Raw genomic sequence first — 144179 nt, forward strand, 5'->3', positions numbered from 1 at the left:
GAAATATATTGACGACCAGAAAGAGATAGAAATGGTTGGTGACTAATTGTTTTACTGTTTCATCTGTTGCTGCTCATTTTGCCCGTGAGAAAAACTCATGGAGACCAATCCCAAAAGAATTTTTCGAATATGTTCAGCGATCACGTATTGAGTATGGACACGGTGGGTTGTGAAATACAACGAAGTTATCTCGATTGAAGTTGCGTTTTACGCTGGAAGCTTTATTGATATGGGTGAGCGCGCATCTTATTTTAAGCGATTCGGACATCCTACTCATGAGATGACTAGGGTATCGATAAATGGCCCCCTACTAGATTTTCACTTGAAGGATTTGCATGTGTTGAGTCATTCGAATTTGCAAAGGGTGTTCATCCTGTTATTGTTGCTTGGTTTGACCGACATTTTAATAAACCTAATCCAGAGATAAATGCCATGAACTCTGTGTGAAACATGAACGTGGCTGGGTTTTAATAGTATTATTACGATATGTGATTGATGTTAAGAAACTGACGTCATAAACCGTGAGTGTGGCAATAATCTTGTATCTGCCACAAAACAAATCAGTTTGGATGCCGTAGCCGATCCACGACTATAAGGAGAAAATCTCATTTGCAAAAGATATTGGCCGAAAAAATAATTGGTAAGTTTACACAAGGTTAATTATCGACGACGCAGAACTTGATTTCATAACCAATGATACAACCAACAAGGACACGCTTGCATATACAGAGAGCGCAATGCTGAAAGATGGAAGCAAGATGGGTACTATTTTATGTATTATGATGGTAATTCACCGCAATATACTCATTTGCGATCTTCGATGCTAGCGTATGTTTCCATAAACCTACTGTCGATGACAAACTGATTTCCTGACACTGCAGTTATGTTCGCCACAGATTCATTTTATATCTACAAAACAAATATAGGATTGTTAGATGGATGTGATATAAGTGCAAGCGATGCTCCTAACACTGAAAGTCTTGTACCTTGGGGCAGTTGGCGAGTAAAGATTGAGAAGATACACTACGATTCCGAATATACGAATTATAAACCTTTACCTCAATATTAGAAAAATAGTCAAATGTCACAAGCATCATCTGCACCATCTGTATACGATCCTGTGGCCAGACATAATACTGTTTATCTTAATGGACCTGTCTTTTCTGGTACAACAACACGTGCGATACATTTGTATTTGAGCCATGGTTCAGGGAAATCTGATATGATAATGATGACTCCGACCCATAGACTGGCTAGGGAGATGAAAGATAGTGTTGTTGAGACCTGTACTTATCAGTTTCTTTCGATGGAAAGGAGATGCATGGACACTTGAGCAAATGGATGAGAAATATATTCCTAAAATTATAATCTGGGATGAGATATGCACGGTAACCGAAGACTTGTTGAAATTGTTTCTTGATTGGTTATTGAGGAAATATACTGCTGTTATTATGTGTGGAGATCACGGACAACAAAGGTAAATCCCCACATCGCTGGTTAAAGTAACCCGTGCATTATTATGAGGAAATATTCGTTGATCACAGGGCTGTCAATGAACCACTGAAAGAGTTCAAGCAGTTAATGCGACTACAGCCGGATAGAATTCAATGCGAGATAATGCGTGAAGTAATTCCAGAAATAGCAAACGAAGAATTTTGACATTTATGGCACCCTAACGATCTTCTAGTTGCATCATGGAAATGTGTTCATGATTCACTTCAGCAAAATTTATTTCTGCTACACAAGAAGAAGTCCCATTGTGTTATCGCCCAGACGACATAACATTGATGTTGAGATTCCTGGCGCTGAAGAGATAAGAAAGCTTGTTATTAATGATGTTGTTGTTCATGTAGATGTCGCCATTGATCTTACTGAGAATAGTGCGTTTGAGTGCTGAACTCTCGGGTATGCGATAAACCATTCACTCGTCCCAGGGATTGACTATTTCTGATATTAAAATTTTGATTATCGATGATCGTATCGAATGGTCAAATTTAGTATAGTTAGCAATTTCGAGAGTCCGAAGAATGTTTCAACTACGGCGGGATATTCCTGAATTTATTTAGGATAACAGCACCGTGGATAAGGGTCAAACTCAGAAATTAACGCATCATTGTTAAAGAAGAAATTAGCCAGTAATCGGCGAAGCGACAAAAAATAAGCGCGACTTTAATCTTGATGTCGAGTTTATCATAACACTACGGCAACAACAAAATAATCACTGCGCTTCCTGTAATACAGTAATGTGGCACTATTCAAAAGACAAGTATTATAGTAATATTCCAAGAGTTTACCGTCGATAGGATTAATAGTGGTCTCGGCCACACAAATGGAAATATGATGCAGCCCTGTCGAGTCTAATCGGAGTCGAGGAGCTAGTTAACGAATCATCCTTCACTTTCGCGAATCCGTTGGTACCTGAGTATCTTCAGAAATTACTTGTAATTATTCATCGACAAACCAACGTTGGGGGCAGTTTAATTTAATCTGTAGATTGCAGGTCTGCCCTTGGAGTACACTGGACATTGTATGTGCGGTTACATTCCATATTCCTTTGAACATTTAGTGACTTATTTTGATCGCAACTGTTCTAAAAACTATTAAAATGTACATCGATGGTTGTGTGACCATTATTGCTATCTCTTTTCTTTAGCTAGAAAACTAGTGTACATCAATGGCCCAATGACTTCCATCCGTGAAAATCGAACTGCACTTCACAACGTTTACAACCTTACCAAAATAGTTTGTTTGAAAATTTGTTTGTTTGAAACTATATTAGTTGTTAGTTGTTTGCTAAAAATATGTCGTGTTTTGAAACAATTTCTGTCGCTTGTTTTCAACAAATTTTGTGACTATACATGTTATTCACTCTATCCCTCACCATAGAGATAAGTTCTATAGCGTTCCGAACAAAACAAAATTCGTAGGGATGTTTTTTTACTGTGTCCTCGCTTGAGCCATATCAAGCGAGGCAGTCTCCAGTCTGACAATCCATTGTTGACTCGTCAACCTATGAAGATACCTTCAAGACTAGACTACATGAATTTGCATCGCGTCAGGCAAAACCTGATACTGAGGCCTGATGAGATAAAGAATGTCAGGATGTTGAAAGTTACCGAAAACCTGAAAGATCAGGTTTTCAGAGAAGAAATCAAGAAAGAAGAAGAAGAGTGGACGGAAAGGTACAGGCTTAGAAGCATCAGAGAGAACAGTAGCATCAGCAGCAAAAGCAGGAACCAGACAGAGATTTTGTGGACTGCCGTGTAGACACGAAAGAGTTCTACTTCATTTTCCGAAGAAGCAGACCTATCCTGTGGGAAAGCCTGGAGCCAGACGGGGACGCAATTTTAGACAATAAAACTCCCTGTCAACACAACAGCCGTTTTCAGGGCTACCAAACCCTCTAGAAAATACATACTAGTAAAAGTGCAAGAATTTGTATTTTTAATTTTAAAAAATAGAAGCGTGTCTATAAACACTTTGTTTTTTTTTGTTTTATTGTATGTCAAAAAAGAGTGTATATATCAACACTTCACTTCTCTGTCTAGTCCGATAGTGTGTCTGTGTTTGCAAGTTAAAGAGTGAACGTGTTTCTTTTACGTTCAATTTGAAATAAACACAAGGCGTTTCAGAGCTTCAAGCGTGCTTTGCTCGGACACAAATTAGAACTGTTGATTCCTTTGTTAACTCAAATCTGATTGGCAGTTGACTCCTCTGCATCTCAATCCGATGGTAAATTTTGCAACTTTACCTGAAAAAACGGATTGAAAATAGAAAAACTCGACTCGCACCTTTACGCGTGAGAATCAGGTTTGTAAACCCTAATTTGATTGGCAGTTGAATCCCTGGTTGATTTTCTAACTTGCTGAAAACTAAATCGAATATAAAATTCAAAAACACGGCTCGTAACTTTGCGCGGGAGAACCAGGTTTGTAAAACTGAATCTGATTGGCAGATGAATCCCTAGTTGATTTTCTAACTTGCTGAAAACTAAACAGATTGAAAATTGGTTAAACTCGGCTCGCACTTTACGCGTGAGAACCAGGTATGTAACCTCGATTCTGATTGGTAGTTGAATCCTTTGGTTGATTTTCTTATTTGGTGATATACTCATTAATAATTTTGGTAAAACTAATTGAAACACAAACGTTCTTATTAACTGGCGGACTTAAATTATTGTTTGGGTTTGTGCGCTTTTTTCTGGATACCTTTCCAACTTTGCCAATTCCAGACATTAATTAAATGGTGCGACCATCGCACATAAACGCGGGATTTGTAATGGCTCTATTCCTACAATCCCGATTAATTAAATATCCTAGCCATCAGGAATTAAGAAGTCGCAAAGGCACTTGGTTTGCGCAAGCGACTTTTTATATTATATTTATTTATTATATTCATTTATTCATTACATTGTGAGTTTTGCTGTCATGGATGTTTTCCTTCACGTCTGCGCTTCAGAAAAATATATCTCAGCGTTCATCAGTCTGGCTACCCAACGTTCACCAGTCAACTACGAAGAATAGAAAGACTCAACAAGCTTCTAGAACTCCAGATACACATGCAAATGCCAGGCGTCTTTTAGACGAGCTGGGTACGGAGGCCATAGGGGAAAGTGCAAGAATAGAAGAGGTGGAGGAGGAGAGGAAAAGAAGAAAGTGAAGAAAGGATCCTGCTTCACCTCATGCTTAGATCTCTTCACGAGGCCAAGCCTGAGGTGAGGTCGCCTTCACAACAATTATCAGCACAACCACATCATCATCCCAGGGTATGGCACAGAAGGAGGGAACACGTGTTAACTATCCTTCAAACAGAGGTGTGGGATTGTGAAGCAACTCATCCTCCCTCTGCGCTCCCAATCAGAAACATCAATTGGGAACAGGGCTGGAGCATACGATGCGCGTGTGGGGCTGGACCTAGGAGGTGCTGTCATTAAGAGGTGCACATGGAGTTCTGAAAACAGCCCTGCTCAGGGCTAACCATATCTCTAGAAAAGAGACGCTATTCAAGTTGCCAGTTTGTGTGAATGTGGAATAATGTGACTATAAACACCGACTCCTTTACTGATGTGTATATGTGTGTGTGTATGCGTTCGCGTACGTTTGTGTTGATAGAAGATACTGGGTTTGTATGCGTTCGAGTAATAATGTGGATAGTATATATAGTTTTTTCCTTCTCTCCTGTGTGGATAGTAGATATTGGTGTGGATATTATGTTTTTTCCCATTCCTTCTTTGTGGATAGTATACATTGGGGTTAGTGAATAGCAGATCATATGTGAATTTATTGTAAGTGATGATTTCCTTCACGTCCGTGCTTCAAGTTTTTAAGGTATAGCGGTCATCAGTCTACCCCAGCGTTGACTAGTCAACACATAGGATCTTTTAAATTTGTTTAAAATTTAAAAGACAGTTGGTACTGGATGGAGGATGCAGCATACATAGTGGAAAGGCTTGCAGATGAATGGAAGTTTCAAGGTAGCTTAGACTTTGTGACCAGTCTGAAAGTAGCAAGAGATCTGGTAAAATGCATGATAGAGGAGCAAGTGGAAAAGTTAAGAGGCTTTATTAAGCCTATGTATGTTAGAGTAGGAACACTGAAGCAGGCCCTTGATGGTGTGATCAAAGTGAGGTACTTTTAGAAGAAATATTGAATTTTACAGAGTGGTCTTTTGTGAAGTGGGGATTAGACTAATTAAAGAAAGCGGAAGAAATGATGAGAAAGGTACTGAAAGACGAGGTGAAGAAGATGAAAGATAATTGGGCAAAGAGAGAAAAGACAAAGAAAACAGAAAGAGAAAAGAGGGCTTTGAAAGACTGAATCAAAACTGGATCAAAGTGCAGGAAAAGTTTAGATCCATGGGACATCCTGGCTGGATGCAAGAGAAGGAAAAAGAAGGGAATAAGAGAAAAAGTGAGGAGATGGAGGAAGGGGAGAAAATAGAAGAACCCAAAGACTCTTTTCAGGGCCACTCATAGGTCTCGTAAAGCATCTATTCCCTTGCCTAAATTTTTTAAAGTTCATTTTATATTTTATGTGTGATAGATTGTTGATCATCGATATATATATATATATATATATATATATATATATATATATATATATATATGTCTATACTGTATTTGTCGCCACCTAGGGTAGTGCATATTCAGGTCAGGCCCTTGCAACATTATTGCCAAAGTCTAGTACAGTGACATCACCATATCTGTTCCATTCCTATTGTCCCTATATAAAACCCAACCTATCTTCAACTTTTCCTTGATGCTATAGTGACCCAAGGTAAATTTTGATGCTATAGTGCCGGGACACCTTTTTGATTGGATTTCCTATTGATGCTATATCGCCCCAATGCAATACTCATGTTCCCCATTCTAGAGTACTGAGCCGGAAGTATTAATCGTGACCAGAGTTCATGCAGGTTCTTAGGTTTTGTCACGGACCAGCTGTGGTTATGAATGTGGTTTGGTTTGGATTAAACAAGAGCTAAGACTGTAATGTTTTACAGGCTTAAATTGTCATGCTTATCGTGTATTTTAGACCAACAAAGAGGCAGAATAAAGAATGCACATGTGCTGTATGAGTAATTGTTTTATTTTCATTCATGTTTAAATATTTAGATATAAAATAAACATTTATTAGTACAGCTATTGCTTAACGGCTGATTCATAAAGTCAAACAACACAGCTAGATTAAAAACAATAAATACTATAAATTGACTTTATTCATATATATGCAATATAAGACAAATCAACTGCAGTACAACCAGATTGAATCATAAATCCTGTACATTCCTTTTTATTCTTGGATTACCAACTTCACTGACTATTGAGTCTCTTTGAACCACTGATTGTGACATCTAAATAATAACTTATGTGACTCAGCATTAGTGTGAGAAAATAACATGAACACATATCATAAGCTAGAGAAAAGGAATTAAAGATCTGATAAAAGTTTACCAACATCATTCAACCATGCAATAAGAGGTCACAGCAATCCAATTTTCACTTATGGCTGCAGTACTTTTAATGTAATTACACACCACAATAGGTGACTAGATGCAATAGTACCCAAGACTGTGTTAAATGCAAAGACGAACAGGACAGTAAAATATAGGCCACAATAACCCATGTTTCACTAAAACATGTAGTACTTCACATAACACATAAATACCAATTTACATGATTCTATACGAGTAGTTGGGTCTGGGAAAACCACCTAAACACAAACTCTAGCTTTGAAAAACTGATCTAATTGGGAAGGTTAACTAAGTTTCCTGGCCATGACATGTATGCCATAGTGACCCAGTTTTTTCTGTGGACTGTAGTACAATAAGTTATATTGACGTCACTGGAAATAGTGCCAGAAAAAATTAGCAAAATTCAAAGGCTAAGATCACTGTCCTATGAAATATAGATCACAGTAAATATCAACTTAAGCGAGTCAATGAGTGCCAGTGTCTGTGATAATTAATTCATTCAAATGCAAACCAAGAGTAACTGAGCTATCCAAAGTACATATAATTAACTAAAAAAGAATAACAAATAATGACTCATCAAAGTAACAAGGGAATTATTAATATAGAGATAGATAACTAATAGAAAAATAGATACTGAACATTAATTTGACCGATTCCATTTCAACAACATATGCAATTACATACACACAATTGAAAGCATACAAACCCCGTCAGTTTTCTGGCCTGGTCTAAATTATTAGAAACTAGTTTTACTAAACATCCCAAATTTGTTTTTAAACTGAGATTTGTTAAATTTTTCTTATTACTTGACAGGACTTGGCTTGGTAAAATTTTAGCTAGGTGGGATCAAATGCAAGGTAAGTCTTGACATTATCTTTAAGAATGAGACACTTTTATTATTGGTATGCAATTGCCAAACTTTTGAGAAACTTTTAATCCTTTAGCTATTTCAACCTCTGCCAAAAATCTAAATAATGCCAGAAGTAAACAAGATAAAGTAAAATAACTTCTTGAGACATTTTGAGAAATAGAGGCATGCAATTTCAGAAATAATTTTTTAAGTGCTCAATGATCAAATTAAGTCATGGGACATTGCTAAATGTATAATGCTTTTGAAGAAATAACAAACACTATTTTAATTTCACAATTGCAAGGTTAGGTGGTATAAAGGCCAGTTAGTAATTATAACAATACACTATAAATGGAAACAACTGTCTCCATTATTATGATATCAATAATGTATTTACAAGCAAGAGGTGCAAGTGGGCCTGATATCACTCACCTGACATGCATTAGTTAAAATGAAAAATGAAATTGAATTTAGGCAGGGGCCTTGGGTTGAAAGACAATTAGGGCAATTTCCAGCTCATGGGTTGAAATTCAGGGTATTCAACATTTAGATTAGAAGTGTTTCTATTTATAGTATATTCAGTTTAACTAGAAGGTGTATTTACATCATTTGTAGAAATATGGTGTTTACAACACATACTGATATCTTCTGTAGAAATACGAATGGTGTTCACAACAAAATATGATCTAACAATCAAATGTGGCCTCATATGATTAAATAATTTTTAAAAGCAAGTTGTTTAGTGATTGGTTTTGTCTTACCTGTGCAAGCATGGCGAGATATTTTAGTCATAAATGGTGGATATACTAACAGGTGAGACACCCATTTCCACAGAACTAGTTTATGTAGTATAGACTCTTAGTAACAACAGCCCCACTACTAGTTTATATAGTAGTCTTATAGAAATAATACCCACACTAATAGGTTGTATAGTAGTCTTATAGTAATAATAGTCACACTAATATTTTATACTGTAGTCATATAGTAAGAACAGCCACACTACTAGTTTATAAGGTAGTCTTATAGTAATAATACCCAAACTAATAGGTTGTATAGTAGTCTTATAGTAACAATAGCCACACTACTAGTTTATATAGTAGTCTTATAGTAACCATAGCCACACTACTAGTTTATATGGTACACTCTCATAGTATTAATAGCCACACTACTAGTTTATATAGTACAGTCTTATAGTATTAATAGCCACACTAATAGTTTAAATAGTACAGTCTTATAGTAACAACAGCCACACTAATAGTTTATATAATGCAGTCGTATAGTAATAATAGGCCCACTACTAGTTTATATAGTACAGTCTTATGGTAATAATATCCACACTAATAGTTTATATAGCACAGTCTTATAGCAACAATAGCCACACTACTAGTTTATATAGTACAGTCTTATAGTAATAATAGCCATGTTACTGGTTTATATATTAGTTTTATAGTAATAATAACCACACTAGTTTATATAGTACAGTCTTATGGTAATAATATCCACACTACTAGTTTATATAGTACAGTCTTTTAGTAACAACAGCCACACTACTAGTTTATATAGTAATCTTATAGTAAAAACAGCCACACTACTAGTTTATATAGTACAGTCTTATAGTAACCATAGCCACACTACAAGTTTATATAGTACAGTCTTATAGTAATAATAGCCACACTACAAGTTTATATAGTACAGTCTTATAGTAATAATAGCCACACTACAAGTTTATATAGTACAATCTTATAGTAACAATTACCACACTACTAGTTTACATACTGCAGTCTTATAGTAATAGCCACACTACTAGTTTATATAGTACAGTCTTATAGTAACCATAGCCACACTACAAGTTTATATAGTACAGTCTTATAGTAATAATAGTCACACTACAAGTTTATATAGTACAAACTTATAGTAACGATAGACACACTTCAAGTTTATATGGTACACTCTTAAAGTAACAATAGCCACACTACTAGTTTACATATTGCAGTCTTATGGTAATAATAGCCACACTACTAGTTTATATAGTACAGTCTTATAGTAATTATTGTCACATTACTAGTTTATATAGTACACTCTCATAGTATTAATAGCCACACTACTAGTTTAAATAGTGCAGTCTTATAGTAATGACAGCCACACTGCTAGTTTATATAATGCAGTCTTATAGTAATAATAGCCACACTACTAGTTTATATAGTAGTCTTAGAGTAATAATAGCCACACTACAAGTTTATATAGTGCAGTCATATGGTAATAATAGCCACACTAGTCTTATAGCAATGATAGCTAGTTGTTGTTGTTGTGGGTTTTAACGCCATATTTCAATACATGATATGCTATGCATGGCAGCCAGTATTAATGGTGGAGGAAGAACCCGGGAAAACCCTGGGAAGAACCACCGACCCACAAGGAGCTACTGGCAAGCTTTCTCACATACCCACGTTAGCCGAATCCTAGACTCGAACCAACGCAGACAGAGGTGAGATGGCAGTGATCCGTAACGGAAAGCGCTTTAGACCACTCGCTCACTTAGGGCCCCATGATAGCTAGTAGTGTTGCTATCATTACTATAAGACTGCACTATATACCTAAATTACAACTAGAATGAAATGTTTGATATTTACACTAAACATACATGTCAATCATTGTAAATTTCACGATAAGAATATGTAGATTCCTGGCATGACTCTTCCAATTTATTTTAGATACATAAATGATGAATTAAAAACCATGAGAAAAATGAAAAAGAAAATAATAAAACATACTGATACAAGTACTATTGATAATACAACAGATTTATATAGGCATATGTACATACAAATTTCTGCAAGCTGGAAAATGGAAACAAAAGTGATAACAACATATAATGGACAGAGACCGGGTCCAGAAACATCTTGTGCCCAAAGCTATCAGAACGCTGGATCTGGGCAATCATATCTAAAGTGTAGGATGTACCTACCAGAATTGTCCCCTAAAATATTTTGCATCCAGAGTGCTCACATGGATAACAAGAGTCCCTTTAAGGGACCTACACTCTACTGACCAACAAACATTTCCTGAATCAAAGATAAGACCATTTATTTTATCTCTGATATTCTTGTGTAAATCATACAAAGTTTGGTCACAAAAACATTTTCTTGAATGTCTGAGTTAATATGTGCACGAAATAATAGAGAGTGCAGGGTAAACATTTTGTCATAACCCTGTACTTGATATCTGATCATAGAGTTATTCATTCTGTCTCAAACTATGAAAAGATACTAATGTGCAAAATTTGGTCAGATCTATAATATTTTTAAGATTATTTTTTTATGTGGCATTATGTCAAGTTTTGACAAATATTATTATTCAGTGGTTTTGGAGAAGACAGTAGGCATTTCTGTGTTTAGCAATAGCAGTTATGATGGCTGGGTGATTGGCTCAATTTGTAAATAATTGAAAATCCTCCAAAACAGGTTGCTGTGACAAATTTGGTGAAAATTTTTTAAATAGCAATTGTTGACCAATGCATGATGCCTGTTGGATACTGGACCATACAGATACAAATTTGGTGAAAATTGGTTGGTAATTTTGGTGAAATAATTTCAAACAGCAACTGTTGAGAGACACATGATGCCTGATGGACATAGGGGCATACCAATACACTCTCATGGCCTTATGGCTAGGTGAGGTAAAAATGGCTATTCTACTAAAACCATGCCAAGGTGTTAATAAGCAAACAACCAGAAATAATTCTCAATAAGACTTCACAGAAAGTACAGCACAGCAATTCAAACTGAATCATGAAATGGTATTCACACAATTTGTTATAGTATATAGTATTCACATAATTTGTTATTAATAGTATATAGTATTCACATAATTTGTTATTAATAGTATATAGCATTCACACAATTTGTTATAGTATATAGTATTCACATAATTTGTTATTAATAGTCTATAGCATTCACATAATTTGTTATTAACAGTATATAGTATTCACATAATTTGTTATTAATAGTATATAGTATTCACACAATTTGTTATAGTATATAGTATTCACATAATTTGTTATTAACAGTATATAGTATTCACATAATTTGTTATTAATAGTATATAGTATTCACATAATTTGTTATTAATAGTATATAGTATTCACATAATTTGTTATTAATAGTATATAGTATTCACATAATTTGTTATTAATAGTATATAGTATTCACATAATTTGTTATTAATAGTATATAGTATTCACATAATTTGTTATTAATAGTATATAGTATTCACACAATTTGTTATAGTATATAACCAATTAATACTTTAGTTCACAAACAATCAAGGGGTACAAGGTGTCTAAGTGGTCTAAAGTTCTCGACTTTGTTGATCATTGTCATCTCATTTCTGTCCATGTGGAATTGAGACTCAAAACTGGCAAATGATGGTATGTTAGAAAGCTTGCCAGTAGCATCCCGTGGGTCAATGATTCTTACCTAGGCTTTTTCCAGGTTCTTCCTCCACTTAATATACTGGCCGCCATGTACAGCATATCACATATTGATGTTGTTGTGGGGTTTAACACCATTTTTCAGCACAAGACAGACTATACATGCTGGCCAATATAACTGTTGGAGGAACAACCCGGAAAAACCCTGGGAACAACCACCGACCCATGTGAAGCTACTGGCAAGCTTTCTCACATACCCATGCTAGCTGAGCCTGAGACTTGGACCAACTCAGACATAGGTGAGATGGCAGTGATCCAGAATGGTTAGCACTTAAGACCACTCAGGGCCCCTTCATGTACTGAAAATGGTCATAAAAAGAACTACAATAAATCAGAATATCATGATAAAAACAATAGAGACTGATTGTCAGTTTTATTACTGCATCAAAACATCAGTATTTTGCCTGAGAACATGTACACCTTGATTCACTCTAGGTCCAACAAACTTGCCATGTCAATTACTAAACTCATTACTGTTATGCCTAAGGACACTGACAATCGCTGTACGTCAAACATACTTGCCATGTCAATTACTAAACACATCACTGTTATGCCTAAGAACACAGACAATCGCTGTATGCCAAACATACTTGCCATGTCAATTACTGTCTGAACTCATATAAATGTTATGTCTAAGAACACAGACACCTTAATGTAATTTGATTACCCTCTTATAGTAACAATTTGTGGAAATAGGAAAAATGAAGACTTAAGTTCATATTTACAGCGGCAAAACAAGATATTGTATTTGTAAGACAAGAAAGCCTCCACTGCTGTAATCATGTTCATAAGATGTGACAACAAAATGGGTAAATGACTAACAATAAATTTACAATACCAAATTAACATAACAATTAATCAACACATAGAAAAGTATATTTTTGTTGTAATGCAACAAAGTTTAAATATGCCAGATACTACAAGATTATTAAATGATTAAACACTGGCAACAAAGTTTGTTATTTTAGTAAATTTCCAGGGACATTAGTTTTCTTTTATAGATGAAAATATTTGCTTCAGAATATAAAAATGACTGAAAAATGCTCTAATGACAAGAATGTCACAATTGTGCACAAATTAATATTATATTCTTATAGGGAAAAACTCTTTTGAGCAATAGAGATTATTTTAAAAAAATGAATTTCTTATTTTCTGCTTTTAAACTGATTAAAAATATTATGAAATACAGATTTACTGAGGTTCCCATTATACTAAACATTTTTAATAAAGTCGAAAAACAAAGTAAAATTGATTTTATGTGGCCCTCTCCAGGAAGCGAGAAAATTGGCTTCTGGAGACAGGTGTCTGCATAATACAGGGTTCATTTCTTTAATCATATGGTCTACAGTACTTAAAAAAGTGCTCAGACTGCCATTGCTTAATACAGCTGACCTTTAAGGCAGGTGCAACTGTATTTTCTTTAAAGCAAAAAAAATTCAAACATTTGTAAAAGTCAATGAATATAGAAATGAAGAATCAATTAAGTTATTTATATGGTATTACTTATTTGAAACATAAAACACACAGCTTTTGTCCAATATGCACTTATAATTTTGTCAATTACATGTGAGGATGTCAGTCTTGAATAATACAAGACCTATATTTTACTTGGATATAAATTTATTTATCAATTAAAGCAGTCAGCACATTTGTTGGCCATTAAATCATAAAGGTTTAAGGCAACCTTATAATTTTCTAGACATCTTGGACTATACAGTGTTCTTGACCAAGGTTGAATTACTTTATCACTAGTCCTTTGATTTATTTACTTATATTGAGGTTCTGAAATTAATAGACTACCATTTTTTTTTCTGTTAACTTTACAATGTCAGAATCATGCAGTATTTTACGATGCTGAACACCTTTATACAGCATGACACATGTGCCTAAAAATAGTATAGTGTATTAGGATCAAATTTGTGAACAAACCATGTACGCCTTAGGTTTTGTTTGATTAGATTTGTTTGTGAATGAACTAAATAAACTGCTTCTTCCATTTGAAAGTATAGATGATCAAGTTAATGATATGGATGAGTTCACCAAGTCAGTAACTAAACTTTAAACAAGCAAACAAATGAACATGATATTTGCAATCTCAACAACCAACGTGAAAGATGCTGTAATTAAAAATACTTTACTGATCATTCAAACAGTTATGTAGGAGAAATATTCATATTTTTTCTCAAAAAGAATGGTACAGGCTATGACCAGTACTCTCTAGGGTTTATAACAATAGCATAGAAAATCCCACTGAGGTCACGGCTATCAGATATCAATCAGACATGCTTTACTAGTCAGTCAAACTAATACATTTGAGAAAAAATACAACTGAAGGTTTTGGTAGGAAACTAAGGTCCTCAGAGCCAATAAACGAAGATGACGATAAAGTATTATTTCTGCTGGCTAAATGGACTGTCCTACAAGAGATGCTTTGTAGTTTTCCCTGTTTGACTATTTTAATACAATGTTAGGCTAGTGCTAGAAGACATACAGTGTGATACAGGTTTTAGCTTGGGTCCCTCCAACAGTGATATGCAAGTGAATGGGCATAAACATACTTCTTCTTTAGCTTGCAATAAAAATGGTAATATATACCTATATTTATGCATCCTGAATTTCCTCACAATATACTTTCTTAGTTCTGCAAATCAATATGACACTACCCATGTCCTGCACAACGAAACTGTAAGAAATTTTGACTACATTTCCAACTGAAATTACATTCTCCTTACTGCACTGAACTGACCCAATATATCCAGTCAGACAAAAGAATCGATGTCAGAGAAACATAAAAACGAAATTCATCAATTTCAGACCAACTAGAAAGTTTTGTCAATGCATATTCATTTCAAAATATGACTCTAAATTTCAAGTAGACCAAAAATGAATTTTGTTTAAAAAACTAATGTAGAGTATGTGATGAATTATGTGATGAATTTCAAAGGTCACCAGGCAGTTCTATGTGTGCATTAATATTTTTACTTTGCACTGACAAATCAACAGTTGTGTACTTATTTTGAAACATATTATAAATTCAATTACTTTGTTTTTGTAGTGTATTTCTTTCTTATGAAGCCTCTGGTTGGAAAACTTAATGAGTATGGTAAACTATGAACTCGCTTTTTGGACTAACACTGTACTCCCAAGTATTACTCGGTAGAAACTCATTCATATTTTCCTATACAAGTGCCGTAATCTATAATTACTTTATTCTTTGCTTGGCAATGCTCATGTATATTTACAGCTGCTTATCAACTGAATACAGTTGTTTTCACAATTATAAAACTGATTAAAGGATTTTGCTATCTTATTTACTGATGTTGGTGGACCTTTATATATTTATTAAAAAAGAGCAATGTGTAATTTCATACACTTGTATAAATAGTTATCATAAGCACATCAATATTGACATGATGTGTACAAGAGTACAATGTGTAATTTCATACACTTATATATTACAATTCACATAAGCGCCTCAATATTGACATGATGTGTACAATAGTACAATGTTTAATTTCATACACTTATATATTACAATTCACATAAGTGCCTCAATATTGACATGATGTGTACAATAGTACAATGTGTAATTTCATACACTTATATATTACAATTCACATAAGTGCCTCAATATTGACATGATGTGTACAATAGTACAATGTGTAATTTCATACACTCAGGTAAATACAATTGTGTGTAAAAGAGTGCAATGATTGTGTAATTTCATACACTTGTATATTACAATTCAGATAAGCGCCTCAATATTGACATGATGTGTACAATAGTACAATGTTTAATTTCATACACTTATATATTACAATTCACATAAGTGCCTCAATATTGACATGATGTGTACAATAGTACAATGTGTAATTTCATACACTTATATATTACAATTCACATAAGTGCCTCAATATTGACATGATGTGTACAATAGTACAATGTGTAATTTCATACACTTATATATTACAATTCACATAAGTGCCTCAATATTGACATGATGTGTACAATAGTACAATGTGTAATTTCATACACTCATGTAAATACAATTGTGTGTAAAAGAGTGCAATGATTGTGTAATTTCATACACTTGTATATTACAATTCACATAAGCGCCTCAATATTGACATGATGTGTACAATAGTACAATGTGTAATTTCATACACTTATATATTACAATTCACATAAGTGCCTCAATATTGACATGATGTGTACAATAGTACAACGTGTAATTTCATACACTCATATAAATACAATTGTGTGTAAAAGAGTGCAATGATTGTGTAATTTCATACACTTGTATAAATACAGTTATCATAATCACATCAATATTGACATGATGTGTACAAGAGTATAATGTGTAATTTCATACACTTATATTATAATTCACATAAACACCTCAATATTGACATGTATACAAGAGTAAGATGTAATTTCATACACTCATGTAAATACAATTGTGTTTACAAGAGTACAATGTGTAATTTCATACACTTATATATTACAATTCACATCAGCACCTCAATAAGCACAAAAGCACCTCAATATTGACATGTGAACAAGAGTACAATATGTAATTTCATGCACTCATGTAAATACAATTCTCTAAGATCAAAACTGATGTGTAGAAGATTATACTCTGTAATTTCATACACTTATATATTACAGATGTCATAAGGACATCAATATTGACATGTACTGAACAAAGTTTATAATTTATGAAACACGCATACTGTTTGTGGGTGGAGGAAAGAGAAACTGCTACTAGCACTGGTGAAAATGCAATGGAAATTCGACCTTAGTAGGTCTCATTTCCTCTACACAAAACAAACATTAAACATGGGGCTCCAAGTAACACACTATCACTCAAATGCCATACATTAGTCCACGTTGGAAAACACAGTAATAAGACTGTGCTTCAAGTTGAAAGACACACATTATGATACTTTCCAGCTATATGGTATACATTATTATATGCATGCATTTAACTGATAATTATAATTAACCAAGATCTTGTTAACATAAATCAAACCAATGAAATAGGACCATTACAAATACAGTCTCTGGAGTGGTAGCAAATGAATTTCTGTATCAGATGCAAGGTCACAAAATATATGCATAGGTCTTGCTTATAAAACAAATCATCACAGATCGACCAGAACTGGATCATGATTGCAGTCTCTAAAGTGGGAACAAATTCATCGCCTTGTGTGAATACTGTGCCTTATACAGGTCTAGAATTAAACATTAATTTCTTTGTCACCAGAAGGAGTCTAGAGAAATTTACTAGTCCTGTCAAACCTTCGCTAGTCCTTCCCACAAATACAGACTAGTGACAACCAAAACTATATCAGGTTTCACAAATTTTAAAATTACTGTGGCGTTCTGATGTACTGGGGTGGGGTTCTTCCAATATAATTTAATTAAATTATGATGAAAGTTCCACCCTGGCTCGTTAGGTTAGAAAGTTAAATTAGTGATGATGTAGATTTACAGCTCTGAGCCCCCAGTCAGCAATGCCGACGGTTAAATTACAGAGAAGACGAAGATGAAATTCAATCAATAACAATTTAATAACTTTGATAATTTAAAACGATAACTTCCAATCACTCGTCTTTCCCTCGACCAAGTGACAGCCTAATTCATCCCGTGATTTACAGTGTGAGTTCGATTTTCCCCCTGTCCTTGCATCTACTCATCTATTTCTTCCTGCCGATTCTTCCTTCTTTCCGTTCCTCTAACTCCTCCTTTGTCTCTGTTTCCCTCTCTACTATCTCCTCCTCTAACTTCGCTCCCAGACTTCAACTTCTCCTTTCTTCTTCTTTCCCTCTCTATTATCTCCTCCTCCAATTTCGCTCCCAGACTTCAACTTCACCTTCTTCTCCTTTCTTCTCCTTTCCTCCGTCTCTCTATCCGAGACTACGGGACCAACTTTAACTGGTCTGTCCCTCAAAGCTTCCTGTGAAAACCACAAGGCGTTAACATAAGTTTTATCGAATCTCACCTCACACTATATCGACAATTAATCATCAGATAGCTGTCACTGTTTCGGCCACGCATGCATACACATCGAAATTCCCACACACTTCTTGCAGGGTAAACAATGGCGTAATAACACAGTATCGGCGAATTGTTATACAGACATCAATACATTGCGTCACCTCAGTATATACACATATATATTTAATCTCATCGTACTACAATCTGACAACAATCAGACGCATGTCTGTACATTACTAATATTCAACAATGGCAAAATCTATAATCATATGAACATATGTGTTAGTCTACTATAAAATACCCACATAGCAAAGTACAATACTAACTCTTACGACGGCTGCAAGCTATATAATTCTTTACAAATATCAACTCATTTCTTCAAAATATGCAAACATATTAACAAACAAAGTAATTCTTCGTACTACGATTCTAGTAATAATAAAGTATACATACGACCTACAATTAAAATGCAGTCGCATTCCACAAAGACCGAACAAATATCTACTGACCTTATTTGAAGCTCTCTACTTAGAATTTCCTGCTCTAAGATTTTTCCGCCAATAACGAATGGCTATTCGGAGTTACGCTAACCTCTTCTCTGGGTAATTTCTCTCAGCGAACTAACTTTTGCCGGAAAACGCGGGGATATCATTCTACCCAAATCAAGGTCTCCCCCCATCTCGATTCTGATTGGGTGGCACTGTGCCCCTGTCCAATTGTCTTAGCAGCCAGTTCAACCTGTCTGTCTGTTTGCAGGGGAAAGAAGTTAGGACACTCCCACTTCTTCAGGCAATTTCTTTTGATCTTGGAAACATTTTGACACCTAGGTGATAATTGGCTGTCTGTGACTTTGCAACTCCGATGTCCGGTTCTTCTATTCTAGCCACAACAATCTAACGTAACGGATTAGTGCTAGCCTTCGGCAATGTTTGACATCAAACAATGGCCTGTCAGAATTACCTTGATTATACATGTTTCAACTGGGCTACTCTGGGTCGGGGTAAACATGACACCCCCCACGCTTGAGAATAAAATCGGGATTTTATTCCCTCAAAATTACTACAAATGCAATGGCATTAATACACGAAATAACGAACAAAATTATCGCGACACTACACACTGAGTGCGAACATGAATATATATATATATACAGTGATCTATACCATTTCAGCACTCCTGCTCATGAAATCGGCGCCTAAGTTCTCAGTTCCTTTCACGTATCTGATCTGCATCTGGTATTGTTGTAAGAACAGCGACCATCGCATCAATCGTCCATTCGACAATTTCGCCTGCACAAGATACGTGAGTGGTTGGTGGTCGGTCTCCAATATGAACTTCCGCCAGTATAAGTACCGCTCGAACCGTGATATCCCGAACACGATTCCGAGGCATTCTCTCTCCGATACGGAGTAGTTCTTCTCAGCAGCTGACAACTTCCGACTGCCGTACGCGACATATAATGATTCCCGTGCGACGATGCGGGTTTTATCAGTCTGATTAAATCCATCGCGACGCATCGAAATGGTTCATCGATAACGGGTTCACTCCCCAAGGGGACGGGTCGATGAGCCGTTTCCGGTGCCATTCTCTGGCACTTGTCACAGGAGAGACAGAACCGCTTAACGTCTCCCTGGACCCCTGGCCAGTAGAATTCTCTGACAAGACGGTCAAGCGTCTTGGCAATTCCCATGTGTCCACTCATGAGACTTTCGTGCGCGAGTTTTAACACTTCGCCTCGCTTCTCTTTCGGCACGACGACTTGCTTAAAGTGTTTGCGGCCTTTCCTGGCGAGGCGATACAAGATCCCCTTCTTGTACTCAAACTTCACCGCACCATTCGGAGTTTCTTTCTCCGTTCCTGCTGCAGCGTGTTTGTGCAACTGCGCCAGGGTTGCGTCTTCCTGTTGCAGCTTCCTCAACTTGGCCGGAAGAACGTTACTCACCGGTGTCGATGTAACTTCCATCGGCTTCGCTTTTGTCTGTCGACTCTTGGACCTGGTTTCCACAGCACTCACCGGCATCGGTGCATAGGTTTCAGGGTTCGGTTGTGGCAACACATAACGACAACCCGGTATGACGTCATGTGATAAACCATCCAAGCACGCGGCTTCAATTTTCCCCTTCACGTACGGTGAATTGAGGTCAATGACAGCCACTGGCAATGAGTCACACGCGCTGTTCGCGTACTGAACTTCGATTACCTCCCCTGTGTAATCCTCCGGCTTAACGTACTTCTTGTCGACAAGGGCTGGGACGCTACACCCGGTGTCATACAAGATGGTGGCACCTTCTCCGTTGACAGTAGCAGACGCGAGGTTGGCTGGGTTACAGCTTGCCTCCGGCTCGCGCTCTTTCCTAGCGACAGCATTCACCTGGGTCTGCCTGCCCTTGGGACAGTCCCTGGCAATATGCCCCGGGCGCTTGCAGTTGTAACACGTCGGCGGCCCTCACTGACCTGCAAGTCCCGCTTCGTGGGTGAGGCCTGTCCAGGTCTATGGTTGGCATCCTTACCTGTAGATCCCCCTCCGACCCTCCCGTCGCCCTGACGGTTACGGACAGCCGGCTCTACCTCAACCACACGGCGTGACTCAGTGGGTTGGGGTCGGTCCGCAGCCCCGGAACCTCCACTTTTCGAGTGTGCCTGCTCGTATCGCTCCGCCATACTAGCGATCTCTTCGAGCGTCCGGTGCTCTCTCTCTGCTAGAAAGACTGCCAACTCGCGACGGTAAGTACTCAGGACATGTTCCTTGAGTATAACCTCGCGTAGCCCGTCGTACGATCGTTCGACTTCGGCCATCTTCATCCACTTCTCAAATAACCCTCGAACACGGGTGTGGAATTGAGAGTGGGTCTCCGTTGCCTTTTTTGTCGAGTCCCCAAAAAGTTCACGGTATGTTTCGGCGGTCAGCCGATAATGGCAGAGAAGGGCCTTTTTGAGCGCATTATAGTCGTCAGCATCGTCTGCAGCTAAGCCGTGGTAGACTTCACGAGCTGCACCTTGCAAAAAAGCTGAGACATTAATCGCCCAATGTTGTTCAGGAATTTTATGAGCGTGAGCGAGTTTCTCAAACTGAACAAGAAAATCATAGATAGATTCCTTTTTATTGTTTAACCGCGGCATACTTATCTGGACCATTCGGTGGTCGATGAAAGGTCGTCCAGTCCCTCCAGAACTTGTGCTAGCATCGTCCCGATCTATGTCCCTAGCGGCTAACCTGACCTTCTCCATTTCGAGAGCGTGAGCGAGCTCTCGTTCTTTTGTGGCCGCTGATACCCTGGCCAGCTCCAACTCTTTCTGTGTTTCTCTTTCGGCGGTTATCCTGGCCAGCTCCAGCTCTCTGTCCGCTGCTATCTTGGCCAGCTCTTGCTCTCGGTCCGCTGCTATCTTGGCCAGTGCCTTCTCCGCTGCTTTTTTCTGCCTTCCATTCCTTGATTCTTTCTTCAATAAATGCTGCCAGGCGATCTCCCTCGTAGCCGAGATCTTCCGAACCCATGGCACGGTACTCCTTTATCATTTGCCTTTCTGTAGCCATATTGTTATATTAATAGGAAGTGATACCTTGTCTCGACTTTACTAACAATGGACAGATATTACAAGTTCCCAGCCAAATACTTATCTGTCGACAGCAACTAATTTCGTCCAGGTAAGATATTTGCTCGATATTTGCTTCACAATCACTGCAAGTAATTAAAGATCTACCAAACATGCAATTATCAAATATAACAAAACAAGATGAGAAAATCATAAAAATTCAAAATACATAGGATGGAAAATATCTCACACTGTTCACTAATACTTCCTAACAAATAAACTTTAGGTCGTAAAATAATATTTATGTCTAATTCAAATCCCGGACGAAGCGCCCACTGTGGCGTTCTGATGTACTTGGGTGGGGTTCTTCCAATATAATTTAATTAAATTATGATTAAAGTTCCACCCTGGCTCATTAGGTTAGAAAGTTAAATTAGTGATGATGTAGATTTACAGCTCTGAGTCCCCAGTCAGCAATGCCGACAGTTAAATTACAGAGAAGACGAAGATGAAATTCAATCAATAACAATTTAATAACTTTGATAATTTAAAACGATAACTTCCAATCACTCGTCGTTCCCTCGACCAAGTGACAGCCTAATTCATCCCGTGATTTACAGTGTGAGTTCGATTTTCCCCCTGTCCTTGCATCTACTCATCTATTTCTTCCTGCCGATTCTTCCTTCTGTCCGTTCCTCTAACTCCTCCTTTGTCTCTGTTTCCCTCTCTACTATCTCCTCCTCTAACTTCGCTCCCAGACTTCAACTTCTCCTTTCTTCTCCTTTCCGTCTCTATTATCTCCTCCTCCAATTTCGCTCCCAGACTTCAACTTCACCTTCTTCTCCTTTCTTCTCCTTTCCTCCGTCTCTCTATCCGAGACTACGGGACCAACTTTAACTGGTCTGTCCCTCAAAGCTTCCTGTGAAAACCACAAGGCGTTAACATATGTTTTATCGAATCTCACCTCACACTATATCGACAATTAATCATCAGATAGCTGTCACTGTTTCGCCCACGCATGCATATACATCGAAATTCCCACACACTTCTTGCAGGGTAAACAATGGCGTAATAACACAGTATCGGCGAATTGTTATACAGGCATCAATACATTGCGTCACGTCAGTATATACACATATATATTTAATCTCATTGTACTACAATCTGACAACAATCAGACGCATGTCTGTACATTACAAATATTCAACAATGGCAAAATCTATAATCATATGAACAAATGTGTTAGTCTACTATAAAATACCCACATAGAAAAGTACAATATTAATTCTTACGACGGCTGCAAGCTATATAATTCTTTACAAATATCAACTCATTTCTTCAAAATATGCAAACATATTAACAAAGTAATTCTTCGTACTACGATTCTAGTAATAATAAAGTATACATACGACCTACAATTAAAATGCAGTCGCATTCCACAAAGACCGAACAAATATCTACTGACCTTATTTGAAGCTCTCTACTTAGAATTTCCTGCTCTATGATTTTCCCGCCAATAACGAATGGCTATTCGGAGTTATGCTAACCTCTTCTCTGGGTAATTTCTCTCAGCGAACTAACTTTTGCCGGAAAACGCGGGGATATCATTCTACCCAAATCAAGGTCTCCCCCCATCTCGATTCTGATTGGGTGGCGCTGTGCCCCTGTCCAATTGTCTTAGCGGCCAGTTCAACCTGTCTGTCTGTTTGCAGGGGAAAGAAGTTAGGACACTCCCACTTCTTCAGGCAATTTCTTTTGATCTTGGAAACATTTCGACACCTAGGTGATAATTGGCTGTCTGTGACTTTGCAACTCCGATGTCCAGTTCTTCTATTCTAGCCACAACAATCTTACGTAACGGATTAGTGCTAGCCTTCAGCAATGTTTGACATCAAACAATGGCCTGTCAGAATTACCTTGATTATACATGTTTCAACTGGGCTACTCTGGGTCGGGGTAAACATGACAATTACGAAAGCTACTAAATTTGAGCCGGCTTATAGAACTCCTGCAAGATCTTGATCATACAACCCTATACTTGAAGTTTCAACAAAACCTAATCAAAGTTTTGCTTTCAAGAAAGGCTACGAGATCAGACAAACAGGTGAAAAAAAATCACTCATTTATGTGCATTGATCTAGCATATTTTTGTATCTGTCTACCTTATTTTAGTGTCTGTCTACCTTATTTACCTTATTTTAGTATCTGTCGAAGATCTTGATGATATAAGCCAATATCCCAATTTTGATCAAAATCAGATCAAATCATGGTCACCTTTAAACCTTGTGTATCCATAGGTTTTGTATCAAATATTTCTTCGAACATCCACATTTACCAATCTGATAACTGCCCTGAACTGGGAACAGTGGACACACTATTTAAATTTCTAACCTATGTAACAGCAGTTGGATTTTTAGAACACTGGAGGGCAAAACTGCTTAAGGTCATTCTTATTACTCAATCACATTTACACAGCAATAACTAATCTTGATCACTGAGAAGCTTGCCACATATCCAGTAATAAAATCATATGTCTTGATAATTTATCTCACTTGCCTAATAGTCGAGACACAGAATGTAATAGAGAAAACAATGCAGATGGCTACTTTAGATCACCGCTTTGGATACGTTGCTAATATTTATATGGTCCCTTTTGAATTTACTGCAGACACACGGCACAATTGCACAATGGGGTGACAATGTTGTATCATTATTTTGAATTTATAACCAATATTCAAATATTTGATAACAAATTTGGATTTACCTGGTATATCCAAAATTCAAATATCTGACATGATACAATCATGTATAGAATATATATATATATATATATATATATATATATATATATATATATATATATATATATATATATATATATATATATCTGGAAATAAATATAGAGTGTGTCATTAAATAACTACTAAATAGTAAAATTATGGCCATGATATACAGAAAGTAAACTGCAATTTATTCAAGCTATATATTATGGTATACATGGCCATCATTATGGATATCTATATACAGCATATTTAACTTGGTTAAAGATGTATGGGTAATTAGATTTCTGTTAAAAACATACTGCTGCTGGTAGCTCAAAACTGAACACAGCCCTGATATAATATGTTACTAGAAACTCGCCACTGAACACAGAGTTGATATGTCATGTTACAGGAAACTCACCACTAAACACAGACTTGATATGTCATGTTACATGAAACTCACCACTAAACACAGACCTGATATGTCATATTACTGGAAACTTAACACTGAACACAGACCTGGTATGTTCTGCAGAAAACTTTTCAACCCAAGTTTTCACCAATATTAGTTAGAATGTGTTGAGAAGCCGTAAGTCAATTTTTACATGGTCACTGCACAACATAATTAAGATGAAAATGATAATGACATACCAAAGTGTTAATAAAATCTTTCATCCTCATGAACACCATCTCTCTATTTCCGTAACAAAAAATTAAAAAGTTATACTACCAAATACTTTTCTGCCAGCAAAAGAAAACCAAAAATTATTCAGCAATAATGAGAATGAAACACATCATCCAAACAAAAAAGGGAAGGTTAAGATTTACTAATGGTGACAATGCTGTATCATAAATTTGAATTAATATTCTAAATTCAAATATCTGATTTAAATTTGAGCACAGAATATAAAATAATTAACTACTAAATCATAGCCCATCATATACAAAGCAAACTGCATTTTATGCCGGCTATACATTATGTAATACAACAAATTTAATTCAATTCAAGATGTATCAATAACAAGACTTCTATGAAAGGCTTGTTGCTGCTGTAAACTTAACAATGAAAACAGACTCAATATATCATGTTCTGTGGCCACTTTTCAACCCTAAATGCTTCTGAGATGTCATAAGTCAGGTTTTCATATCAGGAGGTTATAATATTGCACAAAGGCAACAAAATCGTTTAATTTAAATCGAGTTAAAATTTGCAGATACAGTCACATGTATTTCATTTTATTTTTGCTTGAGGAGTGTATGGATGTTTAAAACTACTCAGCTGACTGATCCTCTATCAACATATGCACACAGCATAATTAAGGTGAAAATTACATGCAACCATGTTAATAAATTCCTTCTGCCTCTGACACACCCTCCCTCAGGAAAATAAAAATGGTTAAACTACACAACTTTCCTGGCAGCAAAGGAAACAAAGTATCATTCAGTGAAACTAAGTATGAAACCCATCATTAAATTAAAAAGTAAATATTAAGAATTAATAATAGTGTAGTTCAACTTCAGTTAAAGGGGCCAAGAGTGGCAAAGTGGTCTAAAGTGCTCACTGTTACGGATCACTGCCATCTTGCCTCTCTGCATGGGTTTGAGTCTCTGGCTTGGCCAATGTGGGTATGTGAGAAAGCTTGCTGGTAGCTTCTCGTGGGTCAGTGGTTCTTTCTGGGGTTTCCCAGGTTTTTCCTCCACCACTGATACTGGCCACCATGTATAGCCTATCATGTGCTGAAAAATTGTGCTAAACCCTACAACAACAATAATATCAGTTAGGAGTTCAATAATCTTGTCTTATGACACTATCCATTACTGCTTTCTATTTACAATGCAAAACTGCTACTGAAAACCAAAGAAAACTGAAAAAAGGCTTTCCAAAACAGAATGAAGAAAAGAATCTAATCCAGGGTCCATAGTAGCCATTCATATTGCTTCTCCCACCTCCACAACACCACATATATAGAGAAAATAGCAACAAGTTAAAAGGGATATTCCGTTTAAATCTACCCTTGTGAGGAATAACAAAGTTTCTATTATTCAATTCTTAATGAATATGATCTGAAGTCATTTTTCCCCCCTACATTTCTGTTTTTTTTTAAATGTTGGAAAGTGCAAAAAAATTATCAACAAGAAAAGAAAATGTTGAGTGACAAACCAGCAGTTCAGTTCCTAAAATCCACTGCATGCCTTATGCAACAATCAAAACAAACATTACAAAGAAATGATTTAGTTTGATCTTGTAGGAATTTGTAAATCCTCCATTTAATATCTACTTCCGAGAAACAAACTCAATCCTTAATTAGATGGTCACATATATTCTAAGCAAATGATTTGTCTGCAAAATCTGATGATGAATCCCACTGATTTATTCTCAAATTTTGTAATGCTTTCATAGCAGACTCAATGATGATATACATAATCTACATCGTTAGCGAGACTCCGTCCGGAATAAGCAGATCATAGACATCATGCTTCTCTTGAATATATGCATTTTCTAATGCTTTACATGCATCGGAACAATTTGGATTCCAATTGTCAGTGTCTTTCAGATGTTGTATTGCTTTCTTAACAGACTCAACTGATGTTTTGCCTTCCCATATAAAACTAGGAAGATTCTTCATTGTTAGTGAGACTCCCTCCTGAAGAAGCAGATCACAGACATCATGCTTCTCTTGACTAAAAGCATGTTCTAATGCTTTACATGCATCAAAAATTCTTGGATTCCAGTTGCCAGTGTCTTTCAACTGCTGTATCACTTTCTTAACAGACTCAACTGATGTTTTCGCTTCAGATATAAAACCAGGAAGATTCCTCATTGTTAGTGAGACTCCCTCCTGAGTCAGTAGATCACAGACATCATACTTATGTTGACTATAAGCGTTTTCTAATGCCTTACATGCATCAACACAATTTGGATCCCATTTGGCAGAGCCTTTCAGATGATGTATTGCTTTCTTAACAGACCTCACTGATTTTTTAGCTTTGCATGTAATACCAGGAAGATTCCTCATTGTTAGTGAAACTCCCTCCTGAATTAGCAGATCACACACATCATACTTATGTTGACTATATGCATTTTCTAATGCCTTACATGCATCAACACAATTTGGATCCCATTTGGCAGAACCTTTCAGATGTTGTATTGCTTTCTTAACAGACCTCACTAATATTGTAGCTTTGCATATAATACCAGGAAGATTCTTCATTGTTAGTGGCACTCCCTCCTTAACAAGCAAAATAAACATATCGTACTGATGTTGTGAACAAGCATCTTCTAATGCTTTAGATGCATCATCACAACCTGGGTCCCATTTATGAGTGTTTTTCAAATCTTGTATCATTGTTCGAACACAATGTTTTATCCCACAAGAATATTGTTTAACAATCATCACACTAAGAAGATTCTTCATTGTTATTGGGACTCCCTCCTGAACAAGTAGTTTACATACATCATACTCTTGTCTTCTATAAGCATATGTTAATAACTCAATGGCATCATCACACTTTGGATCCCAATTGTTGGTGTTTTTCAACTGGTTTATTGCTTTCTTGACAGACTCAAATGATCCTCTAACTCTGCATATAGCACTGCAAAGATTTTTCATTGTTAGTGTGACTCCTTCCTGAAGAAGCAGATCAAATACATCGTAATTCTGCAGCAAACAAGCTTCGCCTAATGCTACAGAAGCACAATCACATTTAGGATCCCAGTTGTCAGTGTCTTTCAAATGCTGTATTCCTTTCTTAACTGACCCAAATGATGGATATATGCTTAAACAATGAACATTCTTCATTTTTAGTGAGACTCCTTCTTGTACCAATAGATGATACAAATCATCCTTTTGTGCCCTATATGCATATTCTAATGCTCTAGATGCATCACCAAACTCTGGATCCCAATTGTCAGTGTCTTTCAAATGTTGTATTGCATTCTTAACAAACTCAAATGTTTCAAATTCACATATAGCAAAAAAAATCTTCATTGATAGCGAGACTCCCTCCTGATAAAGCAGATTACACACATCATACATTTTATATGTATAGGCACTTTTTAATGCTTCATATGCATCATTACAATTGGGATCCCAGTTGTCAGTGACCTTCAAATTTTGTATTGCTTTCTTAACAATTGCATCATTCTGCTTGTTTATGTCTTTCTTAATAGTTTCAAATGATCTGAAATTTGAAAAAGATACAACCTCACAGAGATTCTCCATTGTTAGTGTGACCCCCTCCTTAACAAGCAGATCACACACTTCATTGTTCTGATATTTATAAGCTCCTCTTAACGCTTTACATGCTTCATGACATTTTGGATCCCAACTGCCATTGTCTTTCAAATGTTGTATTGCTTTCTTTACATACTCAACTGATACTTTAGATCTCCATAACATGCTGCTAAGATTCTTCAGTGTTAGCGAGACTCCCTCCTGAATCAGTAGATCACACACATCATACTTCTGTAGACGATAAGCTTCTTTTAATGCTTTAGTTGCATGCTTCCACTTTGGATCCCATTTTTCCCTGTCTTTCAAATCTTGTATTGTTTTCTTAACTGACTCAAATGCTTTCGATATCCCTATAAGATCTGGAAAATGTATCATTGTTAGTGGGATCCCCTCCTTAGCAAGCAGATCACACACATTATATGCTTTTTTATAATAAGCATATTTTAATGCTTTAGATGCATCATCACACTTGGGATCCCAATTGTCAGTGTCTTTCAAATGCTGTATTGCTTTTTTAACACACTCAAACGATGCGGTATAATTACTGATAATATCAGCAAGATTCTTCATTGTTGGTGATACTCCATCCTTAACAAGCAGATCACAAACATTGTACTGCTTTCGTGCATAAGCTTTCTCTAATGCTTTAGATGCATCATCACATTCTGGATTCCAATTTCTAGTGCCTTTCAAATGATGTATTACTTTCTTAACATTCTCAAATGAAGCATTATAGTCATGTGTAAAATAAAATGGAAGATTCTTCATTGTTAGTGTCACACCATTTTGAACAAGCAGATCACACACATCATACTTCTGTTTACTGTAAGCATATTTTAATGCTTCAGATGCATAATGACAATTTGGATCAAAGCTGATGTTGTCTTTCAAATGCTGAATTGCTTTCTTAACAGACTCAAATGATGCTGCAGGTCGATTTATAACACCAGGAAGATTCCTCATTGTTAGCGAGAACCCATGCAGAATTAGTTGGTTACATACATCATACTTCTGTGTACTATAAGCAATTTGTAATGCTACAGATGCAAGACACCAATTGGAATCCCAGTTACCAGTTTCTTTCAAAGTTTGTATCAGTCTGGAAATGGCCTCTTGTGAACTATATAGCAGCACACCAAGAAGCATGTCCATTGAAACAATGACTCCATTTTGTACAAGCAGATATGCCTTATCAAACTCCTCATTACGGTAAGCCATATACAGAGCAAAGGAAAACATAATTTTACCTGGATACACCGAAGGATGTAAGAAAGAATTCCTTTGTATCCAATGTTTCTCCAAATGGGGATTCCAGTTATTGTGACATTTCAGATGTTCTATCACCTTCGATAAAGCATTCATGTCTCCATCTCTTACAACATCTTCTACATGCATGCTATCCAGTGTGATCACTTCTTTCAAAAACAACTCTATCACATCCCGATTTCCTGATATATAGGCTCTACATAATGCCTCCTTCGCCTTCTCACATACTGCACCGAAAACCTGACCCTTCTTTAGGGTCTCAATTACAGTCTGAACTCTTCTTAGGTCACCATGTCTGGCAGCATTACACAAACTTATGTGTGTATAACATGCATTCATAGCAATTAGTTTGTCTGCAATCTGAAACTGGTGGTAGTAAAGAGCTAACTCCAATAGCTTCTGCTTCTCTTCACACTGCCAACAGTCAGATATTTTATTACCATGCATGCATTCCAAAAATGTCAAGAATGTGACCACATCTCCACCACTTAGTAATAAATGTTGCAAAAATGTGGCACATTCTCCTTTTGATACATCAGGGAAATTACGTCTGCAACTGTACCCGAAAAAGTTCTTGATCCTATTACCTTTGTCTAACTCATCTTTGAGTTTCATCAAAAAACGATGATGTTTGATAGCTGAATGTTTCACCACACTTTCACAATATCCTTTATCTGCAACATCACTAACCATCCGCTCTGCCAGAATTCCATATACAGATATGGGTATAAAACCATTCTGTGAAGTTCTGTTTTTGGATTCTGCTGTGTAGGTTCTCTGATATAAATATGCTGATTCACTATATTTCACAATAATGTCTATACAACGATCTCCAAGGACCTGTCCTACTGCCTCGTAGACTGTAGCATGAGAGAACCAGATATAGGTTGTTTTGTATGAAATGGTCTTCACCACATACAATTCAGACAAATTATCATAATTATCTCTTAGTAATGCGATGGATGCCTTCTTTTTTGAAATGCCAAGAAAGGAAGTTAATTCCATCAATAAATGTTTGCTGGACTTTGGCATGGTTTCAGGTGATAGATACTCTTCACTTATTTCACCCTTACAGAAAAGAAAAGCCAGAGATAAGAATCTTGTATCCTCTAACTTTGTGATATTATCAACAAACAATTTAGCTGGTGATTTGAAGAACTCTGGTCCTCCATCAAATAAGTTAATGTCCCCTGCAAACAGTGAACAGCACTGGGGGAAGCCAATCAAACCAATAAAATTAGATATGCATTGTTCTTTCTCATTTTCATTCATCTTTCTTTTATGTCTCTGAAGCTCTTTATTTAAAATGGTCATCTTCTCTGAATTTGTTAGTTCTTCAGAAGATAGTGTCAATGACAAAATATCGGAAAAAAGTTTTACTGATCCTAACTTGGAATAAGCCTTTGACAGTATGTCTACTCTGGTAGTAATGATGACTTGCAATTTTCCTGCATCAACATGTTCCTGTATGGTAGGTAGGTAAACCAACCACTCCTGCAGACAGTCAGGGTCAAGGTCAAATTGTCCAAATATGTCCTCCAACACAGCAATATCTACCCATTCTGTGTCAACTACCTTCCAATCATTTGGACTATAAACCACCACACGCCTATTTCTATAAATTTCATTATCTATCAGGTGAAGGGCTGCAGTAGTCTTGCCTTCTCCTGGGTTCCCTTTGATGACCACAGACCTTTTGCCATTAAGAATATTCTTAGCTTCCTCTGCCTGTGTTGTTGGAATTATTTCTAGTCTTCTAGCTGTATCAAGCTTGTCCTCTGTCTGACCTAAAACAATGAAAAAACATGAAATACTATATCATAAAGGTCTGTACAGAATAAAGCAAAACATAGTCCAGAGTTACTTATATGGCTGGCCATGGCAAATAACTGCTTTTTATTACATATCAATTACCTCCCCCTTCCCTGCCATCAAAGGGTTCTAACCCAAAGTCCATTAAATATTATATAGACAAAACTGCTCTAACTGCCACTACTCTAAGACAGCCATATTTTCTAAATTCATTAAAACTTTCCAAAATGTTGAGCGTAATTGCTATTTTCATTTATGTCTATCTCAAACAGTCAATTTTCCTTTCCTTCCCCACTAGGGGAAATAAAATTATATTCCCCCTTGCACCTGGTCACCACATGAGTAACCTACATACTATGTCTGGTTAATTTCTGCCACCAATTTAGAAGCAGTGGTTATTGACTGATGAATGGACAGACAGAATTACAATATTGCTGATCTATTATATCGAACCCTCGCACCAGTGACCTTTATTTTTCCTCTCTGGCATAAAATTTTTCCCTCTATGGTGCTCAGACAAATTAACACATAAAAAACCATGAGAATAAAGGCTGCATCTGTTGACCTTACACTGAATCAAGTGCAAACCAATCCTACTGAATACATAGTATGCTTCTTGTCCTAGAATCATTATATGATCAATTTTATAGGTGGACAGAAATGTCTTACTGATTTGGATTAGTTTGGGCACTAATGAGAGCACATGGTGTCACTGATAAAACAAATCTTCAAAAAAATCTCTGCTTAATTTATTGCCAAAGTAATATACAAGGAGGAAAAATACAGGCTAAGATTATCCAAAATAACTACTTGAATATGAGGAATTCAAAGCCCAGTATGAACGATAGTGGAGGCGGATAATTTTAACAGGAACTCATATCATTGATTTTTCTGCATTAAATATTCACTTTTCCAGCACTGTATTCTCTGCATCAGTCACTGATGAGTCAGGGAAAAGCACAACTACAGTTTCCTTGTTAACTGAGATAACCATGTCCTAACAGTGGACACTTTTAATTTAGTAGATGAAGAAATTGTACAAACCATGCTGTGGTCTAACTCCACAACAACAATTCAAATCAAATAATGCTGGACAATTTAATATTTATTACAGAAATTAAATATTTCATGACAACTGAACCTTGGATCATGATATGTGTTTGAATTTAACTAGGTTATTTGTAACTCCTTTATTCTCTAAATGACCAAAGAGGCCCCACGTTTTCTATTTTTGGAACAAACAATGCACCATTACTTCTTTAAATGCTAAGTGTTGAAACCATGTCTGATATATTTTAGAAATAAGAAATCCAAATTAGATGCTATGCCAGCAATACTGTATATAATATGGGCACCATTTTCACTGAGGAACAATTAGATATGATTAGAAGTCTTTTGGCTAGGCAGTTAAGAGCCTGTTTTCTCCTGGTCTCCGATCATCATGCCACTGAGGGTGAATCAGAGATGTATAAGGTGATGGCTGCTTCACAGAGAGATGATGGGGCAGTTCTTAGGCTGCCTGCCTCCACAAGTCCTCGATCTTGCCACTGAAGAGCAGGGACAATCCAAACAGAGGCTCACAGGTTCAGGGCAAGATGTGTATAGCCAGCCTTGTCTGCAAGCCAAGTTCAACAACAAAGATGAGGCCACTGTATTGCAATGAGCTTTGAAGTGATGTGCAGAAAGTCTTTATCCACCATATAAAAGCAGAAAAAGTTAAAATGAACACAGCCTAGTTCTTGTCTAACACAAGAAAATCTATGATGAAGGCATCAGATTGGGTCTTATACAATTGAGACTGCAAAAACCACCGGAAAGTGACTCTCAAAAACAAAGAAAAGCTTTGGGATTGTTTAGGTCTCTAGCCTTGGCTGAGAGACTATTGGCAATTTACTGTTTTCCCAAATGTGGGGAAGAGAGAAGAAAGGGTTGACTTACTCTTCATCAAAAACAACTGACGCCTTAACACAATCTGCGTTCATCAACAACCCATACATTTTATTGCCACATCAAAGCTATATTCATTCCATTCTGTGGTGGGATCTGAGCATAATCTATCAAGATTATTTCAACATTCAGTGTGCAGGTCAGCTTAGTCAGAATCTAGATCATTGCCATAAAATACATTCCCGCTTCCTGGAGACATAGATGAGGCATGGTTTTATTATTGTTATGGTACTGTCCATGAGGGTACGCCATGGCTAAATGGCTACCTGTATCTGCAGGATGCAATTATCAAACTGATATGGATATTTTGCTGAAAACAAAAAACAGCCGGTACTGGTGGTGGGGAGGCTTGCATGTCCCAAAGATCATCAAAGCTATACCAGTGAGGTCTTGCCCCTGGCCGGTTCAACTAGGCTTGGCAGGTTTTGGGGAAAGACCTTACAAAACACATCATCTGGTCATCCAGGTTTGGGGTTGAGCATGGTGCCAAAATTTCAACCCATAAAATAAAAAACGTTAAAGAAATTTTCATGCAGCCTTATATGGATCAAGAGGAATAGTAGTAATGTTATGAGGATGGATGTATAGATCAATACGATCTCTGCTAATGTTGATGCTTCATGGTTCGACTTGATGAGGCAAAGGACGATATTTAAAGGAAGTCATACGATCACTGACTCGTATTGATCTAGACCTTGAATACTGGAGAGTTTGGTTGGCAGGCAATACAGCATCAAGTCTGATGTGGCTGGACAATATGTATCGAAAGCCACATTTCCTTAAGGCAGCACTACACAGTCCTGATATGATTAACCTTGGGGTATATGTTTGATTGAAGGACAGTCATTATTAATCTTCATGCTTCTTCCTCTATATTAGAGTGGTGTAAAGAATGTATGATTTCATGTTATATGCACAAGATGATGATTATAGTGGGTTTGACATCTGGTTTTGGCATCAAAAGTGCATGAACTCTTAGCTGTTTTATATGTTTAATTAAATCTTCATAATTTGTGATTTTGAAGAAAACTGTATGGTAAACTTTCCACTGCATTAGGCTAATATCTAGGATGCAACTGTCACCACTTATATATGAAATATCTCTGATTATGTTGAGTACATGATATTACAATTCTATGGTCTTAAAGTAACAAAAAGAAGCAAAGCCAACAAGTTTAGTAAATTCAACAAACAATTTAATTCTCTATGTTACAAAGTGAAAATTTAAGAGGCAATTACAGTATTGCAAATTAAATCTCAAAATATAACTGTTCTACTACAAGTCTAAAAGAATAAATATTCCAAATGAGTTCCAAGAATCTTGAATGTGTTTGTTGTATCAATAGTCCTCACGTATCACAATGATATAATCTTCTTACAGTATTGTGAATTAAATCTCAAAATATCGAATGTTCTGTCATAAGTCCATAAGTAAAGAACTTTTGAATGAATTACAAGAATCTTGAATGTGCTGATGTACCAACAGGCTTCATGTATCACAATTACATAATCCAGAATGTCTTTGAATGAAGCCTCAATAATCCTAAAGTAGTGTTTTAGTCCAAAAACCTAATGAGCACTTTGTAAAAAGAATGAATCATTTAAATACATAATTCCTCTCAAACTATAACTGAACACAATGAAACATGATTCCACAGACTGATACTGAAACAGGAATGAATAATCGTTTACCCTGTCCTTCATATACAAATTGTCACCTGACCTAGGACACAACAAAATGTCCAAGATGTGGGTAATTTCCCATCAAGTTTGTACACAATTTTGCTTGCAGAAAATGCCAACCTCAAACTGGTAAAAAGGTCAGGTCTTGAACTGAGATTCAAGTAAACATCACAAGAAAACTCGAGATATTCCCTAGAATACAAACTGAATATTTAAAAGCCAAATACTGTATTGTGAACTGTAGTCCGAACAACTCTAAATGTCCTGTCATAATATCCAAAAATAAAGAATGTTCAGAATGAAAATAGTTTTGAATGTCCTGATATACCAGTAGTCTTAAATGTACTCATAAGCCAGTAATACTGAATGTCTTGATATATCAATAATGCAATATATAATTGCTTTTAATGAACTCACAAAAATCCAAAGTAATGTTCAAATCCAATGTCAATGGGCACTTCATGTAATTCCGATGAATATTTTAAATAAATAATTCCTCTCAAATCATTTCTAATTCCAACACAAATGTAAACTTAACAGACTCACATACACTGATTTAATACAGGAATCAATTTACTTGTTTATCATCTACTATATATACACATCCCTACTCGACCTACGACACAAATCAATCATTCCAATGAAAACCCAAATTCCAGTAAACATCTTGTTCACAACTAAGTCATGACAAAAGTCAGGTACACAACATAAATATACATAACAATATCAGAATGGCACCAATCTAGTATACTGTATTTACCGCATATGTTGGGACACGATAAAACAATTATTTTTTTTCCTGTTCCAGAAGTTATGGTGAATCATTTTTTCACTTTGGTCATATGTCCCAAGACTTAAGAAACGAAATAAATTTGTATTGCATTTGTGCTCCCCCCCACATGTTGCAATAAAATAGATAAATAAAACACTTAATTGATAATAAAAAGAAAGAAACTAACCTTGTGTTGTTATCATTTATTTCTTTTTTCAACATGAGCATTAAAGAATAAAATATTTCCACGAAATCTGTATAAGTGGCGTAGGCTTCCATACTGTAGCACATATCAATTATGTCCAATACCACACCACATTGTTCATTGACAAGAACATTGAGAAACAATTGTGTTTGGTTGTGCTCAATGGTTTGAACATGTTTCTGACTGAAAACTGGAGCCAACAAAATCGCAAACAAGAGGGAAATATTCAACCGATATCTTGAAGACGCCATACACGCATGACATGGTGTTGGGTGGAAAATGATCAAGACTGATTTGTATGCAGGTCTACTGTATGATAGTATGTCGCAAATAAAAATCGTCATTTGAAATACATTCACTTGAGTGCAAGTGGCAATCTTTTCACCAGCTCGGGTTACAAAATTATCCTTACTATTTACCCGCAGAGATCAATGCTCCTTTGTATTAATTGTAACCACATATGCCAAGCACAAAGAAGCCCTGGTGGTGAATAAACACGACTGGCAGCAAGCAGTTAACTTCTTCTCTGAACCTACCGACAAGACATCAAAGACAAAAGGTTATTTTTATTACAAAGCAAGTCGATCTCAGAAGCCGACTTTGGTTACTTTTTTTATTAAAGGACATAAATACGAAGGTTATTTTATTGCAAAGCAAGCTGATATTGGAAGCTGACTATGGATTCTGTGAAGTGAGCCGATTTTCTTTTTTGAATATACAAAGATGGCTGAGATATGGAAGTAAACTTGGGTTCATTTTCAACTGTATTCACGGGAATTTTGAAAATAAATTGAAACAATGGAACAAATTTTAAAGTGACACAATATAGTGCTTTGTGCACAGATGTCTATGAGCCAGCAATATTTGGAGAAAATGAAATCATGTGATGAATTCGTGAAGGCCAGAAGAGAAGCACACGATTTTGCAAACGAGAGGGAAATAATCAACCGATATATTGAAGACAACTGCCATTCACGCATGGCACGGTGTTATGTGCAAAATAGCCAAGATTAATTTATATCCAGGTCTACTGTATGACAATATCTCTCAAATAAAAATCATTATCTGAAAACACATTCACTTGAGTGCAAGTGACAATCTTTTCGCCGGTGCGTGTTAAAAAATTATCATTAATATTTACCTGCAGACATCAGTGCACCTTTGTGTTAATTATTACTACAGATGCCAAGCACATAGAAGCCCTGGTGGTAAATAAACACAACTGGCAGCCAGCAGGAAACTTCTTTAAACTTACTGACAGGACATCAAAGACAAAGGTTATTTTTGTTACAAAGCAAGCCGACATTGGACACGGAAGCCGATTTTTTTTAAAAGGCTATCAATACAAAGATTACTTTATTGCAAAGCAAGCTCACCTTGGAAGCCGACTATGGATTCTTTAAAGTGTGCCGATTTTTTATTTTTTTAGCTTTGAATATACAAAGACGGCTGAGATATGGAAGCTAACTTTGGTTCTTTTTCACCAGTATTCACGAAAATTTTGAAAATAAAGTGAAACAATGGAACAGTTTTTAAAGTTACACAATATAGTGCTTCATGCGCGAACATCGATGACCCAGCATCATCCAGAAGATTTGGAGAAAATAAAATCACGTGATGAGTTCGTGAAGGCCAGAAGAGAAACAGATCATTTCGTTGACAATATCATCATTAACATGGATGAAACTCAAGTGTACTTTGATCACATTTCTGGATGGACTGATGAAAAGATGGGCGTCAAAAGTGTGAGAACTAGCAAGACTAGTGCAGATTTGAAAAAATCTGACTTTTGTCCTTGCAGTTTCCGCTTCAGGTGGTGGGCAACCTCTAACACTTTTTCACAGTATGAGAAAGCTAAAAAAATATTCATGTACCAAAAGAATAGATCGTACGTGTGCAGGGGAAGGGTTGTGTTGATGAGATGCTGTTGCAGTGGATTAAATAGTTTTATCTCAAGTACACAGTTTTATATTTTTTTAAATAAAATTTCAGCTGGAGTGCAATTTCCGACATGTAATTTTTGAATGATTTAAAAGGTGTCACACAAATTACGACTCAAAAAAAAGGATGTGTCCCAGAACATACAGTGCACAAAAAAATTACTTTTAAAATTAATTTATGGTGTCACAACAAGTACGGTGTCCCAACATATACGGTACATCAAAAGAAGTCATTTGGTGACAGCACAATGTCAATATGACCAGCCATCAAGGAGAAGTTGTGACAACAAGATTTTCAAGATGCATGCTTTGGTAGTAACATTAGAAGTCATATTAAGGTAGTAACATTAGAAGTCATATTAAGGAAGTAACATTAGAAGTCATATTAAGGTAGTAACATTAGAAGTCATATTAAGGAAGTAACATTAGAAGTCATATTAAGTTAGTAACATTAGAAGTCATATTAAGGAAGTAACACTAGAAGTCATATTGACACAATTTTTATTTATTACCGACTAGGCATCATAAGAGTCTTCCGGTCAAAATCACATTAATTCAGTAGAAAAAGTAATAAGATTTTCAAGATGGCCATCATGGCAGACACACTGAACTTCTGAATGGCAATATTAGGCACAACCAGACATCAGAAAAAGTTGTTTAGTAAAAACCCCACATTGTTACAACTATCCACTGAGAAAGAGCAATGATAATATTTTCAAGCTGGGTGCCATTGTGGACATCAGGTCAACAACATTTTCATTCCGGAAAAATTATACATTACAGGAAGTCTTCTGGTGAAAACCCCATGGTAATATTACCTCTTGTTCAGGAGAGAAAGCAATAAAAGGATTTTAATGATGGCTACTGTGATTATTTTTCATTCTGGAGGATCAGCAATAACAAGTTTTTTTCAAGATGGCCACTGTGGCAGCCAAATCAGCTCACTTTTCAGTAAGGACTAACAAGACATCATATGAAGTCTTTTGATGAAATGGCAATATTCATTTTGTTCAGGATAAATAGCAATACACATATTTTCAAGATGGCTACCATGATTGCTATATTATACATCAGATTGGCATGATGTTTTATTTAGAACCAACTAGACATGAAAACCCCATGTTAATATGACCATCCATTCAAGATGAGTAGACATAAAAAGTGGCAATCGAAAAAAGCATACGAATAATAATAATAATAATAATAATGTTTTAATGTTCAATGAGTCACACAGTTAGCATACAATATATTAATGTCCTATCAGGTCTTCAATGACAGAAAAACATGCAACCAAATCAGCTAAAATGCTTTTCAGACCAGTGCCCCAGGCTTGTGTTCTAAATAAGGTAATTATAGATGTGTGTGTTCAATGCAGACTTACTTTTAAGCTGTCTCAAGCCATCACTCTCTTGACGTTTCTTTACAGGGGTTTCTGAAAATGTATACAAACTTGTCTCAGAATGTGAAATTTTACTGTTTAAAAACATATAAGAGAGTTTTAGGGACAAAACTTCTTTTTTGATAAGGATACATAGCAATACAAAAATTTCAAGATGGATTCCAATATGACTTTATTAGACATCGGATTGGCATGATTTTTATTTAGGACGTCATATTAAGTCTTTTAGGTGAAAACCCCATGCTGATATGACTATCCACTCAAGATGAGTAGACATAACAAAATTTTCAAGATGGCCAATATGTTTCAAACAACACCATTTCATTTAGGACCATGTAAACCATGGGATGAATGTGCGTGAAAACATGAATGGCAATGGTCCAAGTAGTTCAAGAAGAGTGTTGATAACAAACATCTGACAGAAGTGAAAGGCACTGATGAGAGCCTTCATCTCTATGATGTTGATGTGCAGAGGCTGTTCCTCTTGTTCCCATGTGTTGCTGATGGCAGTGAGGGATGGCAACTGGTTGATACCCAACCCACACACTGGCATCGGTACCTATCATTAGTTCCACTTGATATGAATGTGTGTTAAAAGTTATATAGCAATGGTCCAAATAGTTCATGAGGAGTAGTGATAACAAAAATCTATTAAAATCAGATGGATGGATGACAGATGGTGGACAACAGATGATTCCGTAAGCTCTTCTGGTCTATGACCAATAGAGCTGGAAATGGTCAAAATAAAGCGAGGCTATGGATATGCATATGTTTCAGCTGTACAAACGCTTACATCAACACTGCAGGTAGAACAATAGTGTGTGTGTTTTGGATTTTTAACGTAGCTTTAACAACTTTTCAGTCATATTGCTCTGATGTCTGCAGTGTGCAGTTTATAGTGAAGTTTCGCACTGGGGCATCATACAATAGAACACAAGTTTACCTCTTCTTGCTAAAGAGGTACGCAAGAATGAATGAATGAATGAATAATATTATTAATAATAATATAAATGTTTTGATATTCAATGAGTTACCCAATGACTGAAAACTGGCAATCACATAAGCTAAAATGCTCTTCAGACCAGTGGGGCCAAAGACATGCATACTAATTAAGATTTGGATTTGGATTTTTTTTTTTTAACGTAGCTTTAACAATTCTTCAGTCATAATGCTACGATGTCTGCAGTGTGACAATTTATAGTGATGTCTAACACTGGGGCATCATGCCGCAGACATGTAGCATGATGTCTCACCCAGTCACATTATCCTGACACCAGGCCGACCAGTCCTAACACTAACCTCTTAATGCTGAGCGCCAAGCGAGGCAGCTGTTAGTACCAATTTTGTAAGTCTTTGGTATGACTCGGCCGGGGATCGAACCCACGACCTCCTGCTTCTGAGGCAGACGCTCTAACCATTAGGCCACCGGAGCAGTACTAATTAAGATAATCATTAGTATCTGTATTTAAGGTAGACTTACGTTTAAGCTGTCTCAGGCCATCACTCTCTTCTCTTTTCTTTACATGATTTTCTGGAAATGTATGGAAAAGTTTCACACACTGTTAATAAAGTGTTACAATTTAAAACATGTAACAAAGATATTTTTAGGGACAAAACCTCTTTCTCAGCATCTTCTGTTTTGTTATCGATCATCAGATTAAGCTTATGCTGATTTATGAAGCAAATTTTGTGAATTTTTTCTTCTGCCTACCCATGGCATGATCACCAAAAGTACAAAGATGGCAGGTTTAATTTAATGGCAGTTATAGTGCATTTATTGGCATTATTATGCTTAGGAAATGGCAGTTGCACGTAGTACTTTCCCTAAGGACACACCTTGGCAGACCACCCTGGCTAGCTGGAATGGCTTCAGCAAATGTGGGGCCTGATGTGGATCATTTTGGCCAGACCCACTGGATTCATGGCATTTGAAAATAAACTTTTAAACAAGTTCTATGTGATACTGAGCTTAAACTTTTCTTCCATTGCTCTAACATTATTTTCTCTCTTTATATGACTGGGCCAAATCAGTAATATCGTGCTAAGGCCAGCCCTGCTGGCTAGCGTGAAAAATAATAAAATTCATGAGCCTTGGAGCTCGAGTCCCAACCTCTGATGGGTGAGCTATGATGGCACCCTAAAATAGCCTAACTCTGACATTTTTAGCTGTAGAATTAATGTGCAGACATAAAGTAAATTTCCATAAATTATCTCAAAAAGGATGATAGTGAAAGTGCAGGGAAGGATACAAAAATTCATCAATGACTTTGACCTTGATGACAAAGACTTAACTGTGACACATCAGATGCCATCAAACTGGAAAGCAAAAGTGTACTATTGGTGATTATTCTAGTGCAGAAACACATTTTATGACCTTAATTGTTCAAGTAATTGTCTTTTTCTCCTAGCTGTCTTAACATATTCATTACAATTTGCATAGCTAGTCTTTTCCTGTTTATGCCACTTTTGTTGAATTACATAAAAAATTACCTCCTCCCTTACCTTATTACTTGATTCAGAATTTATTATGTACACCGTAAACAAAAATCTGCAACACAAGGCTTTTGCAATGACCCAACTAGATTCTTAGACATTCAGTTGCTTATGCCATTAACATACTCTAATTTTCTATTCTTCTCTTTTCATACCTGAAATCCTCTTTCTAGCTTTCCTCCTTTTCCTACCAGAGTTATTTCCCTTTTGTGTCAGTGTGTCTGTTTTTAACTCCTGTAATTCTGTACCAAAAGATTGCAAATTTTCCTCAAATGCAGCAAGTCTTACTCCATGTGACGTTACATCTGCTGACAAGTTGGTTACAGTGGTATGCATATCCTGGTGTTTCTTCTCCTGCTGTTGTAGTGCAGTGTTTGTATTTGTTTTAATCTCCTGTAATTTTGAACCAACATTTTCCTCAAATGCAACAAGCCTAACTTCTTGAGAGGTTACATTTCCTGACAAGTTGGTTACAGTGGTATGCATATCCTGGTGTTTCTTCTCCTGCTGTTGTAGTGCAGTGTCTGTATTTATTTTAATCTCCTGTAATTTTGAACCAAAATTTTCCTCAAATGCACCAAGCCTAACTTCTTGAGAGGTTACATTTCCTGACAAGTTTGTTACAGCGGCCTGCATTTCCTGGTGTTTTGTTTCCTGTTGCTGTAGTGCAGTACATGTCTGCTCCTTTACTGACTTAACATCTCTTTCAATGGTGTCCATCCTAATCTCAACATCTGCAACCCTCTTTGTTATTTGTTCTCTAAGCTGCTTATATTCCTCTTTCAAAGAGTCAACAGTGTCCAGTGACTTTTTATCCTGCACTCCAAGTTCTAGCCTTATCTCATTTACAGCTGACCTTAAACCTGCCATTTCAGTATCCAGATTGAAAAAGACATCCAATGAATCATTATCAATCTGTAATGGGAAAATGTAAACGGTTGCTAAAATAATTGATAAAAATAATTCTAACACTTGAAGTGTTGTAAACATTTACCCATCCTGCTTCTATATGTACCTGAAAAAGTAAACTAAATATTGGAGTATTTATAATTCATGTGCAAATAAGCAATAATTGAATGAGGCACAAAAACTTCAATGGCAGATACGGTAAGATTTAATTGTTACGTTAACCCTATTTCATACAAGATCTTTATACAATACGCAAGATACTGTGAAACTCTTTATTTTCACAGCTTTTAAATTTCGTGGTGTGCATAAAAAGTGCATGTTTATGTATATGCTGGGTGACCCTGACCTTGTGGTCTTGAATTAGATCTGTAAAGATCTGATTAATGCTGGTGTTATTAATGTGCATATTGTGTGATGGAATTGTTGCAGTATACACAAAGCAAAAGCTGCAAAGATGCAGTGGAGATGTACACCGAGATCAGGTCCTGACTGAACTGATACCTATCCTCAAGCCAATTTATGCTAATTGTCTTATCTGTACACAAGACTTTGGATAGACCTGCTTAAGGTCACAAACGGTGAGTAAATGTGCATTTATTAAAATACATTATGTAGTGTCATTACAACCATACACAAGTTTTCATGGAAAGTAAATTTTACATTTGAATTAAATTGTAACAAATTAGTTCCAGCTTTCCTTGTAACTGAAGAAATTATGCTAATGTATGTTTCACATTTTCGCTAAAAATAGGCAAGGTGTTAAAACAAGAAAAGAAGCAGGTGATGCCATTCCAGTGCAAAGTACGATGAAAGGTTGAAAGTTGGCCTTGTAGACATTTTGTTTTGACTTTAAATTTGTGGTTTAGCTCACCCAAGGAAAGCATGAAATTTGGAAACCAATGAATTTATAGTGTTTCACAGTATGCAAGGGTCTTCAAAATGGCCAACGTTCTACTAGCAAGAAGAAATTCCTAGAATTTATTTTCTTCTTTTTAACTTCTGAGTGTGGAAATTATGTGCAATATTTTAAAATAACAACAAGATTATCAGATCAGCTGCTGTCACACAGTGGCAGCTATACGTGTATTGGATGTACAACGAGCACCACTATCATTTAGGACCAACCAGACATCATTAGAAGTCTTTTGATACAACTCCATGTAATTATGGCCATCCATTCAGGAGGATTAGGAATAACAAGATCTTCAAGGTTGCTGCCCTGCTAGTCATACTAGACATCATATCAGCACCATTTTAATTTAGGAGCAAATGGACACTATAAAATGTCCTTAATTGAAAAACTATTCACCTAGGAGGAATAGTAACAATAGGATTTTCAAAATGGACATTGTAGAAGCAATTTATTATATTGGCATCATTTTAATTTAGAAACCACAGGATATGACTTTTCATTGACAACAAGAACAAGATTTTCAAGATAATTGCTGTTGGAGTCATATTGGATATCAGATCTGCATCATTTTCAATTAAGATCAAGCAGGTATTTTTAAAATCCCATGTCAATATTACTATCTGTTCATGAGTAGCAATACAAAATGTTTAGGATGGCTGTTTTCATTTAGGAACATGTAACTCATCATAAAAAGACTTCTAATAAAAACCATATGTTGATATGACTTCTAATGAAAACCATATCTTGATGTGACTTCTAACGAAAACCATAGGTTGATGTGACTTCTAATGAAAACCATAGGTTGAGGTGACTTCTAATGAAAACCATATGTTGATATGACTTCTAATTCAGGAGGTATAGTGATCACAAAATTCATGGCAATCTTCCAAGCAGCTTAGAAGGTACAGCGATATCAAAGTAATGCTAAAGAAATGAAAAATAATGGACAAATGAGGACATGAATAGAACCTCCCGTGAACTCTCCTGGCCTATGATCAACAGAGCTAGCAAGGTCTTTTCTAAATCATCAGGTATACCAGTGTGGACCAATCTGGGTAACTATTTCTTTATAAATCAAACAATGCAAAGTGAAAAACTAGACAGAGTGGAAGAAAAAAAAACATTAGCTGACAAGACATTAGGAAGAATGTTTAAATTATGAAACTTTTCAAACAAGAGCTTTAAAGGCAAGATGAATTAAAGTTTATTTGCTGCATGTCATGTTTGGAAGCCATTGTTTTCTTTCAGTCACATGACCTTGACCTCTGACCTTTTGACTTCAATTTTAATAGGGGTCTTTCTTGCACTCATTGCAAGCCATCCACAAAGTTTGGTACTATAGATGGTGGCGATCTTTTGTCTTTATGTATCACCATTTCTTTTCTTTCAGTTGCGGTGATACTAACATTATACCTTTTGACCTCAGAACTGACAGGGTTCTTCCTTATTGCAAGTCAAAACTATCCACAGAGACTGGTACCGATTTGCTTCAGTCAGTAACCTTGCACTGATATACTTTGCTCCCTTCGCTACCATTCAGTCCTTTTCGCTAAGCCAAAGCTATCATTAATCCTACTTTTGCAGGCAAAAACTGTCACGGCGACTAGACAGCCCCTTAAAATCCATAAATAAGAACTAATAACAAATAGAGGGACCCTGGATGGTGGAGTGGTCTAAGGTAGTCATGTTTAAAGATAACTGATTTCTCACTTCTGCCTGAATGGGTCTGAGTCTCAGGTGCAGCAAACATGATAGTGAGAAAGCCTGCCAGTAGCATCCCATGTATCAGTGGTTATTCCCTGGTTTACTTGTGTTCTTCTGTCACCAAATATACTGATGGCCATGCATAGCCTATCATGTGCTGAACAGAGGCATTGAACCCATAACCAACCAACCAATAACCAAAAAATACCTCTGTTCAAGCAAATTTATTTAGTATAAATCTCATAAAGGAAACAAAAATGTTCTTAAGACCACGCATGAGAAATGACACTGCTAAAAGTATCATGTGCCCTAACAGTCTACTAAATACATGCTGCAAAATGTGCATATCATCAAACTCAGTCGACATCATATTTGGATGAAACATCACAAAAATTTGGTTACTATCTTATAATAAAAAGTTGAAGCTAGAGCAATCACATGGCAGCCAGACCAAACAAAGTCTGACAGCAGCTGAGACCATTGTATGTTCCCCTTGCACAGGCAGTGGAGAACAAAAACGTGGAAGCCTGTCTTAATTGGATAACCCACTGACTTCTATGTATGCCTCACCTGGGCCACTTTATAAATTAAATTTGCTTCACTCATTCTTACCAATATAACATCATGCTGTGCAAAACTGAGATCACTTTCATCAATCACATTTTAAAAATATAATCTTTAACAATTTTGCTATTTAACGTAACAACGGACATAGTTGATAATGGATTGGCAACAGGTGTACAAGAGGAAATGTCTTTATGCTGGAATGGATTCTGTTAAGTTCTCTTAGTCTTTTTTGTTTTGCAGTTCTTCTAGGACAAGATGCCTAGTGAGCTATTTTCGGGTTCTTTTAAAGTATGTTTTGTTTAACCCTTGATAATTCCATTAATATTTCATAAAGGACTCAAAGAGTTACAACCTGTTCAAAATATTTCCCTTTATAATGGATCTGCTGTCTTTGGGTCCATCTGTCTTACTCTGTAATGCAAAAATTATAGTATAATTTATACACCTCCATAAACCTGCACTCTATATAGATGACGTGTGTGTGAGTGCACCATATAAAGAGATATACGGCTCATCTGCATGTGTGTGTGTGTGTGTGAGAGAGAGAGAGAGAGAGGAAAGAATCACGTAAACTTTCAATCAATAACTTTGAGATGACCCATTAAACCATTACCACAACAAATTACTTGTTATCCACTCTTCTAAAACTGCTTACAAAAGCTGATTTAGTTCATGAAGAGTACCTTGCTATGTCTTAAAACTATTGCGTCCCATCCGCGACAGCAGTACAGAGTCCTTAATTATCACATTAATTAATGTAACAACATCAACATCCAATCTGACAGCATTTACGTCGTAGATTGCAGTTTTTGGTTTGTCACGTGATCCTGTGAACGTAAACAAACTCTACTTTTAGAGGATAGTAATGCATAAGTCGAAGCTTGTACGTATTTAATGCCATATTCAGTCCTCTTCATCCATCTCTTTGCCAAAACATGTCATTGCAGAGAAGTTGAAAACAGTGAATGTTGATGATGGGCAATAATTGATATATGTCATATCTATTAACTCACTTGTCCTTACAAGGAAGTGAGCTAAACAATGAAAATTAATTATATTTGTATCTGTGTATTTGTGTGTATGCCACATTTAAGGCAAAAGATCAAAGTTCAAAAAGTCTGAAAGTTGTAAACAAAATAAAAATTGTTGTTACAAGTAATGTCCTATAAATCTAATCAGGTCCCCAGTACACCACTCCCTCGATAACTCGCGCACATCGGGGTCCAGAAACATCGACCGCACTATAAGCGAGGGGCGAGTTATCAAGGGACCTATAAAATAAGCCCAAAACCAATAAAGTGATTGACGACATAACGGAAAAATGGGGGGGGGGGGGGGTAGGCAGATTATACTGTTGAATATTCACTTTATAATCGTTCTGAGATTAACTGTTAATAAATATCTCTTCATAACGGTGTACTTTATTATTTTCTCATAGGACAACATTAAAAATTTCAGGATAAATTACAGTATATTGAGGCGATCATCGAAAACATTATTCCACGTGGTTTCTGTTCGCTGAACATGTGTACCACTTCACACATTGTGTACTACGTCACTAATTTTTATGTTGAATTGTATACATTCTAGTTTTATTGTTTGAGCCAAATTATAATTTTTTTTACACAAAAGATCGACTCTTTTCGAGAAACAGTGTCGATCGAACGATAGATAGATAGATAGATTTGAATGCGATAGAAGTAAAATGGAAAAAAAAAAAAACAAGAGTTAATCAGTACTAACATATTTAATTGGTCTCAAATTTAAAACAACGTAAATTAGAACAAGTTAATACTTGCCGTTTGTGCCACGCTTGACAAATATCAATTCACTTTTTGAAAAAATCAGTTAATTTTTTTTGTGTGTGTTACTCCTTGGTTTCTCTGCCGCCGAGCAAAATCCCTCAGATTTCTCAACTGCATGAGCTTTACGTAGTCAACATTTTGGGTCTCCAGCCACCTTATGGCAATATCAAAATATTTGCTTCCTGTGGGGGTGCAACATCTGTGTCTGCATCACTTTCAACACTTGTGTTATTCCAGTTAGAATCGTCTTCTGCTGCAAATTTGTTCTCTATAGAAATAATTATAGTTTCATCTGACATATATGCGGCTGTAGGGCAATCATTGTCAGAACAAATCCACTCCTCCATCAAGAGAAACGCCCATCTCAGGACCATGAGTCTGTACTAATTTCTCCCAAACAGCCTCGGCATTAATGACATCAGTTTCACTGAAACATTCGAAGTCACTATCGTCGTCGTTGTCTGTTACTGTTTTGCTTTACGTCAAAGGCAGCTCCAAGACCCTTAATCCAGCACCCGAGGTCTCTTGTAATCGATTTTTTTTTTAATGCAACAAACACTTCCCCAAGTTGTTGATCAAAACAAAGCTGGCATGTACATGTAATTAGGTTCTCACAGAAGTACTCACGGGTTTCGATGTGAGGGTAGATTGACTCTTTTCATGTTTTCAATGAACAGACTATGTTGTAATTATAATGTTTACACTGAAACGGAATTAAAGGATTAGAACGTGACTTTCACACAGGAAGTCGTTTAATTGGTGTTTATTTCATTCTCTGTTGCCACCTGTTAACATTTACCAGAAGTTTTCATTGATCGCTATTTCACCAGACTGTTTATTTACAGTATAATGACAACTGTTTATCCTAAAAACTTACATAATATATGATATCTTTAAACAGAGGTCTCGCTGGGATTTTAAAACTGGGTCTTTCTGCCTCTGAATTCAATCACTAAATATCAGTATATTTTTTCACTCGGCCGCCAAGTCAAAGCCTTTGAACTAGCCGCCTAGCTGTTGCATCATGTTCTTTTTTTTTTTTTAATGAACTCTTATGAAATAGCAACAGTACATCAAAGAGTCTTTCAGTCACTGAATTCTGTCATTGTAAATATCAGCACAGTAAACTGATCAACACATTTTCTCACAAAGCAGGTGGCTGAAACAGGACCGGCAAATCTTTGAATTTTCCCGCGCACCTATTACATGCGTACGGAGGACTCCCGCCTTTTCTGCGTCCCAGATCAAAAATTGGCGTCCAAATAAGCGTAATTAAGCGTTTTCGAGATCTCTGAAATTAATTCTTCTCTAGAACTTGCAAATTTCAAAATATGGATTATATTTTTACGGGCATTAATCACCATTTTCGATGATAAAACGAGCAATGTATCAAGGTTTAATTTATCAATTCTTACCGTAATTTTTTCATGTTCAGCATATTTTAAAGATATTTTAAATACATTTTCTCTGGAAAAAATCGGGAGCCAAGACGGACACCGCGTTATAAGCGGGATCGCGAGTTATCCGGGTGCGAGTTATCGAGGGAGCGGTGTATATGAATATAGATATGCATACCAAATTTAATTTGCCCTATACATGAATACAGATATGCATACCAAATTTAATTTGCCCTACATATGAATACAGATACGCATACCAAATTTAATTTGCCCTATATATGAATACAGATATGCATACCAAATTTAATTTGCCCTATATATGAATACAGATATGCATACCATATTGAATTTGCCCTATACATGAATACAGATATGCATACCATATTGAATTTGCCCTATACATGAATACAGATATGCATACCAAATTTAATTTGCCCTATATATGAATACAGATATGCATACCAAATTTAATTTGCCCTATATATGAATAAAGATATGCATACCATATTTAATTTGCCCTATATATGAATACAGATATGCATACCATATTGAATTTGCCCTATACATGAATACAGATATGCATACCAAATTTAATTTGCCTATACATGAATACAGATATGCATACCAAATTTAATTTGCCCTATAGATGAACACAGATATGCATATCAAATTTAATTTGCCCTATATATGTATACATATATGCATACCAAATTTAATTTGTCCTATACATGAAAACAGATATGCACACCAAATTTAATTTGCCCTAAATATGAATACAGATATGCATACCAAATTTAATTTGCCCTATACCTGAATACAGATATGCATACCAAATTTAATTTGCCCTACATATGAATACAGATATGCATGCAGGGCTGAGCAAATCCCATAGCCCGACGTCCCGGACTAGTCATTTTTGAAGTCAGACAAGTAAAATTTTCCAAGTCGCTAGTCCGGGACAAGTGGGTTTTAAAAAAGTTGGGCTAGTCCTTATTTTCATGCTTTAATCACTATATCTGCCTTTATTTGGCCAATCATGCCTTCTGGGCGTACTGAATACATGATTCTACCCATCTTCGTGTATACATTTACATCCTTTTACCGCTTGACTGCATATTGGGCTAAGCGACCAAATTATCGGCAAATCAAAACACGTCAAACAAAAGAAAGCCAGTATGATCAATTAGCAGTGTTGTAAGCAGTTTTGTTGCAATGAGTTTACTCAGTCTAGATCATAACGAGCGACTCACTATGATTTTAATCCAGTGAGTCAGTGTAATTAAATTAATGAAAGGTACTTTAATGACATCAGTGTTGGTTTCCTTTATGAACTGATTAAATGACAGTAATGATTCTTTAATTAAAATTGATTATACAGATGATTAACTTCCACGTGTGATATTGTGTTTGAAGCGAAACAATTACACTAATTAATGAGTTGTTTCAGTTCGTATTTAAAAGAGAAAATTGATGTTATGATCACTTTAGAAGTAGTTGTCAAGCAATCTGATAGTTACTCTGTCGAAAAAATGAGTTTGCTAAATTATTTTTGCAAGTAAGGTAATAATGGCGATTTGGCAAAGGTAAATTTGTTTGAAAATGGAGGGATAAAACCTAAGACGGATACTGAATGTGCGGTAGCTATTTCCGAGTGTGAACGAGGATTTAGTTCAATGAACATAATCAAGACTTCTTTAAGGAATTCCTTAAACCAAAAGAGTTTACAAATGCTAATGAACACTTCTGGAAATGGACCAGAGATTGAGGACTTGAACCCAGACAGCTATCAACTGCTGGCTTAGTGCTGGTGCAGGTGACAGACATATACATGGACATATTTTCAAATCCATCAGCTAAAACATATATACATGAACCTAAAGAAGCCAAATGTATAACAACCAATGTTTTTGAAAAATAAAAGTCTTTTAAGAAATAATCATGTTGTATATCGTTGTTTTTTTCTTTGTTTCTTTTCTATGGAATAAGCACATACGTCTCATCAAATCTCGGCAAGTGATTACCATTTTGGGACCAGTGAAAAATAAGGTGGGACTAGTGATGAGTAAGGTGGGACTAGTGAATTTTCTAAATCCACTTGTCCTGGACTTGTGGTTAAAAAAAAATTTGCTCAGCCCTGGCATACCAAATTTAATTTGCCTCAAGTGATTTTTACTTAATCAGCTGGATCAAGTTAAACTGCAAAGCTACAGTTATTTAAGTTTCATTGTGCTGAATATGTCTTCCACAGTACAGAGACCTCCATAGTGAGAGTCTCAGCAGCTTCTGAAACATTCAGCTTTTTATTCAAAGACTCTTGGTCTTCAAACTGTATTCATCAGTGTCCTATATACTGGTATATTAGTCTGAAGAATAAACTTTATTCATCAGTGTTGTATACACTGGGATATTAGTTTGAAGAGTAAATTGTGTGACCCTAAACTTGTTCAGAATCATACAGACAGCTTTGCAGCTTTTTCTACATGTATTATTTCATGGAGATGAAGTTTTTTACTCTCATAAGTTTGGTCTGGTTTGATGTTTTATGGTATAACAACATAAGTATGCTATATCAAGCCAAGGCAATCAAACCAAAAGGAGCCTTGCCAAAGGATGCACCATGTTATCCAAACACGAGCTAATCCACCTACACCCATTCTGTCACAATTCTTGCACCTACCTACTGAGTCACCTTAGCTTCTATCTCTGTTAGCCACATCGTGAAACATGCAGGATACAGCAATTAGTCCATTATACATCCATGAGCCGGCACTGAGGCTAGAGTTTGGACATAAATATGCTGGATAATTTTAGCTTGGAGAGTCACAGATTTTAAAACTAACTAACAGGCAATACAACATCCTTAGTTATACAAATAACCACAGGCTCAGCCTTCAAAAAATGCTATCTAATAATAACAATGCGCAATTCTCAAATGATACCTTTTGGATGTTTCCAACTGCAGATTTACAATCCTCTAATGACTTCAGGCTGTCTGGATCTTCTAACAACTGTATGATTTGCTGTATGTATGCCCTTCTGTTTGCATCAGAAAGCTTCATTTCACCATTGTGAATTACGTTGTTTCGAATGGTGGAAATCTGAATAGATAAAATTAAAAGCTGGACTAAATAATACAATCTGGTTTATCTAAAGATGTATATATGTGAGGCAGTGTTTCATACGACCAATCTCCTATAATGCCAAATTTATACTTTACCTGTAGATACAGATGTATTATATTTTCACACCAATTTGTTGACATCTGTTTAGATCTCTATAAGTAGATGTATATATGTAGATGTGGCCATGCCACAAGGGATAAATGTAACATTGCTGACATAAAAATTGCTTGAAAATATGAAAACTAATGCAACATGTGGCTATGGAAGCAATTTTGTGGAAAAGTGGACAGAGTCTTTCCTACAATATATACTTTGAGTGTACTCAGACCAGCAGAATACCTTATATATGATGGTCACATCCAATGTGATAACAAGATTTACAAATCTGTTGCTGTGGTTGACATATTCATTCAGAACCAACAAACCACCATTTAGGACATCATCAACAAAACATAACACAACATAATAAGTCACGTGATAACTTTCTGTTTGGAAGAAGTAATAATAACAAGATTTTCGAGATGGCTGACGTGATGGCTATATTGGACATCAGACTGATACCATTTTAACATAGAAGCAACTAGACTTCATAAATAGTCTTTTTCTTGAAGCACAATAATTATATAATCAGCCAACAAGGAGAAGTAGCTGTATCAACATTTTAAAGATGGTCATTACACTGGCAATATTGGAAGTCAGATTTGCGTCATTTTCATTTATGACCAACTTGATATGATGAGAAGTCCACTGGTTAAACCCGATGGCGATATTAATTTTCATTCTGGACAAGTAGTGATAACAAAATTATCAAGATTGCTATGTGATTTTAATATCAAAATCCATTTATGAAGACTAGCAAAACAAATGAAATGATTTTCAAGATGGCTGCTGTGGTGGCCATAGCTCATGTCAGATTATCATAAGATGTCTATTGTGAACATGACCATCACTTCTGTAGGAAAAGAAATAATATTTACAAGACAGCCACATTGGTGGCCATATCGAATGTCAGATTAACTATTAGACAGCGTATTACTTGATGTGTAGTGGCTGAATATTTTATCGCTGGGTCCCAGACACTTGAACATAATTATGGAGGGACTAGCCTTTTGGCACCTTGGTCCCTATATTTCAATGACATCACACCAAGGATGTAATACAGTGCTTGGTTACAATGGCAAATACATTTCGTGATCAGATCCCAGTTTCATTTCTCTGTATAATGTTTAACCTCTATGGTCTTAAAAATAATAACAGAAAAGAGTGAAAACCATCACGTTTTGTAAAAGTTCAATAAATAATTTGATTCCCAATAAAACAAAGTGGTTACTTAAAAAATTACTTACAGGATGGTGAGTGAAATAAAATCCAAAATAGTCATAAACTATCTACTGTATGTCCATAAGTATAGAGCATTTCAAGTGAGTCCAGTGGTATTCTGACTGAAGTATAATATATTGTGCTGATGTGCCAATATTCTGGAATAGTTTTATGTGCAAACAGTATTGATGTATGACAATGATATAATCCAATGTCTTTAAACGAATTTAAAGTAATTCCAACACACCTACTTAATCTGAAGTTTATAAGCACTTTGTAATTACAATTAATTTGGTTGAAATAAATTAAATCCTCACAAATGACCATAACTAAATCAATGTACTAATGCCTGTTTAAGATAGTTCCTAGGTAAACATCCCTTATACGAAAAACCAAAACTCATTTTCAGAAATAGAACAAGGGGCAATTAATCACTTCTAGATCAATGTAACTATTAGTGTGATCAGGTCCTTTAGCAGCTAACGAATCAGAAATTAGGTCGCATTGTTTTAATTGGGGAAAACCCATCACCTAAACTTAAATCAAATTCATCAACAAGATTTCTTCTAAGCCTTACAAGGTCAACATGTTCACTCAAACAAAATGACCTTATCCCAAGGTCAAAACCCACAATATACATAATTAACTAAATGACTCTTACAATATATAATCATAAAAATTAACAAACATAATATAGATACACATAACAATACCTTAATTTATATGGTTCAGAAAAACAACTATGACATAACCGTAACTGTGTTGTTGGATGTTTTGGTGGCAAAACTAGCTGGGTATAAGAGAGTAAACATTGGTCCATGATTGTATGCGTGGAGAATGTTCAGTCTCTAATGTCATTACAACAAGTGAGTAGCAGCAATACAATTTTCAACATGGCCAATGCAGCAGCAATTTTGGATTTGTTATGACTATATGGTCTTAATAAAGTAACAGAAAAAAGGTGAAAGAAACAATTTTAGCAAAATTTAATAAATAATTTATTTTCCTAAAATACAAAGTAAAATTTTTAAAAGGAGCTTACAGTATTGCGAATTAAATTTCAATCAGTTCTTAAAGTTCTATCACAAGTCCAAAAGTACAGAGCGTTCAAAATGAATTACAGCGGTGTTCCAAATTAATTCTAATCTTGAATAGGATTATGTGCCAATGGTCATACATGTGCTATGTGCCACATCTTGATGTAACAATGATATCATCAAAACTGTCTTTGAATGAATTCACAATAATCCCAAAATAATAGTTCAATCAGAAAGTCAATAAGCACTTTGCAATTAAAAAAAAATAATTTAAATATATATATACTCTCAAATAATAACTGAACACAACTAAAAGACACATTCCACTTGATAGATGTAAAATATGTCGAAAGAATAATTCAGATGATCACAGCCTCCCTGATGCACAAATGTACGTAAAGGGAAACGCTGTCACAGCCTCTATAAAAAAAAACTAAGTCACAATAAGAGGACCAAGATGTGGTTTTTCTTCCTCATTAAATCTGTTAACAAGGTCAGGTTTGTTTATTTAAATTTTAGTAAACGACTTGGCAAAAATCATGGAGACCATGGTTTTTCCAAGGGGAAAATCAATGTCCTGAAGTAAGTTCCAAGCAACCATGAATACAAATATTATCTTAAAGTATTAGTCTACAATCATGGACAATGAGAAGCTATGTAATATGTTGTTTATAAATGGTAATTACAATCTTCACTTATGGACAAAAGTCAAACACAAAATATAGATATACATAACAATTCAGATCAGAACCATTTTCATTTTGACAAAACAGATATCATAAGTAACGTTTTAGTGAAACCCCATATTGATATGACCATCCATTCAGGAATAATAACTCGATTTTAAAAATGGCCACAATCATGGCCACATTACATATCCGAGTGGCATCATTTTCATTCAGGACCAACTTGAACTTTGAAAGAACATGTTTGTAAAGTTTCACAGCACTCTTCCAGGTAGTTTAGATGGAGTAATAGTATATAAAAAAACTGCTAATGGATGGACAGTGGATAACAGGACATCCCTTAAAGGAGACTAGAAATCAAAATTTTCATTTTACGTATGTAATTCTCTACAGATTTTAATTCGACTGCAATGTTTATATATTAAATATTGTAAGCGGGTAGTGATTATATTGCGTGGAAGATACCACGATTCCGTAAATTGCCGAGCTTTTTAAGTTTTGATGAGACGACAGATCACGTGGTACAGTGACGCTATACTAGCCAGTCCTTGAATACAAACATAAACATTGCCGAGCGAGGCAGACAGAAGACCACATTTGGGTTGCACATTCAAAAGTTGAATCTGCAGTCTGATATAATAGTTTATGTACTACACTGGTAAGTGCTAAAAGAAATTTGTTAGGCACAGGCCACGGGCTGGTGACTTAAATAAACTAAAGTCCTAAATGAAATTCCACAAGCCTGGACAGTTCATACCTGTCAACTCTCAAGCCGGGAGAAAAACCTCCCGATTTTGGGGGTATTTCCTCATCTACCTCCTGATCTTGTAATATCTCTCAATTTTGCGCAGCGAAGTCCCGATTATTACATTATGTCTGTCAATTATCATTTGTCAGAAGAAAAAACCCCAACCCCAAACCAGTTTTAAACATAATGTATGCAATCCACAGTCTAAACTGCCACACTGCAGACATCATAGCGATATGACTGAAACATTGTTGAAGCTACGTTAAAAATTCAAATCACATGCACACACGTCTAAACCGGCACTGGGCGAAATAATTAATATCATACAAGTTTTTTTCTTCTTTTTTTCTTCTTCAGTAAATAGAACGTGAAGATTAAACATTTTTCAAGTAAATTTCAGATTTTTTAAACAACTACAACAGTACTGTAGTATTAAAAAAATTTAAAAGAATAAAACTGTAACCAATTAGCTTAAATGAATGATCACTTTGAAATTTTCTCTGCAAACAAAATCGCATCTCCATGTCCACCAAAGAAACTCGGCCAGTTAACACCTGACATTCCTCTACCGTATATGAAAAGTTTAATTACCATGATTAAATTACAAGGAATAAAACAAAATATACCATGCAGTATATGTGGCCCTAAAGAACTAATTCTGAATAAATATTTTATTCAGCAAACAGTGTTACAGGCATTAAGACTTAAACCTAAGGAAATAAGGTAGGGCATAAAACGTTAGAAAAACAGTTGCCACAAGTACGGTAACTTCTGACTGCAGATTTGAACTGTTAAAATGAGGTCCATGGCATCGTAAGTAACAACAAAATAGGCATCGTTTATTTGGTAATCAATTGCTGGTGCTTATGCATACACACACTGTCGAACATGGTTTCTTTGAAGTATGTCCGAAAGGTAGTCCTTTTCACAAGATCAATGCAAGGATAATGATTATGTTCATTAGTCACACCGGCTTTATCGTTGCGTACTTAAATCAAAACTTTAGCTATTTTGCAATTTAGCCAGAACTGACCAGAATATGCAAAAGGTGCTTGTCATGGGGGAATAATAATGTGTATCACAGGGAGAAAAGGCACGTCAAATGTGCAGTCGCACATTGGGGCAAGGGGGGAGGGTCAATAGTCCACCACCCCCCCGTTCTATTGTCAGACAGTTAATGTGAAACTTTGACCTCTTTTTTTAAATTGCTGCTTTTTAAACTGCCCAAGGAATAGTTTTATATCAGTTTCAATTATTACAGATTACCATTTATGCATACTACATGTATACAATGCATTTTTTAATAAATGTTTTAATTTTTATAAGATTACTGAAAATTGTGTTTTCTTGAAACAAGACAGGTTTAGAATCTTATTTTTAGCAAAGCTTCCATTTGATTAAAATCAAATCTAAATTTCACATAGGACAGTGGTGATTTGATTTAGATTGTGCCGTGTTAAGGCATGTATGTCAACATCTTGAAAACACATTTACTCATTTCACCAGCGTAATCAAAGTTTCCTAAGGCAAACAATTTTTGTTTTGACAAGCCTGACGGGCACCTCACTTTAAATACAGGATGGGCCGGAACTAAAACCAGAAGGGACCCAGGGTGTCGGGCTATCAGATTTGTTTTTAGCACTGCTATTTTTAGATAAAAGATATGTGGATTAATTGTTGCATTTTGTGGTCACTTACTCGTCCTTATGCCTATTTTCGTAGCTCAAACATTTAACACTTTTCCCAGGATTTAAAATGTCCAAAGGTAAGTCTGGAACAGCGCCAGCTTTTAGTCTAGGCCTAGCATTTGCGTAACATTCCTTTGAGAAATGTAACGAGCACCATAGTGCTGTATGGTGTTGCTTTGAAATCGACTCGTTTTTAATAATGTACCCATTCTTTCATTATGCCTTTATCTTTCGGAAAAGATTTTTTTTTATGTCAACAGGCTTTTATTAATGTTCTATTACACCCGTAAGCAAAAACGGTACAGTCTTTTACTCTGGCAACTCCCACTTGGGCTGCTGGAGTTGCCACTATGATGTCACATCCTGAAAGTAACCGAATAGACGCAGAAATTTTGCATACGAGGTCACGGAAATTCAGCTCCTAGAAGATAGGCCAATATTTCAATATTGGCATTACAGTTGCAGATGATACTTCAGAATAAGGTTTTCTGCTATAGTACTTTTATTATAATTCTATATTTCCATTGGTTTCTGGTCTCCTTTAAGCTTTCTTGGACTATGTCCAGCTGAACAAAAACCAATTATTTACTATTCTATTGGTTACAAGATCCCTTTTACCCAATGTGATATCTAATTTGCTTGCAACGTTGTTGTTGTTGTTGTATTTTTTAACGCCATTTTTCAGCACTCGATAGGCTATACATGGCAGCCAGTATTAATGGTGGAGGAAGATTCCGGGAAAACCCTGGAAAGAACCACCGACCCTCGAGAAGTTACTGGCAAGCTTTCTCACATATCCACATTGGCTGAATCCGAGACTCGAACCTACGCATACAGAGGTGAGATGGCAGTGATCTGTAACGGAGAGCGCTTTAGACCACTCGGGGCGCTTGCTTGCAATGTAATGTATAAGTTTTCATACATCTTTCTTGACAGATACAGCATTAGCAGAATGTGTGACACTTTAAACTTTGATTTTCGATCACTTCAAAGAGAAAGAAGAGATGAAATTGTTTTAGATTTGAGAAATGAAAATAATTAGCATAATGCTTACAAAGAACACTGTACACTACCTGCAGTAGTGTGCATCATGTACTAACCTTACAGTACCACACAATGTGGTGAGCGACCACTGATATAAAATGATATAAATGCAACGTCATTAAGAACAACAAGAGGCCCAAGTGGACCTGATAATGCTCACCTAACAACTGGCAACTGTCAAGTTAATAAATACATTTAGTGAAAGTGTGGCATGGAAAGACAAGTTTGGTGCATTTAGTTCTCACAATGGTTATTTGACCTAAAAAATATACACAGTGTGAAAAACATTGTATTCTTTGGTTGCAATAAGATTTTTAAAACAGATTCACAATATTTTTTACCTGTGTGGGCACCTCCAGACCTCTTGTTATGATTAACTTGCAGTCCAAAAAGCTGAACCCAACACCACTTGTTAAATAATTAAATGATTTTATATCTCTGTTGACCCAACGACCCCTGTCTGTGTTATGTTTATATTTCCACCCAGAAGAGAACATCATTTTGAGTGAGAAAAAAAGTTAAAAGTAATTTTAAAAGGGATTCATGCTTCTTTTAGATAGGAAAAAGGTTACAAATCACGTTGCCAGGTTTCTACTTGTTCCATTTAAGAGCCTAAATACTATCTAAAGACAGGCTTGTACTCTCCCCAGACTTTAAACTCTGTGGTTACTCACCATTTTGGGAAATCCTAAGTGATCCTTGCCAATGATAGATAGGCTGAGTGGTCTAAAGCGCTCTCCATCACAGATCACTGCTATCTCACCTGTCTGCATGGGTTAAAGTCTAGGGCTTGGCCAACATGGATATGTGAGAAAGCTTGCCGGTAGCTTCTCGCGGGTCGGTGGTTCTTTCTGGGGTTTTTCCAGGTTCTTCCTCCACCATTAAGACTGGCCGCCATGTATAGCCTATCTTGTGCTAAAAAATGGCGTTAAACCCTATAGCAATAACAACAACAACCAATTATAGATATCTTTTTGCCCTTTTCTTTCATGCAAAACATTTGTGGTGAATTGATTGTACAAGTGCTGTTTTCCTGAAATGCACACAAAGTTAATACACACAGGCTAATTCATGGCATGCACTCATTTTAGAACACAAACATACAGCAGAGAAAGATTATTAAGGGTGCCTGAAGATATATGTTCTCGTGTATTGAAAAAGTGTGTTGTATCTTTATTTTGATGACAGACAAAGTATATGTATGTTTTCCCTGTTTTCTTGTATTTTGTAATCCAATAAACCAGTCCCCAATCTTGTATCGATACTCACATGGGCTTGATTCATTTCTTAAAATTTACCTAAGGCTAATATATAATACAACGGATGACACTTCTTTCATTTCTCCAGCAACCTATTTAAGAATTGGCACCAATAGTTCAAGTTACACATTATACAACATATTTAGTACCAATGTTCAGCTCCAAGATTCAACATTTTATACAGCAGAAAATTTAACTGAACTCTTTTTGATAAGGAATAGAAGGCCATTGTCTATTTTGAGTTCCTCTAACCCTTCCCACCCCATTTTTGATATTTGGAAATTTATGTTGGAATATGGGATAACATTCAACTGCCTATCAAAAACTATTGGGCTGCTATCATTTATACACAGAGTAGCGACTTAAATATTCTGTTGTCCATAATGTTGAATAACAGTGCTGACTATCGGTGATACAAATTTTACATAAGGTGTAATTTTAACTTGCATTACTTGTTTTCTATGAACCATGATCACGCTAACTTAACTTAGCGACCCCTGGAAAGTTTTGTCATTTTCGCCTGAAATATGAGTTGGAAACATATTTTGGGTGCTGTTTGTGACTACATCCCCAAAATTCTGCGTCCAAGTGATTTCCGTTTGGTCTGATGACTAGTTGTGTTAGAAGCATTGTTGTTCATTAGCAATCTTGCTCATGCATGTGCAGAAGGGTAAAAATTACAGGCGCATTTTTGGTGTAAAAAAATCGGGTCTCAAAAATAAGTTTTTCCCTCTGTATTTTGTAATGCAAGTAGAAAGTTAAGATTATTTGGTATCCTTGTAGAGCAGCTACATCTGTCTACTTTTCTGTAATACCACCCATTTTGGTGTATCTTAAATGATCTTGATGCTACAGAGCTCGGACGTAGGGTACTACCATCTGATGCACACACGTGGCACCAGAGGTTAATGAGATAATATGCAAGTGATACGTGATGAATTGAATACTCGAATCTCATTGGTGCACAAAAATAAGGCTATCAGCTGGCACAATATGTCATTTTGTTCAACTAATAATTTATTAGATTTTAAAATATTTAGCTATGCTAGCTTGTACAATTCACAAAAATGGCAGGTTGTGGCCAAGGTTACTATTGACAATGTTTAACACCCCGTTCCCTTTACTATCAAATAATAAGCTTAATCACAATACATTTTCAATAACTAAAGCTGTCAAATGAGAAACTGGTGATGATAGGCTGTATAATTTATCTTTTAAACCCTCTGAGGTCACATCCCCCAGATATGTTTGCCTGTCATGATGCTAGACTGGTCTTCGTATGTTCTAGCATAAAAAGATAGCTGATATGGAGCAGTCCATGGACCAACCAGTCTACTAGACGAATCTAATCGACTGAATGTTTGGATTGACTACACGAATACCTTTAGAGCAAGCACCCAAATGATATATACTGCAACCTCTGAATACTCTGTTCAGTACTCAATAAATTTAACTCAAGATTAGTTCAGTTATTAATTTTTTCTGTCATAAAAATTCCTGGGATTTTCCATACTTTCATCAATATCTACATAATTCAAGGACTTTTTTTTATGATAGGGGAAAAATAAAACATTTCCCCCCAAAATTTTTCCAAATTCCCAGTAGTGTGGGAGCCCTATTCTATTTACTATTTTTGCTTCTTTCCTGAATTCAAAATGTGGGATGCTTATCCCAGCACTCATCTTAATTTAGTACAAATACTGTCTTGGAAGAAACATCTTTCCTCCCCATGTAAAAGTTATTACTTTTTAATCAAATGTATGAAGCATGTTATCATCAGAATTTAGTGTATGTTGTGTGACTTGGTATTTTTTCACTTGGATTTAGTTTTGAGCATGACTACATTTCTGTCGTTCAGTACAATCGGGAATATCGGAAATTAGTTTCTAATGAATTTCCTCCATAAGCCATTCCTAAAGGACCCAAAAATGGCCGCCAAAGTAATAACAAGTAATTTTTGAAAGAAATTCTCTATTAAGATGCCACTATACTCAAATGATACTGTGCAAAAGTAGTCAAACATTAATTCAACTATCTTAAGCAAAAACTTAAGCATGTTTAACTTACTGTGCTTGTAAGACCCAAGCCATGTAGAGAAAGTTTGTGACGGAAGTGTGTACAGTTGTTGAGAAGCGTCAACATTGCCTGAGCATCACACTCAGCAGGTCCAACATTGGAAGGTGGCTGTCCTCTTGGCATGAAAACTTTGGCAAATTCCCATGGCTTGAATGGCCATAAAGTGACATCACTGTTATTCCAGTATATTTTCTCTGATTTAGGACTGGTGTGGAGTGCTAAAAATTCATAAAGCCAGACATCACAGTATGATGCACATTGTTTTGGGAATGTCCAAACTCCACTGTACTTGTTTCTTTTCACATGGCAGGCATGACAAATGGTACAAGGTGGCAACGGCACTGTTGTACCTCCATATATTTTCTGTACCAGGGACTGATGTAGATAATCAATCTCACTCTGCATGAAGGTGTACAGTCCTGACTTCATATAATATAGTGCCAAGGTCACCTTCAGCCAATTTGAATACTCTTTATCCTTGACCTTATCTGTGGGAACAGGTGCTGCCATCTCTGGTTGGTTTATCTAGTATGAGGTCATCACGTTAACATTCATTTATCAACACCAATCCTGAAAGAGAAATAAAAGTTAGAGGAGTAATTATGCTGAATAATTGCTATTTTCACACCAACAAATCACAAACTCATAGCATACATCTACTCTGATTGGATAATCCTGTTCAGGTTTGACCTGGCTAGTATGATGGACAATGGCTTAGTGTTTTTTTAAAGTTACCACTGACCAGTTCCTTCCACTCATAATGCTCACATGTTACTTGTACATTATAATGACACACCAGAAATGGTTTGATAGCTACAGTTTTCTTCTCATTATGGTAAGCAAAAGCAGAGATGGAAGGTAACATTCACATTACATATACTTTTAAAATCGACTATAACTATGCAGTGTAATAGTCGATTGCAACACAACTCAGGGATTTACAAATTTTATAAAGGTCAGCTTGCTCAGTGCATGCTGGCTGGAAAATTTAACTTGCCCTTGGAAAATATGAGCTTGGCCAAAATATAATATCCCACTTGATTAGCAGAAACAGCCAAATGATAAATTACTGGCGGGGCATGCAGGCTTTTTGTGAGAGCAGGTTCAGTTGGCTAAATTATCGAAGACTAGTGCAAATTAAACTGCTAGCCTATTTGTACTTTTGTACACAACAGGGATTGGGTATTGGCATGCATATTTACAGGTCCATATGATGTCAATCTAAATCACATACAGACATTTCATAAAGCTATAAAGTTATACCTAGCCAAACAATTAGTGGCATTAAATTCATGCCATCTGCATCAAAGTAATTTTGTCATCAACATTAATGGCATGGCAACATGCAAGTAGGATTTCAGATGGATACATACATTTTACAGGCTTCCAACTGGAGCATACAGATAGTTTAAAAATACACCTACGGTCACCTTAGCCTAAAAGTAGGCCATTGTTTCTTTTGTTGTGAACTAAGCAATCATCTTCTATTACCTAATCAACATCACATGCCCCGTGCTACTTAATTTTGTTTTGAAGTTTTATGTTTATTATGAGTTAAGCCTTCATGCATTTTGGAAATATATGTATAGCTTTCAAGTTATGATCCATGACTCAGTTGAGTACATTGAAATGATGTTTATTGTTCATGAAAACTGCCAGGACACGAGTAAATTTAGACAGACATGACCTTGAGTGCTGCAATGTAGATTTTTAAAGATTCAAACCCACCCAACCCCACCCCTTATGTATTTAACTGTGTTTGCAGAGAGTGCTGGAAATTACTTCTTCACTATAAAAAATAAATAGAGCAGTACATAGGAGACAGAGTGAGAGACACAGCAACCACAGACACTTGATTCTATCAGTATAAATGGAGGGACTGAAGATAACACCCTTTCCTATTCACAGCTGTGTTTACTGGGTGTAGGGGATGATGTTGTCATTAGTTTTCCCCTTCTTAATGATAGAAACAGATCATAGATGCCTGTGAGAGACATAGAGAGAAGGTTGAGAGAAGACCTAAAAGACTTTAATTTGAACTCTTCTAATGTTAATTTAAGGACTATAGGTAACGTACAATTCAGTAAGGTGGGTGTGGGATGGTACTTTGAGACGAAATGGCTAAAATTATTGCAACAGTAATGTCCTATTTCTCTGAGCATCCTGCAACATTTAGTGTTGTGTTAATGAATACCTTATAATAAAAACAATTCTATATCATTCTGTCCACAGTCTAGTTGTTCTCTGCAGACCCATTGATTCCGAATCTTTGGTAACTCAACATGAGATAAGTACTATCTTCCTCCTAGCCAACATCATCACTGACAGCAGCACACCTTAAATACCAACTTGAGTACCATGACTCTGCATCCAAACTAGCACCCTGGCTATGACCACACTCTGCATCCAAACTAGCACCATTGCTATGACCACACTCTGCATCCATACTAGCACCATTGTTATGACCACACTCTGCATCCAAACTAGCACCATTGCTATGACCACACTCTGCATCCAAACTAGCACCATTGCTATGACCACACTCTGCATCCAAACTAGCACCACGGCTAAGACCACACTCTGCATCCAGACCAGCACCACGGATAAGACCACACCTCCAGATTGAGTTACAGTCACATCCACACATCCAAGTCCAAACAAACAAACCTACAGCTGTCAAACAGCCCCAACACCTCCATCTCCAACACAGACAGCCAAACAGCTCTTAGCTGCCAAACTGCCTAACATACAGTAGACAGCTAATACAGACTGAATTGATTTAGACATCTGAAACAGCTCTATAGCTGTGAAATGAACATCATCTCCAAACACAGAAAAACAATTTTACAGTTGCCAAACAGCTGAAAATATAATACCTGAAGCCATGTAATATAAGCAGCATGGCCATTTATAAAATGTAATAATGTGTTACACATGCATGTACAAAGAGTTGATTATTTCATATTAAATTACTTCATCAAAGCTACTGTACGTGATTAATACATGCAACATTTAAGTGAATACAATCCGTTTGTTCAGTTATAAACTGACAAACTAAAAAACTAACTACAAATTTAAATACAAGAAAACAAATACAAAACCAATACAGACATAAATAAATGTAATATGAAAGGGAAATATTATTTAAAAAGAAAGTCATTGTGACCAAGATGTCAACCATTACGCTTTAGCTAATATACTTTTTTTTCCAGCTACAGCTCCAATGCTTTCACTTCAGAAATGCTGCCAGGAGTTTATCTAATGGGGGGAGAGGGGTTTACCAATTTGTTACAAAAATAAGGGAGGGGGGGAAATAAAACAAAAAGCAGGGAGAGGAGGAATGGCCAAAGTTCACTACAATTTACCTAACACTATAATATCCATCTATCTATCATCCAACTAAACTCTGTTTCAGTCCTAATGAAATTAAAGTCTTTAAAAGATGTTACCTCTAGTTGTATACAGATTAATCTGTTGATTTTTCTGAGCTTAATCTGTTCCTCACCATTGTATGAATATTGTTCTGCGCTGAGATGCCCCTGCTGATGAGGCATATACATAGCTAGTTTTGCCAGCTGGAACAAGTTTGGAAACTGTTCCTTATGTTTATTATGTACATCATTTCACTGCTCATGGGTAGTGTCTTTTCAATAATTTAGTGCCAAAATAAAAATTTTCACTAACATAAGCTCTTAAAACACTTTTTCTGATATTGGTATTTTGATCAAATAAATATATTTACTTCATAATTTTATATTTAGATTACTTATTAAATTGATCTAAAACCTTATAAGGCTATATGTAGCTATGTTCAAGGTATTTTGAATGATACATTTTAAGAAGAACTGTTAACTTTCTTGGATCTAACTTCATTATTACAGATTTATATTTTTTAAAATCTTTTTCCACTCATAAACCTTAAGATATTAAGCCAAAATCTGATTAAAAGTTGTAATCAAAATTTTCCGAACATTGGGAATTTACAAACATATTAAAATATACAAACACTTTTTGTAGTACCCTAAATTTAAAAAAAATTGTGATATCCCTACATTTCTTCGAGTGAATTCAGACAGTGAAAACATATATCCCCATGTTATTCCCAATCGAGGTTAATTTGGCGGTAAATTGTCCCCGACTGTACATTAGAATTCAACTTGCACTGACTTACTTCGAAAAAAAACCAAACAATCCATGTGAATCAAAGAATATAAATCCATGTTAATATTCATAGTTTAAATTGCATTCATTCTTCTACCTGTCAACTGAGTAGCAAATAAAATATCCAGGTAATATATTAAAAACACTCCTCAAGAATAAGACGCACTTAATACATGTATGTTTATAAACCCATACATTTTTGCTAACAATCGCCAAATGAATAGTTCAGAAGTTGACACCTTTTATACTGGCGATCAGACCTATTAAAATTACATATCTAATGCTTGAAAAGTTATGAATTGTTTTATGGTGTACCCATTTTTGGTAAAAAAAAGGTGACATACATATCCAGTGCAACATATTTTCGAGCTTTCAAGATCACGTCAATTCCGGTTCTGATTTCATGCGTGACTCTCTCATTTCAAAGATCATTTTCAGTAAAGCGACATCAGCAAAAATTCTCATTTTTAACACTTTTCTAGCTCCAATAATCTGATGTAATTCATAGCTTTAAAATAAACTGCCATCATTATTATCAGCCAGTAGACCTATTTACCGAACTGAACCATCCATATGACCCGCACCAGGAATCGGCCTTTATAGCCCGTATTTTGAACATGTAAAACTTCCTCATGCCTGGTTCAAACTACGACAGAATGTCTTGTCCCGGACCCAGTGTGAAATTAAACATAGTGAAGAGAAAGAGTGTTAATGACATCATGTGAAGGGAACAACGAAAATTTAAGACTTTTTCCAGACTTTTTAGTCATTTTAAAATGTCTGCATCATCAATTACATATTATCACATGATATTAATGAAATAAAATGGCCACTCCTAAACTTATGTCATGACGATACGTTATATTTGGCTATACTGCACCCACCCACCTTATTAAGCCTTTTTGTATTACCAATCATGTGTGTGACTTGGTTTTTAACGTAGCTTTAACAACTGTTCAGCCATATCGCTACAATATATGCAGTATGGCAATTTAATGTGATGTCTAGCACTGGGATATCATGCCGCAGCCATGTAGCATCATGCCCCTCCCAGTCACATTATCCTGACACCAGTCCTAACACAAATACATTAATGCAGAGCGCCAAATGAGGCAGCTGTCAGTACCATTTTTATAAGTCTTTGGTATGACTCGGCCGGGGTTCGAACCCGCGAGTTCCCGGATCCGAGGCGAAAGCATTAACCACATTAGGCACTTGTATCCACATGCAGAAAACTGAATTTTTAAAGAAACGGCTCCACGATTCCAAGACATAAAGGTATATTTTAGTGTACAATGCTAGCAATATAAAGGGGAGGGTGGTCATATCAACATTGGCTCTATCATTCTATGCCACGCTGCATTCCCAAGTCCCTCCACAGGGGCTCGTTACAAAGAAAATCAAAGGATGTGGGTTCTAACCTGTAATAACCCCATCCCTTGATTTCCTTTGTAACGAGCCCCTGTGAGTCCCTCTAGATGACTTAAACATTACCTTGATTCATATACTGTATGTAGAAGCTTTTCAAACCTACACACTGTCATACAAATCGTATTTGACTACGGCAGTTTACATGTCCAGGAAGACATGATGGCACACTTCAAAAGTATTCCTTCTTAACCTTCAGTGTCAAAATGTTCCAGCAGTGTTTTGCAGTGCGTATCAATAGTGTCTTGCAGGACACACGGTACTAATTATACGGAAGAACTGTGAACCAGTCTAGAAATGGGTGAAGAAATGATAGAGTATTTACAGGTTTGGTGGTCCATAATTGGTTAATAATGAAAATTAAAATTTTAGGAAAAATATCTTTTGAGAGCTTATCCTATATGTAATGTAAAAAAAATATTGACAAATTTCTACTGATGCAACTTTAGCATTTTCACAGGCTTGACTCAGGAGTACTCAATACTGAAAGTAGCACCTGATTCATTTGGTGCAGAATCAATAACACGTGTTTCATGCACATGTATGTAAACAAATTGCCGCGGGTCATATGGTGTTCTCCACACATAAGCTTGCACCAAGGTTAGATGTGCACGAAAAATTATAGGTGTCATTATCAGCACCCATAAATTTTAAGTTATTGAATTTTGAATATGATAGTGTTTCCATATGTTTACCATTGGAGTGGAATTAGTACCGTGAGTCCTGCAGTGCACATCCGCGAGAAGAACCGGAAGTCCACAGCTAGAACCACTGCCAAACATCCACGCTGAGAAGCAATTCAAGAGTAATTTCCCTTTATTAACACTTGTACGAAGAAGAAGAACTAGAACAAAAAAGATCATGTGTGGGTGTGTGTGTAATTAAGATTTTTAACGTAGCTTTAACAATTTAACAACAAAAGAGATAATAAATATGTTACCTCTGTCTCTTCAAGTAAAGTGAAATAACAATATTTCTTCGTGCACGGAGTACTGTAATAAATAGAAGGCATATGAAAACATTTCTCTCTCTCTCTCTTATCTGATATTTTCAATTTAACATGACAAACTCATAACATATGTTTCTTACGTTTACAGAGAACATTTGTTTACAAAATATTAACCTCAAAACTTATTTCTGCTACTAAATATGACATCATCAGTAACTCTCTCTCTCTCTCTCTCTCTCTCTCACACACACACACACACACGTCACACAGAGCAACAGTGAATCTCACAAAACTCTCTCTCTCTCTCTCTCTCTCTCTCTCATTTAGATACACCCGCGATATGAATTAAATAAGCGCACGAGCTACCGCACCTTACGGAGCGTATTGTGACTGCACACAATTCGGGTGAAATTAAGGGGCCTTTTGGAATCCTCGATTAATATGGGTAAATCCTGACAACGAAAAAACGACTCATAGTACAATGGACGTAATGCATAGATCCGACCTGTCAATCAAATCCACCGATATTGACCAATCGGATAAGAGCGTCCGGTGCTACGGTAACATCCGCCATGTTTTACCCACAAACAAACGTGTGGTCAGAATAAAGCTGCATTACAGACTTTCGTGATTTTGGGGATATATTGACAAAATGGTGCTTCGATGTGCATGGGGAAAATGCAATGCAGATGAGAGATATCCGGAAAGGTTGGAAGGAGGCCGTCTTATACGTTTTCCAACTCCGAAACGTGATTTGGAAAAGGTGAAACGATGGATCAAAGCGTGTGGTCGACCGCTCGAACAGCTTAATATCACCAGAGTAAACCAACACAAGGCCGTTTGCTCAAAGGTAATACAGTTTAGATTTCACTATGGTAATTACGTATATGTAGTATTTTAGAAAGTAATGTTAAATAGAAACAATATATAATACACATTTCGTAAAGCTGGTTTATGTAATTATTGTTATCATGGGTTAACTACATTTTTTCAGTACGTCATATGCTATTCATGGCGGGCAGGTTCACGTGGAAGAAAAGCTTAAAAGCTTTTTTACATACCCACGTTGGCCGAGCCCAAAATCGGAACCAATGTGGACGTAGATGAGATGGCAGTGACCAGTAAAGGTGATAGTCTTTGACCACTCGGGCATCCATGTAACCCTGTAATGCTAGTGCTTTAATTATAAGTTTACATTTATCCCAAACCAGCCCTCTCGATATTTTTATCTTGCACTGAAGGAATTAACAACAGGATAATACCTTGGGTTATTGTCAGTGCATGTATAATGGAGCATATATTTGTTTTATGACTAGGTCATGAATAAGAATAAAACTTCTTTATTTCAGACTACATTGTCCATACATCTAAATTAAAATATAGATATAAAATGTTTCTTTGCTGATATTAATATAAAATGTCAAATTTAATTTGCTTTTTTGATTGTCATATAATGCATTGTTTTGTAAATATACATATTTTTCAGCACTTTGTTGGAGGAAATAAATTCCAACATTAATCTTAAAGTAAATATGCAAAGCTAGCAAGTTAATGAACTAATACTCCTTGAAAAGTGTTTCATTTATATTGCTTATACTTCACAATCAATATATGAAAACTACTTGTTGACTAGCATCATTGTGCATAAGTATTTATTTCTTACAGATTGAACAGTCCAGATATGAATTGTGAGGAAGGGGTGTCTACACAGACTAAACACCCATGTAAGTATTTTAGTCACTTATTCTGAGGATTGCAGATGTGGAATTGTGTAATCTCTGTAAAATTCAGCTAACTTTTGTAACATTGAAGTCATAAATGGAATGTCTGGTTTAATTCTTTCCACATACATATCCTCCTGTGTCTACACAATGAATTCACAAAATTCACAACCTGTAACCATTAGTTGGCCTTGAATCTGTGCATAGTAACTGTGTGTTTTCTTTAATGATACATGCTCATTCTTCTGTAAATAGAAATCTGGTATATCATTGCATGCCTTTTCAATAGTCATGTTTCTAGCAGAGAAGGGGCATTTAATTTCCACAATTCCACGTACTCTATTGTCACATAGTTTCCCATCAGGCGAGGCACCCAAAAATGAAAAGTCATTATTAACCACAAAGCCACACTCATGGAAATGCCTAGAAGGATACAATTCAAGATACTTTTCTTTAGCAGTTTTCTAGTGTCTTTTACCATATTCAAGAGCTTTGGCTTTCATATCAGTTTTTGAAAATAAACTGTTAATAAACTTTTCACTGGGTTTAGATTTCCTTGATATTACTTTTCCAAAATTAGATGCTGTAAGTCTGTCTTTCGTCTCATTAAACCAGTGATCCCATAAGGCCTGATTTCTTGTCTGTACCTCAGTGTCACATGGATTTATGCACTTTGTGTTCTCATGGAGTGGTTTAACTCATTTGGTAAACAGACTGGAGAAGCCCTTGTCACAGATGTATTACCACAGTCCTGAGTTATTTGTGTAGTTTCTCTCAGGTACTTTGTCTGAAATGAAGAAAATAAATACTTTTCTTATTTTTTCAGGGATATCAGCAATGGATATGTAGCAGTTACAGCTGAGAATCAGCATCTAAGGCTCAAATTGTCAAATAGTTCAAGAAAGATACAAGAGCTTCAACTTAAAGTGTCATCACAAGATAAAGAAATTCAACATCTGAAGAAAATAATTGCCAAGAAACAAACATTGAGTGTAGCAGTTGTGAAGTACAAAGAAAACACATTGAAACATTTGTTTAAATACTATACAGGAATCAAATACATAAGATGCTTAGCTTTATTGGCCTTTCTAGCCCCTATTGAGTGTCTAGTAAAATATGGACCAGGACGAAGGGATACAAAGATGGACTGTTTTTAACAATATGTAGGCTTAGGCATGGTTTTGGTTTAAAAGATTTGGACTCTCAACACAGTCAGCTAGTGTTGTGTTTAACACGTGGCTCGATCTTATGTATTTAAAACTTGGCCAGCTTACAATTGGCCACATAGAGATACTATAATAAAAAACATGCCATCTGAATATAGGAAAGATTTTCCCACTACCATTATTATTATAGATGGAACTGAAATTGAAACTCAAATTCCAAGTGCACTTTGCCTACAGAGCCAGTTATATAGTGATTATAAATCTGCAACAACTCTATAGGGTTTGATAGGTTGTGATCCTAATGGTTGTGTAATGTTTGTTTCAGAATTATTTACAGGATCAATTTCAGATAAATCTATCACAGAACAATCTGGTTTTTATGACATGCTTAAAACACTAAAATCAATTGGTTATATTAAAGAAGGAGATGCCATAATGGCAAAGGTTTTAACATTGCAAAAGAAATAAATAAACTTGGTTTGAAAATAAACATTCCACCATTTGCATCGGCAAGTAGGCAAATGACAGCTTCTGTGACACTTTTGACTAACAAAATTGCCAAACATAAGGTACATATAGAATGTCTCATATGTAAAGTTAAAACGTACAAACTTTTATCACATTGTATTCCTACATCTTTGTTTCAAAAGGCCAACAAGATATGGACAGTGTGTTGTCTTCTAACACTTTTTCAAGATGTTTTTGTTAAGGATGAACACTGAATATACTATGATTGGATAGTACCTGATACGATAATATTGACCCGATCTGCACATCTCCTAGATGTGTTGATACTTTAGGAATGTTTGATGCAATTCTGAACTCTAGGGGTGTTCCCTTCAGACTAGAGAGATGAGACATGTCCTTTTCTTCCTAAATGTGGAAGAAATGTAATGAAATAATCGTGTTAAACAATGTTGTTTCTGTGTTTACTTCATGTCAGTGCCTAATTTAGGCATCTATAATTTTTGCACATATTTTCAATGCACACCTTATTACTTGTTCAATTTGATGACATTATATTGTAGATTTACATGATTAAGTTTCTATTATGTATCAATTCAAGTATGTTGTATCAGCATAATGAATAAAAATAGTATTAAGCTATATTTTTTGCTGTGTTTATTTTAATCTGGAAGTAATAAATAGTTAACTCTATGTTCCATCAACAGCCCGATTTTTAAACAAGTATTTCTGTTGGTAAATTATTTGTATTTTAAATTCATACTTTTTTGTTTATATCTGTCTGGCACACCACTGGCTTCCTTTTCCTACTCTCTGTCGGTCTAGCAACCACATCATGGTTAAGTGGCACTGGTTTTATTTTTGATCCCTTTGGCACATGCCATTGCTGACGTATGCTTGTGCAGCTCAACTGGTCAGTAACAGTGGTGAAGTTAAGTAGTTTGAAACCCTGTAGGGACTTAATTAGCCAAACTACATGGGAGCAATGCCCACTGACCCTGCAACAATACATATATATTTTTCAGATGTCATACACATTAATTAGTAAAATAAATGCTATTGGTGCATATATCTGAAACATACTGCTTACACCACTCAGTGAAATGCCAGAGGAAGTGTTTATATATTATTTATTAGATTTCCAAGCAACATGTGTCAAAGTTACAAAAATAAATATTAATTTTTCTAAAAATAAATAGTAATATAATTTATGCAAAGTCTATTCAATGAAGACATTGCACCATTGTCATCCAAAAGTTTCCAGAGTCCATCCAACATGACGTTGTACACTGAGTGGAATCAAATAAGTATGATGATGCGAGTTGGGGTATTTAAAAAATGTGATGTCACAAAACCAACACCAGCGCCATCTACAAGATAAATAATTTAAAATGCAGTGTCGTGTTGTTTTTCTAATGTAACAGGATTTCAAACCAATTTTAATTTTGACAATTTTTATTGGTTGGAAGTGTCAAAGCTTTATGACATCTAACGAGGGTACTGAGTTATTATCACGGGGCCGAGGTACAAAACATCCGCCCAAATTACGTGACGTCATATGGATGACCCCTGACTAAAATTATTGATCACTGTGGACATTTACAAAGGTGGCCAGGTCATAAACTGGGTCAAGAGAAAAGGACCTTTGGTGAAATCAACAGCTAACATGATACTACGATTTTTATTTTCAACAGCTGCAGCTTTCATTGTGAGATTACAGCACGCTAACACATTTAGGTTGACCTTATCCAAATATATCCATTTAAGTAATTTAACATTTGTTTTTGCCGTATGTACTTCTCGAACAGTGTATATATGATGACATTCTAAAGAAATATGGTTGAATGAGGATCCAAATAAAGTGAATACTTGCCATTTTAAAGTATGTGCAATCAAACTGTAAACAATAACACACATTACTTAAATAGTCGGTACCGAACACCTACATGACCTGTATGACTTATAACAGTTGCCATTACTTCAGGGTATTAAAAGTTAAGACATTAAAAATAGTTCATAAAAATAATACAAAACATTAAATCTTACCCCGCTTTACATGAACAGTATGCATCTTAGCACTTTTTCTCAATAATTTCGATGTGCAGACGATGCGAAGGCTGGTTCTTCTTCGTAGATGCCCAGCATCTGGTTTCTACGCGAATCTTACTTTCAAACTCCAAAACTTTGATCTCGTGTATATATCCTTGCGTAAAGTAGTTCAAACCCTTCTGCAACACTTTACTGTAAAGTTTCTTTTGATTAGGAAGGTATTTAAGTGAAATATTATCGGGAATACGCGAGAGAGAATCTGACATGGTGCCTGTATTCTGTGATGATTCAGCCATTTTAATGGGAAGCTTGGGGTTCGTAGTAACAGTCTCTATGGGGGCGGAGCTTAACTAGTCATCTCGGATCTATGAATTATAAATCGTATTGCAGGCTTCCTTACACCATCCTCACCTCGAACTAGCCCCACTTCTTTCAGAATGTTTAAATTTTTTGATAAGTCTCGCATACAGATCTCAGAAGAAATGTCAAAGTTTCAGATCTCTATAGCACTGTACAAATTCACGACATTTCTTTTAATTTATTTTTTTAAATCCTGTACCCATAATATTTGGAATATGAGCATTTACATCAGCGATCATAACATTTTCACCAGTAACCAAAACAATTAAAGGCATTTTCTAGCAATAGTCAGAATCATTCCTAAGTTTATTCAAATTCTGTGTCCATGATCAATCTAGGAACTTCATGAAGCGCTTTTACTCTGTCATGTAGCGCCTACTAAAATGGTGTATGTAATACCACTCAAATATTTGCATCCGTACTTTAAACCAGCCTCAAGATTCGTGTTTCTCTACAACACAATAATAAATATAGTCTAGTCTGCAAATGTACAGAAATCAACGAATATCATGGAATTCTATTGTTTCGTGTTCCTGAGAAGATATAGGGACATGTGCTATGAAGTACCATATGAATTCTAGCACCAGTTTAAACAACCAACTTATTCATCTGTGTTTGTATGTGTATAAGTAAAATGTGCTGGGCTTCCTTCACATCAACCTAACGTTTCAATTTTAGCATACCTGGTCAGAACCAACTTGTGTATTTCTCTACGAAAATGACTAATATATATTGGGTTTCTTTCTCATTTGTAGACGTCAATTTATCTCCATGTAGAATAAGGACACTCACATCATGAATGATAAAATCCCCGCAGGGAACCAAAACAGCTTCACGTATGTTTTATCATATTATAATTAGCATATCTGAAATTCTGCGTGCTGAATAAATCAACAAATTTCATAATGTTGGTGCCTTTTATGTTATTTCACTTACTTCAAAGATTCATGCACCTGAGCTAAGAAGTGACGAATCAAATTTTGCATCTGTGCTCAGAACCAATGTATATATTTCTCCTTGCAAAAGCCTGAGTCATATATTCTTCGTTTCTTACAGATCTGTACACGTCACATTATCTCCATGTATATCATCTAACATCTCTTCATCTTTAGGTGTTATAATTTAGCAGCTTCATTCTTAAATCATTGACCAAAAGAAGTGATTCCTATGCAAGGTTCCTACACTCGTTTCTTTAAAGCGACGCATCTGCGGTCAGAACCACGACCTTCTTACCACTGCCTGTCACAGCATAAGTTGATGCCTAAATAAACATCAGTAATACTATTGTTTCCAATAACCATCTGATACTAATCACCAGTAAATGAAAGGACTATTCCTTATTTTAGAAAAAAAAAATCGAACCACGAGGGTATAGAGTGTAACAATCGACCAAAGTCTACTCTTTACTGCATGTTCCATTATAACATCCGTTCCTAGAACCAACAATTCATCGTAAAAAGAAAATTACATAAAAGTAGAATTCCGATATTCATACGTCTTTCAGAACAAATGACAAAATGAATAAGATCTTTACAGTCGCATATAAATTCACATCCTTTTCCCAATCATGTGCCGATAACATGTAGAATACGGGCATTTACTTCGTCGATGATAACATCCCCGCTGAGAACCAAAACACTTCATATATGAAATACCATGCTCTAGGTAACATCTTTAATAGCATATTTAAAAATCTGTGTCCTGTATAAATCAACCAACTTCACACTATTCATGCTTTTCATATTATTTCAATTACATCAATGATTCATGCATCTGACCTATAAAGTACCGTATCAATTTTTGCATCCGTGCTCAGAACCAATTTATATATTTCTCTTTGTAAAAGACTGAGTCATGTATATTTCGTTTCGTACACATCTGCACACGTCACATTATCTCCATGTTTATCATCTAACATCTCTTCATCGTTAGGTATTATAATGCAGCAGCTTCATTCTTAAATCATTGACCACAAGAAGTGATTCCTACTCAAGGTTCCTACACTCGTTTCTTTGAAGCGATGCATCTGCGGTCAAAACCACGACCTTCATACCACTGCCTGTCACAGCACAAGTTGATGCCTCAATAAACATCAATAATGCTATTGTTCCCAATAACCATCTGATCTGGGATACAAAATAAAAAAGGAAGTGAATGAAGAAATAGTTTTTGAGGAAAAAAGACTGAGAAGGGTTTATATTTTCATGCTCTGTGTGTTGGCTTTGAGTCAGGTAAGATATAAGTGTTTGGGGATGTTGTAATATGTACATCATTAGATGTTGAAATGGTGGCCTGATAGATTCGGGGGAGTAGTGATAATACAATTATGAAACGATTATTTTCATTAAATAAATTGTTTATTTTTATTACTATTTTTGTTCAGCTATAAACAAATTGCACTTGTACAAGTACAGACAAAAATAGTAATAAAAATAAAATAGCGGTGATATATTAATCTGAAATATAAAATATTTTTGTCAAAATTTAATATTTTTTTCGCTGATTTGTTATATTCGAGATGCCAAAAACTGTTACATTAACGGGAGAGCAAATTAACAGGATTAAATCATTACAACACAAAAGATCAGCCGCATATATTGCTGCAGAATATAAAATAGGTTATACGAGGATATACAATATATGGCGAGACAATGTACCTGATAAAGATCTTGAAACAACAATGAATAAACCACCCGACGATGATGATATCAAAATCGATTTTGGTATCGATGATGAATCAATCAACGATGAACCAACACCAATTAACGATGAACCAGCACCAATCATCAGATCAAGATCGAACGATGAACCAGCACCAATCAGTTCAAGATCGATACCGATCAACTACGGATCAAGATCGAACGATGACAATGTGAAATTAAAATCCCAACTAAAATCCTACAAGAAAAATCTCTACACTGTTGATCAGAAGCGAGTTGAACAGGAATTACTAATAAAGGATCTAAAATCAGAAATTGCTAACTTCAAAGATACGATCAGAAAACAACAACAGTACATAAGTAATACACGACGTCAAGGCAACGAAATAATGAAACTAAAATCAATTATTCAGCAATACGAGAATGACGCACGTGATGGTATCATAACATTGTTGAATCGTCACGATTAGGAGATAAATAAAAAAATAAACGAGATCGAACAAGCTTGTATGATATATAACAGACTTATTGATGAACACAATGAAGCTATTTACAGGGATGATCATGAAAAGTACATAAAAGACATGAAGAAATTTGCCAAGATGGATAAGAAGCTCGGTATTGATCTAGGTGAATTATCAGCTGATAAAATACTAAAGAAAATGAAATAATAATAATAATAATGAAATACAATGCAGTTTGACAAACTAAGTGTTGTATCAGATAATCTGAAATAAATCTGAAATAATCTGAAATAATCTGGAATAAATCAGAAATAATCAGAAATAATTTGAAATAATCTGGAATAATCTGAAATAATCAGAAATAAATCAGAAATAATCAGATATATTTATTTTTTTCTGAAAATATCGACAAAGTCGTTACACAGATGGGTCAGTTGGCAGTCAAGATCGACAAAATCAGATAATTTTATTACACAGATGGATTAGTTGGTAGTTAAAATTAACAAAATCAGATTATTTCAGATTATTTCAGAAAAAAATAAAATATTCCGAAATATTTCCGATTATTTCTGATTTTTCTGTTGTTGTAGATATTTATCCCGGAGACGTTTTCGTGCTAGTTCGTCGCGGGATGAATATCTTATTGATTGTTCTTGTGAAAATCCAAGATGACAGACATCATTGACACGCATGATTATTAAATCGCCGTAGACTTTCTTGTGAGAGATTTTACATCCTGCGACGGGAAGCAGCAGAGAGGGTGAACAGACCATAGAATTCCGACAAAATAAATAAAACAAACAAATAAATCATCTCGTAGAAAGGTCCAGATTTTACAAATGAACTTTCCTTGAGATGTTTATTTTTGCAATAACCGATTGTGCTAATAAAACCTCAGTTTGAAATAGTGGCTGAAAAAATAAAGTACTCTACGTGTTTATTTATTTCTTGTTTATTTTTTTGACGACCAACGTTGGTAGGTACCCTCTCTGCTGCTCCTCTTCTGCTGATATTAATTAAATTATTATGTTATAATAAAATGATACATCCAGAATCTCATACTGCAAGAACAGCACGAGAACGATTAGAAGCAATTAAAAAATTTCTTCCTGTCAAAGACTCATTTAGAAAAAATCTACAAGAGCAGCAAGAAGCAAAAGTTGAGTATGAAGAGGACACTAAAAAACTGTTTAAGCCCGTCACTGCAGCTACTGAACAAGTTACAACTGTCATCAAAGAAGATCTTCTTCCGGTATCAAAAAAAATAGCAAGAAGAACTAAACAGACAAGGGAGATTTTACGAGACCTTCCAACTGGCATAGCTGCGGCTCAGCCTCCACCTGTTGGTGAGGAAATACTTGAACGTATTGGAGAACTTCGTACTGAAGTCGCCGATGTGAGAAAAAAACTTGCATCTGAACCCAAAACAGTAGAAGAGAGCTTAAGATTAATTGCAAGATTTAACGAAGGAGTTGTTGAGGAAATTAGAAACACTGAAAGAGAGAGATTACCTGAGTTGATATCAAAAAATATATCTAATAAATCTAGTATTTTAAAACCCGGTCATGAAAAAACAAATGATGATAATTTCATTAAATGGATATATCGCGTATATTACAATAAAAAACAAGCTAGAGGTCAAGAATTTAAAAGACTTAAAGAAGAAGTAGAAAGATTTAGAGAGAGATGGGAACAACCAAAACAAGGAGAGTCCTCCCAGTATCAGCTTCCTCCACCTCTGCAACAAATAGAACAACAACAATCTTCTTCGCCACAGCAAAGGTTGCTGTCGAAAATTAAAAAGGCTAAAGAGTCACTTAAATCACCCTTCTCGAAGAAAATTTCTGCACCGAAAATGACATTTACACCGACAGGTTCACCACATGGATTTCGAGAAGGTGACTCACCCCCGGACACCACTGAAGTACCTACTCCGGTAATGCAACCACCACCCCAAGATGAACCTAAAACAGGATCTGGTTTATGTCCTGATAATATCATCAATGACGTATCACGGTTAGAAGTTCTCATAGGAGGAAAACGTGCCGGAAATAATTCACCAGAAATAATTAATGAAGCAGCTGATATTTGTCGGCGACTATTTCAAGGTGGTATCATGGATATTGGCGTTTACCGAGAACTTATTGATGAGCTCGTTGATGACTAGTTGTTAGATAAATGGTAAATAAAATAAGATGATTGTGCATGATAATCATCGTAAACCCACACAGGTTAGAGCGGTAAACTCACGATTACCAATCTATGAAGCAATTTACGGAAATGGACTTGGTGATGTCATCCGAGGATTACTCACGAGGATAGCTCCAAAAGTAGCACCTGTTGCAAAACAATTATCGATGAAGGCTATTGATATTGTTCGTGATAAAGCTCCTGGAGCAATTGTCAATGTTGCTGGTAAGGCGTTCTCGGCGATCAAAGAAAGATTATCACGATTATTGCGACGAAAACAACAACCACCGGTGAAACTGGCAAGTACTGAGGTGATGCCTGCAGACGTAAGTAAAATAATAAATCAGGCTGCAAATCAAAAACTAGCGGCGATATCTGAAGAAGCAGAAAAAAATATAACATCAAATTTAATAGCAGGAAGTGGTCTTCGTCGACGATGATCATCATTTGGAAAAATGGTAACTATAATAAAATGTTCAGGCGCGAATCAGACCCAGCATTTGATATGGAGGCACCTGTCCTTAAGTACGAGTCAGTACGTGATTATCAATTTTATTCTTATGACGCAAGACTACCAAATCAACGGGGGAGAATCGAATTACAGGTTCATGATACTAGTAGATATTTCTTGCCCGCTGAGGCGTTTATTGAAGTAGAAGGTAGACTTGTAACGAATGTTGTAGCTAATACGCCATATGCTGCTAATTTACGTGTTGGTTTTGTCAACAACGGGATTATGGCGTTGTTTGATAGCGCCACATACATGATTGATGGAAAAAATATTGAATCAGTTCAGAAGGATGTTGATGTTGCTACAACAATAATTGGTCTGGCGAGATATTCTGACGACTTTACAAGATCAGCTGGTCCAACAATGATGTTTGCTAAGGATATCACCGACAACGCTGATCATATCAGGTATGCTAAAATACGAACACCTCGAGATACTGCATCTGATCCACAACCGGTTGCTGATGGTCCTGAATATGCAGCCAGACCAGCTGCTGCTTTTGATATTGTAAAAGGTGATAGCACGACTTTCAACTTAGGATTTGCAACACGCCAAGCATCGCTGTCGGGAGGTGATAGAAATTTTTCGTGTGCAATTCCATTATCTCACATCTTTGGATTTTGCAGAAATGCTAGAAAAGTCATCTTTGGAGCTAAACACACAATTGTGCTCGTAAGAAAAGGTGATGATAATGATGCAATCTGGCGAGGTGCTGGTGTTGATGATGCTGGTAAAGTAAATATATCAAAACTTTCATTGTGGATGCCAGTAATGACTCCATCTATTACTGAGGAACAAAAATTACTATCTTTTATGGATCAAGGCGGTAAATCATTGCTATCATGGTTAACAGTAACCACAGATGCTGCTCAAAGCAGTATTAATGGTTTATTTACATGGAATATAGCATCACAACAGGGTGTTTCTGCACCACGACATATTTTTATTGCACTACAAAATAATGACCGGATAAATAATCAAGAACGTTCACATATGATATTTGACAACCTTGGAGTTAGTGAAGTTTCTTTACGGATAAATGGACATCAAGAACCATCTGAGGATATATTGTTAAATTATGCACAAAATCATGTAGCGCGCGCATATCATCGTTTGATGTCATTCATGGGACGTGATCAAAATATAGATACCGGGTTGCAAATATCACAACTAGATTTTACAGGTCTATATCCGATTTATTATTTTTCACTAGAACATCTTGATTTATCCAAACAATCTGTTGTTGATATACACTTTCGAGCTCATGTTACTGCCCCGCCAGGTGCTGGTGCCTTTTACAGAGCGATCGCGGTCATACTTAGCGACAAGGCCATGTTACTTGAAGGTGGCAGTGGTCGAATGAGGGTCGTTGATGCACCGGTGGAAAATCTTTAATCGTGTTATTTAGAAAAATATATTTTATATAAAAATGTCGTATAGTCATGTTAATGTTACTCTGACCCCCGGTCAGGTAAAAAAGCTTCAAACAAAAACCGCCAACAAATGCGGAACTAAAATATCACTAAAACGAGATCATATTAGTGGTGGTCCAAACAAATTATCGCTGACAAATAATCAGATTAAACATTTCAATAAAGCCCTAGAATCAAAAACTGGAGTTCAATTCCATCTCTCCCCGAGCGCCATCAAAGACATGGTTAAAACGGGTGGTATATTCCCACTATTTGCGGCCATTCCGGCATTACTAGCTGCGGCTGCTCCAGCCATAGCAAAAGCGGCCGCGTTAGGTGCTGTTGGAACAGCCGCTGGAATGGCACTAAAGAAAGCAACAGGGCAGGGATACAAAAAAAAGGGACGCGGTCTAAGATTACCGGGATCTCGTTGGGGGAGAGGCCTAAGGCTTCCAGGGTCATTTCGTTAAACGTTCCATCATCAAATTTTGATTTACTTGATGCTGCTAAAAAATTAAAAATATCTGCCTTTAGAGGTGTTTTTATGCGAGATCAATTACCGAAACAACCAAACAAACTTGAAACAGGTATTATTAATCTTGACAAACGTTCCGGACCTGGTACTCATTGGGTATCATACGCGGTTGATCCGCGTGGAATTGTTTATTTTGATTCGTATGGGTTAGCTCCACCTGTTGAATTTATCAAGTATGTCGCACCACTCCACGCAACAACCAAAGTTTGGTATTCAACGCTACCCACACAAACAATGACAGATCCGCCAATATGCGGCCGTGAAGTAATTAATGTACTCGACGCTATATCAAAATCATCCAGGCCGCCACATAAAGTCGTGCACGATTATACAAGCAACCGATATGTTGCGCGTAAAGCATTTTAAACAACGGATCTTATTATAATGGTTGATATTTACGGAAGATCTTCACGCGTTAAGAAAATAAAATCCGACGTTGATCTGTCAAAGTATGCGACTAAAGATGACCTCGCTGATATTATGAACCTTGCTGGAGTTGACCCAGATGAAGTTGTTATTTTTCAAGATCGATATGGTAAACTAAAAACCAGCAATATCAAATGGAATGATATAGTCCGGCGAGTACTTGGTGCAGTTACAGATAATATTCCCGTGTTTACTGAGAGCGGTAAAATCAGAGATTCAAGTATGTCACTTAAAACCATCAGAGATGAAATTGCAAAAAGTGTTGCTAATCGTATGAAAAACACCGGTGACACAATGATGGGTGAACTTAGCATGAACGGGAACAAAATAGTAGTTTTAGCGGATCCAACATCTGACGAAGACGCAGCAACAAAAAAATACGTCGACACCGTAGACGGTAAATTATCCACGTTACGGGCCGAATATGATGTTCACGTAACCGGTTTTTTAAGGCATCGAAGAAATTTTCAGAAAACCGATGATGCCATGAGTAAGTTCTTTGGAACTCCTTCCGTCATTGACATGAAACTCGTTGATATCAAAAATAACCTAGACACGATCAAACGAACACAGCAAGACGTCGTAACGGGAATTCCTGAGATTATCAGTAAAACCAATCTGATTAAAATTCCAGCTGCAATAACTCCCGGGCATATCACAAACATCGTATGCACGGTATCATCGGGATTTGCAACATGGTCGCAGCAAAATAATACCATCAAATATACTGCAACAGTCACTGGCGTGTACAGGCTATCTGTGTTTTCCGCCGCTAAGTTTGAAATATTTACAACGTTTCCATGGCGTCATTCCACAGACAGGTTTTCCGGGGTTGTATCTGTTGTATTAAATAGCGGAACCGAAGAAATATTTATTCTGGAAGCAGATGATAAGGAATTAACCTCAACATCCTTCTGGTGGTGTTTGGAATTTGTAGCTGAAACACCTCAATTGGTTACGGCATAAAAATATATATGGACGGTGCGCAATACAGATACAATCAAGCACGTGAATGGCAGGCTGCGCTAAAAGATCAAGTTGATCAATATACAGTAAAAGTAAAAAAATATCGACGACGATTGGTTATCGTTGATGTGATTGTTTATTCAGTATCCGCTGTTGTTGCTGGAACCGGTGTAATATTATCAGCGTTGACAACGATGGCACCAGTAGTTGTAACTATCTGTATTTCAGCAGCAACAACTATTGCAGGTGTGCTTGGCATCATCACAAAAAAAATATGTACTTGTACGAACGAAAAGTTATCCGATTACAAAATAAAATTACATACAGCGACGGCAGCATACTCGAAATTATCCTCGTTGTTATCAGCGAGTCTCAGTGATGGAATTATATCTGATTTCGAATTTTCAATGATGACCAAAATATACGATGAAGGTATTAAAGATACAAGTATCAATAATGACAGAATTACTCCAGCAGATCGTGACCAACACAACTCCGCCAAAGATAACGATGATCTCGGTAAGTTCAACTAATCCTGAATTTAGTGTTAATTTTCCTACTGCAATTCCAGTAAAAGAAATAGCACTTGCACAATTACGAGTATATTACAGCTGGCCAAATATCAGATCAAAATCATTTAATGGTACACCAGCAAATAATTCGCTTGTATTTACTAACAACAACAAACCCGATGGAACACCTGACTGGATTGTTGTTGGAATACCAACCGGCAGTTACCAGATTGAAGAGATCGGTGAGGAATTTGCGCGTAGAATAAAATCAATAACAGGAAAAGAATCAAAAATATCAATAAATGTTCATGAGCCGACGTTGTCCTCGACGGTTGAAATAAACTCGCCTGATTATGCCGTTGATATTTATCAGTCCACGATAAGATCCGTGCTAGGATGGCCTGAAATATCACCACCGATAACACCGATACCACCAGAACCGAAAAAGTCTGATTATGTCACGGATAGACAATCATATCATGAAATTAATCCATCATACGGGGAACACCTACGTATTATAAAAAGTAAATCGATGCTTAGCAGTTTTTCCTTCTTCGGTGAAATTGAGGCATGGTTTTTTAAAAATCCGGGAGAAAGAGGAAATCATATGGGTTTTTTTCGAGAAACGATTATTGAATTTTTTCAGGAAATCAATCAAGAGTGTAAAAAACAACTAGATCAACTAAATCAATATTTTAACGAACATATTTTTGACATATCAGCGTTATCGCGTGAAAAAAATCATCACGCGTGTGGAAATATTAAATCAGCTTATATCAGATATGGAATATATTAATAACCGAATAGTTCAGGAGATGGTTAGTCTTTTAAAATCACCTGAAAATCCTGAAGTAAAAGCATGGTTAGAAAAATATAAATTAACAGAAGCCGATGTACCAAATTATAAATTTCCCGGGTATAGTGTAACCGAGTTAAGAAAATCTATCAATGATGTCATTGATGAGTTTTTTTCTAAACTACTCGATGCATGGAGAAAATTAATTCCACCTCCAACTGTTCTTAGACATGATAATGATCCACACGGCGGCGGAAGACACGTATCCCCGCGGATCGTTAATATAACACCGACGGTCGCGGTCAATCTGGTTTGTGACGTAATCGATGGCAGCTATCAAATAGATCTCGGAAGATCAAATCAAGCTCAACAAGGATACATCCTGTACACGTTCACACCACAAGTCCCCCCTGGAAATTTAATCGTGCAAGAACCAACTAATCCCGTGTATTTGCGGTGTCACAATAATATGTTAACACGAATCAATTTTAAACTCACAGACCACCTTAATCGCTTGATTGACATACGTGAAGAAGAGCTTGTGATAAATCTGTATGTAAAGTCCTAGGACTTTTGTCTTAAGGATTTCTGTCTTAAGGACTTTTGTCGTAAAGACTTCCGTCGTAAGACTTTATCGTAGATCTTTATGTGGAGGGTTTTTACACACGAGGATTTCTTAACAGTTAGAAGAACATTTGTAACGGAGATCAGAATCAAATTCAATCAACTGAAAAAAATATTTTATTATTACTGGCACAAATTTGTGTTTGGTACAAATTAATCGGCCTAGGCAACTAAGGCCCAGGCAACTAAAAAAGCTAGTCGATGAAAGTAAAATTAAAATTTCTATCACAAAAAAAAATAATATTTATTAATTTTCCTGATTTTACAAATTACTTGATTTTGACTACCAACTACCCCCTCAGAAACATAAAAATGCACGAACTATTTGATTTTGACTACCAACTACCCCCTCAGAAACATAAAAATGCACGAACTACTTGATTTTGACTACCAACTACCCCGTCAAAATCAAGAAAGTTCTAACCTTGTCAAATTGTTCCTAACAAATTTTATTTATTATAAATTAATTTTATTTATTAATAATATTATTTTTACTGAGATTTTTATTTTTTTTTTACTAAAATACAACGAAATTGCTCAATTTTCCTGATTTTGACTACCAACTACCCCGTCAGAAATCAAGTAATTTGTGCATTTTTCTTTGATTTTGACTACCAACTACCCCGTCAGAATCAAGTAGTTCGTGCATTTTTCTTGATTTTAGTAAAAAAAAATAAATCCTCAGTAAAAATAAAATTTATAATAAATAAAATTTATAATAAATAAAATTTATAATAAATAAAATTTATTAGGAACAAATTTGACAAGGTTAGAACTTTCTTGATTTTGACTACCAATACATGTGGTCAGCGTTGACTTGGACCCCAGTTACCAAAACTTTCATTTTCATTATCATCAGTAACGAGGTTACCTTGGATCGTTTCACCAACGAAGTTACCTTGGATCGTTTCACCAACGAAGTTACCTTGGATCGTTTCACCAGTAACGAGGTTACCTTGGATCGTTTCATCAGTAACGAAGTTACTCTCTGACATTATTTTTCTTAATTGTCTTATGCGAGTACTAATCGTTTTCTTTGCCTCATACTCGTGGGATAATAACGACTTAATTTTTTCTACGGCGGTAGAAAGAGGAACGAACTCCTTCACATGATCATCTTCTACGGTAGCTAGCGACTGAAACATTACCGATTGAATCCGTTTCATGAGCCTGTATTCAGATGATAGTGTGTGTGTCCCCATGGTTTTACGTTCTTGTAAAATCTCAAAGTCAGAAACTATTTTTTCAGGATTAAGTTCATCAGATATATTAATTCCATCTTTTTTTAATTTTTTAATAGCGACAATTACATCATTGATATTTTCATGGTTCATTATATAATATATATAAATCTTTAAAATAAAAAAAATATCCCAGACCCCCTTCGAGTTCGTCGGGATGTTTCTGGGACAGCACAAACATATAACTTAATTAAGGTACGCTCAGCAAAATCACACCCATAATAATTAATCCAGTGGGTGATACGAAAAATAGGTATCAACAACCAGTCAATATTGTGGTTGTGAATTTGCTGAGCGGAGGGGTTCTTGCGGTTCCCCCCACTATTATAAAAATCGCAATTATGCGCACCACCGACAAATTGTCAGCCATGGGGGTTTGATCCTGGACCGCGAGCGCCACAGTCCAATACCATACTGATCGAGCTATCAAACCTTGTTACGAACATATGTTTCGGAAGTTAATATATAGCTAAGGAACCAATATTTACACTAAACAGCGGTTTCTGAATAATAACGGTTTCTGTATTTAACAGTTTCTGTATTTGTAGCGGTTTCTGTATTTATAACAGTTTCTGCATTTATAACGGTTTCTGTATTTAACAGTTTCTGTATTTAACGGTTTCTGTATTTGTAGCGGTTTCTGGATAATAACAGTTTCTGCATTTATAACGGTTTCTGTATTTAACAGTTTCTGTATTTGTAGCGGTTTCTGGATAATAACAGTTTCTGCATTTATAACGGTTTCTGAATAATAGTTTTTGTATTTATAACAGTTTCTGGATAATAACAGTTTCTGTATTTGTAGCAGACCGAAAATCAATAATATAGTGGCATTAATGCACCAGTCAAAGAACTTTCCAGAATTGTAAGTTCAGTGAACACACAACTGCAGGTCAATTACAATGAGTAACGGTTTCTGTTTACACACAGCTTCCTACGGATCAATAATATTATCTTTTGTATGATGGGAAAATATTTAAAAAACATAAATAATACTTCTACGAGTAATTAGTTACGATGTAATTAGTTACGATGTAATTAGTTAAACTAACTAATTACGATCATAAAAAGCCAACCATCTACGAAGAAAACTATATATTACAAAGTAATCTCCCCTTAAATCAAAAATTCAGTAGTGTATGGAGGACCTCTGTGACATAAATTAAAAAAATTAATTCAATGTGGTGATGATAGTTAATAATGTGGTGAAGATAGTTAATAATGTGGTGATGATAGTTAATAATGTGGTGATGATAGTTATTGATACTGAAATGTGATTTTCTGTTTATATTTTTTCGAGAGAGCTGTTTTATATATATTTTCTGCCACTCTTTGTACTGATTGCGGGTGAATATCAAAATATGTCGCAGCCGCGTTCATAGACTGAAACATAATTACTTTACCGGTTTCTATGTTTGTAGAAATTACCACCCTCTTTCCGATTGTCTTACATCTTCCTGTATTTCCACGTGTATTATTCTCGCTGTAAGAGATAGCTTGTAAATTGGATAAATTATTGTTTTGAGTGTCCCCGTCAATATGATCAATAACAAGACCATCATTGATCAACCCCCTGTGACACTCGTAGATGAAACGATGACAATGATATCTTTTCTTTCCAACTGTGAACCTTAGATAGCCAGTATTAGAAACAACGCCAACTGGTCTCTTCAACCTGCAATTTCTGATGATACCATTAATATTTGATTCATAGTTTGTTATGAGAGGATGTGGGACAAATATATTTTGCTCCATTATAATAATATTATATGTTTAAATCATTGTTTGTCTGAAATCTTGATATATAATCCTCCACGGATTTTATAGCGTTTTCACCGCTATTATTTTTTTTTGTCATAATATCTTTTAAGTTCTCTGAACCGTTTCCCGCCACACTTTCCACATAATTTTGTCTTTCCTCGCACTCCAATACCACACCGTAGACATGGTATTGGTCCTAGACTTCCTCGTCGTATGTTTTGTGAGTGCATCCAACAATATTCCTTTCTACAGGATTTGTTGCATCGATTTACTGAGCCGATCATCAACCATCTACATTGGGACATTGTATATATATATATAATTTTCTTTATTTAAATATTTGTTTTAGTTATATGAACGAGTTTGAGAGATTATCCCAAACTAGGCCTGTTAAGTATAAATTCAACCTTGACAGATTATCTTCTGACTTGCCAGTACGAGATCTGGTTGATCCGAAAAATAAAAGTTTGATCTCGAAAATTCATGACGCTAAGAAAGAATTTTACACGGATGGTGCATCTCATACATGGTCAACGTTCAAGATTATACGCAACACTGACAAAGTCAGTGTCAACTCTGTCACGGACGCTACAATGAATGACAAGCGAGCGGCAACTATCATCAACTACATCGCTGAATACGAGGACAATCAAAAATATTTATTCAGAGTAAAATTTATTGTATTAACAGAAACAGATAGTTGGATTATCCGTGACAAATATGATCCTGTCCTTGGCAATAATAAAACTATCATATTAAGTAAAAATTCCAGACCGGGTCTATTGACTGGTATTGATAAACCGTATTATGAACGAGCATATCCTGTAACAGCGGTTATTTATGGAATTTATGAGATAAATAAAAAACCTAACGTTGATAAACTAGCGCCGATGAAATTATCATCCTTGACCTTGTCAAGGTTAAATTGTGTGGCTGAACGAGTAATAGAACATTTTACAAACGCGATGCGTGGAAATGGATTAACTGATTTAAGGCGTGAAAAAATAAACTCGTGGGCTGATTCAGTTAGGGATACCCGTGCTACAATAAAAGATGTTGCTGAGTTAGGAAAAATATTAAAATTTCCAATAACCGTAGCAACAATAACGGGAGAAGTACTGTACCAGTCGAAATATAAATCGAAAGGAGCTCCAATAAATATTATCGATCATAACGCACACGCATGGACTAACGCAGTAACAATATTTCCACGTGATCGAACTGTTAGATTTTATCCCACAGATAATTCTGTGGCAGATAATTCTGTGGCAGATAATTCTGTGGTAGATAATTCTGTGGCAGATAATTCTGTGGTAGATAATTCTGTGGCAGATAATTCTGTGGTAGATAATTCTGTGGCAGATAATTCTGTGGCAGAATTATCTGTGGCAGATATGGCTGTGGCAGATATGAGTATGTTTGATTTTATTAACGAAATAAGTAAAACCGATCCTGTATCGGTATGGTTATTCAAAAGTAATGAGGAGGGTGAATTTGATCAGTTTGTCAAACCGAGTGGTGAAATATATCGCACAGAATCCCTCCATGACGAGATGAAAAATCTTGCGACGTTTTTACAGTGCAAGCACGTGGAAAATACTGACAAATTACTAACTAATTGTTTTACCGTTCCATCTGTTGCGGCTCATTTCGCCAGGGAACGAAATTCATGGAAACCAACACGATTTGATTTACTCGAGGACGTACGCGCAAGTTGCGTCGAATATGGACATGGCGGATTATGGAATACCAAATATAATTACAATGATGTTATTTCGGTTGATATGGTTGCATGTTATCCAGGAAGTTTTCTGGGATACGGAGATTGTTCTACGTACTTTGAAAGATTTGGTCACCCTACAAACGAGATGACGCGAGTGGCAATTAATGGACCATTACCTGATTTTGATCTGACTGGATTCGCCTGTATTGAGTCGTTCGAGTTTAACGAAAATCTTCACAAGATTTGTTATGTTTGGTTTGGCAGACATTTTTGTGAAAAACGTTGGGCACCTATAGTTTTGTTGCGATATATGCTAGATTGTGCGATACTGACATCGTTGGTGGTCAGTGAGGCAATTATATCATATCATGCACAGACCAAAGTTTGGTTGCCCATGTCAGATTCTGAAGTTATTAGCGAGTTTAAGGACGATATTCCTAATAAACTCAAAACCGCAAAAGATCTCGGTAGAAAAATTATAGGTAAATTTACTCAAGGTGGTGCATATGATTATAAAAGACATCACGCACGATTAATTTTAGATGATGCCGAGTACGATTTTATAATCGCTGATACAACGGCGAAAAATACATTTGTAAATCGAGAGAGTGTTTATTTATCCGACGGAACAAAATTAGGTACGATCGTTAGTTACATAAATGACGTATCCCCGCAATATACTCATCTAAGATCTTCCATGTTGGCTTATGTTTCTATAAATTTATTATCGATGATTAATAGATTTCCTGAGGCCGCAGTCAGAGTCGCAACGGACTCGTTTTATATTTCAAGTAAATATTTAGAACCTGTTATGAAATTTACAAGTAGTGATGAACGATGGGGTTCGTGTAGAATAAAAAAGGAACTATTACACAATTATGTAGAATCAGCAGATGTTCCAGTGAGAGATGTTTATCGTGAGGGTAATAAAATATCAGAAATGTCGAAGGCACCATCGTTGAGTGATCCAATAACCAGATATAAGACAGTATATCTCAATGGACCTGGTGGATGCGGCAAAACAACTCGAACAATTAATGTTTTTAGAAATTCAGATATAATCGTGCTGACACCCACACATAGACTTGCACGTGAGATGAAACAGCGGCAAGTACAATCGTGTACGTATCATAGTTTCTTCCGGTGGCGCGGAGATACATGGACTCCTGAACGGATGGGAGAAAAATATATACCTAAAATAATTATTTGGGACGAGATATGCACGGTGTCATTAGATACATTAAAAATGTTTCTTGATTGGTTGTTGACGAAAAATACCGCTATAATAATGTGTGGCGATCATGGTCAACCTCCGCCTTTTGTTGGACCATCTCCACATGATTGGTTAAAAAATTTCGTTGATTATTACGAAGAAATAGATGATGATCATAGAGCTCTTGATGCAAATTTGAAGGAGTTTAAAAAATTAATCAGATTACAATCAAACAAAATTCAGTGTGAAATATTACGTGGAGTAATCGTAGAGACATCAATGAGTGATTTTTTGAACTCATGGAGACCCACCGATTTGATCGTAGCAAGTAGAAAAATAATCAGAGACGCTTTACAACAACAGTTATTTCAACTGCATAAAGAACAATATTCAGAACTACCCGTTCCGTTGTGTTATAGACCATCAGATACACGAAAACAGAATATTAATGTTGATATTCCAGGACAGACAGAGTCAAGGAAGCAAAATCTCGTATTAAATGATATTGTCGCCGTTGATATCAGTGTGGTCGAAGATGCATTACGCGCTGACAAATCTCCATGGGTGTTGGGATACGCTATGACGATCCACTCGTCTCAGGGATTAACTATTTCTGATACACGAGTCTGGATTGTAGACGATCGCATCGAGTGGTCAAATTTAGTTTATTTAGCGGTATCGAGGGTCAGAAATATATCTCAATTACGTAGAATTATAATTCCTGAAATCGTTGATAAATTTAACATCATCGATGATGATATAATAAGAAAAAAATTAATCGGATACAAACAATCTGACAAAAAAAATAAACGTGACTTTGATCTTGATGTTGAATTTATTACCGAGTTAAAACAGCAGCAGAACAATCATTGCATCAGTTGTAATTGTATAATGTTATGGCGATATTCGAGTAATGATTCAAGACAATTTACCGTAGATAGAAAAGATAATAGTCGCGGTCATACACGAGAAAATACCATGTTAACCTGTCTTGAGTGTAATCGACGTCGGGGTGCAGGCACCCTTGGCGCTAGCGCCTTGGGTGCTAGTTAAGTGATCGAAATCACCGAAGTGATCGCGGCGGTAGTTGTGTATCCGCGGGAATTATTTGTAGTTGTTCACGTGTAAATCCACGTTGAGGAGCAGCAGAATCTAATCTGTAGATTGCAGGTCTGGAAACGCCTACATTTCTTCCAGTGGATCTTGTCACGGTAGATATTTTGTGTGTGGTAACACTCCAAATAGGATCAGTTGCTCTCGCGCTACCACCTTCAAGTTCACCAGGCTCATATAAATATCTGACTGTAACATCACCTAATATTTTTTGTTTTCCAGCATCTTTCCGTTGTGTTGGTATATTTTTTTTTGTGACCGCGCTAATGGGTTTCATGTTGGTTGTTCGTGTGATCTCATTATTTAATGCAGCTATCACGATTGGTAATCTTGCAACCCATTCACGAGATCTTTTATCCTGAATAAATTCCCTCGCGTATTGATATCCAAATAACCGCTCAGCAAGTGTTCGATTAAATCGCTCAACAATTGCTTGATCACGGTGAATTGCAGTATGACCTCGTCGTATTTTGGTATTATGTTGTTTCATCAGCGATGATACTGGACCAAGAAATTCTTTACCAGGATCAACCTGTAGTAGCTGTGGCCATCGCAGACCACCTTGTGGTCCGAGTCCTCGTTGATAAATTCGTTCAAACGCATCGGCTACTTCAGATGATGTTTTCGCTGATAGCGGCTCTGCTTCTTTATATCTACTTGCAACATCAACTACGGTTAGCGCGTACTTGTACGTTTTTCCACGCACAGTATCATGCGGTAAAAACAGAATATCAGCTTGATGAACTTCATTAGGAACACTGACATCGAAATACGAGTACTGAATTTGTTTAGGACGTGGTAGATAAATTTGCCATATTGCTTGTTTAGATAACCACGTTTTAGCAGTAGAATGTTTAACCGATGCTGCATCAGCAAGTTTACCAATTGCTGCTTTGCCTCTCCAGTATCCTCTCGGTGAATAATAAATTGATTCCATTATTAATTACCAGCCCCAATCGCTAATTTACCTTTCATCGAGGATCTTACTAACCAATTAGCTAATGATTCTCTAATATTTTTATTTTTTATAGAATTTAATGAATGAATTAATTTTACATCTGCAATATGCCTATCTTGTAGATTTTGACTTTTATAAGCTACATCATGAGCATGACAAGCTCGATCAATAGCGTTTATTGGTTCCTCGCCTGGTTTTGGTTGATCTTGATCATCGAGCCTGATATCGAGTCTGGTACCAGGACCGCAATAATTATATCCCGGTAGATGTTTTTCTCCACTGTATTTAGCCCATGGAGTACCTGGAAACTTTGACATCAAATTAGCAATATCACCACCGCGCTTATTAGGTAAAAATGAAAATTTCTTTCTACCGCATATAGAACATTTTCCACCGTACGCTATTTTTTTATTTTTTGTTATAACTGTGGCTAAATCAATAGTTGGAGTTTTAACTTTACAGCGTAAACAATATAAATTCATGTTATAATATATATGGATATAATTGATTTCTCAGCAACTCGGCAGCGAGAGCCAGTTAAGCATCATCCTGCGCTACCGAACTCCATCAGAATGATTATCATAGGACCATCTGGATCGGGTAAGACGCAATTATTACTTAATCTGATAATGAGATGGTTGAAATGGGATAAGTTGTATTTAGTAGCACCATCCGTTGATGATCAGCGATGTTATGATGTACTTAAAGATTTCAATGAAAACGCACGATTACTGGATGAAGATAATGATGTTATAGAGTTTATAACCGATATTGATGAAGCACCATCCGTAGATTCCATAAACGGATTTATTAATAATTTAGTTGTATACGACGATGTGATGCTAGATAAACAATCAAATCCAGCCAGAATATTTTCCCGAGGGAGACATAAAAATACAGACGTGATCTATGTTACTCAACGATATACACAAATACCAAAAGTGATCAGAGACAACTGCAACATTTTAGTTGTGTTTAATGGCGTAGACACACACACGTTGCGAAATATTCATCAAACTTGGTGTGGTGGTGACATAGATATAATTAAATTCAAAAATTTCTTCTCACGAGCGCAAGCTACCCCGCATGGATTTATAACGATAAATTTGCATGATCCAAGAACAAGATATCGTGTGGGTATTGATAAAATATTTGGGTAACAGGGGTGATGATAAAATTAAATTTAATTAAATAGATAATGAACAACTGTGCGTGGCTGCGTCAAGGAACAACAGATAAATGCAACAAAAGGTGCCGTGGAGAATATTGCAAGAAACATAATTATTTTATAAAGAAAAATCCTCATGCTGGTCCACGAAGATGTGTTGGATGTAACAACGGCGTTAGAGGATTATATCAGATTTGCAAAAATTGCGGTGGAGATCGATATCGAAGTTTGATGATATATTATAAACACAGAAAAAACATAAATCCCAAAGTAGAAAAACCACCATCAGAACTTGAATATTACTTGAAACATAGAACAAATTCCGAAGATTCAGATGAAGATGAAACAGATGAGGAAAAACGACAGCGAGAACGAGTTGAAAAATATTCATCAAACTTGGTATGGTGGTAAATTAATAGCAGCAGAGAGGGTACCTACCAACGTTGGTCGTCAAAAAAATAAACAAGAAATAAATAAACACGTAGAGTACTTTATTTTTTCAGCTACTATTTCAAACTGAGGTTTTATTAGCACAATCGGTTATTGCAAAAATAAACATCTCAAGGAAAGTTCATTTGTAAAATCTGGACCTTTCTACGAGATGATTTATTTGTTTGTTTTATTTATTTTGTCGGAATTCTATGGTCTGTTCACCCTCTCTGCTGCTCGGGATGTTCTCGCATGATATATTCGGTTATTATGCGATGATTTTTGTTTTAATTGTTATATACAAGTGTGATTGATTGACAATATTTCGTTGTTCATCACTGACAAACTACTGCATCATTCACCAATAACGAGATAACGCATCAATCGATATTCCGAATATCTATCACTGAGACGTTTTCGTGCCAGTTCATCATGTGTTAAAGGTCTGACTGAACGTTTATCTGAAAACCCAGCACGACATCGATCGTTGAAACATATCGCGTTAACATCACCGAATAGTTTTTTGTATGTTACTCTAGATCCAGCAACAGGTTCGTTCTTCACGGATATATCTATGATTTTTTCTTCGTTGAAGTCATATACTACTGATACCTTTTTTGTTTAAATATATTATAATTGGGACAGAAAAATGTTCTTGATGTCAGATTGACGAAATAACTAATGTATTATAAAATGAGAAAAATGTCAGATCGGTAAAATAACTGTTATATCAGTAATCTGATAAAAATGTTCCATTGACAGATGATGTTCAAAGTGTAGGTAAGTCTATAATTTATAATTTTACCTACACTTTCAACAACGTCAGATCGGTAAAATAACTGTTACATCAGCAATAGGATTGGTAGAATGTTCCATTGACAAACTGATGATGGGGAAAGTGTAGGTAAGTCTATAATATCTAATTTTACCTACACTTTCACCAGCTCAGATTGGTAAAATCGATGATGTTGAAAGTGTAGGTAAGTCTATAATATATAATTTTACCTACACTTTCAACAACGTCAGATCGGTGAATATTTTACTGACAAACCGTTTCGTATCTTGCGAACCACCCGTTAATGTTCCATACGTGGAATTTCAACATCGTTGTATGTGCGTCTATTGCATCAACATCATAACCGCCGTTACATCCTTGATAGTCCATTTTTTTATTTCTCCATGCGTCGTTGTTGATAAAATCTGATTCAGGCCATGTAGGATAATATAGCGTATAATTGTCACAATTGGCATTTATGCTGTCGTATGGTTTTAATTCCGTACCGAATCCCCGGTATATCGATTTGATTCTTTCGATGATATTTGTAACGGTCAGTGTTTGTTTTGAGTTAACTAGTGATTCAGGAAGTATACTGGACCAGTGTTTTATCAAAGCGACTTACTTGGCTAGTTGTTGTCGATGATTTATCATCTCATCTATTTTGCTGATCAGATTATTTCTATCAACGATTTTACTCGTCACACTTAGATCGTCCGGAACAATATCTGGCAAATACAACATAACAATGACGTCACGGATTATTTTAATCGTTCTGCGGGTGATATTTTATCAGACCGAAAACTTATCATTGTTGTTGCCTGGCCGTTGTTAAATTTATCAACAATGACACATTCTGCTCGTTTCATCGACGATGATTTTTTGTATAACGTTTCAATTTCTTCTGGAGATAATTTTCCTATGTTACATTGAAATTGATTATTAAGGTATTTTAATTTCATCTCGTACGGGGGTAATTTTTCCTCACAATCGTAGCTGTAATATGTTGTTTCGTCGTCGTTGCACGTATTTTTTATTCGCGTACCTATGCAGGTCTTTAAAAACCTCATCAACGTGAGGGTCGTTATTTATTATCTCGGATTTGACGCTCTTGATGCGCTTCTTCGATAACCAGATATCGTATTCGTCCGGGGTCGTTTGGATGATTTCATATCCAGTTGATCTCATTGTGGTTATTATTCGCTGTGTAAAGAAACATCGCGAATTATTTTCTTCGATGATATTACTGATAAACGCGAACCCGTATGAAGATTCTATTTCACCGGTATTTGGTGCATTAAATAGCTTCTGTATTGGATTGAGCTTGTTTTCGTTCTCTTCGATGACTGCTATTATTTCATCGTGGGTCAGTGGAATATTATCGCGTCTTCGTGGTGCTGCCGAATAATGAATTTCATGGACGCAACGAAATCTATGATAAGCCTGTTTAGTTGCTTCGACGGATCCGAGTTCTTCTGAGAACACAATAAATGACGAAATCTATCATCGATAATACTGACTTCAGCTTCCAGTTTGTGGTTGGTAATAGCAACATCAATGTCGTTTTACGCGATGTTGGTGTTAGCGAAGTCGATCTTTTTTTGTGCCGGATCAGTGTTAGCGTGATACGGTATGTACACGATATCGTTGATGCTGTAATTGTTTAGCGAGATTCTCAACTGAGTAGTTTTTGTTCGATTTGTTATGAGTGAAAATTGCAACGCGATTTTCCCGCTGAAGGATCTTCACAAGATCAGCATAATTGTCCTTGTGAAGATTTTACACGATAAATTTTTTATCAGCATCGATTCGATAATCGGTCACGATGAACTTCATGTTGGATCGTTTAAGGATATCCCTGAATAGCGTTAAATCGTCATCGTCGGCATCAGCATCTAGAACGATCACACGACCGGATGATTTAATGAGCGACGAAAACTTGTTCCATCTTGCGTGATTATGCACCGACGAGAAGATCTGACGTCGGATTCCATGCCACTAGTCAGCGATGATCACATCAGGAACACCCAGTACACGTCGTAGCGATTCAACTTGTACAATTACTTTTTTGTCATCATCGAATATAATATCACCAACGATGTTCTTGTACGACATTAATCCGTGATCGGATTTAATCTTCTCAGTGAGGGTTTTTCTGAAGGAAACATATAACGCAGATTATTCTGGTTTGATAGATTTTAACGCTGCTTCGGATTTATCAGCTCCACATGGAGAACAATCGATATAGTCGCCGTCGATGATTTTACAACCAGATCCTGATTTATATGCTGCAGGTTCCGTATAAACATGATCAGGATTTCTGCTAACAAAATGACCAGGATAATCGCTACGACGGTATTTCGATGCCATCAAATATTTTATATAATCGATGTTTCGTTGTTGCTGTGGTAATTTATCAACGACAGTAGCTCGTTGAAGTACCGGATAAACAATCGGTAATTTGATCGTGTATGCTCCTGCGTGGTATCGTTATCTTTTTTCCTGATGATCTGAAACAAGCAATCACGAACACATCTCAATGAACAACAACGAAACAATCGATACATTTTGATTCAACATAACCATGAATCTCATTATATCCGTGACGGCGTTGACAAATATTACAATAATGACCAGGTTTCCTCGATATCGTGATCATGTCGCCGTGAACCTCTTTGATGCTTATTAATTGATCCCGTTGACGCGTTAACGCGATTGATATTTCAGATAGTTCATCTTCGGTAAGATTGTCATTGATGATATTTGTTGATTCCTCCTGGACGTGTTCAATCTCGATAGGCTGAATCGACGTTGGACAAACAAGTAATTTAGACGCAGAAATGCCATTGTGTGATATACACGTCTTATTTACCGTTACTTTGCCAGGTTTGTATGATCGCGTATTTGTTAGTTTTATACTGTGAAGACCAGCTTGATGATCTAGCTTCCATGATGGATTATCATTGCTGGTCTTCTCGATTAATTCCCTTTGTTGCTGTAACGATATTGGCGTTGATTTAACAAGTACACGATAACCACATGTTGTTTCGAATAAATAAACTTGTCCTTGCTGACAATCAAGTAATCTAACAAAATAATCAATAAACTCATCGTGAGTAATTTTTTCTTCTGTTTGTTTGTAAGATCTTTGCTTGTCAAATTTATTCTCGTGATCAATATGATATCTGTAAAATGAATCAATATCTTAATCGAAAATTCGGTGTGATTTCATTAACTGACGATTGTCCGATAAATTTATCAGCAACACGTTCAAAATCATCATCAGATGCTAATATATAAAATCTATCAAAGTGTTGGATTATTATTCCATGAAGATAATAATTATCGTGTGAGGAACTTTGAAGTGCTCGTAACGCATCACTTTTAGTCGATACAGCAACGGAATCTTTTAACGTATCAACCTCAAATACTGAATAATAATCACGCAGAATACGATAATTAAATCCTGTTAGAGACTGTAGTTCTTCTTGAGTGTTATATTCGAATAAACTTTCACTGCCTAAAATCGGATCGTTCTCGTCACATACATAATCATTGATATTTTGCTGAACCGGAATAGTTTGTTGCACTATCGATCTTCTTTCTGGACAAAAATCATCAACAAGGCTACATATGACATCGCAAATATGTGGTGATGGGTTGATTTTGTATATCATATATCATAATACAGTTAAAATAAATGTTTAATTAAAAATTGAATATGCTTCAAAATATAATAATGCCATTTGAAATTGGTCAGAACAATTGTAGATGGCTTCCCGAAGGATCATCTGAAAGATGTAATAAAACATGCCCCGGTGAATAATGCGGATATCATAATCAGAGTGTTAAACGAGGATCATTCGGTCCTAAACCGTGCTTGAGTTGCAAGAGAGGTTTACGAGGCAATTCTGAGATATGTAACAGCTGCGGTGGAAACTTATATCGATCACTGCTGGTATATTACAGAAAAAGGAAACCAAAACATTTCATATCGAAAGAGAAACCACCAACTGCGAAAGAGTTTCTTGAGACGCATCAACGGGGGACAGTTTCCCCCGCGGATAGAACATTTCGCGGGAACCGTTCTATCGTTGATGGGATCCGAACAAAATAAATAATTTGTCTGAAATGATGGTGAAAGTGTAATAAATAATTTTACCTACACTTTCACCAATCATGAAACGTCAGAACTGTTACATCATTGATGAGATAAAATGTTTCATTGACCGATGATGGCAGAAGTGTAATAGATAATTTTACCGATACTTCTGCCAAACAATTTCAAGGTCAGATTAACAAAATAACTACTGCATCGATGAAATATTTCATTGACAAATTGATGTTGAAAGTGTAGGTAAGTCTATAATATATAATTTTACCTACACTTTCAACAACGTCAGATTAACAAATTATCTGGTATTTCAATGATCTTCCAACCATCAAAATATCTTTCAAAGAGTTTTTCGATTGATAAATCAAGCTTCATCATTAGGTCAAAATAACATTTGAAGATCATTGTTTTCTTCTGATCATTGATGCACACAATTATGTTGTTGTGATGAATGCTGTTCAAATTTCATTTGATGCGTTAGATTAACAAAATAACTATCCTCGGCATGGATATAATTGATTTCTCAGCAGCTCAAAAACGAGAACCTGTTAAACATCATCCTGCGTTACCGAACTCGATTAGGATGATAATAATAGGTCCATCTGGATCGGGTAAGACGCAATTACTGCTTCATTGAATAATGAGATGGTTGAAATGGGATAAGTTATATTTGGTGGCGCCATCAGTTGATGATCAACGATGTTATGATGTGCTTAAAGATTTTAATGAAAACGCGCGATTACTGGATGACGATGTCATTAAATTTATAACCGATATTGATGAAGCACCATCTGTAGATGATCTAGATGGATTTATTAATAATTTAGTTGTATACGATGATGTGATGCTGGACAAACAATCAAATCCAGCTAGAATATTTTCTCGAGGAAGACATAAAAACACTGATGTGATATATGTAACACAACGGTATACACAAATAACAAAAGTGATCAGAGACAATTGTAATGTTTTAGTTGTGTTTAATGGAGTTGATACATACACGTTGCGAAATATTCATCAAACTTGGTGTAGCGGAGATATGGATATAATTAAATTTAGAAATTTCCTTTCACGAGCGCAAGCTACTCTGCATGGATTTATAACAATAAATTTACACGATTCTAGATCCCGATATCGTGTAGGTCTCGATAAAATATTTGGATGAATAGCAGCAGAGAGGGCTCGACCTCGCGTCGACGTAATTGCGTAAACAACGTGCATAATAAACTAGAAAAAAAATCACCAACGACAATAAAGTAATATTAATTAGAAAAATTTCGTAGGAATTTTCTCAGTAAAGTGTCGACGCTTTTTAAAATTTTGTCGATGCTTTTCTTTTTTTCGATCATTTGTAGGAAGGTTTATTTTCGACATTTGGACGTTTTTCAACCATTGGTCTGTTCGCCCTCTCTGCTGCTGAGGCATTTATTGAGTAAAGTGAGGAAAGTTATGTGAAAAACAGAAACTTAGACTCGTGCTGATTTCATATAAAGTTAATGAAATTCTTTGCATAATACAATATGTCACTTACTGTGACATATAGAAGCATTCAAATCGTTTAAGAAATTTCACATATAATAGTTTCTCATTTACTTTAAGAAAGATGTACTATTAGATCTGGTTTTAAAAGCCAAAATCTATAATATCAACAAACGGCTGAAATAATATTAAACAAAATATTTTAATGTAGAGGGTTCATTATGTTTGACGTATATTCTTCAAAACCTGCATTTGTTTTCTTAGTCTTGTAAATGAAAAACTAATTTCAGCCAAAACATAAGACACGTACGCCATCATGCCTTTTGTCGCGACTGGTTAGGTGAACTGAACAAACTGAGGAGGAAATACGGATTCGGACACGATATACTAGAAGACGAGAAGGTAAGTGTTCTACGCAACGGACAATCTCACTGAAACCACGATATACAGATATAATGGCACAACACGATGTAGTTCCATGTAATGGAATACACTCATATACTGAAAATTGTACTATGTGTACATGGAAAAGAAAACAACGATTAGAATATGGGTGTCTGCCAGAGAGTTTGACCTTAAAATTAGCGATAAAATTTTCAGCAAGTACTCATGCAGATTAATGAATCATACCAATCCACAAGTATTCTTGAAGTGGAATGGATCACAATAGTGACTAATTCTGTCCAGAAAAAATCATCCATTGGAATTCATATTCATGTCTAACATTAGCATTGAATAAATCCACTACTGTCCTCACACACACACACACACACACACACACACACACATATGTATATATATATATACTTTTTGTATCTTTATAGTTTGAAATGGATTTACAGTTATGGTTGAAAGATCAATACTTGAAGTTGGTGAAAGACAATAGGTAAGTATTGGCTGGAAATTTAACATGTAAACATGATTAAGTGATTTTCCTTAACAGCATAGTAAATATGAAAGTTGACTAACGCTTCTATGTTGTGTCAGTAAATATTGGTTTCCAATGGAATCACGCCAACTATTAATTACATTTTAGGATTCGTTAGTGTTTCCTATAAATAACACCTTTAGAAACATCTGTGAAGTTAGAATTGAAAAAAGTAATAAAAGATGTAAAAAAGCAAATGCATGAAAGTAAGATTGTACCCTGTCTACTTCATACCAAATGTCACTTTGTCTTTACATTATTCATTTTCACAATTAGATACATATGCATATCGTTAATAAATATTTTCAGGAACATTTTCAGCTTTTGGTACACTCTGAAACCGCTTGAAGGCAGGAAGTCGAGATTGACCGGTCTATTTTGTAAAGATTCAAGCAAGTAAGTTAGGCGCAACTAAATAAAATTGATGATAGTTTTCTTTAGGGGCTAAACATGCTTATGTAGTTGCTAAAGTAATATAGCCCAGATGGCCGTATTGATGGTCAGTTAACAATGAAGAAAAGTAAAGGCAATTTTCTTTGTCATTTTGGAGAAATCAGGAGACCTGGGTGAAAATAATGTTTTATTAAAATGGTTTATTGTTAGAAAGAATTTTGTTAAAACTTTATGTTATTGGAACGGCCATATAACAGTCTCACCAGTTCTCACGAGCAAAACACGAATTGCTTACAAAAGTCTGTGCGTTTTATTACAACGCATATCTAATTCAGGTGACTTCGGCAAGGGCCTTAGATCCTAATGCACTGGTACTAAATAAAGATAAATGGTTTAATGTCCACTTTTGCACATTTGAAAAATGTACTTTTATATGATTCTTTCAATTTTACATTCGTATGTCGTACATACTTTTTGCCAAAAAATTGTCCAGTCAATATGACGATTTCTTTTTTTTTTTGTCACAGCTGTGCCGTTTATTACGCCGAATATGTCTTGTACAAAGAGGCCATTGTCTTCCTGTTGATGGCGTTGAATAATCTGTCATATGAACAGGCAAATTCTATTTGTCTCCAGTCAGAGATAAGCAAGGAAAGAAAGAAGTGAATTTCAGATCGCAAGGAGCCCAATACTGATGATCAACAAACGTGAGGACATGAGCCACAAACTCTGTTTATAGACAAGACACAATCAGATGATACAATAAGTGTATGGTGATCACATGCACTATTATGATGCATATTATCTTACCGTTGGATGATGTCACTGTCCTTTTTAAGGGTGTGTGCTTTGTGTGTTTGTCGGATATACTCACACACACACACACACACACACACACACACATGAATTTGAGCTGCATTCAAGATGTGTACACATTTGTATTGTTTGGTGGGTTTAGTATTTATGTCAAGACGGAAAATATTTAGATTGGTCATCTCAGATACAATATAGAATGGACCTAATGACAGCTGTTATTTACCCGTATTTATTTAGACCATGTGCATCTGTGTCAGTCAGATTACGTTGTTCCAGTCCTCTTTAATTGTGTAGATTGGAGTATCGGACGGGGCTAACGATGGGTGGTGTATGCAATTATTTTTCGAAACTCTTTATGCGTCTTTATTGTAAAAAGTTTATAAACAATATGTAATATTTTTAGGCTGTGTAGCTATATGCATTGGTATAACAGTTTGGTAGTTGTAAGACATAGCTAATGCAGAATGCAGTGTATACTTTTCAGTTTATGTTTGGAAAGTGTGTATTAGAGAGAACAATATATTACACTGGGTGGAACTACTTTTGAATGCTTTGTCGGTCTTTCATAATGTAGTGCAAGTATCTCTTGTGTATATGGCACGGGCTTAATGACAGTTTTTATCTGCAAATATGTATTAACGCCTCTATATGTATATATTGTCAGAATATCACCATGGAATTGGATGTTTCAGTTTATTGTTGCTTCCCAACAGAACCATTTCTTGCTCATGCATTGTTCTTAGGAACGAAGAATCTATTACAATCTGGGTGTATATGTGCGTATGTACACATACATACATACATACATACGTGAGAAAATTGTAATATTGTCATAATCGGGGTTACAATATTGAACAGTAAAGCGAGATCTCCATAAGGGAACCATTTCGTAACTGAGGTATTAGTGGGTTTCAGAAATGGTCTTTACACGAAATACCAAATACTCTAACCTATTGATGAATATATAACTGCAAATAAAAAAGTATAATAAATATATGATACAGTTTGGTCAAACTAATTGTGCATTTTCTAATCTGGGAAATGATTTTAAGTTTTATGTGACATATATAAGAGTGTTAAATCTTGTATTAACATTAACGCCATCTATGTGACCTGTTTTATTGCGAAATACGCGAACGGAAAGGGGACGATCAATATGAAGAATTATTTTAAATTTGTTTCAGTAACTTGTAGTCTTTCAGAAAACGGTAGCGATGAAAATGCATAAATTTGATACAGTTGATAACTATTGAAATGTAAAACCCTAATAGTGTTTACTTTGCTCTAGCTGAAAATGATGACATCAAATATTGCACCACAGCAGCTAATTTGAAAATCTTGCTATTGCTAAAGAATAACAGAGATAGTTTAAAAGCATCGACAGTCTAAAGGAAAGCAAATGGTCGTATTTCCAAGTCATGGAAATCCTTTTCACCATGAAGGTCGTCGGTACCTTTGAAGGACTCAAGTTGTTATTTGGAGAAGATAATGTTTCTATTCATAAAGTCGTTATAATTATGACTGTATGCTATTATACTTGGTATGATTTTTATTACTTTGTTCTATATTAGGTAATTAGTTATATTGAGATGTATGTAGACATTAAAAAAATAAAAAATTTCGTGGCATAATGATGTAAACAAAGAAACTAATAATACGGATAATCAAAATTCGGATAATTTTAACTGAAGAACAAAAATGGCTCTCTGAAATTTTAATTGCAATATACTCATTATGACTGCATATATTGAGAGACTGGGATTATAAACTAGGACGTTGTACATATTGGTCTAAATCATTTTAAGTATTTGATATTGTATTCATGCTCTAGAGTCCATGTGTATTGTTCATAAGAAGCCGATCAAAAGCTTTGAAAGTAAACTGTGCTATATGATAATTTTAAATGCATGTAAAGGTAAAACCCTTTAAAACGAGATTTCGTTATAACGCGATTCCGCTTACAACAGCGATAGCTGCATAGCTCCCATTTTTTAGTTGAAGGTGACTTCTGTTCTGAACATCTTGAACATATGATATCGGAAAAGCCGATTATTCGTATCCCTAGCAGATTTTTAGTCCCAGCAATTCGTTTAATGTTGAGTTAACTTCACCGTGCACCTTTTCCGCCATATTTGCATATATACAATTAAAGACTGCAATATATTTGATGTCCGATGGACCCGGAGGACAAAACAAACGATATATGATCAAGAGATTAGGTAAAACCGATGACAATGAAATGCACATTGTCTAAAGGAGAATTTTTTTTTAAAAACGTTCTTAACGCGATACCTCTTATATCGCGATATCATTCTTTTGATACGAGCATAGAGTTATAACGCATTTTACCTGTATTTCTTATCAGTGTAGTTTCCATTGCTTTATTTCATTTTCATGTGTGGGATCAATGGGTTTATGTTAAATCTGGGTTTCGTCAAATGTATATAAGACATTTTAGGCTGTTCATGAGTAGCCGGCTCAGGAGCTTTCAAGCTTTAAAACTTGTCAAAAATAAGTATTGCGAGTTTTAGTTAGTTAGTTTTGTTGATTGTTTATTAGTTTTCTTCATAAGTTATAATTTGCATTTCCTCCTTGTGTGTAATAAACTAAAATTATTACTATGTAACAGAATGATAATTCATGACTATCATGAAATTTTCTGTAAGCTGAGTTTGACAATAAATGATTAATCTGTACATACAGATTTGCAATGACTGTAAAAGTCTAAGACAATAATTTTATATATGAGGAACTATAATTGGTATATTATTAGTAAATGCCTTTGTAAATTTGTCATGCAATGTAAAAAAATATGATGTCAATTGCGTTTCTTAAACTATTTATCAAAATCAACAATTTATTCAATGAAAATAATCGTTTCATAATTGTATTATCACTACTCCCCCGAATCTATCAGGCCACCATATCAACATCTAATGATGTACATATTACAACATCCCCAAACACTTATATCTTACCTGTCTCAAAGCCAGACACACAGAGCATGAAAATATATACTTTCTCAGTCTTTTTTCCTCAAAAACTATTTCTTCATTCACTTACTTTTTTATTTTGTATCCCAGATCAGATGGTTATTGGAAACAATACATTATTGATGTTTATTGAGGCATCAGCTTGTGCTGTGACAGGCAGTGGTATGAAGGTCTTGGTTCTGACCGCCGATGCATCGCTTCAAATAAACGAGTGTAGGAACCTTGCATAGGAATCACTTCTTGTGGTCAATGATTTAAGAATGAAGCTGCTAAATTATAATACCTAAAGATGAAGAGATGTTAGATGATAAACATGGAGATAATGTGACGTGTGCAGATGTGTACGAAACAAAATATACATGACTCAGTCTTTTACAAATAGAAATATATAAATTGGTTCTGAGCACGGATGCAAAAATTGATACGGTACTTTATAGGTCAGATGCATGAATCTTTGAAATAAGTGAAATAACATGAAAAGCAAGAATAGTGTGAAGTTGGTTGATTTATACAGGACACAGAGTTTTAAATACGCTATTAAAGATGTTACCTAGAGCATGATATTTCACATATGAAGTTGTTTTGGTTCCCAGCGGGGATGTTATCATCTACGAAGTAAATGCCCGTATTCTACATGTTATCGGCACATGATTGGGAAAAGGACGTGAATTTATATGCGACTGTAAAGATCTTATTCATTTTGTCATTTGTTCTGAAAGACGTATGAAGATCGGAACTCTACTTTGGTGTAATTTTCTTTTTACCATGAATTGTTGGTTCCAGGCACGGATGTTATAATGGAACATGCAGTAAAGAGTAGACTTTGGTCGATTGTTACATTATATACCCTGGTGGTACGAATTTTTGTTTCTAAAATAAGGAATAGTCATTTCGTTTACTGGTGATTAGTATCAGATGGTTATTGGAAACATTAGTATTACTGATGTTTATTTAGGCATCAACTTGTGCTGTGACAGGCAGTTGTAAGAAGGTCGTGGGTCTGAGCGCAGATGCATCGCTTCAAAGAAACGAGTGTAGGAACCTTGCATATGAATCACTTCTTGTGGTCAATGATTTAAGAATGAAGCTGCTAAATTATAACACCATAAGAAGAAGAGATGTTAAATGATATACATGGAGATAATGTGACGTGTACAGATCTGTAAGAAACGAAGTATATATGACTCAGGCTTTTACAAATAGAAATATATAAATTGGTTCTGACCACGGATGCAAAAATTAATACGGTTCTTTATAGCTCAGATGCATGAATCTTTGATGTAAGTGAAAGAACATGAAAGCAGGAACAGTGTGAAGTTGGTTGATTTATACAGGACACAGATTTTTAAATATGCTATTAAAGATTTTACCTAGAGCATGGTATTTCATATATGAAGTTGTTTAGGTTCCCAGCGGGGGATGTTATCATCGACGAAGTAAATGCCCGTATTCTACATGTTATCGGCACATGATTGGGAAAAGGACGCGAATTTATATGCGGCAGTAAAGATATTATTAATTTTGTCATTTGTTCTGAAAGACGTATGAATATCGGAACTTTACTTTTGTGTAATTTTCTTTCACTAGGAAATCTTGGTTCTAGGCACGGATGTTATAAGTGAACTTGCAGTAATGAACAGACTTTGGTCGATTGTTACACTATATATCCTCGTGAAACGATTTTTGTCTAAAATAAATAATAATCCTTTCATTTACTGGTGGTTAGTATCAGATGGTTATTGTAAAATACAGTTATGCTGATGTTTATTTAGGCATCAACTTGTGCTGTGACAAGCAGTGGTAAGAGGATCGTGGTTCTGAGCGCTGATGCATCGCTTGAAAGAAACAAGTGTAGGTATCTTAGAAAGGAAAGAGGTCTTGTGATCAACGACTTAAGAACAAAGCTGCTAAATTGCAATACCTAATGATGAAGAAATGTGAAATGATGTACATGGAGATAATGTGACGTGTACATATGTGTAAGAAATGAAATATATATGACTCAGGCTTTTACAAAGTGAAATATGTACATTGGTTCTGAGCACGGATACAAAAATTGATACGGTACTTTATAGGTCAGATGCATGAATCTTTGATGTAAGTGAAAGAACATGAAAAGCAGGAATAGTGTGAAGTTGGTTGATTTATACAGGACACAGATTTTTAAATATGCTATTAAAGATGTTACCTAGAGCATGATATTTCACATATGAAGTTGTTTTGGTTCCCAGCGGGGATGTTATTATCGATTAAGTAAATGTTCGTTTTCTACATGATATCGGCACATGATTGGGAAAAGGTCGTGAATATATATGCATTAGTAAAGATCTTATTCATTTTGTCATTTTTTCTGAAAGATGTATGAGTATCGGAACTCTACCTTTTTGTAATTTTCTTTCTATAGGAAATCTTGGTTCTAGGCACAGATGTTACAAGGGAACTTGTAGTAATGAACAAACGTTTGTCGATTGTTACACTATATATCCTCGTGATACATTCTTTTTTTTTGAAATAAGGAATAGTCCTTTCATTTACTGGTGATTAGTAACATATATTTATTGTAAGAAATATTTATGCTCATGTTTATTTTGGCATCAACTTGTGCTGTGACAGGTAGTGGTAAGAAGGTTGTGGTTCCTGGCGCAAATGCATCGCTTGAAAGAAACGAGTGTAGGAACCTTGCATAGGAATTACTTCTTGTGGTCAATGCTTTAAGAATGAAGCTGATAAATTATAACACCTAAAGATGAAGAGATGTTAGATGATATACATGGAGAAAATGTGACGTGTACAAACTTGTAAGAAACGAAATATATATGACTCATTCTTTTATAAAGAAAAATATATAAATTCGTTCTGCGCACGGATGCAAACTTTGATACGGTACTTTATAACTCCAGGGCATGGCCCTTTGATGTAAGCTTAACAACATGAAAAGCACAAACAGTATGAAATTTGTTGATGTATACAGCACACATAATTGCAAATGATTTATAATGTTGGTTCCAGGCGCAAATGATATGAGGAAACTTGAAGTAATAAATATACTTAGGTAGACTGTCACGTGCGGTTGTGAATAAGATTTACATTTTATGTACGTGTATGTATACAGATGATATCTAAGAGTTCATAGCCAATGAATCTAACATTATTTTGTGGAAGCAAATGTACTGAATATAAAGAGGTAACTTGTGTGTATATTTCATTTCCAGTGCGTATGTACTTAACTGAGAGTGAGAGAAAGAGAGACAGAAAGAATGAGAGAGAGGGAGAGAGAGAGAGAGAGAGAGAGAGATGGAGGACAGGGAGGACGCAAATGTTACTTTTCCTATTCTCAATATTAATGAAATGGTCAAGCGCGAGACACGTGGCATAGAGGACGCAGACTTTGCTTTACCTTAAGTCAAAGTTTACTAAATGTCGTTACAGTTATTTATTTTTAGTAAATGAAATGGTCTCTAATTAGGAATTGTGATAGGATATCTTTGAGTACGGATGTCGTGGTTCTGAGTGATGATGGATATCTTCAAATATACGTGCATAGGTACCTTACATAGAAACCCGTGTTTGTGCGCAATGACTACATAATAAAGATATTAAGTTGTGTTACGTAAGGAACAGGGGTGCTAAACGATTTACATGCAGATAATTTAACTTGTACCAATGAACGGGAAGGACAAGATATTTTAGTCAGACATTTACAAGCAAATGTATAAGTTGGTTCTGAGCACAGATGCTAAAAGTGATACGGTACTTTATAGCGCAGGTCCAGGAATCTTCGATGTAATAACTGAAACAACATGAAAAGAACGAAAAGAACGAACAGTGTGAAACTTCTCGATTTATAATGCACAATCAATTTCACATCTCCTAGTAAAGATGTTAACTTTGGCGTGGTAGTTCATACATGAAATTGTGTTGGGTATGTTTCCATCAGTTATGTTAATGACCGTATTGTACGTGTACGTGATTGTGAAATTCTCTGTGGCAATGAAGATATTTGTTTTTCCTTTGTCATTTGTTCTAATAGCCGTATAGGAGTCAGACCTCTACTGCATGTATTTGCAGTTTGGTTTCAAAAAGGAATGTTGGTTCCAGGCATGGATGCTGTAAGGAAACTTGCAGTAATGAATAGGCTTTGGTCGATTGTTACACTATATACTCTAATGATAACCTTTTCGTCTAAAGTAAAAAAAATAGTACTTACTTTAATTTACTGGTGGTTGGTGTAAGAGGATTAGTGCCAGAATCATAATATTCTTATTTTTTTGTGTACATCAACTTGTGCCTTAACAGGCAGTGGTAAGAAGGTCGTGGGTATGAGCGAAGATGCATCGCTTGAAGGGAACGAGTATATGAACCTTACCTAGGGGCCAGCTCTTGTGAGAAATGACGTAAGAATAAAGTTGCTAAATTGCAATTGCTAAGGATCAAGATATATATTCCCGAGGCATTTATAATGAAGAATGTTTAAGCTGGTTCTGAGCACGGATTCTAAAATTGATACGACACTATAACAGAGGTCCAGGAATCTATCATGCAAGTTAAACACGGAAAGAACGAATAGTATGAAATATGTTGATTTATACAGCACACTGAATTTAAAATATCCTAGTTAAGACGTTAACTATAGTATAATTAAACATCTATGAAGTTGTTATCATTCATGACATGAATGCCCGTATTCTACATGTTGCGGCACGTCATTGGGAGTAGGACATGAATTTCAATGTAACAATAGAGATGTAGTTTTTCCTTTGTCATTTGTTCTGATAGCTGTATGGGAGTCTGACCTGTAATATTTATAGTTTTCTTTCAACAAGTAATGTTGGTTACAGGCACGAATGCTATATGGAAACTTGGAGAAATGAATCGGCTTTGGTCGCAAGTCACACTGTATACACTGAATACACTCTCGTGATAACCGTTTCGTCACAAATAAGGAATAGTACTTACTTAAATTTACTGGTGGTTAGTGTCAGATGGTTAGTGTAAAAAAACCATAATATCCTTATTTTTATTTTGGCATCAACTCGTGATACAAAGCTAAATGTTAAATGCGTTATTGAAACAACTGGAAGAAAGAGAAGGATTTGTTAGGAAACAACAGGAAGCTTAAACTTATAATGCCTTGAGAACTCATTGAAAGTGTTGCTTGAAGCGTTTAATTGCATTACACACTTGAATCATTAAGCGTTTAATTCAAAATAATTTCTTGCAAGAATATTATGATATAGGATAAGATTATATTATTTGAATAACGTAGTAGCAATATCTCAGGGTACTAGTTCAATCGAACACTTTGTGGTTCGAAATGCTGATATATGATTAGGTGAAGACTTGTTGTTCAAGTTTGCTTTCGCTAGTCATTATTAAGAAAAATGCAAAGCGTCATTGGAAGGAGATTATGGTACTAAGATGATGAACGAAACAATAATATGAAGGTAATATTTGAGACTCCAAATGAAGTATTAATAGTGACATTATAAATAATTAGGAGGAAAACAATCCTTTTATAACTGAGTTATAAAATATCACATCTAATTTTTGCTTTATCACTGTTATGTAATGTAGAACTTCTTATCTTATCACATAATCATGAATTACCCTGATAACATGGATGACTCTGATTTTCTGTATCATAGTTACCCATAGCTTTGTGAATATATTCTTGATTGTAAAGTTTTGCAAATGATAGTTCCAATTGGACACATGCATCGACTAATCCGTTAGAAAGAACAGTGCTAAAAGTATTTATTGTTAATACTTTCATTAGAAAACAAAAATTATAGGCACTGTGTCCAGCATCATTTTATTTTAAAATTTCTTGTATTATATAATATTTTATAAATTATCTTCAGGACAAAATAATAAGATCTTAAATTTACTAGCTATATAATGTAAAAATAACATGGGCGTGCCTAAAATATTTGGCATCCGGAGCAGATAATCCTTTGCCACCCCACCCACCATTTTAAAATGTAAACACACAAAAAAATATTATATTTGTAAGTAGATTTTTAACAAAACAGTGCTGTCATAAGCAAATTGGAAATAACGTTTACTTTGGCGAAGTTTTCATTTGGTTTGAAAACTTGTACTGATTTGAACTCTCCCGATAGTCCCCTCCACTTTCTGGTTGTGACTCGGGGCGGACACCACCGCAACAACCTTTAGTACGCCATTGAGAAGAAACATTTTTGTTTGACTTGCGAACTTTTTGATAGAAAAGTAAAACCGAAGCACTAAATACTAATAAAAATACAAGTAGTGGGTTCAACAAGAGGGCGGCGGGGGAGAGGGTCAGTTTCAGCTTGAACTAGCACAATTTAGAATGTAAAACGTAACTATGAAAATCATAAGAAAAGAACATTTCACGAAACTGAATCCCACAGAGAGAATTCTGAGTCAGTCCATGAGAAATACAAACATTACTAATACTGCTGTTTATACTCATGATATTATTTGCTTTAGTTTTCTTCCAATCTACAGCTTTTATTTCTTCAACTTTTAAGACGTTCAGTACTCTTATCTTAAAAAATGAATCCAATTAAAACCCAATTCAAGTAATTTGTAGATTTTGACAAATATCACTTTTCTCAGAGTTATAAGTATAAGCACTTTAGTTATAACTATTTTATTTTAAAAACTGCAGTACGCATATAGAGATCAGAATTAGGAAACGAAAGCATTACAATGTTGGATCAAATGAGACATGAATTATCTCATATAAATGCCAACCTAGCCACCAGTCTTATGAAGGATTTATATGGAGATTAACAAATAAAATAAAATATGTATGAAGACACAACATGAAGTAATAAATTACTGCCATATTGGGTTTTGTTGTTGCTATTGTTGTTGTTGTTGCTGCTGTTATTGTTGTTGTTGTTGTTGTTGTTAATGACGATGATGATTATGATGACATTCTGCTATATTGTGAAAAACGAGAAGATGAAATATGTTGTAAATTTAAAAGTAATGCGAAATGAAAACATTATAAATCTAGAAGGTTGTCGTCAGTATGAATTAAATTATATATTCACTTCTCATTCAGGTAATTAGCATAATTTCTGTCTGTTTTACCCAGATTTTGAACTAATTGCAGTTGAGCTGCTGTAAGTTGATCAGAAAATTCTCAATTTCATTAAGGCAAATCAGTAAAGAAGTAAACGGTATTTTCTTAAATGTTAAATATGATATAGTCAAATATGATTAAAGGGCCTACATCAATAGCATGCTCCCAACAGTTTTGCTATATCAATCAGCTGTGTGGTAATGAGCAATAATAATAATAATAATAAGGAAAAATGTCATAAGTACCAGACTCAATATTGCTTCGAAGCGCGTTTTAGGTATGGCTATTGGTTCCCAGCGCAGATGTTCAGGTATGATAGCATTCAGAAAACGGCGATCAGCCTTGGTTATCAGCCTTGCTTAATTAAACTCAAAACACCCATTGAATACGACAACTAGTATGTAAAAATTGATGTAAATACGTCACATAAAAGGATTAATGATAAAAATATTTTTTTTAAAATTAAATGTAAAAGCTATATATCAAATTTATTATCAGGTTCTCCAGCTAGGGGCCAGTCATTGTAGGACACACGGTACTAATTATACGGAAGAACTGTGAACCAGTCTAGAAATGGGTGAAGAAATGATAGAGCATTTACAGGTTTGGTGGTCCATAATTGGTTAATAATGAAAATTAAAATTTTAGGAAAAATATCTTTTGAGAGCTTGTCCTATATGTAATGTAAAAAAAATATTGACAAATTTCTACTGATACAATTTTAGCATTTTTACAGGCTTGACTCAGGAGTACTCAATACTGAAAGTAGCACCTGATTCATTTGGTGCAGAATCAATAACACGTGTTTCATGCACATGTATGTAAACAAATTGCCGCGGGTCATATGGTGTTCTCCACACATAAGCTTGCACCAAGGTTAGATGTGTACGAAAAATTATAGGTGTCATTATCAGCACCCATAAATTTTAAGTTATTGAATTTTGAATATGACAGTGTTTCCATGCGTTTACCATTGGAGTGGAATTAGTACCGTGAGTCCTGTAATGTCATGTTTTTTAAGCGTCTATCGACTATGATCAATCGTAGAATTTGAATGTATTACCGAATAAGATAGATAGTAACTTACCAGATAAATATTGTTACTTGCTGGGGCTTAGACGACGACAAGAGAAGACATTCGAATTTAACCAAATAGAGCGCATATTTAGGAGCATGGTGTATGAACGTATTGTATTTTGAACCAATAATTGATAGGCTGGGTTCAAATCCTAGCTTAGTCCGAGTTTCCTCTGACCCTTGCCACCCCATTTTTTGATATTTGGTTCTTTATGTTGGGGTGGCAAGGGTCAGGGGAAACTCGGACTAATCCTAGCTTTGACCCGAGTTTCAACTTTAAATGGTTCGTGCTGCTGGAATAGTCGAGAACTCACCTTGGGATTACTTGCCCCATGAATAGTCCTACAATGTAAGACACTGCACAAGTTGGTTTTGTTTTAGTGCTAGTCCTGACGCCCAAAACATAAATATCGGCGTCTTGGTCTTACATGTAGGACTAACTCCATGGAGAACCTGTCCCTTGGAGAAATCATCATTCCAAGTGTCAGGAAAAGTCGCCCCGAAGATCATGGATACTAATTTAGAGGTATCGCCCAATGATGGATACCGCGTTATATGATAGCCTCTTGAATTGTTCAGTTACCGAATAACCGAGATACATCATGCTACATGTCTGAGGCATGATGCTTCAGTGCTAGACATCACTATAAACTGCCAGATGCAGACATATCATATACACGTACATACATCATTTAGGACTTAATCACACTTAAATTCAGATATACCCCCCCCCCCACACACACCTGTTCATTTATATAGCAAGTGTTTACTTATGCCCTGTGTATGTTGGACTATTATTGCCGGTCATTGCAGAATAACTTTTTGCTGTTGTTGATTTTGTTTATATAGTACAAGTCACATAGGACATGTAAGCATTCAGCACCAACTATTTCAGTAATTGGTGCTATTTTTTATACTTTGATTCTACATACCTTTGAGTAGCAAGTATTCACTTCATTTAGATTCGTATACATCCATATTCCTTTGGAAGGACATTATTTCGATGCCCCAAGAGGTCCCAGCAGCAAAATCAATATTAAAGTAAGTATATATTTTGACAAAATGAACCTAAAGGTGTGATCCAGTATAATCTGGATTGAATGGTGCGCACTATGATGTCACAATGAAAGCTGCACATATTGATAAACAAATTCGTACTACCCTCGATTGTGATGATTACACTGGACATGCTCTTATTTTGACCCAAGTTCAGTACATGGCCACCATTGTAAAAGTCCATAGCAATAGATATTTGTCTGGAAGATTCATGGAGACAATTAAGGTGCAGAGCATTCAGTAATTAGGATTGAATAGATTTTGGTTAAATAAAATTAGTGTTAAATATTAAAAGAATTTATATTTAATTAAAAATGAGTAAATGCGCATACATGACCCATGTGACTTGTACTATAGTAATGTCACCATTGTGTGGTGTTATATCGTTATATCAGACTTGTTTGTTTGAAACTTACCAAAAACAAGATAACATAATATTCTTTGTGGTATCCTAGATAGTAAAAACTTAAGTGCAGCCTCATTTATTTCAGCATATATCTGATAATTTACCTCATAAGCTTTGTCTCCATCCCCCAAAAAATTGTAACTGTCTATTTAACTATTTATTTTAAATGATCGCAATTATTTTCACTGGAATTTAATATTTGCCTCATAATTTTAGTAATAACGAAATTATATCACCAAATACCCTTTTTTATAGAAACAAACCTGGCTTAGAGTAACTTAAATATGAGTATCTGAAGGCTTCACTCCATCTGTTTGTCCATTAACTTCACAGATGTGCATCAGCACCCCTACTCCCTCAATCAACTATGTAAGATGCTGTTGAGGTTTAAAATCCAGAGCTTTTTTATTTCTACATGCAATGTTACCTACGTTTTAAGCTTCACCTGCTGGAGCTTATGTATCTGGTACATGAAGCAAATTGGTGATAACTATGCCAGTATTTATTGACAATTTCATCTTCTTTGAGAATTGATATTATTAATGATAACTAATCAGTATACAGGTAAGATCTCTCACTTCTCCAGAGAAGCTCTCTAACTCTATCTCTCTCTCTCTTCAGTCATCCTGGAGTGAATTCACCAACCAACCTAGGGCTAGTTTTCCCTAAGTTCTCCATTGGTAAGTTCTCCATTCGCCAAATACATGTCACATGACATAAGATGCGACATTTAGTCCAGGGTATATAAATGGATAATTTTTGATGCCCCTGTATTATTAATATTTGCATCTTTAATATATTTTATTTCTTTCAAACACATAATATCTGCAATAATACACTTATAAGTAATAATTACAAAAATTATCCCCCCAAAATTACAATACAATACTTAGGGAAGTTTTTTAAAGATTTTTTTAATGTTACAATAGAGTTATTTTCCCCTTAGATTAAAATATTTAAATGGAAGATTTCATTATGTATGGTTTTCAATTAGATTAATTATTCCTAAACTATTTGCATATCCGCCCATATGTAGAGATGTCAAAATTTTGGGAAATTTCTACCAGGTACCTGTCAGTCCTAATAATCAGTTACCTGGGTACCCAATCAAATGAAAATTGTATTAAATGTTAACCTGAACTGCTTTGTTGTAGGTTCACATGTGCTAACCCCCTATAAAGGTATAAGCATAATTATTACTAATATAAGCAGCAAAAAAGCATAATCTGAGCATAAAAGAGCAATATACACCATTCCCTTGATAACTCGTGCACTATGGGTCCAAAAACAGACTGCGCTATAGGCAAGGGTGTAATTTATCGAGGGACCTCCATAACTATATGAAATGATGCCATCCTTGCTTGACACTGTGAAAGCCTCTAAGTGGAGTATGGCTAGCTGGTCTGTTTAATAGCTGAATGCTCATTTTAAAATCTCATTGGCAATAACTGTCAATAAAGTGCTTTGTCTAATTAAGTTATTTGCTTTTATGTAAAAATGACCTTTATAGTCAAGATGCCCAGCCACTGAGAGATCAATAACAATTCCAACAGGTTTCAATTACCAACTTTGATCACGATTTCCTCTGTTCAACAAATACAGGTTAGAGTTTTGGTACTTTCTAGTAAAATAAAATGGGCTCAACAACTGACCCCATGTTATAAGCGGGTCTGCTACTTACCTGGATCAGCGGTTAAAAGTTTCATCTCAAATCGTCTAAATTCATTTGGATTAGTAGTTACACTGTATTTACAGTCTGTTTTTGGACACCGTTTCTGGGGGGGGGGGGCAAATATAAAATTTATATGCTTTGTAATTTTCAGATCTTGCTCCACTATAATTTTTTCTACATCTTATGCTAACAGCTGCCTCACTTGGCGCTCAGCATTAAGAGGTTAGTGTTAGGACTGGTCGGCCTGGTGTCAGGATAATGTGACTGGTTGGGACATCATGCTACCTGTCATCGGCATGATGCCCCTTTGCTAGACATTGCTATTAAACTGTCACACTGCAGACATCGTAACGATATGACTTAATTTTTTTAAAGCTACATTAAAAATCCAAATCACACACACACACACACACACACCTGTTTTTCATTCATTATCCTTTCCATGGTATTGGACAAAATACTTATTTTTCTTTATGGCAGCATGTCATCATGTGAGCTAACGGTAATTTCGTTATGGATGGGGGGGGGGGGCACAAATTTATCTTCCCCTGTATGTTTTCAGACACCTAATTAAAGAATTTAATATCTTTGGACGACAAAAAAAGTAGTTATTTGTTGCCGTCTGAAAACATACTGTAAATACCATAGGTCAATAGTAGAGACAAAAGAAATTGATAGATTATTTATGTGTAACACTCACTTTAACTAGTCTACATGTCTACAGTAACTTTCGTGAATAGTTGTAAAGTCCAAATGATGATTGTTGTATTATACTCGACCTGCCATTGTTCATCCCTCAACGTCAGTCCAGTGCAACACGTTTTTAAGTTTAACAAAATCCCTCTCCTAACATTTTTCAGTCATATAACATCCATCAGTCACATCTATTCATCCCAGATTGGGGGGTTATTTTATTGCCACTAAAACACTTGTGTGTTCGTTAGTACTTTCAAGACTGGACTATTGTAATTCAATTCTGTCTGGTTCATCTCAATATCTACTCCAGAAACTTGAAAAATATACAAAATTCACAAAAGTTTGTCATTTCATTCAATGTTTTATAATTTATAACCTGATTGACACCAAGGGGTCCCTAACACTGTCCGATTATTGGTATTTCAATGCAAACAGGAGCTTCTGATGTAAACAAACAGACTGCTTAGTGTCCATTTCTTATTTCTATTTCAGCCAAAACTGTGTCTATATCCAATATTTGCAATTTCTAGTTTTAATATTTCTAACACAAACTGAACATATAAATCTGAAGAACTCTTGTATACATTTGTTCAAAGAGATGTAAATCCAAAATTTATGGAATTGTTTGATTTCATAGAGGATGAACTACATCACAGACATTGCTTGTGAACATTGACTGGCCTAAGGAGATATCGTAACCATGTTGCTAGAGATTCAAAATCAAAATGCGTGTGAATTGGATTTTTAACGTAGCTTTAACAATTTTTCAGTCATATCGCTATGATGTCTGCAGTGTGACAGTTTATAGTGATGTCTAGCACTGGGTCATCATGCCGCAGACATGTAGCATGATATCACACCCAGTCACATTATCCTGACACCAGGCCGACCAGTCCTAACACTAACCTCTTAATGCTGAGCACCAAGCGAGGCAACTGTTAGTACCATTTTTTAAGTCTTTGGTATGACTCGGCTGGGAATCGAACCCACAACCTCCTGCATGAGAGGCAGACGCTATAACCACTAGGCCACCAGAGCGGTGATTGAAAATGCCAGTAAGTTGACTGTTTGGGAACCCCTAGTGACGATCAGATTAAAAATTATAAATCAATGAATGAAATGACTACGTTCTGTGCATTTTATATATTCTTGATGCTTTTTAATATTAAAAGGTGGTAGAAACAAATGGGATGGTGCAAGAATACTATAACATGGTATAAAAAGTGTATATTATAGTAACCAAGTTTTGCTTTGCGTTTACCTTCAAAACAATATCTGTCATGGCTTTCCTTAAATAAAAAGATAAAGAAAACCAACACAACCATATGTCCTGACTTAAACAGCCAACACTCGCTCCAGAGCAACAAACTTGTTGCAGATATGGCATTAGTTAAACTGGACATTTCCATTTTGTTTTCTATTATTGTAATCGTGGTACATATTTATACTTTATTTTGTCAAATATTTCTTAATCAGCACTTACTATCAGTATTAAAAAAAGAAGGTGTTGATTCAGTTGGTGACATAATGATTTTGAAACAGGGATGTAAGGTTGCGAGAGACATGGGTAGCAAATCAAGGACTGGTGCAAAGTTAAGACAGTCGATGATAATGTGCAGATGTACACAAAACACTGCAGGAAATAAACAGTAAACAGGTGACATTATGTAAGAAATCCACTTTCAAACTTCTAATACAGTTTTTTTGCCAACTAGTTTGAACATAACGTAAAAAGATTTGTTTGTTTTGAGTGAAGAACAGAAAAAGATCATCGATTGGATTTGTTACCCATTATATTTACTCAATATCTATTTTAAAATGTCTATTTTTGGAGGAGATAAAGGACTGTAACATTGTGCAAGTTTTAACAACAGTGACCTGCAGAAACTTGAAAGACTAACATGCTTAAGCAATTAAGCCGGTTTCATGATCATCCAGATGTAGTGGGCAAAAGCTAAGATAGGTCCGAATTTAGCATTTAGTATTTGGATAATCACATTACTTAAATAATCATGCTAAAAAACTACTTATTAAGCCTGCCTTTTTTCATTAGCAAGGTGTAACAGCATTGTCTTACCAGAGGTCTCTGTTCTATCAAATCAGTTGGCCATTTTAATGCATGTTTTTTTTTTTTTTACAGATGTTAATTATAGATATGATAATCATGTTTCCTGTTAAACTTCAAAGTGTGTGTCCTGCATTATTACTGTACGTCTTTGTACAAACATTTAGGGATAGAAACAGAACTCTTGGATATTATGATTATAAAAAGGGATTTCTCAGATAAGGAAAAGTGTTGCTGTAAAATGTAATCATTTGCAACAATTAGTATATTTCGCAGTTCAGGTATGTGGTAGCCATACAGATAGCTTTATGTAAATTATATACTTGGTGCCCAGTTCAATAGACTTTCTAAATGAGGCGTTAATTGTCTTTTCCAATTAAATTGAAAAGGAACTATTGAATAGCCTTGGTGAATAAACATAAATATATATAATAAAACAATATTAGTTCTACATTCCTTTGTCAACCTATCCAGATATCAGTCATGGCTTCAATATTGTGGCCATACATTGATTTAACTATAAGATGGACAATGTATGTATCTTTTTTCTCCATTAATGATCAAGATGTTCATGTATTACAATTTGTTTTTATTTAGCAGAACACTGGCAATTTGTTTTGGGAGAATATCCCCTGTGCTGACAGTGTCCACCATTGCGCTGAATCTGCAAGTGGATTTAAAGTTCTGTCATGGCAGGTTAGTGAAAAACCTATCAACAACAATTTTATTTTAATGCTGATGGATCTCACTTTATTAAAATGATAGTTTTCTTTCCTTTTCTTATTCTTTTTAAAAACATTGAATATACCATATTTACAGTATACATTGGGACAGCTTAAATTAATTTTTAAAATAATGTTTTGGTGAACTGTTTTTTTTAATGAGTTTTAGGTTGTGGGACAACTTTTAAATCATTCAAAAAGTACATGTTACTGAACGCATTCAAATTTAAAATGTATTAAAGTGTGTTCTTGAGATAAAACACTTTTATCCACCGCAGCATCTTCTCATCAACCCAACCATTCTCCTGTACACATTCGATCCATGTTTTCGATGCATGAATGTTTTTTAGCTTCCTCATGCTGTTAAAATTACCATTGGTGACAACTCATCTCCTGAAGTGGAAACTGCAAAGACTAAAGTAAAACATTTTGTCTGCGCAATTCATGAAAATTTTCACTTTTAAGACTGGCCTGATTGCTGCGAAAATGACGGGTTTCTTGTCATTGTTCTTGAATTAAATATGTTGAGAATTATATGTTCTTTCTGTATCTGTCTTTCATTTAATATTATTTAATATTTGTACAGCAACATTAAAAAGAAGTTTGTTGTTGATATCAGATGACTATTGGACTTTTGATATCGTTGTTGGAGTTGTGAAGTCATCTGACAAGTAACACAAATGGCTGAATTCATCTGACTAGTAACACAAATGGCTGAATTCATCTGACAAGTAACACAAATGGCTGAATTCATCTGACTAGTAACACAAATGGCTGAATTCATCTGACTAGTAACACAAATGGCTGACTTCATCTGACAAGTAACACAAATGGCTGAATTCATCTGACTAGTAACACAAATGGCTGAATTCATCTGACTAGTAACACAAATGGCTGAATTCATCTGACTAGTAACACAAATGGCTGAATTCATCTGACAAGTAACAAAAATGGCTGAATTCATCTGACTAGTAACACAAATGGCAAGTACCGGGTCATGTTTCATCTATGGTGTAGTTTTGTCTAGTCTGTCAGCGGATTAAAGACATAATGATTATAATACTTGCCATATTTGCCATTTTTGAGAAAATAAATCATTTTCCTATCGATTATACAACATAGTTTAAATTTGCTAGGCCTACTGGTAAGTGACTACCATATGCCGCTACCACACAGTGGCAGCAAATTCATATTTTTTTTTTATGCAATTGCTCGGACCTCACACCTGAACCTAGAAAACCAAATGTAAAAAATAGGATTTGTATATTCATAGGGAATTCGGCTTAGAAAACGGACTGCCTTTCATTTTAAGCCAAATTTTGTTGTCCAAAATTTTGAATTGCTTAGCTGAACTTTGGTGTGAAACTATTACACAGTGACATGTAGCTTGAAGCATTGGTTTCAGATCTTAAATAGAACACGGGAGAAATGGGAAATTGTCATCCCTTTTATTATATATTCAAAAACAAAACGAGCCCCTGTATCAGTACAGGTTTGGGGACTGGTTTATTAGTTACAAGAAGACAATTTGATTTTAAAGAAATTCAGTGGTTTATGCAGCAGTTATCATTTTGAAGGCTTTTTTTTCTTCAAAATTTAAATCAACCCTTTTTGTAAATGTTTTTAAATGATTGATATTAAACTAGATCATCTTAATGAGTTTAGGTCGTTTGAAAAATTTTGTTTGGGTTTTTGGCACAGGTAAATTTAAAGTTAAACTGTTTTCGTTTCAAGAAAAGATTCTAATACTTAGCTTTTATTTTATTTTCCTACTGTGATAGGAAATGTTTACATTGTATAACATGCATATGTTCATTATGTTGTTTCCACATAACAACATAGCGCAGGTCAGCATGGTAAAATTAGAATTTGTATTCTATACGTTGAAACTTTACATGCCAATTTATATGAGTATAGTCAAACTTGTTTTGTGTGATACATTTCATGGTTTTGCACAAGCTCATCTTTTCTGACTATTTTGGAGTCTTGAATGATAAACAGCTTTAGATTTAGAAAATGCATGTTTTATAATCCAAAATGTTCTTTAATTCCATTCAGTAATGGTCATGTGTGAATCTTGAACAAAGTAATTTCATCCTGGAAATGACCTGAACATTTATCTTTTGAAAAGCATGGGAACCATGTTTGTAACCACTGCTTTTACAGTTGACCAGTGAAGGTAAAATCTGATATTTAGATTTGATCAATTTTTCCATCACTGTGCTAGAACTATTATAAATAATAAGCTATTATATTTTTTTAAATGCAGCATGGGTAACATGTATATACTTTTCCTTTTGCAGTAACATTATAACTGTTGAAACTGTTCTTTCATTGTAGGTATTCTGCTGTCCTGGTTGTCCTGTGAAATTCACTAACGAAGACTTTATTTTGAACCATTAATTGTGCAGACATGTTCCTTATAGAATGAAAATGGAGATGATTTGTATGTTTCTTGAAGCATTTATTGCAAAATCTGAAATAACTGCAGACCTGTTTACCCATCCATATTTTACCTTTTTTTGTACAGACTAAAGTCCCTCGGTATGGTCATTGATCGGAAAATACGATTTGAGGATGCATTTATTATTAATATTTTTGAATTAATTTGTAAGTGGTTTTTATTCCATTTTGTTTTGTTGTATCATCTCTTCAATCCGTGTCCGTGTCTGCAGTCTGTGCCACATCATTGATTTTAACATTCTCCGCATCCGATTGTTTAAACAAAGAAAATTGTCGTGATAAGAAAGTTTTAGCATGAAAATAGAAAGTCTAAAAATAGAAAGCAGCATTTTTTACCAGTCTATAATACTCTGTGGCCATGCCTTAAACCATCGTCTGAAAGAGAATTTAGACTTTTCCTGTGCACATGGTGGATGGAATGACTGTTCACGGCATGTGGAATCAGAAAATCATGCAAAATTGGAATCATTAGTGAAGGGAAATATAAATGTTTTGTCAGTGATGAAGGGAAAGGAAGTCAGAGATCAACACATATTTCAAAAGCAAATAACCCGGGCTGAGGCGATTCTCTGTGAGTTGATCATAAATATGAATTTGTCATTGAGCACAGCTGACAAGTTAACAGAAGCAATGACAAATATGTTCCTAGATTCCAAAATTGCACAAGGTATTTAGAAGCAATCCATTACTGTAAATGTTAACAAAGCTGATATCAGATTTTACGAAATAAATAAGATTGCCTTCACATATCTAGATGAACTTATTATTTTCTGAGAGGATAGGTGGTGGTAACAACTGATGTCATAATGTTTTGTATTAAGTCTTCCTTTACCGTGTAAAATGTAGAGATTTGGCTTTATTTTAAATGTTACGGATATGAAGCTGAGAAAACAGATTTTCTAGAGAAAGTTACAGAGGTAAATAACAGCATGAATTTGGGTGTGTGGAAGTATTCCTTTGTGGGTTTTTATCACTGTAATATAAACATGTTTAAGTCAGTGGTCAATATCAGCAGATTTTGCTTAGAACACAGAGGTGCCTGAATATCAATGTCTTTACAAACTAGGAGTTGTTTACAGAATAGTGTGGGGCGCCGAGTGGTCTAAAGCGCTCTCCGTTACAGATCACAGCCATCTCACCTGTGTCTGAATGGGTTTGAGTCTCGGATTCAGCCAATTTGTGCATGTGAGAAAGCTTGCCAATAGCTTCTCGTGGGTCGGTGGTTCTTTCCTGGGTTTTCCAGGGTTCTTCCTCCACCATATATACTGGCCACCATGTATAGCCTATCGTGTGCTGAAAAATGGCGTTACACCCTTCAACAACAGCAACAAAATAGTGTATCATCAGTATGTCGTGCAATACTACATAATGGTAATTATAGTGTATTTATAGTGTCTACAGTTTGTGACCTGTTTCATAGGTGATATGTGCTAAGATGCTAGAAACACTGTATGAAATTACTGACAGACACTGCTTAAAATACTGACAAGAAAATGTACGGGTAAACAAGTCTGTAACTGGTAAAATTAGCCCAGTTAATTTGCTTCTTCTGGGCACCATACATGCATTAGAATTTTATTGTATTATATATTTGGTGTTTTCTGTGATACAAAGTTTTATTGGTTGCATTTTTGAGTATAAGTACAAAAGTATTTTGTTTTCTTAAAGAACTAATCAGCTCTTTGTTTCCTCCATATTAGCGTTTTTGAATAGAATGTGAAAATGTGAATTATTGAATTTGAAACAATACAATATCAATGTATTATGTATTTTATATATATTTGTGTTACATAAAAATGTGAACTAAAAATATTTATTTTGGGTCCTTGGGTTATGGCTGTCATCACCAGTTTTGAATGAGGAAAACTTATCATACTTCACTATTTTCCTATTTTTACTGAAAACCCTACTTAACTAATTCATTTGTGCATTTTTTTAATTAATTAAACAGATTCTTGTAAAACTCAGTTTGGCTCACAATGTATTTATTGATCACTCAAACTAAAAATCACCCACAACATCTTTATCAGATTTGACTTTTTCACTGAAACATTTTAATTGAAATGTATTGTGCTTTGCACTTTTTGATTTGTAAACAGTGCATCTTTCCTTGTGATAACCTGTCCTGCAAACAATCCACTGGTTTTTGTTGGTATCAGGACCATCTCTTACATGCATTACAAGCTGCAATTATTTGATCTTTGTTGGCATCGTGCCACAGAAACTTTTGCAGCCAAGAATCTTTGAAGTTCCATTTCTTTATTTATCATATTCCATGTTAAAGTCAGGTTTAGTTTTAAGCCTTTTTTTAATATAACATTTTATTCAACTTTTCTTCATCTTGCACAGGCTTTATAAGAAAACAATCCATCCAGATGCATTCTGTGGAAAAGCCATTATAGTCGCACATAAAATGTTTTCAAGGAATCAGTTGACTGGTTCAAAACAGCAGATTCCTTGGGGGAAACCCTATCCTTCAGTCAGTGAAATTTGTTCTTGTGTAAAACAGCACTGTCTTCTTCCATTGTTTGTCTCTACAAAACATGTGGCTGCTTTCAGCCCTAATCAATACATTTCAGTAAATAGACAATGCACTGGTATTGTACATGAATGACATTTGACAAAGTCATATCAGAGACTTATAAAAATGGTACTAGCAGCTGCCTCACTTGGCGCTTAGTATTAAGACGTTAGTGTTAGGACTGATCGGACTGGTGACAGGATAATGTGACTGGGTGGGGCATGATGCTACATATCTGCGGCATCATGCCCCAGTGCTTGATTTCACTACAAAATGTCACACTGCAGATATTATAGCGATATGACTGAAAAATTGTTAATGATGCGCTAAAAATCTAAAACACTTACACTTAATGTCTTTTTTTCATTTATTTTCATGATTGTTAACTGACACAACAGTTGTGGGGCCCCGAGTGGCCAAGTGATCTAATGCGCTCTCCGTTACGGATCACTGCCATCTCACCTCTGTCTGCGTGGGTTCAAGTCTCGGATTCAGCCAATGTGAGTATGTGAGAAAGCTTGCCAGTAGCTTCTCGTGGGTCGGTGGTTCTTTCCAGGGTTTTCCCGGGTTCTTCCTCCACCATTAATACTGGCCGCCATGTATAGCCTATTGTGTGCTGAAAAATGGCGTTAAACCCTACAACAACAACAACAACAACAACACAACGGTTGTGGTATTAATCAACAAAAACTTAATAGAGAGTCGGAAATCTATTCATTTCTTTGATGTAATAGATTTGATAGCTGTTCCAGTTCAGAATATTTCCGTATATTGGACAGTTTGTTTTCCTTTTATTTATTATCTTCCAGTACTAATTCTAGAGTGACTGCATGTCAGTTCCTACTGGACATGATGACATAGTTAATGGGTCTCACTGCTCGGCTCCTTAAACTGCAGGTAGTCTACACAGTATTAGTTTTTTCCCCTCCTTTCATCATGGTGTATAGTAATTCTTTTGTTAACCCCAAACTTTTATGTACATTTCAATCACATCAATAAATGGGTCTTGATTTTGCTCTGTTATATGATGTCCACGTGAAATTGACCAGAGCTATTTGACCTTAAAATATTGACCCACTGTTTCTTTTTCATGTTATCAGCTGTCATCTATTGTATCGGTTTTTAGTGAATCTCATCAAACATCTTCACAAGATGAAAATTTGTAAAACTTTATTTTCAATATTTGTATTTGAACCGCTCTATTGATGTTACCATTGTTGAAAATTATTAATGTTTTATAAATTCTTTTATGTTGTTCTTGTGGTTGGGAATACATAATAAAAGTTTCAAACAGCTATTATTTGATTTTCTCACCCATGCAACAGAAACATATTGTTGTTTTGCTAACCTTACTTTTCTTATCTCAGAACAGTCGTCTCAGTCAAGGTGTCCACGCGCACAGAACTACTTCAAAAAAAAGAAACCCTTGTTGTCATCTGCTGTGCCTGACGTAGTTCTTTTAAAATCAATCAACAACGAATATATAACAAAAAACATAGTAACTTATGTCAATCCATCTTTTAGAACATACCATACAAACCATTTTGAGAGAGACAGAGATACACATGCATATGATGTCGAGCTTTTTGATATTATGCTAGTTTGTTCCACGCATTGCTCGGTACATTTTCAGGTCAGCATCATTAAATGTAGCTAAAGCTACCTAACTAGTTTTAGATACTTCATGTGAAAAATATACTGTTTGCAACAATTATGACGCTGACCTGAAAATTTACTGTGCTACAGATAGGACAAAATTCTCAATGCTGCGTGAAATGAACTATGACAGAAAACATTGATCTATGCACACAGACTATAGACCTATACACTTCATAGCCTCCCAACTCTCTTAACAAACTATGGAAAATTTAGTAACAGACACAAATGTGTTGTCAAACATGCTTTATTCTAATTTTGCTAAGCATATCCGTTGTGCCCCAGTTGAATAAAAAATAAATTTGCAATATTTAATGACAAATATTGCACTTACCCGTCAGAAGAAATCATTTATCCGTCGACACATCCATAAGCAAATTTCACTATAGCACTTGCTATATTTCCAAGACAGAAAAATAAATTTTCAAAGAATCCGTGAACTTGAAAGTTTAGCACATGATTATCCGCTTGGGTCCGTATTTGGAGGGTGTTTTATACACGGGTAATTTTACAATCAATATTAAGGACAACACAAGTATGTCACAAACAGTTTCACCACCTCCAAAGAAAAGAAGAGTTATATACCATAGTGACACAGATTACTAATTACCCGTGAATAACCCAAGCATGAACACATGCTACATGTTACTTTTCGTTATAATAATAGCCTCTACTGCTACAACAGAGGTGTGGGCTCGGTATCGTTCCATTATTTACAACGAAATTTTCTAAATCGGATCTGATGAAAATGAAACATTCTCTTATAATAAATATTAACCATTTCTTGTTAATTTCATATAACATCCATATGTTAAATGTAATAATACCTCAATACTACGCAACGTTTTATGTTGTTATTATTTTTGGGGGGCTCAGGCATAACTACTGTGTACTTCGGATGACACGGTCACGCCACAGTCCTCATAAACATGTTTGCACTAATGGACCGTATGTAAATATTTGTGCGTAAACTATATTGCGAAAGTGAGTTCTTTTTTACTTTAAAGGAAATTATTGGGTGAGAAAAAGAATCTACGTTGGGATTATGGACTGAGACAAGGACATCCCAATCAAGGGGTTAAATTATATTGTCTCCTCCTTGGCAAGCCTCGTGGGGAGACAAATAATATGACCCCTTGACTGGGATTTCCTTGTCTCGGTCCAAAACCCCAACATAGATTCTATATGTCTTTTTCTCACTCTGTATCCATATGTATGTCTCGTGTTCTCTCTATATCTGTCTATTTTGCTCATTATCTCGTGCTCTGTCTCTCTTGTTCAATCCCTTTCTTCCTCTTGCTCTGTCCCACTTGCTCTTTCTGTCCATCTTCTCCCTGTATCACTTTGTCTCATGCTTTCTCTGCCTTTCTCTCGTTCTGTCTCGCTTGCTCTCACTTTCTGTCTCTCGTGCTCTGTGTCTCGCTTGCTCGTTCTCTGCACCTGTCTCACGCTCACTGTCTTTCACTCGCTCTCTTGCTGTCTCAAGCTTTCTTTCGCTCTATCTCTCGCTCTCTCTTGTGCTGTCTCTCTCAAACACATTGTCTCTCGCTCGATCTGTATCTCACACTGTCTCTCTCTGCTCTTCTGTTATCTACATTTTGAGCGTCTGTGTACTGTATGCTGTGTCCTGTTAGTTCTAGTGTATGTGCACATTGGTTTTGGTTTTTTCTTTATCCGTATGACCCAGAAAAACATATTTGACACCAATTCTTCACTAATTGCGTTGCACCTAGGTAAATACCGGTTCACGCCTTCCAAGTGGCCTTCCAAGTGATAAGGTGCGTAGACAAACACTGCAAGCACGTACGTTCAGAAAATGACTCTCATCCAACCTGTATTCGTACCCTTCATTGGCGACTGCGCCCCCCCCCCCCCGTCATATAAACCCGGTCACTTTTCTAGCCACATGGCCAAAAAAAATCAGTTTTTAATTCAACAGACGGGTAATCTCAAGGTCTAAGGCCCCGTACACTAGTCATTTACAAATTCTCCAATAAGTAATTATTTGCATTTATTCAATAAAATAATTATATTTGTTCATAACTAATATCGATACAACAAATATCCGATCAATAATGTATTTCAAAATTTAATTTCCTTACAAACCCGCATAAATATATACACATATGTCCATTGACTATATATATATATATATATATATATATATATATATATATATATATATATATATATATATATATATATATATATGAAAGTAACTGATACAATACTTTTCTTGACAACATCGTATTCCTGAGTCCTGGGAGTGTTGAAGATGTTAGCAGAAGACAACATTTAATGGTCAGTAACTGTATGTTACATATTTTTCAATGGGAATTATCAACTGCAGAGTAATTGAAATTTCATAAAACAAAAACATCGCATACATGTAACTGGTGTGAACTAGTACTTGATGTGTCATCGACACCAGGGATAAAACTTAGTTCCATATGATTAACTATGATTACAGATTTACCTTAAATCCAGCATAGGAAACCTCTTATGACAAAAGGGGCATATGTATCGTAGAACTCCGATGATCCGTCTGCCAGATACAGCACCAAACACTCATTTCACATTATAGGGGACGCTGTACAGACATACAGACGAATCATTTTTAATTAGGCCTCGCCAAGGCTGATCTAGCAAAGCAAATCATATGACAAAATCCCATGAGTTACCGAAATATTGATGTTACTTCACATATAACCCTAACTCTAAATGACAAAATCCATTTTCCTATCCAACCTCAGGACTGATTTTTATGAAGTAACTACCTATCCATCAGGCTCCATGAGACAGGTATCGTAGTGAAAACTGCATCCAGATCGTCCCATCCGTTCGTAGGCTATTAACTGAAAACTATAACCCTAACCCTAACCTATGCTACATCTGTGGGAAATCACAGGAATCTGAATTTCTCCCAAACTACTAAAAACAATTTTTATGAACCAAGTACTGATCTTTCGGGCTCCATGAGACGCGTATTGCTGTAAAAAGCACATTCAAATCGTATTGTCTGTTCTTGCGTTATTACCAGAAGCACATAACCCTAACCCTAAACCCTAAGTCACAATAATCCGATTTTCTAACGAATGCATCGACCGGTTCTCACCAACGAGGTATTGTTGGGTTACTCTCATGAAGATGCATCTTTGGACATAAGTATCATAGAATTCCGACGATCCGTCCGCTACCTTAGTACCAAACACTCATTTTTTTAATTATGGGGGCATTGTAGGTCGCAGACAGGCGGACGAACCATCCTTATGTTTGTCTCACCAAGGCCGATCTAGCAAAGCAAACCGCATGTCAAAATTCCAAGGCGGTATCGAGATAATCAGAAAATAGTGATGTGGCAACTTGGCCAATTTACCTCAAGCAGACTGTCTTACTGTGCTAGTTTGGAAGACGGGCTTTATTCAAATTTATGTCGTACAGGGTCTGTTTGTCACTCGAATCCAAGTAACTCCATAAGCCCTCAAGCTACCTTCATAGGCTAGGTGTCTCAGCATGCGTCTTTACCGGGCTCATTTGGTAGGGCCAATGTCAGCAAGCAATTCAAAGGGGTTACCAAGATATTCACCGAAAAAGACAAAATTAATCTAAAATCGAATCAGTCAAAATTTTATTAGAAACGCTATAACTTAGCAAAAAAAAAAAATCAAGCTCTCTATCTCAACAAAGTAACAATAGATTTGTCTCCTTAAGATCCGTATTTGGATACAAGTATCATAAAACTCCAATGATCCGTCTGCTCACTATAATACCAAAGACTCATTTCGCATTATAATGGGTGCTGCAGGTCGCAGAAAGACATACGCACCATTCTTTACTTAGGTTTACCCAAGGCAGATCAAGCAAAGCACACCGCATGAAAAATTCCCAAGATCTTGAGAAAATAGTTACTTCATGGGTAACCCTCATTCCTAACACAACATGACAAAACAAGTACCTATCTATCGGGCTCCATAAGACACGTATTGAAGTGAAAAGACCATAAAAATCGCCGGGTCCATTCTTACGTATTAACATAAAACTGCAACACTAACCCTAACCTATGATAAACATAAGGGAAATCACAAGAATCCAGTTTTCTCCCAAAGCACTTGACCGATTTTCATGAAAGAAATACCTATCTATTGGGCTCTATGACACACGTACTGCAGCAAAAAGCGCATCAGAATTGCCGGGTCCATTCGTACGTTATACCAGAAAACCGTAACCCTAACAATAACCTATATAAATATATGAGAAATCACAAGAATTCAATTTCTCATAAACCACTCGACCGATTTTCATGAACGAAATACCTTTCTATCGGACTCCATGAGACAAGTATTTCAGTGAATACAGTATCCAAAATGGCACTATCTGTTCGGAAAACCGTAACCCTAACCTTGTCACAAGAACAGTTTTCTCACAAATGCCTCAACTGATTTTTATCAACGAGGTATCATTGGATTCCTCTCCTCAAGATGCATCTTTACATTATAAATTCTATACTTGATTGTTTCGATTCCAGTCTCTCTGCTTTTACCCCAGTACATAATAAAACATTAATATGAAAAAGGTGCAAAATGCTTCTTATTTTGTCAATGAATTCCTATCAGTGAGTACTTATTTTCTATGTGTGGCATCCTTGACAGGCTTCTGGTTATATCAAGGATTAAATAAAAAGTGACTTCTTTGTTACAACATTTTTAATATGTCAAACCCTAAGTACACTGTTGAATTCATCATGTATACACACTTTCCAGACAATTGCACTCATCTCCTTTATTCATATCATCATTATTCCCAATGTTAGATTAAAATACATTGGAAAGCATCCTTTTGATTACCAGGGCCCAACTTTCTGGAATAGTCTGCCTCTTCAGCTTAATCATAATGTAACTTCAACACGATTCATGAAAGCTCAGAAAACTCACCTTTTCTGCAGTGAATCAACTTGAGCTATTTTTCACCTGTATTCTTTTCTTAAGCATTTTTGTCTCAGCATGTGGTATTTTCCATTGATACATTTATCCAGACAACACTAATACTTGGATTTCAATTATTGTTGTATTATTAGTAGTAGTAGTACTTGTGTATAATACTTACCTTTCTGCTTTGCATTGTACGTGTCTTTTACATGATACACTGTTATCTTATTTTGTGTATAATGTAATTTTTTTCTGCTTATATTTAACAAGATCTTAATGGAGCTAATTGTCATCTTGTTTGTGTTAAAAGTCTATTTAGATCAAAAGAGATTTTTATAATTGGAAGATGATTTATGTATCCTTTCAAAACCTCTTCTCTGCTTAACCACTAATGTCATTATTAGTACAATGGTAGCTCACCATTTAGTGTTTTAAGTGTTTTGAAGGAAAGATGTAAGCCTTCTTCTTTAAGTCAATGCAAACAAGGATGGGACTGAACTTTGGCCGCATGTGTCCCAGATAAATATTAATGTTTTATGCAGATGCTGTAAGAAATATTAAAGAATCTGTCGTCCAAGAATCTTGTGGACGTTTATGCGTTTATGGCAACTTTTTTCCATTAGATGTGTTACATCAAAACTGTTGAATAAATCGTCAAGCCTCTTTCAGTTAACAAATAACCACAATTGTTTGTTCTATTTGACTGATATTAATGTCATTCACTTAGTCAACAAATAATATTTTCTCAATCTTAAGTCAGTTAGCATGTTGATTGCCTTCATGTTTGAGCCATTCTCCTGTTCTCACCATGAAAGTAAGACAGCATATATACATTGTATGAAGCTGCTGCAATAGACAACGTATTTTCCTCAATACAGGACCTGCACTTGGGAAAATTAGACAGTTAAGGTTTTGAAGTTTCAACTTGGGGGTTGTGGTTGGGAAAGGAGTGTGCTGTTCTTTTAGCCATTTCTACATTTGTAACTTCTGAACTGGAGAGGAAAAAACAAATGCAGTTATTGTTGTTGAATTTAGCATGGGAATTTTGTTTATAGTCATGCATGCCGACTACCAATCCAACATAATGCAAGAAATTATTTTGTCAAAAGACTTTCTGTGAAGTGCCAGTTGGGGTGGGGTGGGGAATAGAAACAGTAATGGTAGAATGATATGCGAGAAGGTCAAGAAATCAGATGAGGATCTCACTCCAATAATTCAGAACCCTTTATTTACCGTAATTTCTATGATACAAATATAGGAATTGAATGCTGATGGAATATAATTATAGAGTTACCCGGGTTTCTGTGAGTTATTAGGGTTTCTGTAGCTTTATGAGCTTTACGTGTTGGTAATATTAATGAGATTGTATAAACCCAGAGCTTGTATGGTGATGTCTTCAAGCAATCAGCCACCAGGGGCCTGTTTATAGTGGTGTCAAGCACTGGGGCGTCACAGTCACATTATCCTGACACTGGGCAACCAGACCACCAGAGTAGTCTGAGAAAACAGTAGTCTTGTAATACACACACACACACATACATACATGCATCTCCTGAAATGGAAAATAATTTAACAAAAGTAAATTATTTTGCCTTAATTATCATTTCCCATTAGTAATTTAATTTCTTGGCCTGTGCACTATAGTGACTAATACTTATTTTAATTTTGATGATAAAAATACATTTGATAATTGTGAGAAGGTAATTGTGAGAAGATAGTAGATATACAACCTAGAATGGAAACAGATAATTCAAAGAAAATAATTTCTTTTGATTCAATTATTTCCCTATCTGAAGAAACATATTGGGGATGCTTAGAATTATGACAATGGGTGGCCTATAAGTATGGTTGTATGAAGAAGCATGTAATAAAGAAATATCGTATGATGTTAAATGTTTTATTAATTTTTTTATTTCCCACAGAAACATTAAAGACCACATCTGAATACAAAATGAATTTGAAATCATGCAATTAAAAAGATTTCAAATATAACTAAGACAGACATTGCTATTTTTTCATTTCTTTCCTTAATATTTATTACAAGACCTCTTAACATGTGAAACAAGTCTTTATTTAAATGCAAAAGCTCAAGCACCAAAAATGCAACTTCTTAGTATATAAATTTTAATTATGGTTACAATGAAATTAATGGTGTTTACAAATCGCAATATAACTCATACACTCGTCAGAGGCTGTCCAGGTGTGTAAATTATTGAATAAGATTTGGGACACAATGGGGGTCAATGCAGGTGGAAGACTGGTAAAAGGTTTTTGAAAATTAGGACATCTTTTATGTATAGCATCTTATCTACTTGAAAACATTATTAAAGCATATACTGAATGAAATGGTAGGAAATTATGAAGAACACAGTACAACTTGCCATTCATATAGATCACTGTTGTAGACCTAAAGGACAGATATGGTATGCATTTGTAGGCTGGGAAAAAGCCTTTCATAGTGTCCAGGGAAGCCATATAATGGTGGCTATGACAAAAAGCCAATTCTAAATATTTCTAATCATACCATCAGAGTACAACTTCTGCATTTATTGGGCATAAATATTGTACGCCTAATTCCTCAATCATTCATTTTCAAACACTCAATGTAACTTTCACTGCATTACTGTGCAGAGATTTAAAGTCTATAAAGCAATTAAAAGCCAAATACTGTATACTTACTGAAAAGAAAATTTACACTTACAATGAATGTACCTCAATAATTTTAATCTGCACACAAGTTTTTTGTTTGCAGAGGTACATTGTACCATAAAAAGTTCAGTCGAAACACTTAACACGTATACTGTACTCTTACATTAAAGAACTGTACAATATGCGATTGCAAATGGCCTGCAGTCACGATTAGAAAATCTTAATGAAATTGTTTGGACTGAATACAGAAAATATATACATTTCAAAACATGTTAAACTAGGCAAGTAAATTATGAAACAACAGTGTATATGTTTTATACACAACTGATTTTTGTTACCAAAAGAACACTTTTTCTGGGAAATTCATCAGACTAAATTTTCACCATGAAAGGTCGGTCATTTGGAGGTCATTTTTCTTTAAAGTCAATAAATGAAATTTATGGTATCCAAAAATGGTTTACTGTTGCAAAGGCAACATTCTATCATGCATGTACATATTGTTCACTTTGTTACTTGACAGGAGGAACACATCCACTATCCACTGTTTTGTGCCCATAGGCAACTACTTTCTACCCAGATAGCCACCAAAATATTTTATGTGAATACTCTTTGGACAAACAATTATTGCCCATGGTTTGATACCTGTTCATGTTTCATATATATATATGAACATATATACATACTTAGTGCTTTAAGCCAATTACTGACACAAGTACAAGATATAAAGCATACACATATAATAATCTAATTATTTAAATAATGGAGCTCCCCCCCCCAGATTCTTTCAAATTTAGCTTATTCACTATATGTTCCATATTTGTAAGCTTTGCTTTTAGGTCTGTTCCATTTAAACATACATAGTACCCAGGGAAAGCAGTTTAAAACAAAATATATGTACATTGATTTCACCGATATCATATTAAAATGATAAGAAAATTCTAAACTGCACCAATGGGTGAGTATCCCACATTGAAAGTGCCTTTCTGGGTCCCATGTATGTTTTAATGGAATAGTTGTTAATCTGGTTGCCATCATTTAAGTTTAATCAGCAATCAAAAGCAATCTGTAATATGTTTTTACAATTCCTTTACTTTTTTTACCAAGCTGAAATAATAAGCAACATCTTAACCATTACTCAATAACACACAAAATACAGTTGGAGCAGATGCCTTTGCTAAACAAGAAAGGTAAACAATAATGAAAAATAGAGCTCTATTAATTGCTCTTGCAAAACAGCAACATTATAACATGAGTATACCAGTACTGCTTTGTGAAGAGTAAAATCATGGGAACAGCAGAAAGTGTGCTCAGAAATGTACATCCCTTTCAGTAATACTGTATATTGAATTAGCAATACAAATAACATGTTTAGTACTAATAATTGGTGATTCTTGGAAATCTGTGCTGTTGAAGACTTTATAATTCTGCTTGTGCTCTGACAGACATAGTAGAGGTCACATTCTCTGTGTAAATCTGCAATCTGTAGCAGGTACATGGATTTCAGTGGAGCGTAACTTTGCTCCTCTCAACCATGAGAATGACATTCAGCACTGGATCTAAAAGATAAACCTACAATATTTAACGACAAATAATGCACTTAGCTGCCAGAAGGAATCATTAATCCATAAGCAACTTTACTGTATCACTTGCCATATTTCCAAGACAAGAATACATTTTCAAAGAATCCGTGAACTTGAAAGTTTTGGAGGGTCTTTTATACATGGGGTAATTTTACAATCAATACTAGGAACAACACATGTCAAACAGTTTCACCTGGGGTAATTTTACAATCAATACTAAGGAAAACACATGTCACAAACAGTTTCACCTCCTCCAAAGAAAAGGAGAGTTATATACGATAGTGACACAGATCTCTAATTACCCATGAATAATCTAAAGCAAGATGTTACTCTTCGTTACAGCTTGTACTAAGTATAACTACAGTAGAGCTGAGTAGCCAGTATCGTTTCATTATTTACAATATAACTTTTCAAAATTGAAACTGATGAAAATGAAAGTTTCTTGTAGTAAATATTAATTATTTATTGTCAATTTCACATAGCACCCGCATAAACTGTACTTTGGATGCAATGGTCACACCACACCCATCATTAACATATTTGTATTAATGAGCCACATGTAAACATTTGCACATGAACTATATTACACTAATAAAGAGTTCTTTTTAAAGGAAACTATTGGGTGAGAAAATAATCTACATTGGGGTTTGGACCGAGACAAGGAAATCCCAGTTTCGGGGTTACATTATATGTCTCCCCACTCGGCAAGTCTTCTGGGGGAGACAGATAATGTAACCCCTGGACTGGGATTTACTTGTCATGGTTAAAACCATAACATATATTCTATATCTATTTCCCAGAGAAAAGGAATGGATGGGTAAAAATAATGTGAACGAAGTAAGAATGATTTTATTTAGCAAACAGAAAATGAATTTCTTTTTTCTGAATTTCTATGAAGAAATGAATCAATTTAAAATATTTTTTTCCAAATCATTCCAGAACAGTTTTCTTTTTAAAAATATCATAATAAATGGAAAAAGTTATGACAATTAACATTTCAGATGAAATGTTACTATTAGGAATTTGTATGTTAACAGATTTTAGTGTGGATTTCATCAAGAAGAGGAAAAACATTTTTTCTGCAGTATAATTGCAGCATCTTTTTTTCTTCACTTTTAGAAACATTTTGGTGAAATTTTTAACAGTTATAGAGCTTAGTGAACTGCATCAAAGTGTGTTGAAAAATCAATTTTATGCTGCCAAATAATAATATAAAGATCATGAAATAAATATATCACTCTTTAAATGACTAGCAAACAATTCATAGTGACAATAGTATTGATAAATGTATGTAAGAGCATGGAAGCATTATAACAATTTCACCTACATTTAGCTATGCAACTCAATCAAAAGATTGTTATTCATAAAAAGTTATATATACCGTTTATGTTGAGACAACATAACTCAATTCTGAATGTATATTTTTGTGCACTGTATGTTCTGGGACACATAGTTTCTTTTCCAGTCTTAAGTTGTGAGCACATTTTAAATCATTTGAAAATTACATGTCGGAAAATGCACTCAAACTTAAATTTTTATTTGAAAAAATATAAAACTGTGTACTTTTTTTTAAAATCCATTGCAGCATCATCTCTTTAATCCAACCCTTCTCCTGCACATATATGATCCATTCTTTCAGTGCATGAATATCTTTTTAGCTTTGTTATACAGTGAGAATTTATTGTTGGAGGCAACACATCTCCTTAAGCAGAAACTGCATGGAATAAAGTCATTTTATTTAAGATCTGCACCTTCTCTTCTGGCCTTCACAAATTCATCAAATGATTTTATTTTCTCCAAATCATCTAAGTGACACTGGATCATCAATGTCCGTGCATGCAGTGCTATATTATGTCACTTTAAAAATTGTTTTATTTTTTCATTTTATTTCCAAAATTCCTGTGAATACTGGTCAAATGGAAGCAGTTCCCCTATGTGCGCTGAATGTGTGTGTGTGTGTGTGTGTGTGTGTGTGTGTGTATATATATACATATATATAAAATCAGCACACTTAAAAGAGTCCAAAGTCGGCCTGCTTTGAACAAAATAACCTTTTTATTGATACCTTTTATAAAATAATCGGCTTAAAAGTATCCAAAGTCGGTTTCCAAGGTCAGCTTGCTTTGCACTAAAAAATAACCCTTGTCTTCAATATCCTGTTGGCAAAATGACAAATAATGATTTTATTTGCAAGATACTGTCATATAATTGAACTGGATATAATACAATCTTGGTTATTTTGCACACAACACTGCGTCATGTGTGAATGACACATACCTTCAAGCAATCATTTCACTTTTTCACTCTCGTTTGTGATTTTGTTGGATCCAGTTTTCAATCACATAACACATTCAAACCTCTGAGTACAACCAAACACGATTTGTTTCTCTATGTTCACGTCAGTGAACATTGTGTCTTGTGTAATCTGATGCAAGTGAAACATGCTACAGTATGGATGTCTATGCTACATATATGGACTTTGTGGATACATTTTCATTAATGCTCATGATGGAAAAAAGAGAGGAATAAGTGATAACAATACATTGTTAACTTCTTTCATTTTATTATGAAATAAGCATTTTGTTTATTAATTTTAATGCAACATGGGGGTACAAATTAAACACAAATTTATTTCACTTTTTAAGTCTTGGAAAATATGACCTAGGTGTAAAAAAGTTTCACCATAAGATCCAGTACAGGAAATAATAATTATTTTATTGGGTCCAATATATACAGTTATTATTAAAAGTCAAGTAGCACTAATTTATAGCAATGATGATAAACAATGAAGCCTCTGCAATAATAATAATGTATATGTTCAAAATAGATCATCCATTTATTAGAACCACCCCAATTTTCTCTCTAAAATGTGGTGAAATGTAGTAGATTTTTCAAACGTTAGTTTAATTTTTTGATTATGTAATACTAAGACAAAAAGTATCCCATAAATATTTACCTTGTAATGAAGCGACATTGAACAGGGGTAAACTGAACTAATTTTTTTCAGCAGTTTAAACTATACAAATTGATCTTATAAAAGTAAACTAAAATCAAAGTGCTGTCAACAATGCTCCTTACATTGCTACTGAGGCAAATGATGCCTCTAACTTGCATAATATAAATTCAGACCAAAACTTGCTTTAACTGCATTCAAATACATGAAATTGGAGTGTTATCCATACAACTGAACCTGAATGATTGCAGTCAAAGTGCAGTATCCAGTGTGTTCAAGAAACAAAAATCTTAACATCCAAATCAACATTCGTCATTCTGATTAACTTACCCAAATACTGAATGTAATCTGGTAACGCAGCATTTCACTTTACCTTTGATGATGTAATCCTTCCAAAATTGCCCACTGCCTTTATTGGATCACTGAACAAATGAAAGAAAAAGAAACATTTTGCATTAGATGTCTGAACACCTGGCATACCATTGGTGGAACAAAAAATATTCAAAACATACCCATCTTACATAATTTATTTCAACAACATAAAGCAGAGGTCACATTTAATTGCATAAAGAGGTACCAAGTCTATTTGTAACTATCAGAAAATTTAGGTGATTAATATTTACATCTGAGTTAACATTAAGTCAGTACTCAGAATTTAGTCCCTACCTTTCTTAACAAATACCCCCCTCCTGCTGGCCCAGTAGTGTACTCATATTGTTTGTTTATTGATTGAAGGTATTTTAGTTACTCTTTGTAACAGTGTCACTTTGGTACAGTCGTCTGTAAGTTAGAAGCTGTGCACAGTCAGTGACAAATCATCTTTTTGAATCAAAACTGTCTTGCTACATTAAGTTTGATCACAGTACTTTGTGCTTTGATTTCATTTGGGACTTATTACAATACTGTCTATTTCTAAGCTTTTTGGACACAGGAGTTCTTTGTCTCTGGTAGAATTAACACATGATATATTTTCGTGACTGGCAACTGTAAGATTCTTTAGTAGACTGTAATCTTTTGGGAGACATCATACTAAGTTTTTCTCTCACTAAAGTGCCTGTGAACTAACTCTCTCTCTCTCTCTCTCTCTCTCCGTACTTATTACCTACAATGAAAAATTGCTTTCACTCCGAACTTTAGGTAAAAGTTTGCTCTATTTGTGATACAGAGGCTATCAACATACTAGAACAGCAGTAATTAGAAGCAACAGAGGTTTATAAACATTCAAACTCATCTGCATACCCAGCATGTAAAGCTCAATATTAAATGATACTAAATCATCACTACGAATAAACTCCACCAATAAAGACTAAAATTAATACTGCACATAATAATACAATATGTGTGCAATAACTTATATTTACATGCAAACAATTCAAAGTGAAATATTAAAGACATAATGGAATTAATGTGTTTAATCCAGAAATGCAGCATGTGATGCCTTTAGTGCTTGTAGGAAAAATTAATAATTGTTGCTCATAGAAGGTTAAACGATTTAGTGCATTGAATTAATCACAAAATATTGCAAATTTTTCATGTTAGTGTTAAAAATAATACATAATTCAAAATGCCGATCCGTAGCTTAAAGAAAATGTACCATTTTTTATGACAAATTAAAATGTTTCCACTCTATTACAAAATAACTAATATTTCCCCTTATACACATTAATGTATAGCATAGATGTTATGAGATGTGGCAGACAACGTTAGATAGCTTTTTCTGTCTCATGCAGAAAATGGGATAGCCAGTCACACCCATACTTCTAGTATGGATGCTGATATGAGTCATCTATGATATATCAAATGGAAAATATACCTTTGCAGCATCACATTTTTCAGCTTGTCCTTAGCAACTGACTCATCTACACACCTTTATCAGAGGAATGGTCATGTTAACATCTTTTTGACTATCAGGTAACAAGGCCCATTTGTAAAAGTCCATATAATTACCAAAGTCAGCCGAAATCTACACTAATCTGCAAACAAAGTTAACAAAAAGAAGAGAAAATAGTTAAAATGTAGAATGATATTTCATGCACAAATGAACTATAATGACATTATGGTCAGCTGTTAAAACATTTAATCGATCCAATAACTTTACCCAAGAACAGTTACACTGGCAATAATAATATTCTGATAATGATGTTAGGGGTTGTCCATAAAGCACATATGCAAACAATTGGTGATTTTTTTACCCCCTTTCACATTACTCATTGCAAAGCATACATTTTTGTATCCCACCCTTGTGTATGTACACTGCTGAGTCACCACCCCCTTTCCAAGAATAGCTGGGACAATTGAATTTTAAAAGATGAAGTTATTAGTACAGTCATTAAAAATAAACAGAGGTTTAAATTAATACCATGTAAAACAAACTTTGAAAATGAAAGTAATAAAGTATTAACATCAACTTTAATAGTGATACATAGCCTGAATTTTACAGAAATCATAACCAATGTTTTTGTAAGGAAAATGTAAATATATAACTCTAATAATAGTTTTAAACAAGTGACAGCAGTTAATATTTAGTAGACCTTAACTTTAATAGTCAAGTATCAGCCAGTGACTAAAATTTTGATATCAACAGTGGAAAATTGGAATATTATCAACCTTATCATCATTTGGAATGACTGGACCTCAAATTTTTATCATCAGCTTCAATATCATCCAAATCAGGAAAAATAACAGTTCTTTTCTCGGGTGACAATTTTTGTAAGGTGTGTGCGATCATGTGACATTTCATGTTGGCCTAGGATGAGTAATAAATTTAAGACACGCTTCTGAATCTCACTCTTATAAAAGTAAAGGACAATAGGTGTCAAAAAGGCAATCCATGTGTCTATCCAAATACAATACTGTCCCAGTCTGGCAAGGTATGGCTTCACAAATTCGCATGAGGCACCAGGGTCTGGAATGCATAATCTGTCGGAATCATGAGATAAAATAACTGGTCGTGTCAGAAAATGAAAAGGAAAATACGTCTTCCACAAAGTGCACCATGGGCAATAAAACTACAACATATCACACTTCATAATTTGAAGCAGACATTGGCTCTGCCTGACATGGCATACCAGCCACTTTGCATCTAACTCATCTGCTAGTTATGTTTCTGACTTGACTATTCTTCAAAAACATTACAGTTATCAAGGAATATTGACCCCTACCACTGCAGAACATACTTAGCAGTCACACTGCCACATACACAGGCTAATGCTTTTTGAATTTTTTCAACACCCCCCACCTCCACTCAATGAACACATACTTTATGCACGATCTATTAGTGTCACAGAAAAAATAAAGCTACTAATCATGTCATTATCACAAGATTTACCAGTACATATATTATTATATATTATTATACAGGTGACCACTCTGGTGACCTAGTGATTAGAGCGTCCGCCTCGGATGTGGAAGGTCGTGGGTTCAAACCCCGACTGAGTCATACCAAAGACTTCAAAAAATGGTACTAACAGCAGCCTCGCCTGGCGCTCAACATCAAGAGGTTAGTGTTAGGACTGGTCAGCCTGGTG

At 35.5% G+C, this 144179-nt stretch overlaps 3 protein-coding genes and 2 long non-coding RNA genes across 6 annotated transcripts; 2 read left to right on the forward strand and 3 right to left on the reverse strand.

Annotated features, from left to right (window-relative positions):
* Positions 1-24847: 24847 nt before the first annotated feature.
* Positions 24848-52746, reverse strand: LOC149777892 (uncharacterized). Its single transcript, XM_089938981.1, has 5 exons — positions 52594-52746; positions 42512-43271; positions 41344-41394; positions 39846-39896; positions 24848-31892 (listed from the first exon to the last, which is right to left on the reverse strand). Exons 1-5 carry the CDS (start codon positions 52711-52713, stop codon positions 27031-27033), a joined length of 5844 nt encoding a protein of 1947 aa, XP_089795107.1. The 5' UTR covers positions 52714-52746; the 3' UTR covers positions 24848-27030.
* Positions 52747-62616: 9870 nt separating this feature from the next.
* LOC149777893 (uncharacterized protein CXorf38 homolog) lies at positions 62617-63194 on the reverse strand. Its single transcript, XM_089940523.1, has one exon. The coding sequence runs from the start codon at positions 63142-63144 to the stop codon at positions 62617-62619; it is 528 nt and encodes a 175-aa protein (XP_089796649.1). The 5' UTR covers positions 63145-63194.
* A 6251-nt stretch (positions 63195-69445) lies between these two features.
* LOC149777894 (uncharacterized) lies at positions 69446-73166 on the forward strand. Its single transcript, XR_016415478.1, has 3 exons — positions 69446-70022; positions 70838-70896; positions 71720-73166. It is a non-coding gene; the product is annotated as an uncharacterized LOC149777894 (long non-coding RNA).
* Positions 70795-74941, reverse strand: LOC149777895 (uncharacterized). Of its 2 annotated transcripts, XR_016415477.1 has the most exons (4): positions 74571-74941; positions 73288-73522; positions 72804-72932; positions 70795-71680 (listed from the first exon to the last, which is right to left on the reverse strand). XR_016415477.1 is itself a non-coding variant. In XM_089938982.1 (3 exons), exons 1-3 carry the CDS (start codon positions 73534-73536, stop codon positions 71558-71560), a joined length of 501 nt encoding a protein of 166 aa, XP_089795108.1. In that variant the 5' UTR covers positions 73537-73790; the 3' UTR covers positions 70795-71557. The 2 variants fall into 2 exon arrangements, 1 of the variants encoding a protein (XP_089795108.1); XM_089938982.1 differs by lacking the exon at positions 74571-74941 and having other exon boundaries at positions 73288-73790.
* A 46624-nt stretch (positions 74942-121565) lies between these two features.
* Positions 121566-128186, forward strand: LOC149777896 (uncharacterized). Its single transcript, XR_016415479.1, has 2 exons — positions 121566-121879; positions 124246-128186. It is a non-coding gene; the product is annotated as an uncharacterized LOC149777896 (long non-coding RNA).
* The last annotated feature ends 15993 nt before the right edge of the window (positions 128187-144179 follow it).

This window comes from Sinohyriopsis cumingii, chromosome 17 (assembly GCF_028554795.1).
Source record: "Sinohyriopsis cumingii isolate HCF-2022 chromosome 17, ASM2855479v2, whole genome shotgun sequence".
NCBI classification, from domain to species: Eukaryota; Metazoa; Mollusca; class Bivalvia; order Unionida; family Unionidae; genus Sinohyriopsis; species Sinohyriopsis cumingii.

Bases quoted from the DNA above. Each gene is read 5' to 3' on its own strand.
- LOC149777892 (XM_089938981.1), bottom strand. From the start codon at position 52,713: ATGAAGCTTTCTGATGCAAACAGAAGGGCATACATACAGCAAATCATA. The intron at 41,395-42,511 runs GTATGAAAAGAG...ATACATTTCCAG, and splicing joins AGCTAGAAAGAGGATTTCAG to AAAATCATGTAAAGAAAAGA. The intron at 39,897-41,343 runs GTAAGTCTACCT...ATACATTTTCAG, and splicing joins TGGCCTGAGACAGCTTAAAC to AAACCCCTGTAAAGAAACGT.
- LOC149777893 (XM_089940523.1), bottom strand. From the start codon at position 63,144: ATGGCAGCACCTGTTCCCACAGATAAGGTCAAGGATAAAGAGTATTCA.
- LOC149777895 (XM_089938982.1), bottom strand. From the start codon at position 73,536: ATGTATTGTTGCAGGGTCAGTGGGCATTGCTCCCATGTAGTTTGGCTA. The intron at 72,933-73,287 runs GTATGAATTTAA...TTCCACATTTAG, and splicing joins AGACAGATATAAACAAAAAA to GAAGAAAAGGACATGTCTCA. The intron at 71,681-72,803 runs GTACTATCCAAT...TCTTCATTTCAG, and splicing joins GGTCAATATTATCGTATCAG to ACAAAGTACCTGAGAGAAAC.